The following is a 115,693-nucleotide window of genomic DNA, read 5'->3' as shown; positions in this document are numbered from 1 at the left end:
ACTGATCAAATTAAAATCTGTATATCATGTATAAAACATACAAAATAAAAATAACATAGATTCCGTGTTAGAAAATGGTTTCAAAGGTCAATGATTTTCTCTTGAGTTATGTCGTAATTGTTGTTTTCTGTGCACTGTCCTGTGTTGAGCTTCTGATCCACTGTTTAATCGCAATACTTTCTTACTACATTCTTGGAGTGCAGTGCTCTAGTCAGGTAATATGAGCTCTTTAACATAAGATGGGGCCTGGCGACTTTGAACATGAGGAGAGTTTAAAATGCATTAATGGATCTCATGGGGAGCCAATGCAATGAAAGTAATATGGGCGAAATATGATCTCTCACTCTAGATCTTGACAGTAGATATGCAGCAGCTTGTTTTTCTTGTTAAGAAAGCTTGATAACAAGGAATTGCAATTATCCAGCCTAGAATTAATAAATGCATTGTTGTATATTCTGTTAATCGATCCCTTTAACCTAGATAGAAACCAGAATCACATGTTTAAGCATGCGGCCCTCATGATATGTATTTCTCGATTATTTCTCTCCCCTAGGGAACGATCACTGATCTGTTAATGGATGAATATAGAACATGGGTCTTTGTCTTTAAGCACAAGGCATGTCTTTATAAATACACCATTTCATTTACATTATAATCTTAGACACATGCAGTCATGTCCTGCTAAACCACGAGATTTGGGACGTTGTTTTGCGTTGGGTCGCAACCTCTCTATATAATGTGGGCTCGACTCCTGCAAATTCAGGCTTCACTATTGGCGTGTGAGTGTCTCCGGACTTCTAGAGTCCGTCCTGACCTGTAAAGACTTCTTTGTAATAAAACTTTAACTATACAAGCAAGTTTTGGGTCCACAGAGATTTCTTTCTTCAGCATCAACTTCACCATCATCGACATCTCGGCTATTCAGAATATACGATAGCATCAACCATTTCAGACTTTTGCAAAGTAACGTAGGTGATCAAAGACAGTCTTAGAAGATCATATTATGTTGGAGTTAAAGGACAAATGGATGACAGATAGCCTACTAAAATTACTATATCCTTATGTAATGTGTCTCTGATGTGTTTAGAGCCAAGCACATAAACTTCAGTGTTTGCTGACTATAATAGCAAAGAATATCAGATTTGTATAGTTGGGTATCATCTGCATAACAGTGAACGTTTATGGAGTGTTTCCTAATGATGTTACCAAAGGGAAGCATCTGGGAATAGATGGGAGAACAGCGTTTGGAGAGAGATGCATCCACAAAGCTCACATCAGTTGAGCATAAACAGTGCATCCAATTGCTACAACATTTTCTGTGGATCACTATCAGAAGAAGGTTATCAAAACTTTCTTTTCCATAACTTGTCTAATTTTAAAGATATTGACCAATAAACTTCACATGTGTGGCATTTATCAGCAAAATGATCATAACACATATACAATTTTATTCTCATTAGATTTAAACCTGTCTGTTTGGTATTGGCTGGTTTCTGGTGTTAATGATCCAGAGCTACTTCAGGATTATTCTTTGTCATTAATGAGTCCTCCTCAAACAGATCTACAATATACTGTCACTTTTTAATGTTTGTTTGCTGGATGTAATGTGCAAAGACTTTTTTAAAAACTGTCTATGGTGCAGAGTGAAGTTAAAAAACTTTGTTTTACCCTCCTGGTTTATCTGTAATGAAGATTTTTCACGTGTGTCGGTTATATTAAGTTGAACGATTAACTTAGCTGCTGTTGTTTGTTTTGTGCATTGCATGTCGGCTATAAAGGTCAGTTAAGCAAAAGACACAATCCCAAGTTCACAACTTTGTGATTAGTCTCATCGTGAAGTGAATTTGTCCGTCTTTGTAAATCCTGAAAACTACTCCTAATTCTTGCCGATTGAACTGCTTCCTTCTGTCTCAGACTGATTCAGAACTCTGCGGCCAGAGTTCTGACCTGGAACAGAAGCAGACAACACATTAGACCTGTCCAAAACCCAATTTTGGCTAATTGGCTGCCTGTCAATTTCTGTATTGAGTTGAAGGTTCATTTACTTGTTTTTAAAGCTCGTCATGGTCTTGCACCGGCAAATGTGCATGCTGAAAATATATGAACCAGTTCAGCCCCTCAAATCCTCTGGATTCTGGTAGACGACTGTAAGTTGTTCCAAAGTGCAGGACTAACACTTTTGGTGAGTCAGCCTGTTGCTCTTATGCTCCGAGCCACTGGAAAAGTCTGCCGGAGGATCCAAGAGCAGCCGGAAAACGTAAACTTATAATCAACATCTTCAGTCTTGCTTTTGACTTTTACTTTAATCATAAGTAACTAGTTTTACTTATTGATACTTTAATAAACTGTATAGTATCATTTTTTATTCATCATTACATTTAAATTTTTTGTTTATTCATTTTTTATTCCGCACTATTTTACCATTACTTTAGCCATTTTATTTTATCATATACATTTTAAATTTGACTTTTTATTCATTTAGATATTCATTATATTTCTATTTTACTGCGTGCATTAGTCTCAAATTGTTTTTTAAATTTAAAAAAAAAATGTCCTTATATATGTCTGTCTTTTCATCATATTGTCTACCAAACTGTATGTGAAGCACTTTGAACTGCAGTAACCTGCATAAAAGTTGCCATATAAATAAAGTTTGGTTGATTGTTTGATTAATTCTGTTGATGACAAAAGAAATATTTTATATGGGTTACAATAAATGTCTAGTGAGGAGGGTAACTTCAGTGTAAATATGTTTTGTTAAACAGCTCTGAGGCCTGTGACCTGAGTAGTGAAACATCTTTCCAGTCTGGGTTTGGATTAGGAAATATTCTGTGGTAACTGCTGTGTGCCTCAGCACACTGACTTTAACTTCAACCTCTCCTTGTTGATCTTAGGGTGTTAAAGTGGTCTTCTCCCTGTTGAGGCTCAGTCAGGCCTCAACTGCATTTGGTCTGACTTTCAACAAGTTAACACCTGTGGTCACCTGGATTGAGGTCAGGTGAATGACCTGCTGGGACATGAAAAGATCCCTGGCTGCAGTGGCTGTTTATTTCAATTCCTGTTAAAGCAATTCAATATAAACATTTTCACACCACAGAGAAATGTGTTATCAACCACCCAAGCAAATTTGATTGCTTAGAAAGATAGGCAAGTATTTAAGATAGGGCTAAAAAAAAGTATATAAAAGAACATTATCCTGTTCATACAGCAGACAACTGCATGCAGCAGAACCGCGGCAAGTGAGGAGAGACACCAGGAACAGTTGTGTAACTATCATGTTTCAGCTCTGACAGACTAGTTGTTATAACAATGATGCTACGGTGCTCTACATTGAATATAGCTGGGGGGTTGGGCTATGCTAATGACAGTTGCACTTAGTCATGCACGTTGACCAGTAAAGTTAGGCACAGAATTGTTGGGAACAGGTGACTAACGTCCGTCCATCTGTCTCTATGTGGAACACTTATCACCCATTCAACATATCAACTTCACACATGACGAGAGGAAGTGCAGTGCCGAGGCCGGAGGGACTTGGACATGCAATGCGTTCATTGGGGAGGCTGTGGCTGAGGGGTAGAGCGGTCGTCCTCCAACCTGAAGATCGGCAGTTCGATCCCCAGTCTGACCCATCTGAATGCCGAAGTGTCCTTGGGCAAGATGCTGAACCTCTCATAGAACAACAAAGTGCTGCTAATAGATGCACTGTATGAATGTGTGTGTGTGAACGGGTGAATGTAAAACTGTACTGTAAAGAGCTTTGAGTGGTCACCAAGACTAGCAAGGCTCTTTATAAATACAAAACCATTTACCATTAATAAACAGTTGACCAGAGCACTGTTGCAGTAAGTGGGGACGAAGTGCCTCAGTCTGTGGACCAACTTTGACACTTCTACTTCCTGGGCAGCAGTCGGCACCTGGGTCAATCAGACTGACACACACATTCTCGAGTCATACGGTTGCTGATCGTACATTCACAAAATCACTTCCTGTCTGGTGTTTGAAGTAAAAGCAATTATTTATACTGAGCTGTATTGCAGAGCTTTTATTTTGAAAAGTTGGGAACTTAGGTTTAAAGATTGTGTTGCTTGCTTACAGACCTTTGAAATAGCAGACATTTAATGTATGACAAATTAAAAACAGTTGCTTAAGTCATTCAAACTCATGGTGGGCAGTAATAGAACAAATTCATAAACACAGCCCAAACAGAACATTCCAAACAGGCAGGTTTAGAACTGCCACTGAGCTAGTTAATTATAGCAAGACAATCTGAGCTTTAAAGAAATCAGAGCAGGGTAAAACATTTCAAGGAAGCACTTCATGAAATGTTTTCAAATCTGAACCTTTATTTTCTTTGCATGAAATAAACTTCTCAAAAGACCACGTGTTAATCTTTGGAAAAATTTGAAAAACCTGCACTAGCTGAGGTTTAATACCAACAGTTTAAGATAAGCTATTTGCTTCTGTTGAAGCTCAGTATCAACTAGAGACTTGGAAGTTCAATTTGAATGATGAGATTTCCTAAATGGATTGGAGGCTCCGATACAAACTAAAGCTGCTTTGAGACGTGCACTGAACTCCGGAGATCCTCTGGAGTTCAGTGCACGTCTGAAAGCCACAAATGTCCAAGTCAGAGCCTCTGCTTCTGTTGTCTTTCTCTGCCTCTGGAGGAGCTGATGTGAGAACACAGCAGGAGATCTCCTGCAGAATTGATAGCGAGCAAGCTGTTGGTTGATGACATTTTTAACACGTGGCAGACGGAAATTACTACATAACACTTCTGCCTCTCTGCCAAAAAAAAAGGTCAAAAAAGTAGTCTGTACAGTTTGTCCACCTGCAATGTAGTATTTACACACTGCTGGTTTCCTGCATTAAGTTTGATGGCTTAGCTCTTTACTGGATGTGCAGCAAACTTGTATTTTCCAAGATGCCAGACTGCAGCAAAGTGAGTTATGAGAAGGATGAAGGTTTCAGGCTTTTAGGGCCAGAAGAGAGGGAATATAATCACTAGAAAGTATCTGACTGGAGGGAAGCGAAGGCCTTAAGACTTGAAATGAGATCCAGTTAATGGCTTTAGGGTGTGATAACAGCTTTACATCAATCAACACCCTCTGTGTTCGAATGGGATCGAGTTACATCTTGTCATAATTTTAGAACTATTCAGTCAGAGGATGTGAATGTAAACCATGTGAGTCCTCTTTTTAAAGCTAATTTTAAATTAATGATCACCTTGCTTTTTGTTCAGATATGTGTATTCTAAATATTACAACGGTTAAGAATATCTTATATGATGATGAATTAGTAATTCTGGTCGACCCTTTTCCCACATTTTGTATCATACATCATATTAAGTCGTAAAACTTGACACACAAAGACAACTGTTCTTTTGCTATACTATCAGAGCATCATAGGCTTCCTCCGTGTCAGCAAATGCAGACATGGAAATTGGATGGATGCACTTTACAATGGCATTTCTCCATAAGTGTTCGGAAGCTCTGGCTCATTTCCGTATGAAAGATACGTTTAAACTGGACTAAAAGTCCATGACCTGCTAGAAACTCTTTCACATCACGAGCTGATCATGGATGTGTGTAACAAGCAGAGTGTATGGATGTTGTGAATCTGCCTATAAGTGACCAGGTTGTTGTTAATCAAAAGCATCATAACTTTCTGCCTCCCAAAGATATCAAGGCATCAAGTGTTGGTCTGACCACACCTCATTTAAAAGGAGACATATGATGCTGATATTCAGGTTCATCATTTTGATTAGGATCATTAAATGGTTAAAAAGGTAAACATGATTTAATGTTCAGAAACACCATGTGTGGCGTGGTCCATATGTGTGCTGAAACAAAAAATGATCCTGAAACAAACAAGGACTGATTCAGCAGCCGTAAGTAAGTCCTCCCTCAAGCTCATCTCGTCGTAAATCACGTTAACACAAACACAGACGACACGGTTTGCCCTTAAAAGCTCTGGCAGAGACATGTTGTGCAGGAGCCGGGACGACATTGCAGAGTTGCTGCTCTGACTAGTTGCTCTGGTATGGTGTTGCTGCAGATGAATGTGATGAGTAGAGGCAAGAGCACCATGACTTTGTGTTGGGTGTTTACTTTAAGCAGGATGCTCTCCAAATGTTAGTTCCACTGATGCTGAGCAGCCTTACAAGTGTTGCATTTTATAAAGTGGCCTGCTGTGCTCTGTGTGTGTCTCTGTTTACACCAATTATGGTCATTATTGCACTAAACACTGGTCTTTAAATATCCAAGCAAACCTTATGCTACTTTTAAAATGATATATAAAAAAGAATTATAATTTATAATTTATGAAGAACTTGCTTACAGTTTTCTGGCCTGTTCACCCATTTTAAACATGTTTTCTTGTCCTGTGTCAATGATCTGAAATATCTTCAGAATTATGCCTTGTCATTTGTGAGTCCTCCTCCAATTACTACAAAGTACTTTGTATTAGTTTGTGTGCTGAACTTTGTGTGCAGAGATTTTTAAAAACTGTCAAACTGTTCATCCTACCTGGTTTATCTGCAGAGACCGAGACGATCGTTTTTATAAAATGAAATGGAATTTGCTTTTAACTATTCATGTGTGTGGTTTAAATATCATTTAAAATTGTTAACTTAACTGATGTTGTTTTTTAACATTACATGTCGGCTATTTCAGAAGTATGTAAAGCTATCAACACAACTTTTCAAAATAAAAGCTCAGTAATACGGATCAGTATAAAGAATTGCAGCAACAACACGAGCGTTGTGCTTCTTCTTTGAAGACAAATCCAAACAAGTGTTAGTTCCTTTAATGTTGCTGCCATGACGAGCACCTATCGTGGGTCAGTCCGATATCCTGAAATAAAAAATTTGAATCATTAAAATGATCTGGCGGGAATTTTGACTCACGGTTTGACCCAGTTGTCGACAGCTACTAAAGACATGCTCAACTCAGTCTACAGACTGACCCTCACACTGCCCCATACATACATTTAGTTATGGTCAATTAACATGCTTTTTACCATAAAGTATTAAAAGTGTAAATTCAACTTTTGAATTTTTCAGGGACAATGAAAACAAACAAGGAGACCCTGCCCTCAGTTTGGAGCATCACAGTATGGCCAGGATATTTTATATTGGAATTTCTTTTAAAGCCTATTTAATTTGTCACGTGCACTGACGTCCCTCAGTCTCTCATTCAGAATTGAAAGCAGCTCTTTGTGAATCTTGTGTGCATTTATAAAAACGTCTTGTTGATATTTTTCCGGATCATAATTGATTTTTGTTTGTTTTTGGACATAACTGATACACCCTGATTTCATCAATGCGTAAATACCTCCCCTCGACTGTGAGCAACAAGTGGGAATTGAAAGTAACATGACAGTAAAACTGTTTGTCCTGTGATAAATCTGGCCTGTTTTTGTTCCACACATTAGGAAGTGTCATTAAGAAAGATCCATGCTCATGCTCAGTGGTAACAATCTAATGTTCCAGCTGACGATCATACCTGCTTCAAGTGCTATGTTCATGTTCTGTTGGAAATTTCATTTCATTTATTTTGTAAATTAGCTTTTTCAGTGATTAATCTTTAAAAATCACTCCCTCTTGTGCTTTGAGCTAGTGTCTTTGCTATTTTCTCCCTCCATCACATAATTGCCCTAATAATGCAGTGTCACAACACAAACCATATCTAAAGGATAGAATACTCTCTGTGTAGACATTTGGAAATTCATAGACACAGACACACTAAACTGGATAATCAAACAGTTTAGTTGAAGGAGAAGCATCCCAAGCATGTTTTATAGTCTCAAGGTACTTACAGAAAAAGACCCCAGTTGTTCTCTGACTCAGACCCACAACCCATTCCTAACACATGGTTGGTTAAATATAGACATAGTGCAGCACCTGTTGCTGCTGCAGCTTTATAGAGATTAAAGCCACTTGATTGCTTTTTGCAATAAGTGGGGCTTCAAAAGAGAAAGATAGCAAGCTGATAGTCAGAAAGAAACAACCCTCTTTTTGGCTGCTACTTTACATTGCAGAGGTCAACATAATTGCATTCTTACATTATTGTTTCAGTGCTTGTTTTTAATAAAGGACCAGAGATCTTCCACCACCGGTTGCAGTACTTGTTGTTGGATGGATGGAATAAAGGACAAGTATTCATTGAGTTCATTGAGAATGTTCAGAATAAATAGAGGTAAACAAAAGTTCAAACAAACAAACAAGTAAAAACGAGAACATTATGTGGATTTGATGATCTTACTCACTGACTGCTAAGTTTTTAATATTTGGTTTTATGTTCACTGTGTTGGCTAGAGGTTTATTCTTCTGACCACAGCCTTATTTCATTATTTTTGCCATGAGGTTGTGTTTTCATCCCTATATTTTTGTTTGTTTGTTTGTTTATTTGTTTGTAAGGAAGATAACTCAAAACAAGACAACAGATTTCCACAAAACTTGGAGGAAGGATGGATGAGGGAAGAACCCAGAATTCGGGGCTGATCCACATCCGGGGGCGAATCGAGAAAATCTTTTTTACTTTCTATAACATTGTGAGATTTCCCCGGCGTTTTCCTTGAGAATATTTCATGGATCTTAATAAATTAAAAACAGGCACATTAAGGGAAGTCTGTGACCGTGTAAAACTTGGTGGAGCTAGATTGAAATGAATGGGACTGTTGGGCCTTGGCAGAGGTATACTGAGGTACAGAATACTCCACCCTATAGTAGTCCAGGCAAAGTAACCCATTTTGGAGCCAAAAATAGAAGTAATTGTAAAATAATTTTTTTCAGCATAGATTATTTCTATGAGGTGTCCAGAACAACATACTAAAAGTCCTAAGAAATCGTAGTTGAGGAAATATGTTTAATTCTCATCAATGTGTGCATATAAGGCCCGGCAACAATACACCGCAAAAAAGACTATTTTTTTCATTTACTCCTATCAAAATGAAACTTTACACAATGAAAGTAGCCATGAAACGTAACATTTTTTGTATTACAAAGTTTCTTTGAAAATGAATTTATGTATGTATTTGTAATACATATGAAGGGTGTTTGCCTATGCAAATTAGGACATATTCAATAAGTGTGGAGCTCATGTGCTTGTCAAATTCATTTCAAAAGAAACTTGTAATACAAAAAATGTTACGTTTCATGGTTACTTTCATTGTGTAAAGTTTTATTTTGATTGGAGTAAAGGAAAAAAATAGTCTTTTTGGGGTGTATTGTTGCCGGGCCTTATTGGCACACATTGGTGAGAATTAAACATATTTCCTCAACTAGGATTTCTTAGGACTTTTAGTATGTTGTTCTGGACACCTCATAGAAATGATCTATGCTGAAAAAAATTATTTTACAATTAGTCGGTCGTAAAACGCTACTTTGCCTGGACTATAGTCTCAGTCTGTGTGGATAGCTGGGATACAGCTTGTCTCATCCGTCTTGGTCTGATGATTGACTTACTCTGTACAATCAGAGCCTCAGGCAGGACACCAGGAAGACTGGAGAGTGGAGTAACAGCCTACTGGGTCAATACAGATCTCCCCAGAGGCCTCATCCCAGTGTATGTAATGAGTGTGAGGATGCTGTGGTGCGTTCACTGCCCCTGCACTCTGCTGGAGCGTTACGCACAGCGCTGAGCTGAGGAGCGCATCCAGCCGCGCTGCACACACACTGCTGGGGCTGGGAGAAGAGGAAGACGAAGAGGAAGAAGATGTCAGTGGCGGAGAAGAAAGCAATAAGCGCCAAAGCCGAGTCTAGGAAATGCGCTGGACGTCTCTGGAGGCTCTTTCCTCACCTGCTGCTGTGTCTGTCTCTGGTCGCCTACGCTGCGCTGGGTGCGCTCGTCTTCCAGTACATAGAAGGACGCGGCGAGTCCAGCAACCTGACGGAGTACCATGGGTTCCTGGGGGAGATTATCAGCACCGTGCAGGATCTCACCGGTAAATGACCAACACATTTCTGGACTTGTAATGGTTGCTGATTAAACCTGTGGCGCATTGATAGTCATGGCTCTTTACTCACTAAGCCCTATTTCATGTGCATGTGTTCATATTTATTTACAGGCAACAACTCTTTGACTAATCAAACCATACTGAGGAAAGTAGATGATAAGATGAGAAACGAATTCAAGTCCATATGGCTCCAGAGACCTGACAGGTGGGACTTCTTTGGCTCCCTGTTCTTCTGCTGCACTGTATTCACCACGGTTGGTAAGTTATACACAAATATGCCAGAAACCAGCCTGTGCAGCATCCTCTCACGAATTAAAACATTCAATGTGTCTGTGAATGATTGCATTTTCAATTCCAACAATGTGGTGATTTGTGGTGGAGGTGGAGATCTGTGACATACATGTGATGAGCACTTTTCTTTCATTTTCAACAAAAACACAACAGGTTATAGGAATTTAAATCTGACAAAAGTGCTAAATGAAATGGGATGGATCATGGGAAATGTCATCCTCACCAAAAATGGTCATACATCCTCTAGTAACCAAATAGTTTTGAGTAAACATTGAATTATTGTATTGTTTAAATACAAGTGGAAGATGAAGTCTTTTTCGATTCTCTCTGTGTGGCCTGTACAACATGTGCTGGTAATTCATTTAGTAGTTGTGAAGATATTCCACTGAGACTGATCCTCTGGGAATAATGATTCAAAAAATTAAAATAATTAAAAAAAAATGAAAAACACACACTTTGACCTAGAGCTTTGGGGAATACTCTTCGATGTATTATAAAAGCTGTGTGACATATTATGCGAAGAAACTTAGGCCAGTTACAAGATGGTTATATGCTCTTAATCTTGCAGTGAAGATAAACACATGGTGGCTGAGAGGCTGTGTATCTCAAAAGAGGATTAAGTGAATTCCCATAACAGTTCAGGATTTATTATTGGCTTCATCAGTCATGTATGTTGTTGTTTGTTTAGGTTTTTTACAAGAAGTGGACACATTATAAACTTGGCTGATTTTCCCGTCTCCCTCAGTGAAACACATGTCAAAACTGCACTAATGTGCAGCACTTGCTCCGCCTTTATAAACTGCCCACTGTGCCATTATTCACTAGCCGGTCTCATCTCTTAAAAGTTTTCTCCACAGTGGTCTGTTTTATGTGGTTTGCTGCACTTTGGTGCTAATGACTCTGGTCAGCTCCTTGTAGCCACACATTTGAAATTCTAGCTACGTATAACTGTGGCTTCGTCAATGCGTACAAAATGGTCGGCCTGGTGTATACACGTCAGGAGATCTGCTTTTTCCTCACAGTGATATTGTACTTCACACAGCAGCCACTGGAAGCCTTGCCTACTCTCCAATCAGAATCAGAATCAGAATGTATTTATTGCCAAGTAGGTTTACACCTACCTGGTATTTGCTCTGGTTGTTGGTGCATACAATGAACATAAAAACGCAATAAGTACTACACACATAAGAAAAAAAAAGATATAAAATAAAAAGATATAAAAGACAAAAGATATGAAAAGTAAAGTAAAAAGTAAAATGCAAAACAGGAGAGCAATGTCAATTTGCAATATGCAATGTAATGAAATATAATATAATATTTGTTAATGTAACCCATCCTTGAGGCGTGGGGGCGGGATAAAAGTCCAAGTCAGGTGGGGGTCCCCCGGGCCTTGTTGATAAAGCCTAATGCAGCCGGGAAGAAGCTGGTCTTGTGGCGTGAGGTTTTGGTCCTGATGGACCGCAGCCTCCTGCCGGAGGGAAGTACCTCGAACAGTATGTGACCCGGGTGGGAAGGATCGGCCACAATCTTACACAGATCAAACCGTTAGAGTCGTTTGATTGGAGGGAGGTGAAGGGAGTTGAGGCAGCTTTCATTCTGGGCATCACTGGAATTCATTGGTCGATATCCAATTGCCTGATCGATCAATCTCTGCTGCAGCCGAGGTGAAGAGGAGCCTGGACAGAGATTGTGCCGATGAATTTCACTGTTGCACTACTCAGTTTTGTTATGTAGTGGACTATGACCAGTTATGCAGTTCTTATCAGCTCTGTGAAGACTTTTGGTTGACTCTCATCCCTCTGAACCTGCAGCAGCAGCAGCAGCTGTTTCAGAGAGAGAACACTCTGATAAATCCACTGTGCTCTACCTGCTCACCAAGAAATGACAAGTAAGAGACAAGCATTTAGCAGCTGAGAGCCAGATGATTTTCTCGGGAGCCGGTGGAACAACAGAATTAAAAGAGTGGGGATATTCATCAGGTGGTCAGAAACCGGACTCCAGATGCAGAAGCTCCTGGCATCAATAAGCAGAGTCTCAAAGGGGAGTAGTTTTTAACCCTTTCAACAAATGAGTCATTCAGTCCTGCTGAATTTGCACATGTAGCTTAGAGAACAAACTCATCAAACATCAACAACGCTGCACCTAAATGTTTTACAGCCTTTGAGTTCCTTTGCAGTGTTCACACAGCTTACCAAAGAGCTGCTTTCATGTGTAGTGCTGCTGGCTCGCTGGACATACACCTATTCTTAGTTAGAAAGGGCAAATAGATGCAGCAAACATTATCATAAAACATAATCATTCATTCACTTCATTGAAATGTTAAATGCATCATTTGCTGGTCCCTAACAAAAAAAAAAACAATAACAAAAGTCAGGGTTTGGTGGGATCATGGGAGTTGTACTCTCACCATCATTGTGTCAAGGTGAAACAATGAATGTTTCTCATGATCCAAGGGACCGGACGTGTGTCACTTTGTGAAATACACCAGTCTCCGATTATAAGCTATAGTTATAATATGTTAAATGTTTTTATTGCTGAATATATGAGATTAACACTTGTTCCTGGAGTCTTTTCAACTGATCTACAGTTACTGTTGATCTTTATGGATCTGAATCCATCCCTTTGAATGAACATGAACATGCACTGTTCCCTCTGACAAAGTCTTCAGATAGATTTGCATGATATAGAATTCGTAGCACGTTGAACAATTATTTTGCCACTGCTGTTATTTTCCAGTTTGTGTGCTTTTTTTTGCTCAGCTATTTAGAAAGTTTTGTATATTTGTTATATGTGTATTTTCTGCTGACATGTATATGTGGTTGTCATTTATATATGTATGGCTTTAATTTACATAATTTAATGTTGTGCTTTTTTTACATTTACATAATTTTTTGTCTGCCATCCTTTTCTGCCATAATCACAATTTTTAGCCTCAGACAATCAGTCATTATTCAATGCCCCATTCTCAGTAACGCTGTATCTTGTCTCCTTATGTTTTGTACAAACATTCACTTAGACTCAAGGATTCATTTAATAGATTTTGACGCCTGGAGGTCTAAGGTCAGTGTCACCATGACCTCCCTTTCCTGAGAAATTTCAGGACTGCCCGTACTGAATATCACTACATCTGGCTCAATTCACATTGACACACTTATGAAGGGATTAGAATTTACTGTTCAATGGTCAAGGTCACTGGGACCTGTTTTACCTTGTGAATTTAATATCTCACAAACTCCTTAAGGGAATTCTTTCAAACTTGGCTCACATGTTTACTTTGACTCACTGATTAACTGATCAGATTCTTATAGTCAAAGGTCCCGATCACAGTGGCCTCACAACATTTTTTTTTACCTCTTGATATGTCCTCTGTGATAGCTCAAGACTACCTTGAGGGACTTTCTTTAGTTACAGGTAACAGTGACCTTATATGTGCACATCGTTGGCAGAGGCATAGATCCGCAATGCAGTAATTCTAGTTTTCTATTGCCAATTATTTCTCTGAGTTGACATTTCTCCTGTGAACAAATCAGTGACTTCAATCCCTCACCTAGTGACCGAGTGTGTTCCTTCACCTTTGAAGGTAAAATTAAGGTAAAATTAATTTACCTTAAAAGATTTGTTCATGTACACATAGTTTATTCCAACCCTTGGTAATTAATTGTGTCTGCAGCAGAAACTCATTCACCTATCTCTAAATTCAAAACAAGGAAGTACAGCCATAAATCAATGATGTGTAAATAATGTGATTCGTTTCGTCCTCTGTTTACTTGAGCCTAATAATAAATAAATAAAGGGAAAGGAAGTAAACGGGAATGTGCCTGGAACATCATGTGATGTCTTGTGTGCAAACTGATTTTGGGGTACCTCAGGTGTTTGTAGAGGAAAGATCACATGTGTTCACAGATAGCCTTTAGATTGTACAATCGCCTAAAGAGGACCAGTGTGTGGGCCAGGGGTATCTGATGGTGATCACCAGGTCGACCCAGTCCTTAGGAATAATCTATAACAATTGAATGACAGTTGCTGTTGAGATACAGTCTTCTATAGACCTTGAACATAATGTTGTATAAAGCACTAACATACACTGCATTGCTGACCAATCAGCAGGCTGAGAAGCTGAGATCTTAAAAAAGTTTCAGTCTCTCTTTCTTCCTTATGTGGCTTGAGTGTGTCTCAGGGGCAGATGGCAGCTGTTTTTGGATGGTTGCAATAATTGAGGCCCATGGACGCTGTGTGTTAGTCCCTGTGCCGCCAACGCTCCATCTACAGTTTATCAGAGGACACATCTTGCTGGTGTAAAAATAGATTTTATGGCATATGATAAAGGCATTTTTATTGCTTTTAAAAAGGAAGTACCTTGGAGTTTTCTTGGGTGTTTGACATGTGTATTACATTCAAAAAGCCATGAAGATGCTCCTATTCTTGATGTTTTTTTAGGATCTTCTTGGCCTTGTTTGAAGATGATCATGTATTTAGGTGATGGGAATAACCTATAAAATAATCATCGATCCACTGCCAGTCCACTGCCAGTCAGCTGCAATTAGTTTATGCACTCACGGTAGTCAGGCGTCCTCTTGGTGCTACGGTTCTATACATTATGTGCTTATGTCGACACAATGAGAAACAGCCCACAAATCTTCCAGCAGGGCGGATCTTAAATGGCCTGTCTTACCTCCACAGCTGTGATGCACATACGCCAGGGAACCATGGTATGAACGAGCTGTATCTGTTTGAAAGCATGTGGACGTTTCTTTGAATGTGCATGTGCTGTCAGTAGACCGTGGACCATCAGGGGGCTTCAGAGGATGATTGGGATTGAAGCGATTTCGAAGCTAAATAGTCTTTTTGCATTTTTATCAAGAAAATAACCAAACAGCACACCTTTTTTGAAAATGTGTGACTGCAGAATTACATAGGAATCCGTTCAATTCAGATCCTAAGTAAGCACACTCATAAAACTGTGACTGTAAGAAAGATTTAAAAATGGATAAGTTGTTTGCCAGATGGATCTCCTCAGAGAGATTGTTCCAAAGAGTGGGAGCCCTGACAGAAAGGGCCCGGTCGCCCTTAGACCTCGACTGGGACAGTGGAATGGCCACTAAGACCTTGGCTGAGTCAAAAGAGCTGATATATACCAGGTGAAAGTCCAGAACTGGCCCTTAAAGTCAACTATAAAATCCTGTTATCAATTTTAAGATTTACTGAAGGCTAATTAGGTGAAGCTAAAATCAAAAAATGTCCACCAACTGAATTTGAGTCCAACAAGGGCTTTGTATGGCAAATATATGTTTGGCAGGTTGGCAGTTTGTTGAGACGTGATTCACTGCAGGCTGATGATCTACTGATGGATTCTTGAAATAGCCCAGACCAGACAAAATCACCGGCTCCGGAGAGGAGAGAGACGTTCATGTTTAATGCTAGCCTGGGTGCCAGACGAACTTAGCCCCGCCCACAACATTTTTTGGTAGGGAAGTTCGCTCTGGAGTCGCTCCGTTGGCAGGAAATTATCTCCGAACAGAAGCTGTTCGGACCAATCACATTGTCAGGGCGGGCTTTATACGATGATGGACAGATAATCAACAGTTACGTCATCAACTACGTCATCAAAGAGCGCTTGGGTTGACTTTGTTTTCCACAAACATGCCTGCCGCTGGAGAGCTGAGATGTGTAGATGCTGCCATTGAGTCTGTAAGTTCTCCGTGTATTTAAATTCTTTATACAACACCGGCAAAAATCGTTCTTCATCTTCTTCTTCTACTTCTTCCAGCGTGCGTGCAGTTGAGTTCTGTTGACAACAACTATGCGTCGCTCAACAACATACGTCACATACTACGTTGCTCTGATTGGTTGTAGGTCTATCCAATTGTGCGAAGAGGTATTTTTTTTCCTGGTTCGGTTGAAACACGCCCCATAATCACAGCCCAATGGAGCGGTCTCAGACTCATATTCTGACTAGAATCATGAGTATGACAACGTCAGGCTAGTTTAATTCTACATGAAGGTCACAATACATTCTCCTGTGCACTTGGAAGGGAAGTGTGAAACAAAGGATTTTTTGTTTATTGCAATCTACAACATAACAACATGCTGCCACTATGTCATGCATAGCCTAATGGTCCTTTATCAATTGGCTTTCTATGGCACTGTTGTCAGTCTCTTTGTTTCGATTTTTGTCTTGACATGATGCGATGTGTAAGAGCCTTGTGAAGATACATTAGTCAGTCTGTTACTTTCATATACATGATAAGTGGTTAAGGGAAGCCAGCTAATGGCTAATGGCTAATGGCTAATGGCTTTGCAGCAACAGGAAGTCCACGACTCAGTGAGGAAAAGGCACTTTCAGCGTAGGACAATGTTTCCTTCACCACAAAAAGCTGATTTAGGATTGTTAGAGGTTAGAGCCTCTGTTCTCTGTGCAGTTTGGAACTTCATTCATCTCTCCACAACCAACATATTATGGTTTTAAAGCAAGGCTTAAAGGAACATAGATCATAACACTAATATTCTGTTGTTGTGAAGTGAAAGAGATTATTTGGAAAGGTCCCAATGGGAAATAGTTGTGTCAAATTACTGTTGGATTTATACAATTATATAATCAAGTTTCCCATTGTAAATGTCGACAAAACTGAGCTTCTATGCAATAAATACCGGGTGAAAATCACCCCAACACCCCTCCAGGTCATTTTGATAATGTGATTATTTTTGATTTGGTCTGAAACAGACAAGTTGCTGATCTCCATCATGGCAGCAACAGTAATAGAATCACTTCCTCCTTAGCAAGTTATGTTCAAAGTAAAATGATAATGTTTGTTTCACTGCTGCAGTGTTTTTAACCAGTTAAGTAAATCATTCAAGCTTAATAGAACCGAAAGATGTGAACAGTAATGAAGACAATTCAATTCAATTTTATTTGTATAGCACCGAATCAAAACATAGATTATCTCAAGGTCCTTTACATATTAAGGTCGAGCCCTTAAAAATGATAGAGAAACCAAACAGTTTCAAACCAAACAATCTCCCTCATTACAGTTTTTCTCCATTGCTTTGGCTCATTTCAAGAAACTTTAATGACAAAGCTTTAAATACATTTGCCAAAATAACCGAGCTCATGTGCACATTTCAATCTTGGCTCAGTCCTTTGACACTGAATGGTTACAGTAGATGTTTTCTTTCCAGAATACTATGTGTATCAAACAGAAAAAATATTAATTCAAGGTTTCACATAAAATACTTTATTGCACTCATACTGCCATGGAAATTGTTACAGTAATTGCCATACATCGTGGTTACAGTAACAGAAAATGTGTACAGCAGAATATACTGTCAAACAATAAGCACATCAGAACTAAAATCAGGTATAGCCTACACTAGCAACACATACAGTAAGAAGGTAAAGCAAAGCTGGAGTTTCACTAGTTTTCATCCTCACTCTCCTGCTCATCCTCGCGCTCATGTCTGTCTGGCCACAGATTTTCATCAACATCACATCTGATGTTCTCCCTTGCTATGAATCGGCGTGCATGCTGCAACCATCCCTGACACTGCTCTGCTGTGACATCACCACCACGCACCCTTGCTCCTCTTCTTCTTCCTCCTCTTCCTCAAGCAGAACTTGGTCAAGCTCTAGATATTTCTTGGAAGCATTTATACTCCTGGATAGCACCTGTCAGCTAACTAAACTGACTGTGTGATTGGTGATCAGTTGTGTGAAACTCCCCCTTGATTAGTAAAGTTCTAGTTGCACCTGAAAATTAAGCTGATGATCCAAGAGATCCATATTACAGTATATACCATGATGTTTTTCATGGAAGTATGTGCCTGAAAGATTTTGACAGTGGAGTGAACTATTGTGCAGGTGATGATGTACACAAGGAAATTATGCCAACATGTTCTGCAGAGAACAGCCACTTGACTGAGAAGCAACATTCAGTTTAGACCAGCAAGATATATTCAATTTGTAATTGGGCTAACTGAAGGCAATTGTACCTAACCGTTTGCAAAGGTGTCCTAAATCATTTGAAATTTGTGCAAGCTGTAGGCAATTGTACTTGTCATGTGCAAGGATGTGCTAATTGCAATATGATTAAAGGAATGAGATATTCCAATCTGTTGTGAACAAGTGCCCAGTGGTTTGGAGGTTTGCACGTGTTGTTTTGAGAACATTTCTGTTTCGTGAAATGAGCCAAAGCAATGGAGAAAAACTGTAATAGAGAGAAACCTCAGAACCAGACTCCATCTGTCTCGACCAGTTGGGGTGAGGATGGGGAAAAGAGATAGAGGTGGATGAGACAGAAGGCAAGCCATTGGAAGAGAATTCGTCTAAGGCTGGCAAGCAGGTGAATATTTCACCATACACTTTCCACTCCCATTATTGGAGGAAACCCTGTATGGTGTCACCTTCAGCAGTATCAAAGAATCTTTCTTGTCCTACATATCCAAATCAGAGAGGGAAATCCTCGAGAATGACCACACACTATCTTGGATCTGTTGAACAGGACACCCTCATTCAGGACATTTTGGGGGGCAGGGGCTCAAGTGAGAAAAAAGGGAACTTCTCATTATCATTTATTTTAAAAAATCCACTTCTCTGACTTGCTTACCAATTTATTTTAATACCCTCACACTCACATTATTCTTAAATACTTAACAGTGACACACAGAGACCATGGTCTTTTTTAGTATTCAGTATTCACTTCAGGTGTATCACAAGGACAGGAAGCAACTAAGCCACATTTGCATCTTTTCTTTGTTACTAGCTTCTAGTATATATTTAGAATAAGACACTACACCAGGGAGAATTTTAAAAACTTCTTGCCAATGACAATAAATCATTTCAATTCATTTGTTAAATAAATGACACAAAAATCTTCAGACAAAATAGAAAAACCTGCTCTCTCCATAAATAAGCTAACCAACCTCCAAACTACAAAGTTGACCTATGTTTAGTTGCAACAATCAGGTTTAATGGATCCTGTCCTCTCATTCTCACACTGCAAAAATACTGAAAAAAACACTGAAAAAACATTTGAAAATGTTAAAATACAGCAACTTTAATGAAATCGTTAAACAAACGTTTGTAAACTTTTGATTAGTATTATGAAGTATGATTATAAATAATGAATAATTTTTAGCCTTGTGATGCAAACATGATTAAAATGAATTGTTTAGTTACTTTTTATTTCACAAGTAAGATAACCTTCAGCTTCTTTAGCCAAGCAACAAAACTGAATTGCCTGAATACATTAATAATCCATTACATTTTCATTATTATTACACTTACCACACACACACACACACACACAGGCGCACACGATAACAGGTGAGAAGGACTTATTTGGTTTCCATGTCTTCTTTAACTCTACCTATAGAGTTTCTTATCCCTTACTTGATTTGATTAGTGTCAGAGATCTTTAAATTGTACTGTTACTTGACATTACTAATGTGTCCATTTTCTCTATATCGTTGCAGGGTATGGGGAGATCTATCCAGTTACCCAGTCTGGTAAGGTGGTATGCATTTTGTATGCCATGGTGGGCATCCCTCTTATGCTCCTGGTCATCCTGGATGTAGGAGACTTCCTTGCCATGCTTATGTCCAGAGCCTACGTACGCATTCACAGCCTCTGCAAAACGCTCTTCTCCCACACCTGGTCGCCGCTGAAGGCTCGTAGGAGGGCAGCGGAGTCCAAGCACTGTGCCCTGACTGATGGAACCTTCGTTTTTAGCCACGACGTTGTTATCCGTGAACCCCTTGACATCCGGCAGGTGCTGCGCAGCCAGGAAGACGTGCGGCAGAAGTCAATCCATCTCCAAAACAACAAGGAGATCTTCGAGAAGATTCTTGCCAGGGATAATTTACTCAGAAAGGACCCGATGCTCAGGACTCTCTCCTGTCCAGAGCTGAACCGGCTGCCACCCCCACCCAAGGGATATGTCATATGGGACTTCTCAGGGTTAGGGGATGGGATGGAAATGCTGGATGTTCCCTTTGTGTTGATTCTTTTAGTTGTGTTTGCCTACATTTCATTTGTAGGTTTTATCCTTCCGTATTGGGAAACTGAAATCACGGGCTTTGACCCCTACTACTTCTGCTTTATCACACTCACAACCATAGGTTTTGGCGACATTGTACCCAAACACCCCAAGTACTTTATGTTTACCTCACTCTTCATCATTGCCGGCATGGCCATCATGTCCATGGCGTTTAAACTGGGCCAAACACGAATTGTAAGCTGCTACCGCCAGTGCATAAAGTTCATCAGCAGGGGAAATGGGGGGACTTTCAGGGACAAAGAGATTCACTAAGTCCTCATGAGAAAATCTGCCTCATGTCCACGAGTTGAACAGGCTCACAGTCCAGGCTTTGAAACTAAACGGGACTCTGAGGGAAGGCGTGCGGTGAATGAATTTGTTGTGCTGGTTGTTTGGCTATAAGCATGAGCAAAGTCAAAAATGTGCATGTGCCAAACGCTTTTGCCCAGTGAAGGATGGTGATATTCAAAATGATTCCATTTCCAGAGAAACTTCAAACTCTGCATATCTACATAGATACAGCATCGTGCCAAGGAATCACTTAGTTGCACTGCATTAATGCTGTTAGAACTGCTACAGAGGAAGGACACATTAGTGGACTTGGAACTCTGGAACACACTGCCAGGAAAATTAAAAAAAAAAGCTGTTTGAGTTCAGTTTAGTTTTTTCTTTCAAACTCCACTTTATAACATGATGTCATATTAACTTGGCTCCTCACACAGTCGGCAAATGGAACATTTTCTAAACCGTATTTCCTCCTTGCATTTGAGTTAATTCTCAGTGGTTGGTAATGATGCATCAGTTATAGGTGCATTGGCTGGAAGGTTTTCCAAATTCTAAATCTGTGTGTAGGAACTGTGCATATGTTACAGAATGAGTTATTCTTACTTCTTACCCTTATGCTTCTCATCATTAACACACAGGCCTGAGCCATTTATGGTTGTCTTCCTCCCACTGAAAGTTCCCAAATTTGTAATGTGATTACTTACATGTGGTATCACACAAGAAAGATAAAGAAGAAACATATCGCAGACCGGGAGGTTCAGATACACTGTGTGAAATGAAACAAAATGATGCTGTGTAACAACAAAAACATTTAATCTCAGTACAATGAAAAGAGTACAATTGGTTTTCATTTGCTACTTTATAATAAGATGATCAAATTAATTTGTACAGCACTTTTCCAAGTACAGTTAAAAGTAGGGCTCAAATATTTCAGAACTAAGCCAAATACAATTAGACAATAAGAAATGTAGTTAAAGATTTTCAATACAGCATGAAAACGATAGTAAAATGATAGATCAGACGTGTAGGTAATGAAAGGGAGTACTAGGATTTCTAAAAGGCATTTTTAAAAGATATGTTTTATGAAATGATTTAAAAAGTGTTACAGAAAAACCCTCAGATCCTCGTGCAGGGAGTACCAGAGCTGAGTCTTGACTGCAAAAGCCTGTTCACCTTTAGTCTTGAGCCAGGATGTTATAGCAGCCAGCAGAGCCTGCTGGAGGATCTGAGGCTCTGCTCCACTAATAGCAGAGCAGCCATTCAGCAATGCATCTGGAGGCTGAGCCATGAATTGCTGGATACGAGATTAGTAAAACGTTAAAACTGAAAGGTAAGCAGTGAGTGATTTGGTCTTGTTCTGTAGTGCTAGTTAAAAAAGCTGAGCAGCTGAAGATGTGAGACTTGTATGGCTAAGCCCTGAAAGCAATGAATTGCATGAAATGGATGAAATGAAAGCATGGTAGAGTGATTTTTTAGATGTTCCTCGATCAACTTTTGAAAAAATTACTGAACTGTGAATTGTTTGTGATTTGATTTCTAAGAGAGAGGTGTGTCACATATCAGACTCAGGTCTTTGGTGGTAGGTTCATTATTTGCAGAGAAGGAGTTGGATGTTTCTGTCAAGACAATGATTTCAGATTTTTTCCCCTTCGTTTTAAGTATTTATACTTGTGATTGTCAGTAACACATGGTAGAGCACAGCACATGCTCAGTGATCAGGGATTCGAGAAACCAGACACATTCGGATGCAGTTTCCATTCTGAAGACATGATTATTAAAACAATAACAAAAAAGTTCAAGTATCTTCAGTAAAGAAAGTTACTTACTTTACAGTGATTTGGGTTAGCTGCTAGTTGTTTGGGTTGCCCACTGTTACACATCCAGTGTTTACAGTAGAGGAGGCTGCAACAGATGTTATAAGTGCTGTGTTGAGCATCTGATACTTTAATTAGATTTCTTCCAACAAAATAGTATGTTGCTTTTTATGTGTACATAAAGTACATGATAATAAATATATTTATATTGCAGGCCGCTGCCCACTGTTCACAGTTTTGTGGAGTGGACCCGACAGGGCAACAAACCGCAGCATTAAACACATGCAAATATAGAAAAGCACATTCGCAGCATTTAGAGGAAAAGCTGCAAAGTTAGGAAAACATACAAACAAACAAAAAAGAGCTGCACCAGAATAATACCAAGACTGAATGTAAAGTGGTTTTTGGTCTCTTGGGGGCAGTGGAAGCAAATCTGACACTGATGACATTATCGTTCTATGAGATCAATATGCTGTAATAGCTGCTGATAGCACAACTCAATGAAAAGTGACACTGTGAGATAATGGTCCTGAAAAAGCTAAAGAGGCCGGCGTGCCCTCAGTAGTTTCTCAATATTTCATTGTTATGTTAATGACTCATAAGCAACTAATTCGACAAATATTAAAATTATAGCATGCATAGAGTGGAAACAGACAACAGACAAAAAGCAGGGGCATCCTTATCAGGCACTCAAAGCATACATGGAGGAGAATGGAGGCCAACTAGGCCCCTGAGAGCAGGGCCAAACTTTGCTTTGTGCTGAATCACTTTTCTTGAGTTGCCACATGTCATATACATGTTGTACTGTTTCTCTAAAACCTGATTTTATTTTGTTTTTGCAACTGTATACTGTCTATGAGCTGTTACTGAGCGTGTCTCAAAATCTTTCTTTGAATCCTATGAATTTATCTCTTTTGTCATTTGCATTTCTTGGTAACCTCCACGTGCACACACATTTATAATCACAATTGATATTGATCTTTGGTGAATATCGATATGCTGTATTGTTAGAGTGTGGTCCGATTTGAATAAAAGTCATTTAAATTGCTTGCATCTCAGTAAAGTTTGGAGTTTTTGTATTCCCTCATGGAATGAGACAACAACAGTGTGACATCAATCCACCACACCGAACTTGTTAGAGAAATTCAACAGTGCACATTAATTTAATCAATCAATTTATCTATCTATCTATCTATCTATCTATCTATCTATCTATCTATCTATCTATCTATCTATCTATCTATCTATCTATCTATCTATCTATCTATCTATCTATCTATCTATCTATCTATCTATCTATCTATCTATCTATCTATCTATCTATCTATCTATCTATCTATCTATCTATCTATCTATCTATCTATCTATCTATCTATCTATCTATCTACCTATCTACCTACCTACCTACCTACCTACCTATCTATCTATCTATCTATCTATCTATCTATCTATCTATCTATCTATCTATCTATCTATCTATCTATCTATCTATCTATCTATCTATCTATCTATCTATCTATCTATCTATCTATCTATCTATCTATCTATCTATCTATCTATCTATCTATCTATCTATCTATCTATCTATCTATCTATCTATCTATCTATCTATCTATCTATCTATCTATCTATCTATCTATCTATCTATCTATCTATCTATCTATCTATCTATCTATCTATCTATCTATCTATCTATCTATCTATCTACCTATCTACCTATCTCCAATCTAAGAATCTGTGTGGAGACTGGACCATTTTCATTGAAAACCTCCAGCAATATTCATCAAGTCAAATTATCTGAGCTGCAAAATCTATGAGAATGAGTAACGAATTTGAATTGACTCTGCTTGAATAAAACACCAGTACCTTACCTTTGTACCTAATACCTAGTTCCTCTCTAGCTCAGTATTACCAAGGACCCTTAGTTTCTATTGTTAAAGCAGTTCCCAGTCCTTTGAAAGAAATGTTTGTTAATACAGTTGAACCGAGCAAATAAGTATTTTCACGAAGTTGTCACCCACTTCGTTAGAGGCACACACTTTACTACATTCAACTGGTTGTGTTATTCAGCTCCTGACTCACTAGTGTGGCATGATGTTGTGTGATAATGTATGACCCATTTTATAATAATAATACATTTATATTACTATTATTTTATAGAGCACTTTTCAAAATCTAAGTTACAAAGTGCTTTATGAGGGCAGCAAAATAAAACAGACAGGTCATAAAATCATGAGCACACCAAAAATGAACGAATCACAAATATTAATATTAAAAGACAATATTAATTTAAACGAACTCGAATAGTTTATAAAAATTCAATTGGAGCCTTTTAGTGAAAGACCTGTAGCAGTAGTGTTTACAAAGCACAAGATGGCGCTGTTGTAAAACATGATGTCACTGTCAGTCTGGATTTGTAGTGGTTCTGAACCTGACAGGTTTTTCATGTTTGTTTATGAAAAAAGAATCTCACTGTCTCCCAGGTATGAAAATACAGGTGCAGGTCTTTTGATCTAAGGGGATATCATGAATCTGTTCGAATGAGAGAGGGTCAAACTTTTGCTTTGTTTAACTCTGCGATCAGTTTGTCATCATCAAAAGCACCAGGTCTCACCCACTGCTTAAAAAAATCTTCAATACAAGGAATGAGCCATGATGTGTTTCAGGTCACAGTCCTCATCAGGTGAAAAAACACAGCTCACAGGTGAAGATGGTGCCACAGGCCAGGAAACTGGGGTTTGCACATCATTATATAAAATATTTCAAATTTATCAGGTAGAAAAACAATTACAAAAAGGAGAGGCGTGCTCATAACAGGCACCAGCAGAGAGGTGACCAGAGGAGGTAAATTAATGCTCCTCTGTTTGCCACCACCTCCTATAAATATACATAAGTAACATCAGAAACACACACACACACACACACACACACACACACACACATACACACACACACAGCCCTGTCTCCTTGACTTCAGAGACCATTACATCAAATTACATTCATCTGCAGGAGACTTATTCTAACCTTAACCAGAGTCACTACTTACCTTAACCTAACCTTAACCTATACTCAAGACCAAACACACACACACACACACACACACACACTAACACACACACACACACAAAGCTAAAGGGATAATAATGGGATTTTTCTTGCATTGTATAAACTCGACAGAAATAAAAAGATTCTTGTTATAAATTTGTGAAATATTGTGAACAACTGATATTAAAGTGTTGAGGTCAGTGTGGATCCCCACAGCATCACATTGTTGTGTTTTCACTGAGTTGTCTGTCTAATATCTCAGCTGTAGTTGTGTATGTTTGAAGTCAGCTCTGACAGGGAGCTGGATGACGTCAGCAGCGGCTCCAGTCAGTAGAAAGAGAGCATCCTCTCCTCCTCCTCCTCCTCTTCCTCCTCCTCCTCCTCCTCCTCCTCCTCCTCCTCCACCTCCTCCTGCTCCTGCTCTGATGCTGATGCTGCTGCCTCTTCTGCTTGTGTCACTTGAACGTCTCAGGTAAGACCTCCACACCGCAGCTCTCACTGTTGCTTCTTATTTCTGACGAATCCACTGTTTCCTCCAAACTGGCACAAATATATGTTAAAGTTTCTGACGGGTCGGCGCCACTTGTCACTCCACAGGTGGACGGGTGGTCTCCTCTGGTCGGGCTCTTTTCGGGACTAACATCATGGGGGGATGGGAAGCGTTCCGGCAGTTTAAATTGCTCACATGGCTCAGAGAGGAGAGACAGTCGAGGAAACTGATTCTCTTCATTGTCTTCGTCGCCCTGCTGCTGGACAACATGCTGCTCACCGTGGTCGGTAAGTGCACACACCTCTGACTTTATTTATTTCCTGTTTTTTGTGTTTTGTTGTCTTTAAAACAACAACAACCCCCCCCCCCCCCCCATGCGCAACAGGTAGTCATTTTCACCAAGTCAGAGTCAGAGAATGGTGAAGAGTAAAATCTGGACTTTACCTGCATTCAAATCCAAACCACATCAAGTAAAGTGATTAGATATAATGATGTGGGGCGTCCTGTGGCTATAGATAATATGTAGAGAAAGCATAGGATACCAAACAATGAGGATGAGTTAAATGCCATAATCCAATTATCCAATTATACCCACTTGACATCTGCTCTTCTTTAGAATGGATGATCATTAACCAGATCAGATTTAACCCTCCCCAACCAACACTGGCAGAGAAGTAACATGTTATATGATATAGATACTCTCTCTCTCTCTCTCTCTCTCTCTCTCTCTCTCTCTCTCTCTCTCTCTCTCTCTCGCTCTCTCGCTCTCTCGCTCTCTCTCTCTCTTACTCTAATTGTAAATAGCAAAAATATCATTCATTATCATGTTTTTGATGCGGTGTTTATTTCCCCGTGATAACCCACCAGCACCACATAAATTAAGGTTTTGTAATGTTGACCCCTTGATTTAAGAAACCATTAAATGACTATTTAACATGTTGTTGGGGCTAAGACTTTCCCAATATTTTACAGTTGGAATTAGGACTCAGAGTTTTCAGATTTGGTTAGTTCATGGAAAATGAATTGGCTGTAATACACCTGTCTAGCACTTTAATGGGTACTGCTTATTCAATCGTGTGGCTGCAGAGTAACGGATAAAATCCCGCAGATGCACTTCAGGAGCTCACATCAAATATCAGAATGGAGAAAAAGTGTGATCCCAGTGTGACGTGATTGTTGGTTTGAGTGTTTCTGAAACTTGATATTTTCTGTCGAGTTTTTACTCAGACACCAAAAACAATGGGTGAGCAGCAGTTCTGTGTTGATGAGAGAGGTCAGAGGAGAATGGTCCGACTGGTTGGAGCTGACAGAAAGAAACTCAGATAACCTTTAGACCTGTGGTGAACGGAGAAGCGTCCGAAGGAACAGCAACCTTGAGGTGGATGATCTACAGCATCAGAGACCACGTTAAATTCCACTCCTCTTCAGCCAGGAACAGAAATGTGAGGCTGCAGTGACACAGACTCACCAACACTGGACAGTAGAAGATACTGGACAGTTGTAAAGTAGCCTGGTCTGATGACTGTAGATTTCACAGAGGCTGCAGGGGTAGAGTCACAATCTGAAGTTTTTCTTGATATGTTTTGGGACCTCAGAACCAAGCAGCCCTGGTTTGAATGTCACAGCCTATCTGAGTGTTGGTCGTGTTCATCCCTTTATGGCCACAGTTTCATGAACATGACAGTGAGTTCATTTGACTCCACTGATCTCCTCTGTAATCTGGTGTAACAGGAGATTGGCAGGATGAATGTCCAGATGCTAAATCAGCAAGTATGATGTGATGCAGTCACCTCAACATGGAGCAGAATCTAGGAGGACTGTTTCCAACATCTTGAGGAATCAATGACACGAAAAAAAGAGGCTGTATGAGATCAGAGGGAGGAACTGTGGCGTTCCTAATAAAGTGCTCAGTGCATTTAAAGGATTTTCTTATATATATATATATATATATATATATGACCCACGGTTCTGTTTTATTGTTAGATGGCCTGTAGCAGCTTTAGTGAATATGATGGAGGAGGAAGTCAGGTGACGCAGCAGACAGATCAACAAAGTCCGTACTCGTTTGAGTCATGTTCGATTCCAGCGTAACACAGATTAGAGAAGTAATTTATTTTGTCAATGAAACGGACCTCTATCAATTATGGTGTTTTCCTCAAACTAGCCAAGTAGTATTGGTGGCTAAACCTCAATAAACTGTGATGGTTCCACAACCTTAACCATGTGTTTATTATTGTTTCCATGGTTAGCTCTGATGCTGGTATGCTGCTAAAGTTCCTATTGTTACTATAACGATGATCAAACAAAGATCCGGTGCCCCTGGTACGCTCCTGTGCCTCGGTACAAATAACTGATCACTTCATATGGAGGATTTTTGATTATCTGCAAGTTGTACAATTTTTTTTTGGGGTTTACTGTTTGTTTGACCATTTTAACAGATTTTTCCCCTTAAAATATTTGTAATCCGTTGAAATGCCTTAAGATAAATGAAAAAAACATCCTCTTTATGTCACGATAGCATCAACAAATAAAGTCTAAATATGAAGCTAGTGTTTTTGGCCCTCGCCGGACTAAAATATTCACAACCGATAATTTAATTTGGACTGAAGTGATTCATAAACCGACCTGCCTGCATCCAGCCTGCCAGTGCTCTCACTGCACATGACCAGGGTCTTCTCTCGCTGAAGCAGAGGCGATAATCACACGTTAGCGAGCACGTCACGGAAAAGCCGTCTTCTAGCAGACAGAAGTCTGTCAGTGTGTCTTCATGTGTTTTGGTGGCTTCACTTTGACAAGAGGTGTTGATGGGAGTGGGGGCTATCTGGGTTCTTGATCAATTTTGCTGAATGGCTGAACACCCTCAGCCAGCGCACCCAACATGTGTACATGTTCCAGTGTGAATCTGATCCTGAATATGAGAGTGGACAAGATCACAGAAACAAAGATTACAGCAGGATGTCTCAGTTCCGTGAATATCATTTTTGACAACATTGAATATATGGTCTTCCAATCACTATTTGTACTGGACAGAAACATTTGTCTACATATGACTCTGTTAATAGATAACGTCTGCTGTCAGGAAATATTAAAGCTAATTTTTCTACTAAAATGTTATTCTGCTCTGTGGTAAACCTGCACTGGCAGTTATTTTTCTGCTTGAATGCATTAAATGTCTGTAATACAATTCCAGTAGACTGTTATGGGAGAACGAGCTGTGCTCGGAGCAGATGATCGTACAAAGAAATCTGTGACAAGCTGACATGAACTCGTACTGGAAGTAGAAAAAACCCTGGAGCCTTAAGAGCTGACATCTGAGTTTCTGTCTAACAGAATTAGATTGTAAATATACTTCCAGGATTATTGGAAACTTTGGCCATGTTTAATATGGATGTCCACACTGTATCATCCCATAAATGACAGAAAATAAGAACAATGATAGGTCCTCTTTAATGTCTGAGACCAGCATGAACAGGCAATTCTATCTCCTTTAAGACATTAGTTATTTGGTGTCATCAATATAACATCATTGAAATGTCCGGTTCATTCTGTCACACCCAAACATAACTGTAACAAAAATGTAAAGTTAAGTTCACCATGTGTTTCATATCATCTTCTACTTCTACTATCTTTACATCCACTGTCAATCCCGACATTCATATTTTATGAAGCCTTTCACCACAGCATGATGAGCAGCAGATGACACAGTGTAATACATGGTAGAGTTGTGTTGATTGGATTGTGTTGATTGACTGAAACATCAAATATTGGTTTATGAGAGGTTGCATCTCGTCAAAGTCTAGTTTTGTAAAAGAGCACGATGCTGACACAATGCAAACACTACCAAAAGGTTAGCAACGCACATGTTTTGGAACCTGTTTTTAGAACATAACTTTTGTACATGAATATGGTTTCATAAAATATGTAATACCCAGTTTCTTTGTGAAAGAAAGTGAAACAGGTTTTAGGTATCAGGTCATCTTTCTCTACTTGTTATGTCAGAATACATCACTCTGAAACATATTGCTATACAAATCTCTGGATGCATCCCCCTCTTTATTTTCTGCATTATTCACCCATGAACATATCTGCCTGACTCAGATCTGCAATAAAGCCATGAAATGCACAGAAAAGATGAAAAAAGATCACGGTCCCATGGATGAAACATGTTTGTCACTTTGTCATGAGGCTGCACCTGAAGGAGGGTCCTGGGCGAGGGGAGAGGGGGACGGACTGTGAGCCTGAAATGTGTATGAAGTGTGAAATGTAGAATGTAGGTTTTACAAAAAGTTGATAACCCAAACACATATATTCATATTGGCTAAAGGTGTGTAGCCGCACACCGTTTTTCTTCCCAGCTGTCTATCAATCAATCAAATTTTATTTGTATAGCCCATATTCACAAATCACAATTTGTCTCATAGGGCTTTAACATGGTGTGACATCCTCTGTCCTTAACCCTCAGCAAGAGTCAGGAAAAAAACTATTAAAAACCCTTTTAACAGGTAAAAATATGTAGAAACCTCAGAGAGACACATGTGAGGATCCGTCTCCCAGGACGGACAGAAGTGCAATAGATGTCAAGTGTAGGAAAACATCATCAGGATTAAAGTTTTTAGCAGCATTGATGAGGGTAAACATTTTTCAATACTATATGTCACGCAGTCCTGCTGCAATCATAGTCTCTGGTCAGCAGCCAGCAAGATCACGATCCAGCATCAGGATGGGATCCACTATAGTCCACAGTCATTGTCCACTGCCGCCAGTTAGAATCCATTATCAGCCGCCGCCTCGGTCGTTGTCCACCACCATCCGATGCCAACGCGACAAAGGATCCTCCATTATCACTGCGATCAGCAGGTACGATACAGAATCCAACAAACTGAATCCACCATAAGTAATTTTGTAGGAATAGAAGTCTACTGCTTCTTTAAATACAAACCTACAGACCGGGACTGCTGAGCTTTCTAAAAGGACTCATTAAAGTCCTTCAGCTACTTCATTATAATTGTTGGCTCCAATAATTTTATTTTTAATTAGAAGTTGTAATTCACTTTGTTTGTACATGCTACCACCACTAGCCTCAAGATGAGCACGATGATGGAGAAAGGTGCCTGTCTGTCTGTGTGAGTCCCGCCCCCACATGCGCTACATGAATGTGTGTGTGCCCAGCTGTGTTTGTGAGCTGTCGACAAGACACACAGTCGTCCCCGGTGATTGACTGATTTTGGAAAAATTCAGAGTTACATTGACTACGCAGACATCATCATTCGATTGACTGCTGTAGAAAACACACATTTATTAGTCTTATCACACATTGCAAACACACACAGTGTTGTCACAGACGCACACATAGCTGTGCCGCAGACTCACACAGACATTTTCCACTGTAAAATGTCCTTAAACACTTGTTTTTGCTATTTACCAGTAAATTAAACTCATGCCAGATGCCCCAAATAATATATGTTGTGCGATGGCAAAAGTTTTAAGGCTCATATCCGAAACCATCTGCACGATCACTATATTAAAGGCCCCATATTTTACTTTCTTGGATTTAATTTGAGGTACTTAAGATAATATATCAGTGGTTTAAAGCTGAAAAACTGTTGCAATGTGTATTTCCATGTCCTCTCTTCTGCCTCACTCGTTGACCTGCAAACCGACGTTAGCTGTGATCTCCTTCCAGGAATTGCAGGCCATCTGCGTGTTATACAAGTTTGTCATAGTTTCGGACCTCTTCTGCCAAACGCTCTTCTATTTGGTCCATATTCGTTCTTCTAAATCTTCTGTGGTTTCTGCCGGTATTATGGGGCATGAAACCAGAAATGTGAATCCAGAAAGGATGTAGTTAGCACCTTGCGCCGGCTTTACGGTTCTGCATAGACTTTACTCCGTAGTGAGCACAGCGACACGGCACGTCAGAAAAAAATAATGCGTAATGGCCGACGAATGGTTCTGCTTTTTCAGAGACACGCTTGCGTTCCCCTTCTTTCGTGCTTGCATGCGTCGCCCAATTTTTGTAACTATACGAAAAAGCTACGCAAGCCTCACGCAGCCCGCAAGGCTGTGATTGGTTTGCTAACTACATCCTGTCCGGAGTCACATTTCCGGTTTCATGCCCCATAATACCTGCAGAAACCAAGGAAGATTTAGAAGAACGAATATGGACAAAATAGAAGAGCCTTTGTCAGAAGAGATCGGAAAGTATGAACACTGGTATAACCCGTCATTGACGGAATACAAGGACGCACAGATGGCCTGCAATTCCTGGAAGGAGATCTCGGCTAACGTCGGTTTGCAGGTCGACGAGTGTACGAAGCTGTGGAGGAAGATCAGGGACAAATTTGTCCGCCAGAAAAAGGCTCTGAGGAGTAGCAGTGGCGATGTTAATAAACAGTGGACGACGACTGCCACACACAAAGAAGACGTCTCTAAGGTCGTCTTCAGCAAAAAACGTTACTCCACCTAGTGTTCTGGCGGTGAATTGCTTTGCAACACGCGCAACCCTTAGAGAACCAGGAATTAAAACAAGTCCATCGACACAACTGCGTGAAAAGCCGCAGCCGCAGTTGCAGAACCATGCACCGGCCTTAACCGCTGGTCTAGAAACAGTAACGTTCTTAGGAGAAACGTGCACGGACACATTCTCTTCCTTGCATCCCTCCACACTGTAGTGTTTCTTCAGTGTTGTTTGTTGTTGTTAGCCTGTTGTAGCTAACAAGCTGCTGGCTCAGCAACAAGTCTGCTTGGTGTCGCGTTCGGTGTGGAGGGGTGGAGGGGAGGAGGTGGTGTAGGTGACGAGGAGCGGGGGTGGTGGGTTCAGAGGCTGGACTAGCGGGAAGGCGGAGAGAGATCCTGTATGACTCATACAGGTGAGGAAGTACGAAACAAGACGTTTGATAACATATTTCTTAGAATGGACTGAGTGAAAGAATCCCTGGAGTGAAAGTTGTCACACTTCGAGGGTCCCTACTGACCCCCTTCGAGTAGTTACTGATAGTAAAAGCCCAGAAAATGTATTTACACAATACGGGCCCTTTAAAGAAAAAACTGTGAGAATAATTTCATTCATTTATTCTCTAGTGATGTGATCAACCAGCAATAAACGGTTACATTTTTTCCCTTTCTTTCCCCCTCGAGGAACCCTCCTTGTTCTTTTCTGACATATGTTGCAGTGACATCTGGATTAGTGTCACGCCAGTGAGCATCAGTCAGTGGTCGAGTCATATTTCATTGCATCAGTCTTCTCTCCCCTCTTTATGCCTGCCAGTTCCCATCATTCCCAGCTACCTCTACAACCTGGATGAGATGACAGACGCGGTGTCGCAGAACAACACCACGTTACAGCAGGATCCTCAGGGAGCCTTCCACAGTATTGTGTCTTTATATGACAACACTGTGAGGTTGCCTGGCTCCAACTCCACAGCCAGGTCCGCTGGTCTGATCCCTACGACCACCGCGGCTACAGAGCTGCCCCGGAACTCCTCCTCCGACTGCCCCAAGGCCAACAGCAGGCTGCTCAATGAGAATGTCAAAGTGGGAATGCTGTTTGCCTCCAAGGCCACCGTACAGCTCATCACAAACCCCTTCATAGGGCCTCTCACTAACAGGTAGGTGGTCCTCATCTCTGGTCTAGCTGGTTTATTCAAAGGCATTATTCATATTTCCTGTGGGATAGCAGGCAGGGAATTTGTGTCACCTCCATGCATTCTTATCATAAAACACATTTTGCCATTTATTCAAGCACATTAATGAGTCACCTACTATACAGAGGTCAGTATTATGTGGGCTGCAATGAACCATGATTTTAATTATCAATTATTTTTCAGATTATTTGCTTATTAGTTTGCAAAATGTATGAAATGTTTTCTTTGACTCTGCTGCTACTGTGTGGCTCAGTGCACATCCACTCAAAGTTCACTAGACAAATAACAACACAACAACTTTACAGGGATGTCTTCATTTCTGGAGGGAGAGAGCCAAGCTACTCACTCAATAGACTGAATATCCGAGGAGAAGATTGTCGTAAAAATCAAAACTGCGTAAAAATGGAACCCCCCTTTCAAATGTACTTAAAAGATACAGGAACTAGTTAATATGCCTTTAACTGGAAATGAATTAAAGCATAATGTTAAAGGTGGTGTTCCAACAATTTCAGAGAGGATCACTTCTACCTCCTCCATTCAGCTCCACAGTATTTTATTCTCCTTTATGTCATTGCTCTTGTTGTCCAGAACTAAACATCATAGTTGTAGCATCATGCTAATGCTAAAATTCTAACAATGATGATGTTACCTTGAAGGGTCAGGAATACAGCTTTTGTAGCTCAGAAGAAAGAAACATATATTCCACACAGGAAATTAACAGCAGATATAATTTCTGCTATTCAAAAAATGCAAACAGGTTAGAATGAAGAATATTTCAAATACATTGAAGAGAAAGAGCTATAGTAAACTGCATTTTCAAGTCCAATGGAGAGACCTGCATACAACGTGTTAAACATGTGAGCGTCATGTGGTCATGAGGTCCTCTCAGCCACAAGGTCTAATCTAACTGTCTCAAATAGAGCAGAATTCCTGATTGTGTCTGTTTTCATGCATGGATAGTAAACACATTCAAGTGTGATTGTCAACAAACTAAACATCTTCCAGAACAACATGCTCGTCCCACAGTGGTATTTCACTTCATTTAGGGCAGACAGCAGAAATAGAATTAGGTGTTCAGATGGTAATAACATGAGGTACAACCCTTTGTCATGTTAGCCTGTTGGAGCCAGCAGATTTTTGAAGCTATAGCTAATCAATATTTTTACCATTAACGGTTATGAAATGCATTAGACATGTTTCACTAACAATTATCAAGTAAGGACATTAGCCATTGTTCCAGTGTAAGTTTCAACAATCGGTCTTAAAAGTTTCAACTCATACCAGCTACAAATTAAAAAATCATCAAATAGCTGGTGAACCAAGAGGAGCAGTTAGCAGCTAAAAGCCTTATTAATATATTTATTATGACAAGGTGGAGACCTGAGCTAAAAGCGATTTATTTTGTTAGGTGGCTGAAAATATGACTGAAAATGATACTTTTTAGTAATAATAGCTTGATAACAACATGTCAGATTTTGCGTTCCTAAATAATGAGAAATATCAAGTGGCCAAAATAATAATGTAAATAATTCTAACAATTTGCCTCGATACAGAACATATATGAGTACCTGTACTGGGCATTGCGACATAGTCTATCTATTCTTATTGGTATATGGACATTCCACTGCCCAACAGTTGGCAGAGGCTTTATACCTACATGTAAGCATCACTACACCTATTGTTCTTGAAAGACCATAAAACAGTGTTTTTACCATAATGACCCACCTGCACCTAAAGTCCAGGTACTTCAGTCAATCTATTGTAATTGTAAAGGATTGGTTCAGCAGCAGAAGGCAGATGAAGGCAGGTTTTATTCAATCTTTTATTGACTGATTAAAAATCGTATACACACTGCACACCAATGATTTCTTGATCTGATACTAAAGGTCACTAAAATAAAAGCACAGGAACCGGGAAGCTTTTCCATGTATACTGAATGGAGCACAACAGAGCCAACCTAAACAAATCCAACAGCTGGCATTCACCTCCAAGCCAGTATGGAGTGTCTCAGATGGGCACTCAGATATGCTGAAATTGAGACAAAGAACACAGTCCCATTACTGGTTCTTAGTCACCTTCCCTCCTGACAGAGGACAATACAAGGCTAGTCAAGCATGTCAGGTATCTACGTGGGATTACTACAGCTCTGATGGGGTTGGCAGCTTTTAGGCTTTTCTTGAAAACAAAGATGTTATCATCCTCCCCAATTGTTTTGTGTCGGGCCAACAATTGTGTCTGGAAAAGATGTCATGCAGATGCAGAATTTCTCAAAATGCTTTGTTAGTGTTGTCACAAGACCCTTATTTTTATGTTGAGTTTCTTGATTCCTCAAGCACATCGAAAGTTCTCTTCATTTGAAATATACTTTTTTGTACACATTATATGTATATTTGTGAAGAAATCAAACAAATGATGTGCAAATTTGATTTCATGCCCTTTTCTCCTCTGTCCCTTTAGAATAGGATATCAACTTCCAATATTCATAGGTTTCTGTATCATGTTCCTCTCCACTATCAGTAAGTTTCCAGCCAACATGTTCTCTATTATCCAAAAATCTGAATAATGGCAACATATCTGATGATTCTCTGTCTATATTTCTGTTGTTCTCACTGTTGTGAAGTGTTTGCCTTCTCATCGAGCTACGCTCTGCTGTTTCTGGCCAGATCGCTTCAAGGGGTGGGCTCCTCCTGCTCCTCTGTAGCAGGTAAGACCTGCCCCTACTCATATTCAGCATATCTGAAAGCATTTACATAAATCCAGGCATTTAAAGAATATTTATTCTTGTGTTATAAGCTGAACATAAACAATTTAAATTAGTGCTGTATTATGGGTTGTTTGTTGTCTAAATGGGGCTTTGCTAAGCGAGACACAGGGTTTCCAGGAAAGAAGCAAGTTGTCTTCTTTGATGCCTCAAAAGTATAAAAAACTTAAACCTTATGTATTTGTCATACTGGGTATAGATTATTGATTGTAGAGTAGAGTTGAAGAAATACTGAATTGGCTCATGCTAATTATGTTCTAGCTAAAGTAGGGCAGTCAAATTGCCTTACATTTTTTGTCTTATTGTCGGCATACACTTACATTTTTAGAAACGAGTAAATTGTTAAATTGCAACTCACTGTACATGAGTAATTTGTCTTTGATGTAATGCCAAGGCTCAGGATTTATATGTCCATGCCCTAATCTTATGGTCGAGCTGTGACCTGACTGTTTGTGTAGGCTACCAAAGAAGATGGCTTTGCAATGCTAACAAGATATGGGGGCAGTTATAGCATTCGCTAAACAATTCTACATCGAAACGTGTAAGACAAAAAAATGGGACTATGATAAAATAATAAGCCAAATTGACTCGACTGTGAATTACCTCTATGGTAGATCAATAAAGGTACATTATCTTATCTTATCTTGCCTTTTCTTATCTTAAATCCAAATGTAATTTCATCAAGCGTGAGTGTCTAAAATTCAATTTTCAAATATGACAGTCATTATCCTCATGAACTTAGCTACCACAGCAGTCAGGATCTATAAAGCCAATGTTGCTTCTCCTAACGGGAGTCGGAAGATCATTTCTGGGGGAAACAGGTACTTGAGGAGAAGAAAAAATTATGTTTAATATTTAAAATAAAATAAAATATTCATACTTGGAATTGTTTTTATGTGAAATGGTCTATGTCAGTGTTGAGATGTGTTTCAGAACGGATGTTCCCAAGTGAAGACTCGAAACGGTTCGGAGCTGACATTAAACATCTGAAGAACTGTTGCTTTTATCCGTGTGTTTCCAGGGATGGGAATGCTTGCTAGTGTTTACACAAATGATGAGGAGAGAGGTCACGCCATTGGGGTCGCTTTGGGAGGGCTGGCACTGGGAGTGTTAGGTATGTATATGTACATAGTCCACTGTGAAGTTGTGATCCAAGACTTTCAAGCTCTCCACTCTGCGCCCAGCAAGTGTAAACTATAAGAAAAAAACATATTCCAAAGTGTAGAATATATTGTATGCAAATATTTCATTTAAAAAAAAAAAAGCTAACCTGTTGAACTTATTGCTCCCTGAGCTTTTATTGGGTTTATTATAAATCAGTTCAGTGACCATCCAGTCTGTCTCCACAGTGGGACCCCCATTCGGCAGTGTGATGTACGAGTTTGTTGGGAAGACTGCTCCTTTCCTTATTCTGGCTTTCCTGGCTTTGTTTGATGGAGGTACGATTACAATGTTTCTTACACCCAAATCAAGACAAGTCTTTACGGAAACAATGGAATGTTCAGCATGATTCCATCATGAAAGAAGATGCATTCATGTTATATCAGAGAATGAAACTGACTCTGTGTCTTTACAGCTCTGCAGCTCTTTGTTCTTCAGCCCACCAAGGTGGAACCAGAGGTGAGTGTGTTTGACTTGAACATTCATTTCCTGAAGGCTCACTTCATTAAGATGACCTTTAGTGCTACACACTGTTTTATATACTTTCTTTGTGGCATTGATTCTTTATTTAATAGTAAATGCAGGAAGTGTGGATAGGAATAGAGGAGGTGGATGGCACGCAACACAACATCCACAGCTTTGGGTAGATGGTAAACAGCACTTACTGTATACAAGCACTAAAACAGGGCACTTGTACACAATACTTTAGGACCTGACATTGTCCAAGGATAGAAAAACATTCAGTGAAAGTGTAACATTACGGATCCAAACTAGCTCTGCAATTTATTTACCATTGTCACGTTGGAGTTCATCCACCTTCTCTCTTCCTCAGAAACAAGTCACTGGTCAGACATATCTGTTCCTCCAATGAATTACAATGTAGCCTCTGTTGCTATCATTCTGATTGAGAGGGCTCATGTCAGCATTGCAGAGCTGAGGGTTGAATGTCATGTTACATTCAATCCACCTTCTCTATTCATTCGTCTGACAGGCGACTTGTCCTTTTCGTTATTTGTGGAGTTGATAGGTATTGTTATCTCTGGCTATCAAGAGGCAGCAGACACAAGTCAATTTGAAGGTTATTTCAAATAAGTCTCAGGAAATGAGTATTACTCTGTGGAAATGCTCTGATAAAAAACGTCATGAGTTGGGAAGCACACTGCACCTCTACCGGCTTCTCTTTACTTGCTTGGAGGTGAAATGGAGTAAAACAGTATTGAGGCCAGCTTAAGTAACTTTGTGTTACTTGTCACTGCATTCATTCAACAAATCGACATATGAGCAAATACCAACGCTTTGAATTAATATGAGGAACACTGCTGATGACTGTGATCAGTGACTGATGGACATGTTTGTTGTTGTTGATGATGTCCTGTTTGACCCATTTGACCTGCGGTTATCTGTTTGCTAATGTTGGCATTGAAAGCAAACCTACATGAAGAAAGTGCTGAAAGTAACCTGGGTCCTTTACAAGTAGGGGGTTTTGGCTTTCAGCATTTGACAGACAATTTGCTCACTGTGCCTTTTTCCTTCGCAGAGTCAGAAGGGAACCCCGCTGCTGACACTGATGAAGGATCCATACATTGTAATCGCAGCTGGTAAGAGACTAACAGCAGCCAAACAAATATGAACGAACCTCATGTCCTAATGGAGCAGAACTCTACTATCCAGCAGAGAACAGAGGTTCAAGAAATATCAGCCGTTATCAAATCATATATATCACTCTTCAGTATCATGCTTCCCTTAATTGAGTCTTTTCACAGCTAAACATGCTTTCAACTCTCCCTGAAGAGGACATGCAACAAATGCTGTGTTAAAGTCTGAGATAGCCAGTGGGAGAGAACTCCAACATTTAAACATTGTATTTTTCAGGATATGGCTATGGATAATGGAATTACTGTGGTTATTAGTCCTCAGAAGTGTGAAACAAATGTGCATGGCAGATAAAAGGCATATGAGAGGGAGTGAGCATTTCTTCTATATCTATGAGAAGAGATGAGCAGAAACAGTAGGGTTTATCTTAGGGCTGGGCAAGTTAACTCGTTTCAATCGAGTTAACTCAAGTGATGAGTTAACTCGATTAATTATTTTATCTCGCATTAACTCAGGTTTGATTATTTATTGTTTTATTGTGAAAGTCAGGCTTTTATTTTGTGAAAGTCTGTTGCTGACTGCTGCAGAACAGGAAAAAAGAAAATAATTGGAGGATAAACAATCGAGTTAACTCATCACTTGAGTTAACTCGATTAAAACGAGTTAACTTGCCCAGCCCTAGTTTATTTGTTTGCATGTCTATGTGTAGGGAGTTGAAAGAAAAGCACATAAGGACCAATGAGAAGAAAAGGTAGACGATAACTGACACTGCATCAACTTGTCATCTATTTTCATCCCTAGGTGCCATTTGTTTTGGAAATATGGCCATAGCCATGATGGAGCCAACACTGCCAATCTGGATGATGGAGACCATGTGCGCCAGGAAATGGCAGCTAGGTATTTACAAATGTGCACACACATACAATGTTGTTACAGGACATACATGTTCCAACAACCTTGCTTATAAAAGATTAAAATAATGTCCAATTTTTGTCAAGATCTAGTGTTAAAACTGTTCAACATGTGGTGTTTTCTTATATGAGACATACCATGCCAGTGTATTTCCAACTTGCAACTGCAGTGAACCCTTGACAGATTCAGGAGGCCAGGGTGTAATACACAGCCAACTTTAGGCCGGTTTCAGACATGACCTCCAGCGGAACTATGGAGAATTGGGTCCTTTTACACAAAAGCAACACAGAGTAAACCTCTGGTAGCCCTCACTTGCCTGTAGCATTAGGAGTGGTATCAGAAGAAAACCTTACCATCCGTCCTATAGAGCTCTGAATAAACCTACAATAGTGTAGGTTTGAGTTTAATGAGTTGTTGTTCTGACACCAGTTCTGGATACATTTTAAATCACTTTCAAGGAAGTGAAAAATCCAGGCTTCACCAAAAATCGAATCAAGCAAACTCAGTTATACTTGGAAACAGAGCATGGGATGCAATCTGAATTACTCCTCCTGAATCTGAGGTTCAGCAGTCTGGCACCATTCTTTCCATCCCCCTGTCCACTGACAGAACATAGTCCTCATGGTATCAAACATTCTCTACACACAAAGGCTTTGCTGTCAGATTCCAGGAGCTTCTCAAACTCTTCTGGAGCCCGGCCATAGAAACTGAGGTCAATCAAAAACGAAATAACTAGAATTCACTAGAAATAATAACACTACATACACATTGGCTTTATAATGTGGACAGAAATCCCCAAGTGAAATTTTGATTTGAAGAAAATATGGTTTACTGGTCACAAATTCATTGTGTTTTTACAATTTTTTGTTATTAGTTATAATCTTTGGTAAATGATATTTTCTCAGATTTTATTTACATATTACACTTACATGTCTAACTGAGGGCTGCAGTGTCACTCATCCATCCTGCCAGATCTCCTCTATACAGACGCTGCCTCCAGGCTTTGGGGTTATTAGTTTGTTCCCTCAGTCTTTTGTATATGAAGTCTAGGTCAGATAGAAAAGGGTGCGTGGGGAACAGGATATTAGGGTGTCATATACTGGCAGGTGGAAAGCATAAGTCTTCATTACAGACAATGGGAGATGTACAGCAGCTCAGCGATGAGGCACCGATAGAGCTCTGCTTATCTCTGAAATCCCACCCACACCTTCATTCTCTCTCTCTGTGTGTGTGTCTGTCTACGGCCCAGGCGTCGCTTTCTTACCAGCGTCCATCTCCTATCTTATTGGAACCAACATCTTCGGCACGTTGGCGCACAAGATGGGGAGGTAAGGAGGGAAATTATCCTTATCTTCCCCCTGTCTCTCTCTCTCTCTCCTCTTCTTCTTCTCTCGAGCTCTGTCTGCCTCTGTGGATGTGACATCTGTTTCCGCTCCTCTAAATGAGTTTTCAGGGTTTGTGAGGCTGGCTTTATTGAAGCCTTGATGATACAGAGCATCCATAATTTCTGTGTGTGCACATCTCCTCTTAGAATGGTAATTTTGATATTTGGGTTTGTTGATTCAGAATGTTCTTCTATTGTTGAGTATTACCAGTGAGCAAAACTGTTAAATCATTTTAAATGTTATATCACGGCTAATGCTGCATCTGCTGTGGCTGTTCGTGCTGTTAGAGGCACGGTTACATCTTATTACTGTTAATGTCAATAGTTCTATTGATGCTGTTTGCAGTATTTATGTGGATTTTATGGAGCAGTATGTTAGAGACAGTATGGAGCATTTCACAGATTACAACAAAGGTTTTTACAGATATGAACAGGGTTTATTAAAGCAGGGCTGCAACTCATAACATGTTTGTGTTTTGGAGCCTTAATGAATATGTGATTTGCTCCATCTTCAAATGACCCTATATTTTTCCAAACCAAATGTTGAATGTTGCAGGATCAGGTTTCAACCACCTTATTGTGATCAATGGCAGCTACTAATGTAACAAGTAGAGTTTTGTCCTTTGTTCAAAGTCTTCTGGAAATACAGCATGTAATTCTACTTTCTGTTAAGGGACTTAGTGTTACTTTATATATATATAAATATGAAGGAAAGTGTGGCGGCTTTGGTTGAGGAGGTAGAGCGGGTCGTCCACTAACCAGAAGGTTGGCGGTTCGATGTATGAATGATTTGTGATAGTGTTAGGGTTACCCAGGTATAGATTTTATTTTATTGGTTAAAATAGCCACTTTTGCCTTATCAACATACAATATATATTCAATAAAACATCATGACAATAATCTTCATTTTTGCTGATTTATCAACAATCAAAAACGATTAGTTAGTACTCAGACTCTTTCCTGTGGCACTCCGCATTGTGGTTAGGTTTGCTAAATTAGCTTTTTATGTGTTAAAGTTCGGAGAGGCACACAACTGTGTCTAACTGCACACTTCACACCACATGCCTGGACAAAGCCCAAGTCATTAAGTCCACAGAACTCTCTGGGTGAGGCTGTGAAACCATTTCCAAGGAACACAGTGACACCAGTATCTGTTAAACAGAAGAAATTGAGAAAAACCTTCTCTAGAGCCAAAGTAACTGGGGAAGAAGGATCTTGGTCAGGGAAGTGAATAAGAGCCCAACGCTCAGTTAGAGCCTCAGAAGTTCTGCAGAGATGAAGGAACGATTCTAAGCAGCAGGGACTGGGATACTGGTCAGAACTGAGGGAAGGAGCACTATTGAGAAGAAAAGACAGTTCATCTTCCAACATGGCAATAACCAGAAGCAAACAGCCAAGACAAGACTGGAGTGTCTTCTGGACAAGTCTCCGACTGTCCTCAAGTGTCCAGAGAATATGTGTAGAGACCTGAAGATGTCAGGTCAGATACTTCTCATCCAATGTGATCTGAGAGGATAAAGTGGACAAGTCCTGGTGTGCAGAGAATTACACAGTAAAACCTGAGGCTGTGCATGCTGCCAAAGGGAATTATAAAAAACATAGTTAGGTCTGAATACTAAAAATTAGTTTTTGATTCTTAATAAATAATATTTCTATACTTTCTATTTGTCCTTATGGTTGCCCATTACCCATTAGAATTATTAAATCTACAAGAATGAAGGGTGCATAAATGCAGAGGGATGTAAACTTTCAGGAGCCATTCTGTATATTTTATATATATTTTAAACCAACTTACATCTTCTAACTTAATAACGTGGTTGATTGTGTGTGAAGTGTTTTAAATGAGTTGACATCATATCCTTGCTCCCTTGCAGATGGCTGTGTGCTCTCATTGGAATGATGTTGGTTGGAATCAGTGTAATATGTGTAAGTATGAAGCAGACAACTACATCATCAGTGTGGAGTCAGATAGGACCTCTTCAATACTGGATTAGTATAAGAGTTTTGTTTTGCCATGTGGCATTTTGAGCCAATCACAGCTGACACTGGGTGAAAATAAAGGGATATAAATTTATATTTACATTATACAAAATTAAAAAAAATATAATAGAAAATATATAGAAAAGGGTTAAAATTAATTTAATTTAATTAAATTATTTAGGAATTTAATATCTGATTAGTCCACATTTTGTAATATTTCTTTTTTTTCTTTTGTAGTATTCATATGGAAAACTTTCAGTTCAATAAACTGCTGGATTGTGTCTGTCTGCTGTAGGTTCCATTTGCCAGTAACATCTACGGTCTGATTCTTCCAAATTTTGGTGTTGGCTTTGCTATTGGTAAGTCAGCAAATTTAATATTTAATAGTGTGCCAAATAAAACAGAACCAGTGCATTCACCTATATTGTCTGTGCTGTTCCAGGCATGGTGGACTCCTCTATGATGCCTATAATGGGTTACCTGGTGGACCTGCGGCATGTGTCGGTGTATGGAAGTGTGTATGCCATTGCTGATGTTGCGTTCTGCATGGGATTTGCTTTAGGTGAGCACAAAGTATTTACAGACTAATAAACTACAGGTTGTGACAGACCTCGTGAATCTGAGCCGTGACAGAGGGTCCATTCCCTAAATATTTGGCTCATGTTTGTTCAAATGAAAATGAGGATGTTATTGTGGCACCATAATTCATGATTATAACACAGAAGGTTGTTTATTTTCTTGTTTATTTAAAAAAGCCTCCCTACACACTGACAATACTGGTGCAAGTGAGGTTATAGAAACACACAGGACTGAGACAGCAGGGGCAGACTTAACAAAGTTCATTGATGCAAAGGTCAAAGCGAGAAGTCCAAATGAATCCAGTGTCCAGACACAGGTCGAACACACAGGAGCAGGGAACAAGCCGACACACACTCAGGAAGAGAACATCGTGTTTTAGCAGCTGAGAGGAGGAAAGACACGTCTGAATATACACGGACGGTTGTGACTAACAAGACACACACAGACACAGAAAAGTGATGGGGGAAAATACATGGGCAGGAAGTAAAAACAACAGCACCATATGAGATTAAGAAACATTGAAAGATACTAGAAAGCAGGAAATAACTACATTTAAACCACAAGCTCTGTTTCAAGATGTTGGTTCCTCATCGCTGATGTTTATTTTAACATAACCATCAAAATGCATAATAGACACAAATATCGCTGTCCATTGTTTTTATGTTATGTCCTGATTTTATACTTTTACATATTTCTATTCTATTTCTTCCTCAAGTTCCTTAATCAAGGGTAAATAATATGACTCTAGCCAGCAACATGTGGATATGCATCTTCCAGCTCTGACTGGTCACACTGCATGCTTCAAACGTTTTTCATTACAGCAATTACCTTGTAGTAAAATATCTTATCGCTACCTTACTGTTATTCTCTTTTAGAAAAATATAACCTCCCTCCATGTTACGCCAAACCCTGCTATCCAATTGCAAATAAATGAAAAGGACATTTTGATATTCTTATTATCCTCAGCAAAACATTGCAAACTAAACCAGTCTGTGATGTGTCCTCTACTGATGTAGGTCCATCTATTGGAGGCTCCATTGCTGAGAGCATCGGCTTCCCCTGGCTGATGACCATAATTGGAGTAGTGGATATATTCTTTGCTCCATTTTGCATCTTTCTCAGGAATCCACCGGGACAAGAAGAGAAAATTGTAAGATTCAAAACACACAAATACACACACATATGGAATCCCTGGAGGGAACAATGCTCAACAAACATCATTTTAAGAATGATCTAGTGTTAGCTAGTGTTTGGATAGATAGATGTATAAATCCGATCTCTGGGATTTCTTGTTTTACAAATGACATAACAACTCTTACAAGCTGTCTGCATCATATACCACCTATTTACTCTCATTATTCCTCATCTGAATTGTTTAATGAAACCAAACATGACTGGATAAGTAAGACCATAGGACTATTTGAATGGCTGAACCAAAAACTCAGGCGCTCCTCAAATCTAGAACATTAACTGAAGTTAAAAATAAAAAATGTCAGGTCTGAGCTTAACTGATTAACAACAACTGTACACAAGGAACTTGGACTCATGTTGTGGCCCAATTAACACATTCCAATAACTTTCTTTTCAGGCAATTTTGTCGGACACCAACTGTTCCATGAAGACGATGTCCTACTCCACACAAGGGACGCACTGTCAGGGGGAAAACATGGATCCAGAATATGACGATTATGATTAACAGCGACACCAGCGATGCAGGTTAATCCTTCAGAGGATCTATTTTGTTGTACAAAAAAAAGGGAACACAGAAGAAAAAAAAAAATAGCAATGAAACAACAGCCAAGATATTTCCATGTGAATGTCCTGCGTTCAGTCTTCACTGTTTAGTGTCTTCTTAGCAGTCGTACTGGAGCAAACCAAAGTTGTTCTTGATCTGTGGTTGCAAGTGCATTGTGTGAGAGATATTTTTTTAGCCAACAGCCTTATTCAATAGAGACATGTGTCATAAAGCACTTTTTAGACAGTAGGAGGGTGCTGAGCAACAAGAGTGTGGTGTGCAGTTTGGTGGTATTTTGGGTAATTGTGTGGTATGTCAACAAACTGTTTGTGTAACCTCCATAGAGATGTGTTGGCCCGGTCTATGGTCCTTGTTTGCATTGATATGCTTAAGACTCCTCGGAGCCAGCCGTGTTGGGAAGTCAACCCATTTCAGCAGCTGAAGAAAAAGATGAGAAATACATCCTGAAAAAAAAGAATACAAACAGAGAGAGAGATGATATCATTGTAATAAAAGAGAAGCTCTGAGAGTACGATCATTTTAAGCCACTGTTCATAATGTGCACCAACATGTTCATTTTATCATGACTATGTCCACAGCGTTCATCAATTCATCAGTGCAACACCCGTCGTGTCGTGCTCGCTTGTCTCAGTGTCTCTCTGTGTTCTGAAAAAATAAAAAATTCTGTTTATATCCACCCACTGATTCCATTCATTTCCACTTCAGTGTTTTCTCAGGCGATGTTAAGCTTCAGAGGATTGTTCCTGTTTCTTTTATTCACCTTATCGTAACATGAACAACGTGAAAAACAAAATTTAGGCATTAGTGCGGAAGAAGAGGGAAGACTATAATTAATAGATGGTTATGAAAGAAATAGAGACAAAGGAAAAATGAGAGCAGCATAGTGGTGAGTATGACATGACTGCTGTGCAAATGGATTTAATATGCGTGTTGTAGGTGGCTGATGAGTGTCTCTCTTCTTTTTACCTTCTAAAGCCTTTACTATTGTGTGATGTCCACAGTCACAGCCACAGTATTAACTGCTGAGATGAGGGGATTGTTTGAAGATCAGCTTTGAGAATTTGCATGTATGTTCGGCTGGAGCCTCATTCACAGCACATCTGTCATGTGTCCAATGGAAATGTGTAGAGTATTCACCCTGTTTCCTAAACGTTTCAAATTGTACCCGGACACGTTTCTCACCACTCTCATACTTTAACATTTGAGTATTGCAAGCCTGTTGTCAGTATTAAGTTTGTACATGGCTGATTCAAATAAACTGATAGTATTCCCCACAGCTCCATCTTTGCTGCAGGCCTCTCATTGATATCAGAATACACTATCATTATGTATGGATGCACTCTCAGTTCACATCTGTCTGCAAACCATGTGTCTGTATACTACTGCTCTGCATTGCTGTGCTAATTGTTAATTAAGTGGGTCGTTGTGCCAATGTTCTCCCATAGGGATTTACAACAATTACAATTAGTTGATTTGGTTGACTAATGAATGAATTGGTTGATTACATTCATTGGAATAAAACCTCTATCCTCACCTTAGGTCGCTGCAGGTGCAGGAAAATGTGTCTCTGAAAAGTTTGTAGCTTGCTCTGTCATGGATGACAGCATCTGTAGTCAGCTTGAATTCAGCGTGGTGGTGAGTGGATGCAAACACTCAGAGTCATGACACAAAAAATGTCTAGAAACATTCATAGAAACCTCTCCTGCAGTGTAATCCCCTTTAACTCTGTCCGTGCGTACCTGAGCTACATTTGATTGACAGCTCGATGGATATACCCACCAATGACTGAGTGGGGGGAGGCGTTTCCTGGGGTTTGCATACTGATGGCTATATAAAGAGTCCATTCAGCAATTATACGCGATCTCTTTGGTAAAATATCTAGCTGGATTTAGCAGCTGCTCAGCTGAGCCTAGCATAACATAAAGACTGGAAGCAGGGGGAACAACTGATAGATACAAATTGACCTCCATGCACATCCAAAGCTCCCTAATTAACACATTATATCTCTCTCATTTTATCTTTTGGACAACCAAGGTGTGAAAACCTGAGGACAGAGGGTCCACCGCTGGACCGAGCTCGCTCCCTCCCTGCAGTCTTTATGCTAAGCTACATGCTGTAAACCAGAGAGGTATCATTCTTAACGTCAAATAAATATAAAAAAAATAATGAATATGAAAAGGATTCATGGTTTCCACCTCCGTTTTGTTCTTGTTGGTGGTGAGGCACAGCCTCTCAAACAACACCAGTATTCTAATCCTCATTATCTTCCTAATTGTTGGTCTTTTGAAAATGTCACACTGGAATCAATAATGATTTAACCACATTGTATTCTATGTTTTCTATCATATTAGATGTGACTGATTTCTGACCGGATGTTTACTGAAAGACTAATGTCCACCTTATAGATCAGTTGAACACAGTTGATGCCATTGGTTGCCTCCTGTTCTGTCAAGGCCACAGGTGTTGATCATGTCCTTCAGTCTAACTACTCCCGTCTGTCATGGATTTGGGAAAATAACACTATTTGCAAATCATTTTCTCTCTTGTGACAAATGAGTCGACATAAGGAAGTGTATCAAAATATATGTTCATCAACAGCTTTTTCTGAAGCACTAAATATATATATATATATATTCATCATGCCTTAAATATTTATGTTGTTGCAGTTATTGTACAATGAGGAAAGTCTCCTGAATAACTGGACAGTAAACTGCTTTTTTCATTCTCAAATGGACAGTAAAAGGAAACTGGGTGACTGGTATTCCTATAGATTGAAGTCAAGTCAAATTGTATTAGTTTTATACCTGCCTAAACATTCTAGTGGGGCAACAACACCAGAGAGAGGTGAGACAATTTAATGTAAACCAACATTTATTGTTCAGATCACTACTCAGTTAACGTTAAACCACAACTTGTAAGCAAATGGCTGAAAGTCCAGTTTTAAGATACGTTGCTGAACCATCCGCCGATATAATGTCAGCCTACGAGATTTCTCCCTGACAACCTCTGATGGATAGATGGAAAACGATTTCAGCCTCTGGTGCAGCTCTGCTTCTCAGAAATGCTTTTAAAAAATGTCGACCAAACTGATTTATTGTACTTTAAAGGACAATTTCCAAAGACTCTTGATGTCCCATGTGTTTATAATATACTGCAATGTTCAGATTGTTGTGTCCTCATAAACCTTCTGATGGGCTGTGAAACACTGTCCTTGACTGTAATGGATCTGAAGTGGTGAAATAATAATCGTGATCATACTGTAATGGTTCCTGCATTGATTTGAACCTTTGAACAGGTACTCATCCAAATCATCTTTTTTGATATACATATGGAGATTTATTTTTTGTGTTGCTGGGTAGTGGACGTATGTGTGTCCATGTTGTTTGTCATTAATTGGATGTTACTGTTTATTTTCTCCCTTACTTGTGAGAATGCCATATCATCTATTAAATGTGGTACGCTGAGACAATGTTTTTTCTTCTTCTCAGAGATAGACAGAGACTTCATCAAAACTGATGGATTTTCAGCACCATTACCCTAAGGTGCATTTAGATGTCTGTGTTATTCTAAATGCTGTTTTCCATTATTCTCGTGCAGTGAGCAGAGCAGTAACATGTACTGTATAGGTAAGCGTGAAAATGTCAAACAGCGAGGAGAGAGCATTCTTCTCAGTTTGGTAACAGAAATACTCACATTGATTGTCTGTATACTGGGTGGTGGAAGACAGCAGAATGAGTTACCATGAAGGGGAAATGTGGGAGCAGACACACTGTAATCAGCCTGTCCATCTCAACACTGGGCTTCAATTACTTTGCGGATGATCACACAATACCTTCCATCCTTTCCCTCTTCAGTAAAAACCCAGACAACAGTGCTTCTTACAGCAATGTTGGTACAGACACATACCATCTTCTGTTGTCATGTAGCTCTTCGAGGTTCTTCAAATCCAATGTGCTCAGATAGTGTTTGGTAATTTTCCTATTTTTTTCATCTGTGTGAGTGATAGTAGCCCATTTTGACACTAGTAATTAAAATAATAATGTTCAATATTCATACCAAATTAAACCTAATTGTTCATAAAATCTCTGGTATATCTTTTTAGATTTTTTTTCTGTAAGATCCTCCACAGTTATACTATTGCTCTCCTATAATATTGGTCAGCTCTTGTGACTTTTCTCACCTGCAGCAGAATGATTGTAGGTGCAGTGCAATCATCCTCCAGCACTGCCTGTGCTGTGGAGGTGAGACTACATGTTGTGTTCATAGGGTCTCACATCTCTGACTGTGCAACACTTAGAAACACATCTCCACTTCAGCAGAGTTTACCTCTAAAGATTCACATCCTCAGTAGAAACCAATGGACTCAGGGCTAATATGCAACAGACAGGTTAGGGAGTTTGGATAGTACCGACAGATTAATACCTTGTTTCAAGTTTTGTGTTAGCAATTCTATATAATATACAGTTTTGCAATGTTAGCTTATAGCCTGTAAGCCAATTCATTTTTATGCTGATTTCCTTTGGCACAGATTCACGAACACATAGTATTCCCATAGATTGAATGGACATCCGCATACACCCATAGAAATGCACAAATGAGCCATAAGTTGTCAGCTGCATGGTTGTCAAGGTAGTTTTCACAAAAACATGTGCAAACATTTTACAAAATATTAAATTGGGTACGAAGCCCAATTCAAGTAAATTTATAAATAAATGCTCTGTTGTTGGTTTGCAGATTTCTGCTGAGAAAGACCTTGGGCGGGTTTAAACTATCTTTCATCAACTCAGTAACCTTTTCATAGTCATATATTATGCATTACATTTATGATTTGAGTTTCAATTTAAAATACAGGCTGGCATTGGTTTGTTTAAATAAACCTTTAACTTTCTGCTTGTCTTGTGTTAGTGTTAATTGTCCATCATTCAGTCTGGATGCAACATAAGGTGGAAATCTTGTGCTTTGATATTTGCTGGTGATGTGACCGCGGTTTACATTTGGATCACAGATTGTGCCTTTGAAGATTAAACCACAAAGCAGAGCGTTAGCAACCATTTTGAGCTTGTTTATTTGGGTTATGGACAATAAAGCGTCATCACATGAGCCTCCTTGAAAGCTGTACTACATCCCTCACGTACACAAAAAGAAACAAACACCATGTCGACCTGCTGAAAGCTGTGGTGGACAATCGTACAGCGGGTGCAGTTTCAAAGGTTAGGACTGGGGGAGGGGTGGCAGAAGCATATGATTATGAGTTCAGTGGAAAAGCACATCGCAACAACAGCAGCAGCAAAAGCAGTGCTTCTCAGGCTAAGAGGGGTTTACAGTGTGAACTCCTCCCAGATTTCCATTGGGCTCCAAGATGGGCACATCAACTACACACTTTCAGAGAAAAAAGAAGACAAATCACAGACATTGGGATTCATTGCAGATTACCAGTTTCATTTCCTACAAAAATATTGCACAAAAATCTGAATATACAGTGACAGAGAGAGATTGACAATAGCAGCCGAAAAGCCAATATCTACATGAGCAACATATCGAATATACTAAAAATTGCATGAAATAGTCCTTTGCTTCCACTTAAGGCCAATTCATGCTTTCTGTAATCTGGGTGTCCACAAAAAGATTTGCAATCTGCCCGAGTCAGCTAGGGTTCGCGTCCGCCCTATGTGATCTGCATGCGACCCAAAATATGACACTACACAGACTGTTCACACAGCAAGCACGCAGACTGTGCATGCGCCAAAAAAGTGACTTGGATAATCGTGTAGTGCAATGTATGCATGTCATGACGTTTGTTCTGTATTCCACATCCTTTTGCGTCTTATTGCAGTCACGCACCGTTTTGGGGAATTTCTCATGTTGTTCGGCCGAACAAAGCAGCTCATCTTCGTACTGTCCAGAGGTTAAAATCATGTTGTCTTGTGTACATGTGTGAAACGTGTCCACTTCTTCAAACCCGCCACTGGAGTGAAGTCCACCAAGTATGATCGAGGCTCAAGTCTGGCTCATTACTTCTCTTATACCATTATTTGAAATCTAAATTTATCTCAACTCCCATGGGCTGCTGCAATGATAAATGCTTTATGATTTTCTATGGATTCTGGTCATATTCACTGTTATGCAGTGTTGGAGATTATGGTCAGCCTTCAAGCTAATCAATCTGTTATATATAACTGGCTGTTTTTGTTCTGAACAGCAAATCTCTTTCAATCAAACATTGGCACTACACTTCTGTCTACTCTGAGTTCACCAATTTGACAATTTGTTGAACGCCACAATTCTGATGTGCTGCTCCGTGTTAATATTTAGAGAAAGCTACTAAACTCAACCTCCTTATTTAAACACAATCAAACTCAATTTTGTTTGCTGTTCTGGAAATATCTGAAGTGGCACTGATTGGCAAGATAACCATCAGAATAAAGAAAGAAAGAAAAGAACATCGTCAACAGAATAGATTCAGAAAATTCTCAGTGGTTAAGGATAGATGTTTCCTTGAAATACACAAAAGCAACATATACCGTCTTGACAAGTAATTGTTTTCCAGAGGCTCTTTAAGGGTGTAAAGGATGAACAGCAAGGCATTTTGGGAGCAGTAGATAGTGCTGATAGAATCATTGTAATAGGCTACATCAATGCTTGATAGATGGTTTTGCTGGGAAACAAGGGAAGGTGGTGCCAAACAGTTGAATAGAAACAAAACAGAAACATCCGTACATACATTCATTTGGGTATGAAAACAACTCACAAAGCCAAAAGAGCGGGACTCAATCACATCACAGCTCCTTGAAGAAGTTCCTTAACATACCAAGCAAATGCCTGACCCCAACCCTTAGCCCCAATGTAAATCCAATTGCAGCTGTGAGGACAAAGCAAAATTTTACCACAACAAGGGTTTCAGATCAACATTTGTTCACACAAGCATAGAAAAAACCCCACATTCAAGCAGGTAAATAAACAAATGTTGGAGAATTTCAACATCATGAGATCCGTGGAAACAATCAATGAAAAAGAGGCAATTATGTGCCGTTCTCATCTCATCCATGACAGTTTGCTATGTGCCTTCAAAGAGTTTTAGAATTTGAATGGGTAATCTGAACAGAATGTAACTTAAACCGTACATACATATTAGAAAAGAAATAGAACCCCAACAAATTACATTTTTACATCCTTCTATGGGAACTATGGGTAACAACATGTTTGGCCTGACTAACACAAACAAATAAAACAACAGAATGGCAAATTATATATTAGGTTTTACTTATAATCATGCTGAAATCACAAAGAGTTTTTGAGCAGGGAAAGTCACTTCTAAAATCCAAATATATTACAGTAAACAGTGCTCAAAGCAAAAGATATGTATGACTGCTTGGACGGTCATTAGACAAACACAGAGGTGGATGTGTAAACCTACTTTCCCTTAGTAGTGTTCACATTGATATTGACTCCAATATTTCACCTTCATACAAACAAATATTAAATACATACCATTTCTCCAAAATTAAGATAATTCAAACTAGAAGCACATACTTGTGCACATAGTCCCAAGTCCTTATGCCAAAGCAGTTACAGACAAGAAAGAAAACCAAATCAGATTGTTACAATGACCTTTTGAAGAGAAAAACTAAACTGAAGGATGAATGTGCAGCACTACTGAGGGCAGATAAGTGTAGCTTTCAAGTTTCCCTTTTAAACCCCAGAGACACATGGAAAGCATGGGGACGGCACCACACTGTGCAAATCAAAACATCAATGACAGGATTACCATGAATTATTAGGGAGGAAATTCCTTTTCCTATCATTTCTTTCATGTAAAAATGAAGTGGATCAAAAACTGGACCTCACAACCCCAATATTTAAAACCGACTGCTGCAATTCCTGTCCAAAAGGAAACGGTTTGATAGGGAGAAAGGTGCACAGAGCATGTTCCTCTTACTTATTTCTCTAGTCTTATTTAGTGGAGTGCTTCCACACAGATCTGCTCCTCGGTAATGTCATCCAGCAGTTGCACCTCCACTGGGCTGCAGATTTCACTGTCATAGACCTCTGTCCCCATCAAGGCATCGTCTTCTAGGCCTTCTCCTTTTCCTTTAAAACCTTGCTGCTCTGAAGGAGAGGTGCTCTCCACCGACTCTAGGTCTTCAATCCCAGCCCGGTAATGGATCATTAGCAAGGTAAGGGCCTGCAGTCTCTCCCCAGACTTGGCCAGGGCAGTACCAATAAGGGCTTTGCGACGGACATCTGTGGCCTCCTTGTCCTCTAGCATAAGGGCGTTATTGTGCTCCAGCTCCTGGTCGATTTCCTGCTGCAGTTTATCCAGCATCAACTCAAGTTTCTGGGAGCGCTCTTCTGTGGGCAGCCCCCGGTACAGGTCACGCCCTATCTCCTTCACAGCAATGAACACACTGTCATCCAGCCCACCTTCCTTGCGTACAAGTTTACTGCTGCCAGCACAGCTGACGGGCTGCTTGGAGGGGCTCGCACCACTGGTGTAGGTCTCAGTATCACTGCTCTCATTGTCTGAAGTGTTGGGTGTATGCTTAGGTGAGGGTTCCACCGCTCCAGGCACCACATCAACCACCTGTTCAACTAGCCGAGTCTTAGGTACCTGCCGCAGATTAAGCAGGCGGGAGCTGGTGTTGATGATATGGCGAGTTAGTCCAGTCGCCCGGGTAATGGTGGATTTGGCTTCAGGGTCAGCTCCACGACGTTCAGTTGCCGCCACACAGAAGGGATTTTCAGAGAGGCACTTGTCCTGGCACTTCTTGTGGCAAACATAGGCGCAGATCATACACTGAGAGGCTGCCTTGGTCCAAACCTTCTTCTTGCAGTATTCACACCAGGTGGGGTTCTGGAACTGGGTGTCCTGGAAGTTGTGACGAACCTCTACCAACTGCATGGTGCCAAAGGCCAAGTCATCCCGCGGTGCTGAGGGGATATGTTCCCTCTCCCTCTCCTTTACATCTTCATCAAGAAGACTTCCCTCTCGCTCTCTTTCTACCAGCCCCCCTGGAAACTCAAAGTCACCCTCAGCTAAATAGCAGAAGTTCAGGGTCACATCTCCGTAACACAGCTTCTCATTGAAGCCCTTGTGGGTGCCGAGACTCCGTAGTGCAGTGCGGCTGACATTGGCTCTGGGCTCTGGAGGCCCCAGCCTAAAGGTGCTCTGGTACTCTGCTGAAGATGTGGCCATACATTCCAGGGCTACATGCTCCAGTTGGAGACTCACATGACCCAGACACAACAAACTGCCCAGCTTAAAGGGATCTTTGCACCACAGGGCCACATTAAGGTACTTGTGATTGCTCTCTACATCGAACACCATCGAGGCTTTGGGCCAGCGTGTTGTCTGATTACGAAACATGGTTTCTGGAGATTCCCAAATGGAGTGGTCCTCTAGACTGTCTCGTGTGCTGCACGAGCTCTCTGAAGCTTTGTCCTTTGCTTGATCAGCCCTGCTACTGCTGGTTGCAGTGGGAAGGGCTGGGAGCTCATCAGTGGACTCATTTGGCTTAGTGGGCTGCTTTGTGTCAGCCTGTTTGACACATACTTTCTCTGTGCCAGCCTTCTCCTCATTGGCTCCAGTGAGAGGAACCTTTTCTGGAGATTTTTCAGAAGCACTAGTGGCGGCAGTCACTATAGGAGCAACTGTTGCATTAGAAGTTGTAGCAGAATCGCCACTTTCAAAAAGACTGGTTTCTGAAGAGGCTGTTGTCAACCTTATCTGAGGTCTTGGCGGCACTGGGGGGCGAGAGGGAGGAGGTGGGGGGGGGACGGTGGGCCGCTGCAGACCCTCACTTGGATCACTACTGGTCTTATGTGGTGAGGGCTTTGGTGATTCTTTGGGATGAGGCTTTAATGGTGACTGAAGACCCACCAGGTTTAGCTTGCGGTTTAGAATGGGTGATATGGAACCAAGGGGCTTGGAGGCCAAGTTGGCCACAGTCCTTTTGGGGCTTTGGTTTACTGTAAGTAAGAAATCCTCCTTAGTTTCACTGGTATTTGTGGTACTGTGAGGGCTACCAGCCTGACTAGGTTTGGAGTCCACAATCAACTCTTCAAACTCAGAGTCCATGTCTTTGCCATCGGATATGTCAGAAAGGTTGGTGATGGGGGCGGGGTCCTCCTCATAGCCACCTGGCTGAGGGATAAAACCGGGTTCTTCTAGCTGCCCAAAGCCTTCCTGAAGAGTTCCTAAGCTTCCCAGAGAGGAAGTCTGGTGACGAACCGGTCTCTCATACAGGACCACTACCCTCTCTCCAGCCTGCTTCAACAGTTTGGGTACTTGGACTGAGGATGTCACTTTGACACCTGTCAACAGAAACAACAGTGACAGGGTTTTCAGTTGATTGCATAAAGAAATAAATGACAGGTTTAAACAGTATTTATACAATGTCAAATAGATATTTATAACCACATCTGGTGGTCTTAAAGATATGTTGTATTAACTATATTAACAAACAAAAAAAAGCTTGTGATATCAACTTATTATTGATGTGTGCATTGACATGTCGTACCTCCAATGGCAATGAGGCGATCGCCCCTCTGCAGATCTGCCGTGGATGCAGGAGAGTTAGGTGTGACCGTCTCAATGCTGACGTGGACTGCGTCCCCTTCAGTGGCAGGAACATGCCTGAAGGTCATCCCCACGCTGCCACATAGCCCCTTGAAAACCTCCGTCTGATGGAAACAGGTGATAAGACAAAATCTGAGCAATAAACACTAGCATTTGTAATAGAGGTTATAGTCAACATATGCATCTATTTCAATAAGGCATCCACCAAAGAGGCTATGTTTTCCTCTGCATTTGATCTGGGTCACAATTTGTGAAATTGTCATTGATTCACAATTGTAAATCATGGGTCTTGATGAGAAAAATCTGAGATGTTTACGGGACTGATATTTATGAGTCTATGCAATTTCGTGAAAAATGTCTTGCAATGTTAAAGAAAATGAAAAAATATATATACTCCTGGGTCCGACCCCTGATCTAGAGCTGCACCAAACAAACAACCAAATAAAGTCAGACAGTGTTGATTATCAAACAGAAACCTTCTTTTAAACCAGTTTTTTAAAACATCTTTCAATATTAATGGATAACCCTGGTTTTTAATCATACATATTGATTTGGAAGAATTTTTAATATACTGTGTTTGAAACAACATTATGAAAAAAAAGGGTGGAAAGTATGAAATACTATATTGATGAACAACCTTATTAGATCACAGAATTAAATTGTACTTAGAAGGGAAATGATAATGTATGACTTATACTTATGGCTACTTTTTGCAGTATAAGAGTAGGAAACTTAATTTTGTAAATCAGGGTATTGTCACATATATTTGGTGAATAAAGTTGTGGTGTTTGTTAATACTGTATTTGTATAATGCACCTGTGGTGTGGGCGGCTATCAGGAGGAGCAGTGTATCATAGCATCAGTAATGGTTCTCCTTTACCCTAATCTCAGTAAAGTGAGCTCCATTCCAGAACATACAGTTTGCATCCATTTTATGTACAATGCATTTTGGTGAGTAGCACTGAATGAAAACATATCATGTTTACAAGACAAAAGGTAAATAAATAACCAATAGTTCACTGTTTATATTTTAAATGCTGAACGTCTATAACTCACAGGCACTGAATTTTTTTGGTCTAGATGCAAAAGAATGAAGAAAAAAGCTGTATGCTGACAAATGCTTCAACAGCTTCACTGACATCTGCCTCCAGCACTTTAAAGGGAGACTCAAACTGAGAGTGGCAATTCTGTAGGAGAGGAGAGAGCTGCAATTAAACCTCCACCCCCGGCTGCCTTAATAACAGCCACTGCACACAGTCCAAGTCACATATCCCACAACACACCTGTTGTGATGCGGAGGTGACCTGCTTCATGCCTGACAGGCCGTTAGTCAAATGACTGTATACTATAGCGACATTTGCAACTCCTATGCTGATGATCATCTGGGTTTGTGTTCCATGTGATTTCAGCAGTGATTGGTGGAGACTGTCAGCGTCCCGGAGACCTATGGTGGAATATTTCCAGGTACAGGGAAACAGCTAAATGAGGTGGAGGAGAAGATAGTACGAGTGTCCTGATTCAACAGAGAGAGAAGAGGGGCAGACGTGATGTGGGTTGACGGAGATGAATGACTGTAATTTCCCTTGCTGTCATTTGTAACAGGTTCTGGTAGAAGGGCAGTGATTGAGTTAGGGCTGGCCTCCAATAAACAGATGATCTATACAAGATGGAAAAGCTGGATCATTATCATAACTGACAACCAAATTGCTAAAGAACCTGCTCTCCTCCATTTGTTGGCAAGTTTCAAACACATAAATGTTAACAAGGAATGTTTTACTATAGTGCTTCCAGTCCTTCAGATTAATGCATCATGATTCTTAAGTAAAGGTAAGTTAGGTCTTTCCCTCGGAAGAACTATTTATAGCTATTTAAAAATAAGAGAAATCTTTAAATACAAGAAAATTGGTAAGAGTGAAGAGTTTTATTAAATCCCTCATATTTGCCAATCTGTTATGAGTAGGTCTTTCAACACAGTGACTAGACACATTTTTTAAAGACTTGTTAAAGCGAATACTCTTTTCTTAGTAAGAGCCTCTTATTCAGCATTGATGTATGTTTGTGTATATATGTGTGTGCACGTTTCTGATATAGTTTACCTTTGGGGACAAAATCAGACTAAAAACCAGGGTACGGGGGAAAGCTTGTCTAACTGGGGAAAAAGCAGATGTTTTGATCAAGTGTAAAGTGTCAATAAAGTGTTTTTGATTAAGTTTAGGGTTAGAGAAATAGTATTTATGGTTAGAATAAGTCATTCAGAAATTAATGTAAAATCTATTTAAAGTCCCCAAAGGTGACCTATGACAACGTGTGTGTGTGTGTGTGTGTGTGTGTGTGTGTGTGTGTGTGTGTGTGTAAGTGTGTGTGTGTGTGTGTGTCTGACTTTAATCTGATCAGGCCATGTTACAGCTCTTCCATGAAGGCTAACGACGTTGCAGAGAAAGGCACGTTGCTGTAGGGAGAATGTAGACTCTAAAGGCCCATTCGGCTTCACATCACACAATGACCATTAGTTAGTGAGCAGCTCGGCTCTGTGGGAAAACGCTCTGAGACCTAAAGTTGTTAACAATAGCACATGTATCCACAATACGCAACTGACAGTCCAGTCCATCTCTGATCTGATCACAGTTATGTGGCCACACAGACATTAAAAATGAAATAATTTTCATAGTTTAAAAGGGACTCTTACCTTTGTTGCATTTTTACACTTTTTTTGGATAAGGTTAAATTGGTATTAATAAGGTAATGACACTCTAAAATGCAAGACAGACCCACCAGGAGTAAAAACAAACAATTATTTCACTCTCATAATATTTAGTGAAAACTTCAACCAATAAAATTCTTCGGACCGAAGGACCTTATTGGCCGACAGACCTGTCTGTTTGCTGCATGGACATGCAGGTTTTCCGTCTGCTTCTTGTGGCGCATTCAGGCCCGTCATCATATGTGAATGTAAATGTATATAACTTACCGAATCCATTGCTTTGGTAAACAAAAACTCACGTGCGTGCGCGGAGGCAGTAATTGTAAGTCTGCTTGTAAATAAAGTTTCTTCAAAAAAACACCGCGGATGGGAACGAGGGGGTGGGGCATTGGAGGAAGGCAGGATGATTTGAATGTGCTGTAATTCTCAAATGCAACAAAGGTAAGAGTCCCTTTAATAGAAAGTTTTAATATAAATACTTTATTTCTGATGGTTGAGGGGAAATTCTCAGCTTTAAAGAGTTGAGTAGTGAAGAGTTTAGCATTATTAAAGACTATAGTAAAAAAAAAAAACATTTGCCATACTGTCATTAAAATTATAGATAGGAAGAATTTTTGCATTCTATTTTCAATGACATGGAGGAATTAAAAAATATGCTACTGTTGTTAAACAAAGTGCCTGATGGTGAGGTCTAGTTTTTTATGCAGACATTTGGCAGCTGATGCCAGTAATGAGTGGGGGGGAAGAGCGGTTGTCCTCTGACCAGAAGGTCAACGGTTTCAATCCCAGTCTTCCCCATTCTGCATGCCGAAGTGTCCTTGGGCAAGATGCTGAAGCCCAAAACTGGCCCTTCTCATAGAGAAAGGTGTTGCACATACAGCAGATGCTCTGTATGAATGTGTGTGGATGGGTGAATATCAAAAGCTGTACTGTGTAAAGTGCTTTGAGTACAGACCATTTACTTACGATTCACACAGAGACATTCAGGACAGTGATATTTCAGGTTAAAAAACACTGAAAGGTGCAGAGCATCACAAATTGAAGGAGCTCTGTAGCTGTGTGTGTACAGCTGTACCACTGTGCAGCCATTGTGCCTTCAATAGATTTACAAAGGAGGTCATACGAGTTTATTCTGCTGAAGTGCAAATAGCTGCAATCTACCTTTTACACACACTTACAGCACCAATATATGCACAGTCACAGACCCTCATATGCACCTAATTATGTAGCACAGCACACAAAACTCCAGTGATAAGACCACTGCTCTGCAGCAGCAGATCTAAAGATGGAGGCGTCTACTTCCAGGGTACGCACTTAGTTGTGCAATTATTACACACTTGCCCAAGCCAGAATAGAGCATAAGAAATATAGTTGTATCCAATTGTACAGAATTACACCACTTAGGAATATTCTCTGTAAAAAGAACCTTGGTTTTCTATACATACTTTTGGACATCATTTCTATTAGAAAAACCAGCTTAAATCTAGGACAGTTCTGCTCTCAGAAACATTCAACACATTGTAAAAGACTTCATCATTTTAATAGGTTTCATACACGGCAACATCATAATCGCTCCAGAATTAAAGAGCCCACTAGAGTCAAACTGGATGTGAGCCAGTGAAACACTTCTCAAACCAGAATACAGTTGTTTGTTTGAATTGTCTCTAACGGTAAGTATTTGCTAAACGAAATGCAGGAGTGGATGAAACACTCCTCTCACTACAGCTATTGTTTATTATGACACTTCAATAAAACATTTAATGAATATAAATCCTTTCTCCAACGACTTGTTGGGTGCTGTTTGGTGTTTCTCTAAATGTGAAGTTTAATTGTCGCGCAGTGCAGCTTTCTCTTGGGGCCTGAGCAGCAGTGGCTTCACTAACCTTGTTAACATCGACTAAGACAACAAGCAGCTCTCGGCTCCTTTTTCTCTGAGCAGTCGACAAACAAAGAACATAGCAAGCCCAAACTGGCCAGATGTAAATGGAGCAATTTACCATCTATTTCAGCAGAGCCAGCCTCACTTTTATCTGCACTGCCACGGAGAACAAGGGAAAGGTTAATATGTCGCTCCAGGACACACATCCAGACAAGTTCTCTTTTGATCCCAGGAAACAAACAAGCAGTGTGATAAAAGACCTCTGTTACACCTTTTCATACACTCAGACATATCAAGGGCTTGCTCCCACAAAAAGAGTCACCACCTCACAAAACTAAACCTAATGCTTTTTTGTCATATATGCAAAATTCAGTCACTCCTCAAAACTCCTCAGCAGTTTACACTTTTTATCTGTCCATCTAATGTTACATTTTCTTGTGAATGTGGATTGATCCCGATATAAAATGAGTAGGTGTGTTGGAATAAGAAGAAATTAGGAGTGACAGTCTGTAAAATGTTCACTAGGGTGATATTGTATATTTTTCAGACGTATACCAACAATAGCTGATGCATCCAACTTCTCTGTTGCTCCATTGTTGTCCAAAAACATATTTCCAACACATCAGCACTGGATGACATGTTATATTTTGACCCAATCCACCGGCCAGAAATAATTACAACAGCACAAACATGTGGACTAATACTCAACTAAATATAGTCCCTTACAAATCCTGTTCAACAAACATTCGCTAAAAACCTGCTGAGACAAGCTATTTTAGGAAATTACTGAGCCTTTGTAACATGGAATTTATTTATTGTATTGAATACAATTTTCATGAGATTTTCTGACGATAAAGACAAATTCATAACTTTTAAAAACTCATGATGGCATGATGTCTACGGCCATACCTGCCAGAGTCTTGGCTCTATGAGACATTTATTGTTTTGGCGTGTAAGACCCAACTCAAACTGACACTGGTATTTATTGATGATTCCACCCAAAGGTAAAAGCATAAAACATGCACTGTGTATCCAGATGGACAAAGCATCTTCAATTTCTGCCACCATCCAGAAATGAAGCCATAATATCAAATAATATTTGAATATTTGAATAAAACAATATTCAAAACGCTACCATCTGAAGTATTTTGGAGTCTATGCAGTTGCAATCGGAGAAGGGAGTCATGGTATCGCCAATATACATGCTTAACCAATCCCAAAGTCAATCGTGACATTGAATCCAGTTTTAATAGCATCAAATAACTATGTCATGTCGTCCTTTTTTATATACAGTCTTGAGGATGAATGCAGAATGAAATGTAAGACTGATACCTGAACAGTAAATTATTAAAGACAGTTATATTTACTATTAAACAACAGACTATTGTTCTCATTTGACTATTAACAGATTTTAAGGCATTTGAAGCAGTACATGTTGATTGCTGGTAGAAAACTGTTGCCCATAGATGCACTGTGTGAATGTGTGTGTGAATGGGTGAAAGATGTAATGTAAAGCGCTTTTTGTGGTCATCAAGCTCAATAAAATTCAGACCATTTACCATTTATGTAAAATGTTTTATACTAGACACCATTGAATAAGTTATGAGGAGATTATGAGTACTAATACAGGTCTGCAGGGAGAGGTGGCTGGCTGCGGGTTGGCCTGAAACCCTGGTTTGATGGATATCTTGGACAGAGCAGCGTCTGCTGTTGCTTGGCTGAACATCCCTCTGTTCTGCAGCAGGTCTGGGAGGGTGCGTGTGAGACGGAGAGGTGAGGGTTGAACAAATCCTTTTCCTTGTCACTGCGCTGCTTGGTAATTTAATCTAATACCACATGTCAGATCGATTTGTGTATGGTTATAGGGTACAAGTCGCTGCGAGGCAAGTGCGCCGCAATTCCCTGCCACATCCAATTAGTAGCCCCGGTGGTGATGGGGGTGGAGCGGGCTAAGGGGTGGTGTGCACGGCCAGTGACTGCCTGGGTGTTTACGTAGGTACTTATTAGGCGGGTTAACAGTGACGCATATTGTGTGCTACATGTTCTGAGACACAATATCACAGACGCGTGTTGAATTACAGTATGAAATCTGCATTGGAGCATTTCCATTCTATTTAGTACGCTATCCCAGAGCAGTGTTGTTAAGACATCAACTGAATGTTTCCATGGAATATGATGTTATCACAACAGTGTTTGGCTCAATCTCCTCTTGATACGTTCAACTGAACTAATTAGTTTACTTCCAAAAGTCACTGCTCTTGCCAAAGGGAGGCAATAAACATTAATTGAAAAATTGTAAATATAGTAAGAGCTAGAGAATATAATATGAAATGATACATAAATTTGTATTGAAGATGTGTTGAAAATGGTAAAAGAAGTCATAAAAACAATATCCTTCATTGGATAGATGGTCCTGTATCCGACCATAACTTATAAAAACTGACTTCCAAGCTGCTTCACGGTGTGATTGTGTAGCTGTGCGGAGGTCAGACAAGAGCCAGGCTCTGTCCTACTTTCTCTAGCTCTCTTCTGTTTCCATTAGCTAACACTTTTAAAAGCTAATTTATGTTAAACATCAGATATGGACATCTGTTTTTAAACAATTTGCATCTCCCTTGTCTCTATAACAGCAAGCTTTAAACCACACCCGTGAGCAGGACGCAAATCATTCACTCTTTAGCCTTTCATAATGTTGTTTATTGGGGAGGAACAGAAAATAAAAATAAAAGTTCCTTGCATTACCATGTGGTTGGAATGGGCTGAACCGTACTATTTTCAAAGAAAACAGATCAAGATGATATGTTACTATTCCTTGTGAAGGTAGTTAAAGTACTGTTGTGATTTGATGAAAAGTTTAAAAGAGGAATTTCCACTGGTTATTACCATCCACTACCATTGGTTGTCAGGTAGGGCTACTGATCTACTGCAGAGTTAGAGGACATACTAGTGTCACAATATTCTGTTAAAGATAATTACTCTGATATGAATATTGATATCATGTTTTTAATACACATGATAAAGCTGAGGAGAGACAAGAGGTCAAATAAACAAAAATAAGAATTTGACTGGTGTTATTATTATTATTTTTTGCAAACATTCTGTTAACTCTGCGATAATTTAGCAATCACATTATTTGGGCTTTGAAGATCATGTGGTAAAAATCTGATCTTGTGGAAACTAATCTGTACAGACAGATACAGGTAAATTCACGACTCTTTTAGAAAAACAATAGATACTATTTTTATTAAATGTTTTTGAAATATTGAATAATGATTATAAATACAGATTTTTTTTGGGGGTAATTGAACAATCAACAGCTCGTTGTTGGGTTTTACTGCATTTAGGCTCTATTGATAAATGATAAATAAGAAACCTGCTAAAAGAACAGATTTTGACCTAGATTTTTATCTGGACAATTACAACCATTGGTCATTGTTGCACTTCACTGTCTCTTTTAAAGAAGCAGGAAACTCACCTACATGGAATAGGTTGGTTTTAAGTCAGTGTGAAGCCATCCGTGAATGACACTATCACAACTCACAGATGTTCCTTTCTTCATTTACGATTAATATGTTTGTCACATACGCTGACCACAGACCAACTGTAAACCAATGTCAATATATAAAAGATTACGATCTGGACCCACACACAGAATAATGGGGCAGATATTCTCACGACCTAATTCAACACAATCACGTACAATTAAGCAGTGGATGACGCGTCTTTCTTGGGCAAAACCACCATGGAGTTTAGCTTCACACTTGTTTACCGTGTGGCTTTATCTGAATTTTCAAGCTGCCTTTTTTTTTTTCATCATGGCGAGCAGGTTTCAAAAGCGTTAAGAACAAAGGAGTTGTTATGGAGACATGGACCAACAAAAAAGGTGCCCAGCCTAATTTGCACTTGTATCGACAGCAGCGGTGGTTCGGTCGCCCACACACTCCCTTTCTGTAGCACTGTCATTGTCCTGCCATTGAAAAATAATGATCTGTCATGACTGTTACATCATTCCAGTTCATTAAATGACAACTACATTCTGAAGAACTAGCACTGGTTCAGAAAGGGAAGAAGACACCATTTCCCTCGTTATCAATTTGGCATTTCAGTTCTTTGAACACCAGTGCTCGTCTGTCATGCACGCACTCGGCGTATCTCCCTCCCCACCAGCTGCTTTAGATGCTGGGATTGCCAAAGTGTCTTTTTGCTGTCTGGTGACTTTAAGAAACGATGTGACCACTTGACCACAAGACATTTACTTATCATTCATTTAACATTTGCACGGTTTCACACCTAATTCCAGCCTGTACGTAAACAGGCTACCAGTTATTAGCGTCTGATCTCAGCCGGCCCTTTGATCTCCTATTCGAAACACAACTATAACAAATAGCCGATTCGCACGTCATTCCACTCCTAGTCTGGAAGGAAGAGAGCAACAAAAATAAATGCTTTCATTACATTTGGCTCTGCTGCTGCCCAATACGTCGGATATAATGTCATTTTTGTTAAGCAGAAGTAGAAACCGCAAATATACTCTGTGGTTACCATCACTCTGAATAAAACTGACACAGACGAAGAAAAACAGACAGGCCTACGTCATGTCAGTTGTCAGATCCTTGTAGATGGAAAGAAAGGCCATTCAGAGTAATTTTATAAATTTAAGAGTCTGTATTATCTCAGCTTTACTCAAAGATAAGAGGGAGTTAATAAACCAACATCAACTTGTTGCCTACGCTGCCGGATGTGATCCGAGCAACATCATCACAAAGAGAAACCACAAGCATATCTAAATCTTTGCAACACCGAAATATTGATGTTTTTGGACCTGATCATCTCCCATTTATTTTTTAGCAATAATTTGTGGAAATTACAGACTGGTCATTTTAAAAGAGCAATGTTTAGAGGTTAATAGTCAGTACATGTTATTCTATTCCTGTTTAATGTCATGGTTGTGACATGAATGTACCTCATACGCTTCAAAATACACATAACAGGGACCATATTCAGAGAGCAGATTTATTTTGATACATTATTTACAGATAGTGGGCAACATTGGAATTTGATAGCTTCATTGATCGAGACTTTATTACAAATCAGCATTATTTGGAGTTGTGAGAACCAATTTTGACACTCAGCAGCGGCAGGTCATGTCTGTTCTATTGAGTGAACCAAGTCTACAGAATTTGAAAAAAAACATTTCAAATGAAAATAGCAAGAAATCTGTAATAAAGCCTTTGCTCCGTCTGTCATGCACATAGCGGCCTGTGTATTGAGTTTCCCCTGAAGTGAATTGATCAGTGGAAGAAGCGATTAGAAACAAACAGCTTGTAGGACCAACCTCTCATGCCTTTAATCTGCTTTCCGCCACACGGACAGCGGTTGTCAAACAGAATTAGAACGGGCCACAGCGAGGCGGAAGCAGATGATGAATGCGTCACTCGCTCCGAGTCAATGTGTGCGTTACGGAAAAATGACAACGGTGATATGCTCCCTTTGCTGCTGTTCGATTTTGACGACAAACAAGAGTGATCACACTGTGTAGTTTGCATATTTAAAGACAGACACAATCATACATTTAAAGTGTCAGGAGACATGTGTTTTGACTGAGAGTCATGTTTACCATCTCCAAGGTAAGGTATTGTAAAGAGATCATTACAACACCCAGCCCGCGTTCTTTATAAAATGTATCTTTGTCAATTAGCAGTTTATTAATTATTTCCCTGAAATCATTCTACACTGTAAAAAATATGTTGCTATAAGGCTGCAAATACTAGGATCGATTATTTCACCCATATTCTCCACTCCCCAAAAATTCAGATTGGAAAGTGAAGCGGTGGTCTGTGTGGTGCTTCAGATGACTCATTGTTACATAGTGTGTGTGTGTGTGTGTGTGTGTGTGTGTGTGTGTGTGTGTGTGTGTGTGTGTGTGTGTGTCTGTGTGTCTGTGTGTCTGTGTGTGTTTGTCTGTGTGTGTGTCACATGTGCTTGTGTGTTTGTGTGCATGCACGAGTGTGTTGTCTCATCAACCAACTGTCTTTCATCGGGTCCGGGTCTGATTAAAGACACAAAGACACCCTGAGTGGAACATCAAACAATCACTGTGATGGGGAGGGTTGTGTACGTGTCTATGAGTTTGTGTAGGGGGTGCGTCACAGACGCTGAAATCACCTGCATAAAATTCCCTGTTCACCCTCTTCAAGCCTGATGACTGGTGTGGCTCTGCGTGTGCGTGTGTGCGTGCGTGTGCGTGTGTGTGTGTGTGCGAAGTGAGGAATAAGAAATAGTGGCCTGGCTGATCTTGGGTACCAGCTGTGGACCAGACTCTCGTATGTTTTCATTACATGACTGAACAAAAACACCACAAAACTCTGTCCTGAGGCATAGTGTGCAAAACACTGCATTGTATTCTCAGAATGCTCATAGTATTCAATAAAATATGCAACACTTCGGTTTTACTGTAACTTAAATTAGTTTAGATTATAAGTGAAATGTACACAATTTGGTGACTTGAATATAAACACTGTGGAGGATACAGAACAGAGTAAACTAATAAATTCATATTTTTAACAATCTCAAATATTTCTTCTTTTCATAATGTGCAAGTACGTATCTCCATTTTGTGCTACTACATACTTCCACTCTGATACATTTCAGAGGGAACCTTTTTTTTTCTAATCTATTAGCTGACAGCCTGAATTACTTTTAAAATTAATATGAATTCCTCGTTCTCTTTCATGCTATGGTTCTTCAAAAGCATTATGAAATTATAACTGTTGTAAATGGCAAAGATTACACCTGCAAAAAGTTATTGTTGCCTTTTTACCTATGGGACATTCCAGCGTGAAATATTCCCAGCTGCTGAAAGTTAAGCTTTGGCCGACTCTAAGAAAAGTTTGCAGTTTGAAGAAGGTGGAATCGGAACGGGACAGACGTGTGTACTCACTGATGCCTGACCACACATTCTCGGCAGTATCACAGGTATTTCTGGTGCTGGTATCAGAAAGTCTCTACCTAAAATTCAGGTACAACTTAGCATGATACATTTGCTCTTCTTTAAGGTTAAAAGAAAGGTTAAAAGACAAAATCAACAAGACTGCAGCAGACTGGGGACCAGCAAGCTCGAGACACTTGAAGATTCTGTCCACTCACTGTTTGTGACGCCCCAAAGAGTCTATTGACGGTTCATTACCATTTAAATTAAAGATTAAGAAACTCATTCTCTCTAGTAGCTACTTCAATAGGAATTGTTTCACTGGTTCCCCACAATTTTTATCATATTACCTAATGACAGCTATAATTGTTTTAATAGTTCTTCAAATTGAAACTGGGCCAGTGCAGTTGTAAAATACAAAACAAGTTGTAAAATATAAAACTAATAAAATACAAATACATGTTTGCAAATAAATGAATGAACTCCATTTTAAATGAATGAACGTTAAAGAAATTATAATCTAATTTAATTAGGTTTACTTGAAGTCAGGGGCGGGGCCAGGATACACAGTGTGTTTGAATAGGGGACCATTTTCAGAATATATTCATTGATATCTGGCTTTGCTCAGAGCTAACAGTAAAGAAGGCCCCTGATTTAGAAAAGGGTTAAAAGTGACAAGAGCAGTAAGAAACTCATCAAACTGAAACATGTTAATCAGATGTTTAAGACCTGAAGGGAAATGAGTGGCTGTTAAATTGTTCTAAGCCTAAACTTATGTGTGATGAGAAGCCGGACATATTTTGTCTAATCTGACCTCTAATAACAGATGTTCCATGTTCACTGATAATAAATTACAGTGGCTTCAAGTCTGGGAAACTGGATCATTTTGGGCCCTGGGCCACGACCCTGACCACACACACACAACATCCAGTGGAACACAGCCGTATGACTGACACACACACACACACACACACACATCTTTTTACACAAGACAAAACCACCCACAAGTGTAACCACCTTTACACAACAAGGCATGGAGCTGTAGTGTTTGTGCACACAGACACACAAACACACATATTGAAAGTCCCTTCGGTCAAGCTGTCAGCAAGCATCAGCTCTCAGTGCAGACGATGGAATTGACTGGGCAGATGTGCAAACACGCCTGACAGATCCCCACCCCCGCCCCCAACCCTCAACACACCATAAACGAGTAATAAAAAAACAAAAACAGCCGCCCAGCCTCACACTGCAATCACACTGGCTTTCATTTACCCCATTGTGCAGATGCGTGGACCAATGGGACGCAGCATTACTTCTTTCTCTGTACAATAAGAATCCATTCAGAACTACTAGGTTTTATTTTCACCTCAAAACCCAAAATACACAAGGTCCAGACTAGAAATGTATGAGTACTGATAATATAATCTCAAACATTTATTCTTAAAAATACAGACATTTCACATAATGTCCACATTGACGCCTATACTTGTACGAATCTCTAATATCAGAAATAATCCACAGTACTTAAATGATTTGGTATTTTCAGGGCTGAAACTAGCATTTTTAATTACACCTTCAAATCACTTGTTTTGTTTTTCGCAATTCATAACTATTCAAAGGGTGTTTGGTATCAAGTGATATGAATGAGCATGAATGCTGAAATAACCTGCAAACCTGTAAATGGCAAATATTTTGTAATTTGCTAAATTAATGAAATAATAAAATAATTAACTGCCAACAACTTCACCCCAAATACAAAACAAAGCTCCACTGACGAACATTTAAGGCAGCATTGGTATGATTAGTGTGTGACCGAAGAGCTACTGTTCATAACACTGCTGGCAAAGCAATGACGATGACAAAACCAGAGCTGGATAAAGTCAAACATATCAGCAGCAGTTAATAACACGTAAGGTGGAGAATTAATATTTGTCAACTGAAAACAACACAGAGCAGCAGATTGCCTGTGAATAGCTCATTAAAAACAAGCCAGTGTCTCCCAGGCCCATTCATAACTGGTATTGTGACTCTCCATTGTGTGTGCAAGCAGAAACTAAACAGTGATATGCAGCTGGAAGATAGAAATTTGAACCAAGCCCTGAAAGCCATGTTGAAAACAGTCCAGGGACCCCTCCTGATGAGAGCGGCTCCCCCCTTGGGAATAAAGACACATGGTGCAGTGAGAAGCAGCAGCAAGTGGCTCACACTGGTTAAAATGAGAGGATGTTCAAATGGCATGAAAAGCATTAACATACACGAGACAAGCTGCTGTTATCATAAGGGAGCCAAGGGAAGCTCATATCTTGCAATCATCAGGGGAGAAGTCGATGGCGAATTGACCTTTACCAGATGCTATAGCCTTTAATCCTGACTACGGAGTCCTGCTGGGGACATGCAGACTGGGGAGGTCTGATAAATAAGGCTCAAATGCCACTGTGAATCTGCATCTCTATGCCTATATTAACTAAAAAGGGAAACAAGTGCTTTGAAGTGGGTCCACTTGGAGGGGGCTGTGCGGATGGCTGCACTGGTCAAGTGTTGGGGTGGATCAGTTCACACATTCATTACTTATTGGATTGCTGGCTGCACCTCTAACTGACCATGGTGTTCAATCAGTCCTGGAGGAAGGTCTGCAAATGTGTTTGTGTCACATGTGCAAGTCGACAATATGTTGTCGATAAATGCTGTTTGCTGTTGCACATATTCTAGCACTTTATTGGCATTTATTTAAGACTGTAACAAATGCACTAAGGGCATGTCTGCATTCGATGTCGATAAAAGACATGAGAAAATGCAGTCTAAAAATTAAACTTAACCAAATTCAATATTTTCATTGATTTAAAAAAAAAAAAAAAAAGTTACAAAACCGTTTTTTTTTAAGTGTCATTACCTTTCCATCTGGCTGTGCTGCACATTTCTCTTCCTGTGCACTCATTATATTTCACAGGATCCTGCACAACAGCAAGAGCCAGTGGCTTGCTGGGATAAGATGGTTTTACCAGGACAATGAGACAACATGGAAAAGCAAGCAGATCTCATGAAACATGATCTGTAACGTTACTGCTGATTTAAACAGAGTCCATGATATAAATATTGTCTAATCTTTTAACATCTCATCAATATTGTATTCAGATTTTAATTTGAAATTGTTCTTTTAATATTGTTCTATTGTGTTATAAATAGAAAGTGTTCATCCAACATCCTGCTTATGTGAGTTTTCTCTATTTTATGTGTTGACATTTTGACATGTCTATGCTTGATCTCATGTATCTGATTCATTCGTTCATTTTATATATTTATTCTTTTCATAAATGCCATTATATACTCCAGTGATGTTCGGAAAGGAAGAAACGCACCATCGTACATTGTAAAGTCTCAGTTGATTTCCAACAACTTCAATTCACACACTAAATTTTCTTGAGTCTGCGAATAAAACTGAATCATTGAATGATCTTTTTTATTACAGTACAATAACCTGCTGCTTCTGAAGGAGAGAAATAACATGAAGATAATGTGCTTAGAGCTAAACTAAAGACTTGATGTTTCACTGCCACCTGCTGGTGGAGGACTCAAATCGTCCAAAGACATTAAACACAACATCAGGAAACAGTACAGGGCAATTACTGCTCAACAGAATCTGAGCCACTGTAAATGTCATTTAGAAGTGTGTGGCAGGAACAGCCGCAGCAGAGCCAGTCATTAGGCATGACATTTCACTCTAAAACGGTCATTATTCACATCCAAACAAGCCTGATGTGATAACAGTAATATCTCGAAATTGCGGCAATTAAAAAAGGTTTGCCGAAGGGTCCTGAACATTTTCTAGCCTCTCAAAATGTCAGCGATAGGAAATCTCATCAGTGCTAGGAAGATGAAAATAAGCTTTCATTAATGTGTCAATAAGACCCAGGAGGTAGCTTCACTAGAGGACGGGCCTTTTTCAGCAGGGCCACGGTTTAATGTTTTCCTTTCATTGAAAATTTTGGGTTTAGGGATATCTTAATTTTTTCATTAATAAATTCCATCTACTGTTAAACATATTTAATCTAATTCTCTGTCATCATCCTCTATTTGTTTTATCTTCCGCTGTGTCTCACAGATCACTCTAACTCTCTAAGATACTCCCAAACCAAACAATACTCTGTATATTGTAACTACAATAAAGGTTATCCTCGATAAATATGAAAGCAGATTCAATATTTTGCCAATTGCAACAATAATTTCAGCCTAGTAACAATATAATGGGTTACAGGTATATTAAATAATTTAATATGGGATGTGACAGTAATTCTGTTTTTGTGTTTGAAAATTTAATTGTATTGTGTGTGATCATGCAGTTAGAAGTTATATTAATAAGAAATAGAGTTTGGGGTCAGACTTGTTACCTATTATAAAACAATATCACTAGTTAGTCTGTCTGCACATTTTGGCTCAATATCAGTTTTATATCAGTCCTCACTTAAACGCCACAAAATTCATATCACTTGACTGTTGTTCAAGATTGCTTGAATAATAGTTTGTCTCCTATGCACGGAAACAGTTGAATCACTGTAAAATGCAGAATACAACTGCTCAACAACTGTAAGAAGAGGCAACAGGGTCAGACCCATCAGCAATTTATGAAAAGATAGGAGCCTGACGAATCAGAAAGTTGTGAGCAGTTGTGTGTATCTTCCTGATGCGTGCGTCTACGTGGGCAGACATCTCAGTTTCTGCCCATCTATACTAAAATGCAGTTTTAAAGATTTCAAACTAAAACATTACCAGCAGGGTTTCCAGCTTTCTCTGTTTTAACAGTTCTAAAACTCCATAGAAAAGACTGCAATGCTGGTTACCATGGAAACCAGTAACTCATTAACACACTTCAACACGTATTGATGTGAGCAAACACTCATAACCTTTCATTGACTTCCATAATTATAAGAAATGCGGGCTGGGGAAAATGTTATCACACAGATTTGCAGGAGGACAGGACACATTTTGACGTGTTTTCTAGGTTCGAGATTGGGATTTCTATTGTGTTTTACAATACAATGGGATGCAACAACCAAAATGTTGCCTCAAGCCACCTGCATTTGTGCTGTCTTCATTTTAATCAACACACCTTACCAGAAAGTAGATACCAGTGATTTGTAACAACCTAATTTAACTGAATTTCTTTGTAATTGTACATGCTTTACATAGTAAATAAAATATGACAAGATACCTTTTAGTTTTCTCCCTCTTAAGGCATGATGCATTGCCTTAGTAAACCAGAGGAGGGAGGATTTAGTTTAGAAGTTAAAAAAGAGGGAAACCCACCTGTTTGATGGAGCTGCGAGTCTTCTCCTTCCACTGGTGGCTGCTCAGCTCCAGAGTACAGTGGACATAGGTTTCTCTATCATAGGAGCCCAAGATGAACAGTCTGCAGGGTCATGACGAAAGACACATTAGAACTACATGAACTAGAGGTGTGAGATTCACAATGTAACAAAATCTTGTAAGCCTGAAAAAATGTCTCTCAATCAGGCACATGCCCAGTTATAACATCCCAATTGACCAATAAAAAGTTCTCTCAAAGCGGGGACACTTTTGATATAAAAATTTTAAAAAGCATCATATGGCACATAAGAGCATTTCAAGGGACTTTGAGGGGGCCCTGGCAAAATGGACTTGCTAGGGGGCCTTATATTGAACTGAATGGTTCAAAAGATCCTCTATGATCAAAATGATGTGTACACACAAAGATAATACAGTAAACACACACATTTAAGCTTTGGCAGAAAGCTAGTGGCATGTGTCCATGTTAGGTGATTTCTGATCACTGTGACCGTCATTGAATTTAAAGGGGTTCTTATAAAACTGTCATTGCTGTGGAGCAATCACAATTCATAAACATTAGGATCAACTTCTTAGGTTGTCCAATCTGACCGAATCACAACCACACGTGCCCTTTTAAATTGTTTGTTCATTCATTTAATGATCTTCCAAGTATACTGTGAACACTGCTGTGATAATGCCTGGTTTTCTCTGAACACAAAGAGATGCAGTAGTTCCTCTTACAGTGGAGATGGATTTCTTCTCACCATGTCAGAGAACAAAGAACAACCTTTCGGAGTAAGTCGTCATTTCAGAAATTACTTTGTTTTGGGTCATTTTTACTATAGATACTTTCAGAAAATCGTGAACGTTTAACTCATGAGTTCCCACATGAAAAATTTAAACTATTCAAAACTCAGACATATCCAATTCTATATAATGTATCACTCTCTTCCATTTTCCACCACTGAAAATGGTTGTGTACTTTTTTGGGGGGTGAATGCTGCCCCCTACTGTGCTGAGGAGATAAATGCATGAGGCTACTTTCCTACCGTAACACTGACGAGCAGATATAGTTATCTTATACTCACTGAAACTATGCGTAACTAAACATTTCAGGAATAACATGACCAGCATGGCCATGTTGAGATGCATGTTGTCAAAGAATAAGTTTTAACTGCTTTCCTCTCAGATTCCACAGAAAATGTTAAATGGGTGGACAGATCCCTCTGCTGGACACTTTCAGCACAGAACACCTGCTATCTGTAACACAGCAAACGTCTAACTAGCAGTTTTAAAGAAGTGATCCTGTGAAACGATCTAGTTTAATATTTAAATTAGTAGGACTGGGAGAGCAGCCTCCAAACCTGCCTGTATAGAACAAGGTGATGAAAGAGGGAAGAGGAGAGACTATGATTATAATGGGCAGGACATGAATTATTCATCGATGAGCCTGATCTGATCATCTTGTGGTCTACCCACATCAAAGCATGGTTCAAAACACACACAACCGGTCTCTAAGGCAACAAAGGATAGACCTCTCTACCGGGACGACCCTGTGCTAATTGATTCGACTCATTGGCCAATTAAAATTTAAACATAGCCAGCTTTGGACAAAGAGGGAGGATATTTGTCTCAGAAAGAGGAGACTGCAGAGAAGGAGAGTGCACCTTCCATTGTGAAGGAGCTTTATACTGTAGATGCTAAAGGGGTTGAAGATGTTATGTAATAGCAGCTGCCAGAGTCACAGAGGAGATGAGAAACAGTTCAAGTTAAGGTTAATATTTCCAACACGATCAGTGTTTCCTTCAGATTCAATTTGCATATTCGTGGCCAGTTCTATTAGATACTGCTTATTTATAAGCACTAGTTTTATCTTAGTAAAATACTAATGCAGTGCCTGTTGCAAAATGGAAGTTTGAAAAGGATTGTGTTAATGCTCTGGAGCTGCTTCTGAATTATTCCTTGTCATTATTACTCCTCAAACAGTTCTACAATATGCTGTCACTTTTTTTTTTTGTATGCTGGAAGTTTATGTTGCAGAGTGAAGTTAGAAAACAATTTGTTCATCCTACCTGGTTTATCCGATTTAATCCTAATAGTCAATGCTTTTCATAAAATAAAACTGAATTTACTTCATAACAGCAATCCCCACAATGTTCATATAAAGCATTGTGACATCTCACTAATGTAAAGTCCAGAGTACTGTTTGTCTCTTTATTCAATTTGTATTAATATTAAATGTATCGTGGGTCCAAATCCCACCGCATTTGACACTGCACTTCCCTGGGGCATTTGGAAAATGTGTCAAGTGTGAAGCTGTTTAGATGAACGGTTTGTGAGGCACAAGGTTGCAACAGCTGAACAAAAACTATGTTCTTTGTTTGAGCAGTAAAATCAAATATAAGCTACTTTGCAAAGAACAACTATATAAGCAAAAGTTAAATAGTCAGTTTGTATAGATGGAAGTGAAAGGTCTAAGTGGCGAAGCTGATCACAATGAACAGATGAAAAATATGTACAAAGGGCCATTTTAAGGAAGTCCTACAGTGGCACTGGAAGGAAAGTTTAACTAAGCCTCCAAAAGGAACAAAGAAAACCAGCCCCCCAAACCCCACAACAAAGATACACAAGAGATCCACAATGTGTTGGATGTTTTATCCAACACATTCTTTGACATACACACTATAAAAGTCAACTAGTGTGTCTCAAAAATGGAGGACGTTAAATGGCCGAGCTGGGTCAAACCAGAGAGCTTGCAGTCACAGGGCCTGTGGCCACAGCAGTGGACAAGATAAGATAGCTTTAAGCTGACAGGAAAGGACACTTAACATTTACATCAATAAAATACAGCACTGAAGTCAGTAAGATTGAATAACCTAATGACCTGCATAACTGACATTAGCCATAGTGAGTTAGGAAAAATGTGAATTAATTATCAGCCTCTTATGCCTTAAACACACACCCAACAAGTCACTGGGGCTTGTGCCACAGAGGAGCAATTAAGTTCTAATATTCACCAAACGAGAGAAAACAAATTCAGACTTTCATGAAGTCAATCAAATATTTGGTAAATGTAGTTTGCGCAGCACATATTACATTAAAACATTTATTCTCACGAAGTTTTCATTTATTTGAACAAATGTAAAGACTTTTTAGAACATTTGGACTTCATTTGGAGTTGAAACAATTTGTGAATCCATTTGTGAGAACTACTTGATCTTGCAAATTGTGGCATTCATAATTTACCACACTGCAATGAAGCCAAGGTTCATCACCTACTGCAAAATGAGTTGCAAAAATAAGGAATTCTCAGTGACTTGCTGGTGAGTCCTTACAAAATGTGATGAGGTTTTCAATTGTGTTCCATACTTCTGATAATCTGGATCACAAAATAAGCAAAAACTGTACCTGTTGACTAGGACACAATTTAATGTCATTAGGTTTAGAAGGTTACGAGTCATTCATGACATATAAACTTGATAAGTTCCTAGAGGCAGCTGTTGCATGCATAGTGAAGCTAAAAATACATAATTTATAGCAAATGATGACAAATGAGTTTGAGTTAATCTATATAAACTGTAGATCATCACTTCACTTATCATATGGGATCATATTCAATCGCTTATCTATATTGTATATTGTTTGAAGGTTGCATATTGTTTGAAGGGGCTTGAGACGATCAGCTGGGTGAGAGGCTGGCATCATTTAATAGGGAATAATTTTCTGATCAGTGAAAACTTAAGATTATCTCTGTTATTTGCAGTGAAGTCTTGGACACGTGGACGGAATGTTTTGGGACTTGATCTTAAGTCTGATCAGCTCCAAAAGTAAATAATCTGAAGATACAATCTGATGTCATAGTCACACAAATACCTTGCTTGATAAAAAATCAATCACAAAACTTTGAATTCAGGATTTAAAGTGTTTCACCTGCTACATTCAATGAGGGTGACTTTGAGTCTGCCTTCCCCCAGCTTGCTCTCCTGCACCAACAGGTCCAAATCACAGGCTGAACCCAGCGAAGGCTGCACTTGGAACGGGAAGAAGGGCTTGTATCTGGAGAAAGGAAAACAGGAAACATCCAAACTCAGTTTTAATTGAGGACCTTTGCTGATGCTAATCTTCTGACAGTGCCAAAGTTATGCAGCCAAACCTAAACAAACAGACTATTACATGACAGAAATACACATAGGTTCAGTGTGTAGAATTTAGACATCTAGTGGTGATGTGTCAAGTTGCAGCTGAATACCCTCTCACCTTCCAACACGAAAGAGCACCTGCGGCAGTTGTTATAACAAATCAGAAGGTGTCTAGTTTGTCTGGTTTGGACGACTAAAACATGGAGGCCTCCGTAGAGAGGAGCCACTCCTGATGTTAATGTAAAGTATCTAAATATAAAGGATTCATTTTAGGGTAAAGAAAACAACTATAAGTACAATTTAGATGAAACACTAGTGAAAACATCACTAGGATTATTTAATATTTTATATCTGCCAGTGGATCCCTTTTACCCAAATCTTCCAGTGTACCTTTAAAGAATACTGTTGACAAAACAAGAGATAGTCAGATCAGAACCTGTCCTCCAGCTTTAACAGGAATGAACTGACGCATGGTGTGAAGAACGTAACCAGAAGTAGTCAGAGCCGCGGTCAGTGCCATGACTTCTCTTGGGTGTGGTGCTCGGAGAAGTGACTCCTTGAGAACTGCAGCAAGGAGTCTTCATAAAAACAATCATTGTAATGTTAAAGCACGAGAGCACACACCCGTCCTTTTCTATTTTGGGCTCCTGGTGTTATTAGCCTGAGGCTCCAGCTGCTCTAAATAGTGGAGTATGTTCAGACAAGTCTCACACTTTACTGATGAAACAGTCACTTGCGTACAGTTCCAAGTGACAGTCAGGATTTGGTGAACGGACAATTTACACAATGAGGTTCAGGAAAACTGTAGCTTGAACAGTGTTGAAGTTTTGTTTAGGGAGTAGCCTTCATGTCCATAACCTGACAAACAATACTTATTCCAATAATAATGACTATGATAATCAAGCTCAGAAAGATAATGATACCAACTAATTGTATATTATCAATATCCCACCAGGAACAAAACGTGAAGAATTAATAAGACAATGTCAATGAGTTCACTAATAAAAAGCCAGAATTGTGGTTTGTTAGCACTGGACTTTGCCTTTCTGAAAATAATCCATCAATTAATTTACTATTTACTATTACAATATGCATTTATTACTACTTATTTTTCTGATGTTCTCCATTACACTTGGCATCTATAGCAATTCTATCCGTCCTGTGAGAAGGATCCCTCACATGTGTGTCTCTGAGGTTTCTAAGTTCTCTTTACCCTGTTCAAAGTTTTTTTTGTAGTTTTTCTTTATTCTTGTTGAGTTAAGGACAGATGATGTCACACTGTGTTCAAGCCCTATGAGACAAACTGTGATTTGTGAATGTGGGCTATACAAACTAATTTGATTGATTAATTGATTTTACTCCTTAGAAGAAGGAGCTGCTAAATGGTCACACAGTCTTAATAAAATCCCAGTGAACCGGAAAAAAGCTAAACAGAATAGACCCTAAGGGATAAAACAAAATGATTAAAAATTATTTAAATGAGGGCCATTAAAAAGTGACTTCTTAGCTTGGTGGTGGTTTTGGGCTCATTGAAAATAGATTCTTTGTGATTATCTTTTCACTGGAAGTAAAGGATGTAAAAGACATTCACACATTACAAAAGAGCTGTAAATTGACCATGACAGTCAGGTACAAGTACACAATAACAGTTAGTCCCTTATAGGAAGTGGACTGGATATTAGGCATGTGTGTGAGCTTTAGGAGCACAGACTGCTGATGTGATTCATGCCTTCGTCCTACTGAAATCGGTCTCCTTCTTTCATTCTGTCCTCCGATCTTCTTGACAGCCGCTCACATGATCCACACGAGGAATCCGAAATAAAGAAGACCAGTGTGGATGTTGAAGTTCTTTGGATGAGCGGTTGTCTCAAATTATTAAAAAAAGAAACATTAAATGATATGCGGTTAGGCTTGGGACGACACATCCACCTAAATGACATCATCGATTACAGCTGCACGTCGCAAAGATGGCTGTGACTGCTCAAAGCAAGCTGCAGCTTCAAAACCTCTGGAGTGTGTGTGTATTTTAGGCCTAAGCTCTGCAAATTGGAAATGGCTTATCCCAGCAGTACGATAACTATGCAAGGTCACTTGAAGCAAAGGCATTACAGGCCTTACAGTTGTGTTGAACTTCATCAGTTTCATCTGTGGCAGGGGAGCGTATGTGTCACGGCAGTCCTTTTGAATTTGCATCTTCTGATCTGATAAAGAGGGTCTATAGTTATTATTAATATCATAGCACAGCCATGATATTAATGGAAATTAGATAATGATGATTGGCTGATTGAATACAATACTGCACTATTAATGAAGTAACAAGCATGTGTTGAACTGGCACTGATCGAGTGCACTGGAAAGGAGGTAAATTCCCTTTTGGGTGCTCGAGTGAAGACACATAACAAGTCAGAGAACTTTCAAGTCGAGTCTGTTGGCCCCTTTTCCCAATTCATTAGTGAAGCTGCCAGGATACTACAATTTAAATTGAAACTGAAACTCCTATAATAAAACAACATTTGGCTGCAGCAGAGTGGGCAGGCCTCCAGTCAGATCACAGTGCCTTTGGCCCCTGACAACAACAGCTAGTAAACAGCTGTTAGCTGTGATTCAGAGTCACTGTTCAAACCTGATATTTACGTCCATAGTGAACCCTTGGACCGCTCTTAGTACTGTCCGGTCACTGAGATCACATCTGAGGTGGTCTGAGTCATGGGGTCACATTCTCTTAGCTGTATGAAAACAAATGTCTCCCGGTTAACCTCGAAGAACCACCTGTGCTCAGCTGTCGACCTCTTACATGCTTCAGTTTCATAATGAACCATAGACTGTAAATAAAGATGGATGAAACCTTGCTTATGCCTCATTCTAACCATCCTCCAGGGGACATCAAGACACATTGGGTTCACTTTTGGAGAGCGGTCATATCATCCATCTTTATACAGTCTGTGTATTGTACCAAAAGTAATTTGACACTCGTGTATGGATCACATTTTGAGCAGGACTGGGTTGCCCGCAGTCCTCGTAAAGAGCAAGCGACGTGAAACACATCGACAGAAGCTTATTGGCTGTCGGCTTAGTAATTTATACCTATTCATACGCAGATAGCTGTTAGTAAAGATTTACCAAAATGCCGCCTGGACCTAAAATACCAACAAAGGTATAACTGTTTGTGTTTTGTCTGGAGAAATGTTCAACTCATTTAATGAGAGAAAGTTTTCAGCAGGGCTTTGGCAACATAGAAGCCAAAAAATATTGGCAGTTGCCCCCAGACACTAATTCGTCATCAGATGATAGCTAATTGGTCTGAGCCCGACTGTGGATCATGCAGAGAACTTTGACAATGTCTCCTATTTCTTGTATTTCAATCAATAACACCAAGTATGTTGTTGCTTTCTGAACATGATTTACTGAAGAAGAATTTTTAAAAGGTTCAGTGAAATCATGTGATCAATGCAGCGGAGTTAATACGTCACTTCCTGTCTCTGTCTGCTGCACCCGGCTGTTCCACGTCTCGACTTAATAATGTGGAGGGATTTGTTGCTGTGTGAACGCTTCTGGGCAGAGAACCTCCACTGAGCTGTGCATGTGTGAAAGACAGGCTCTGGGTAAACTCCGGACCCAGTTCTCCGGATTTTACCCAGAGGTCATGTCGGGAAACGGCTATGATAATCCTAATGTCTGAATCTGTTAACAGGTCCTGCAGTTCCCAGGTGAAAACACTCAGTGATGAAGTTGAATGATTATTTCACTCATGATATGTCATGTATCATGTAATAACCACACAGGCATGTTAAAAAGGTTGAACATTGATTTTCATTGGAGGTGGTCTCTAAATATCTGCAAACTAAGAAAACCCTGCAGAGCTAAGGGTGATACTTCTCTGTGGGTTCACCATGCCAAGCAATTAATTTTAAACTACACATTGTTAATCCATCCACTGTTTATCTACAAATAATCATCAGCTTTATCCTGAATCTACCTGTGGTGTTATGTTCCTAAGAGCAGTTTACCATAAGAAGCGTCACATCATCGGCCTCTTCAGTTTAAGCCTTTAAACCTGACATGACTGATGTCTCACTTTATGAGCTGTAGCTAATAAATTCATGTGGTAAACTATCCAAACTACAAAATGGATCTTGGTAACCTTAAACTCTCTCAGCTAGCATGGTGTCAGTTACGTGCACTCATTATAAGACACCAATATTGACCAGAATTGTTAGCAGCTTGCTAGGTAGCCCAGTTCACAACTAAGCATGGATCCAAAGAAGGGTTATTAGCTGGCTAACAGCAGTCAGCATCTCCCACTGGAACGTTCAGCTATGCACATCACATCAATATTTCAAACTAATCACTTTAATGTCTATCAGTCTCTAAAACTATATGATTGGCTCAGCAGCTAAAGTAGCATCAATAATCATCATCCCATAATAAATCAGAGTTTGTGAGATAGCATACAATATACCACATGTGAATTAGGTAGTTCATCTTACCAACAGAGGGATGTCTTGTATTCTTTTTGAGACAGTGAAGCATATTAAGAGCACCACTGGTGTATCGTCTTGTTTAAATGCATTGGGGTGTGATATGTCATGAGGGACAATGTGTCCTCTGTTGGTCCAAAAGTAACCTTCTATCATTTTGTCCTGATCTATACATTTTCAAAATTCACATAATGTAACCTTTTATTCATTGGCTCAATATTCCAATCACATTAGACTTTACACATCAACATGCATCTTACACATTATATGTTAATCTTTTACCATCAGCCCCAAACCAATAATCAGTAATCAATATTACTGGGGGATATTTTTTCTAAAAAAGACAGACACTGCTGCACCATTTATTTGCTGTGACATTGTGAAAATAGTGATTTATTCCTCTTGCAAAACTGCATTTCCTAAAGATTTTGTATTTATTTTATTTACTTAATTATTGAACAACTACTTAAAGTACTTTTTCATAGTTGTATGTAGCTTTTTGTAAATGATAAAAATTGTATTTAAAATTATTTTTAGAATTCTTCCTTTTATAGTCCATTATCATAACAATCCCTTACTTTGAAATGTGGTCCATTTATTTATAAATTATTAATTAATTTGCAAACAACTTTACTAATGCCCATTTCTTTTGGACAATTGCAACATGACTATTACAGTGACACTTCCTCTGTAGGCATGCGCAGTTGTTTTGCTTTACAGAACCTTAGCCAACAAGACAACAGCTGAACTGCAGAGATGGTGCAATCAATGCTTATGTCTCCTCCTGTCTGTGGTACAAACTGAGAGGAGGCTGAGCTAAAAGGGAACTGGGCTCCCTCTCTTAAAATGGCCAACTCTTTGCATCAGTGCTATCATCTTTCCCATCGGACCGGAAATGACAGGAGGAAAGAGGTTAAAGAGGAACAACAGAAATCTACAGCACAACAACACAACAAACAACTACGGAAGCTTGACACCAATGATGTATGTGTGATTGTTCCTGTCAAGCCCAGTTGTAATTGTACACCTGCTCTCATCTCCTCTTGTCACACAACAATTTAAAACACATGTTTTTTGCCGTGCCAACTATTTGTGTGTGTGTGTGTGTGTGCTTGTGTGTGTATGTAAATTTTCAAGTGTGCTGCTCACATCCTTTCCAGAACATCTGTAACATTGACCCTCTCTCCATTTACAAATCTGTCTCAAAACCCATCTTTTTAAACTGGCATAATCTGGTAGACTGTTTCCATTTGCCCTAACCCCAACTGTCACTGTTCATTTTATTGACCTGTGGTTGCATTGTTTTTTGTTCTGTTTTGATCTCCTCCATGTAGGGTGAGACCTTGAGTGCTGTGAAAGGCGCCTATAAATAAATGTATTATTATAATTATTAACTATTACACATTTCAGTATTCAATGTTCTATAGTTGGCATGTGGCGTACAAAGAAACAAATGAAAAGAACATTTAAGTACTTGACTTTCAATAGTCTTTTAGATGCCAATGCTTTGACTGACCACTGTACATTAAAAAGATGAGTGATCAGCAGCTCAGGGCCAAATTATCCCTCCACTCTACAGTCTCTCTATTTAAATAGGCATGCAGACATTGACTTGAGCTACATGTTGACAGTTGGCCTGAAGAGGAGCTTAACATATATACACACACGCTCATCAACTCTTTTTCAAATATCCTGATGGATCGTGGTGATGGATTGTGGATTATGGTGGCATCAGATTGTGGTAGCAGCTGATCGTGGACTATTATTTTCAACAAGTCTGCTTGATAAACAATATGCTATACTCACCATTACTGACAATATCTCATCAATTCATTTACATTCCTTTATGTTACAAATGTTTCTTCTGTTTAATGTTGTAAATACTCTCATTTTACTGATGTTCTCAATTACAATTTGGCTCTCTTTGAGGTTTCTACTTTTTTTCCCTGTTAAAAGTTTTTTTTGTATTTTTCCTAACTCTTGTTGAGGGTTAAGAACAGAGGATGTCACCCCTTGTTAAAGCCCTATGCGACAAATTGTGATTTTTGAATATGGGCTATACGAATAAAATGTGTTTGATTGAAATATATGTATCAAGACATAATAAATAATTCCCCTCAAAAAGAAGACAATGAGGCAGTGAGGGTGTCAACAGTTACTGTATGCATATCCTATATACATTAGGGTAACCTGGCCATAATCAACACTCTCAATACATGACAAGTTAAATATGAAAATGCTTTACTAGTTTAAATCAGAACTAAGTTAACAAAGCTACTGCTGTTATTATATTCTTCTGTGAATGAGAATCTTTTCTTTTAGCATCCAGAGGCCCAGTGACTGTATTAGATACACATTCCTGATATTAAGATGGATAAAATGTGAGGTAACAATGACGTATTTGCGGAGGGTAGTGAAACAAAACTTTAATTTAATACCTGGAGGCAAATCTAACAAAATATTATCAATCACTTCTCTAATCTTTAGACTTGGGTTCTAATTTGAACGACGTCTTGTCTCACTTTCACTCAGTCATTAAGGGTTTCTGTGATCTGAATACGGGCTTGCACAAAGTACTGAAGGACCTTCAAAACTTGTCAGAAGCAGAAAAAGATCGGATTATGATGAAGAATGTTGACCTCATAAATTCCATAAGCTACTTACACGTGAGGGTTGATCTGAATTGATGTCTTTCAAAGTACGACAGCCAACTCATTCCAACATAACATCAGCTATTAAACCTAAACATTAACTGATCCATCTCCGTGGCTGCTCCATCCTCTGAAGATGATGTGATATGATGCAAATCTCTAGAAACGGTCAGTACATTGACCAGGTGTAGTTTTTAATCATACCGTCGAATTATGCATATAACCCCAAAAGAGCTTCGACCATCCGTACTCGATCAAATAACCTGGCTGTGTCTTCCTCTCCTTTAAGCTTCCGCGATTGCAACTTCAGGATGTCCACAAAACAAAAACAGGGACCTTTATTTTAGATTTGGCTTTGAACACAGTATTCCCCCATAGCTGGAGTTGAGTCTACATGTGTGCTGTAATGCCTGGATTACCTCCAGTGGGCTGTGGGCCCAGCCCCTCCCCTTTCACAGAACTACCATCTGTGCCAAATCCCAGTCCAGCTTTTATTCTCTCAGGCTGCTCTTCATTACATCATCCCATCACATTCACTCGCTCTGCATGATCGTGGGTGATACACATTCACACGCATGTTCAGAGTTCTACTGTTTGCTGCAGTGCTCCCCCACACCACTCTATGCACCGAGACTGTGGCAGTACTGTCCTCTTAAATTGTCTGACCAGCAGCTCAACACCCAAAGCCATTCATTAGTGGAGTTCGTTTTTTAGATAGAATTACTATAAATTGAGACATTACAGTTTCTCAATTGTGACAATATGTATTTTTCATTTAAATCAGTTTCAACTGGATATTTATAAGTAACTTGGTGATAAACAGACAAAATGGTGCAGATTAATCAATAATAAAAATGATCACTAGTCGGAGGCCCAGTTTGATTTCCAATCGTATCGAGAAAATATAGAATTAAATCCTCACAATTAAGAAGCTAAAATCAGCTTAACATTCAAAGTCAAACCTCTTAGCTAAAAATGCTAAAACACTGCAAAGTATATAGTAGTTTTCTCTATTTTGTAATCAATAACAACACAATTATGTACTATCAATATGAATCTGAGATTTACGAAAATTTGGCAGATCCCAGTATATAAATAATACAAAATAAATATAATAAATACTGTAGAGTTTGCCATTCATATCACAGTCATATTTGACTCCTACATGCCATGATATAATCACCACCCTGTGATTGTAGCCAAGGCTCTGTTCAGACCTGGTATTAACATCCTGAGTGAGTGAGACGATCACAAGGGGACTGCTCAGTGTGTACCAACCCAAAATGCATTGCGATCCCATCACTCAGATCACAATTAGTGGTGGTCTGTGACGGATGAGGCCACCTTCTTTTGCCTGTGAGGACACAAATATTTGCAGGACGGACCACCTACTCAGCTGACTTCCTCTGACCTGCAACAATGTGTTTTTGAACCCAAAAACCATTGAATGTATGGCCACCACCACCACAATACTAGTGCATTGACACTCAGCATCTTGCACAGCTCTGTCTCTCGCTCTCTGAAACACACACACTGACAATGGACTCCTCTGTCATATAGTGAGACTGAGCACAAACAACATAACTTGGTCTTTGTGAACAGAAATGATTTACATGTGAATTTGCATTAAGGGCAGGGATGTTAGATCCGATCCCAGTGGTCACTGGAGACACATTCAGGACACACTAATGCCATGTGTGAGCTGACTCTCACTCCTGACCACGTGGTGATCAGATCACCCAAGTTGCATGTCTGAACCAGGTCTGGACAGGACCGACAAGTGTTGAGGTCTTGGACAAAGACAGGGGTGAAACACTGTGCATGAGAGCAGGCAGAACATACTGAGCTGTGATAACTGACAGGAAATGACATAATCAGCCATTGTTCCCCCTGAAAACTAACTCAACTGGCTCAAGTCCGGTTCAAGTTGACTCAAGTCGGGATAGCACGTGGGTCTTGTTTGCATACTGCTGTGAGAAAACCACTTCTGTTTCCAAGAGGACTGCTGAGACATTAGTGAGGACTGCCTTTAAAATAAATGCTCTTATGGAAGATGCCTCACGTTGCTGTTACTCTCGCCAATGGAATTTCAGCTGTGTCTGTCACCACTATATTTCTACTACGCGATTGCTACTTAGTTCCACCTGTACCTTCTTTTATTTAAGTAAGACATAGTGAAATAAAAACCTAATAATACAAGTTTCTCTCTTTTTTATTTTTTTATTTGCCCTCTCTCATGCTCACTTTCTACTTCCTTTTTTTCCCTCTTTCTCTTTCTCGCACTTCTTCAAACTAAATTCCCTTTCCCACACTCAGCTTGGAACAGAGCTGATTTGTCCCGTTTGGACATATACATATTTTTTTGTGCTGTAACTCTGAATCATAGCGAATGCATTTTATTCTCTTACCAAAACATTAAGTAAAAAAAGATACAGATGTCTATAAAGACAATTACAGGAGGTAAACAGGCAAAGTTTTTTTAGGTCCTGCCCTTGCTATGTAAAGTGCCTTGAGATAATGCATGTTGTGATTTGGCATTATAAAAATAAAACGTAGCCATGCCTGAATGAGGAGGGTACAGTGACACAGTAGTTATCAAAGCAAAGATAACATTTCCAAGGTACTGAATTATAGTACAGTATGGCTAATCTAAAATATAGAAATAATACAGTACAGCTGTAAAACTGCAACAGCCTGCCTTCCTGGCAAAACCAGGTTGTGTGTTAAGCCATTTTCAGACATGACCTCCAGGTAAAATCCGGAGAATTGGTTACGGAGTTTCGCCGGAGTTTCCCTTTTACACACGCACAATGCAACATGAGGTTTTCTGCAAATCCTCCACAGTATTCAGGCAACAAATGGAGTAGTGTGTGTCTAAAGTGTTAAGTGTGAGCAACTGTTGCCTGGGTGCATCACCAGTCAAAGCTTTATGGCAGAAACCACTGTTGAAAAAAACTCTAGCATGACATTTGGACTATGGCTGGAAGGCATATGGGAAACTCTGAATTAAAGTGGAAGGAGGCTCTGCTGAGAGCTTTTAAGTCCTTGCACTCAATGCTGCTTGGCAGAAGTCGACCAGCATGCACCAGCACAAAATACACTATTATAGAGCTGAAACAATTCATTCACCCCAGTAAAGGGGGACTGAACAGTGAACAGAATCTACAACAGAGAAGTATATGTGGATGGTGAAGTGAGATCTCAGAGTTATGCTGTTCCTTTTTAGATACACAGTGAGCTGAATGCTACTCGCACGTAGAAGCCCCTTTTGAACCATACACACTGGTTTGGAAGTTCAATAGGCAACTGTGAAAGCACTCTCTGTGAATGGATGGAGGGCTGGAAGGTTACTCAGCTACTTAAGTGAAATGCAGCAACTGTAGGAGCTTGTTTTTAGGATCACATGATCACACACACACACACACACACTCACGTCCACACACTGAAAGACAGGTACACAGAGGGGGCCGGGGATTTGTCCAGGTCACCCCGCCAGCGGAGGACGGTAAACCTTTGGGGAATTTCTGACAGTTTATGAGTTCACAGTTTCAGTGAAAGTCCAGATGGGCAGTCTGGACTATCACTGATGGGTCCATTGAAAATATGTTTGTGAGAGAGGAGAGAGAGACAGAGTGAAAGTGAGCTAGAGCGGGGATCGGAAGGTCATACTGAATCCATGTGCTGCAAATAGATCCACAATGAAGCAATCTATTTTATTAAGAGAAGTGTGAAAAATATTTGGGTTCATTATGAAACTGTGCTGGGACAAATTAAAAACGGAGCTAGAATCTGAAGTCGTCTGACTCATGATGAAGTAGATTTACATTAGATGAGTTGTGAGGAATTTATTTTCCCAAACAGCTGGTTACAAGGTTACTACTGTGTGCAGTCAATCTGCGGTAATAGTTGTTATTCATGTTGTCGCATCGCTTGAACTACTTTCAATGACAAGTAGTATCAGTTTTTAAAAAGTCATAAAATACACTAATGATCATATTCATGACATTGTTTCATCACATTTACATTCCACCAGTTGGTTTCAGCCCTTCATCTGATTCTCTCCTGCTCATATATTTTAATACAGATGTATCCACGATAAAGTGGCTCTCATTCACATTTTTCTCTCTCTGTTGTCAAACAATGGAACAAGTATGAAACTGTGACAGAAACATGTTACACAGGAATCACTCACAAGTCATTTCCAAACTGCTGACCTGCTAAAACCACAACATCATCTGACAAAAACTCCACGTGCCTGAGTTCAAGACAATGGCTGTGCTGTGATTTCCAATATATTTATTCCTCAGAGAGAAAGTTCATTCACATCTGTGTCAGCTGCCATGCGGCCGATTGAATGACACACACAGGGTGCTTGCGCAAATAAAAGCCCAAACTCACAGGGCTGTAGTGGTGACTCTTCTCCAGAAGCTACCTATGGTTTGTTCAAAAAGACACTGGACTTGTTACACACTGATTTTTTTTTTAAGTGACTAGGTTCTAAAAACTGAGTATGAGACATTCACATTTAAACGGCTGGCCTTACGGTTTCAGTCCAGCCACACACCAGGCTGATTTCATGTTGTGTAAAGACAAGCTTTCGTATCTCATATTTGTAAAGACAAGGAAGCTACAGAAAAAAGGTAACATGACCATCAGACACATCTAATGGAAATATAATCAGTATTTCTTTTAAATGGCAAACAGATTTTAACTTAAGGGCTTTGCTGGCTTCTTTCCAGAGCTTTCAACTGCATCTCACAGTCTTCAAGAGTTTTCTTAGTTGTCATGGAGACAACAACGAAGCAAAAAGACTATCTCCATGACAACTGAGAAAAACTACATCTGCCAGTGACTGAATGTGGGATGTGGTGGAAAGTCATATACAAATTTGAATAAAAATAGGCAATAAATGAACCAAACTTGTGAACAACAATGAACACTCGGTTATATATTTTAGAGACAACGTAGACAAGATATCCTTAAAAGGTTCTGGGAAAATTTGACATCAATTTCCATAACAACGGTGAAAATTCATGTGCTGTGGAAGATTGTTGTGCTCCCAGAGAGCCACTGAGTGGGCATTATAGTGAAAGTGTTTTTTTCAAGAAACATCACGTTAGATCATGAACTGATTCCATTACTCAGGTCATTATCCTTACAGAAGAGTAGCTAGTTCAAGTGAATCCACTGATAATCAACTAATTATGAATTTAAATGTGTGAGGGACATGCAGAGGAAACATTTCAAAGAATAAATAGTCAATTTAAATAGTTGCATGTTCTGTCACTGAGACTAAAATTCCTGAACCAACTACTCTACAACTGAGCTCAAATGGAAATGAAGGAGCAATAAAAGAACACTGAAATAATAATTCCCAGTTAAAATGATGTGTTAATTGTTAATTTAACTCATGTTACTTGCCAGATACAAATCATAAATACAATATCATAGTATTTTAACTTCTAAATATCTGTCTTTTCTCTTCCTGTAAAACAGTTTTAACTCTAAAGTTGCTCATCCTGCACCTAAGCATGTTTACTCATTCTGCGTCCAATGCTGATTCTTTATAGGAATTTCAGCTCCCTCCCTGTTGTTGTTAATGTTTGGCTGCTAGTTTCAGTAGTTTGACGCATATGAAACGCTACCGGCTACTGTAAATGCAAATCAATAATCATTACAATTCCCTCCATAGCTACGTGTCGAGGAAGCCACCCTCACATCCTGTTCTTTAACTCCTGGAAGGGATGGAAAATAATTTAGGAGGCAGAGCAGCATCTCTATTGACAGCTTGCTTGGCCATTTTTTAAATATTCAACTTTGGCAGTAGTTCAGATTCTTGAGGCGATCATCAGTCTTATGATTTGAGCTGCTCTCTCCCTGGATGAACTACCAGTGAGACAAAAGTGAATGATCATATTTAAAAAGCACTAGAATACAGCACGTATAGGCTATCGTAGTAACGAACATTTCTAGATTTTTGTTTTGGAAGAATGTTTTCCAAATTATGACCTTACAGTGCTTACCCCTCATTCTGTAAATTGGGAAACATGTTATAAATATCAATTTTTGTGAAGACCGGTCAATGTGAACACGTTCCAGGGGTCTCGGGGGGCACCTTTGAGCCATTTTGCGATTTTCCTTCAGAATACGTAAATCTTCACCACTTTCTAACCTTCTACAAATTTTGGTAAGAAGTTGAGCATGGTAAAGCCCTTAAAAAGCCAATTAATTTGCCTGAATAATAATAATCCTTACAATTTCAATAGGGTCTCACCTGACCTTTGATGTCAGTGCTCGGGCCCTAATAATAACGTTGTTGTTGATTGAGCTAGTGGTATGTTTTTTTTTATAGAAGAGTACTTCAAAAAAAATATGTCTAATTCTCCCGGTTCGGCCAGGATGGATGGTGGTATTGAGCATGTCTTATTTGTAAACCCTGCCTCTCTGGGATTAGCTCTCGCTCCCCTGGCAGCCCTCAGAGGAGAAACAGAGGAGATCTTAGATGCATGAATGGACGGATGAAGTGTACTCTGTTAATTCGCTCAGTTTTGCTGTATGACACACGATCAGCAGTGGAATTGTGTTGGTATAGATCACGTGTTGTTTGTGGTTCAATGTTCTTGTGTGGTATAATTCTCAACATGCATTTAGCAGCTTGGTGTGTGTTGTGGACTTCCTTCAGCTGGTGCTCTCTGAGGCTCGACATGCCGAGCAGTGTGTGGCTCTCTCTCAGGGACCTGTCTGTGTAGATAGAGACTGATATGCTGGATACTATTGACACTCTTGAGTTGTCCCATTCTAATGTGAGGGAGGAAACCTAAACAAGTTTAGTTAAATGTTAAAGTTTGAATGAAATAATATTCTGTAGCTATTTAAAAAAAGCTTGAGATCTTTCACACATTCAACATTCATTGTTATTGATCTTATGATAATGAGAAAGTGTGTTGATATGAAGAAAACAGAAATAGAGGCATATTAAACCGGGGAAGCCCTTTGGAGACTAACTGCATTATGTGTACATTTGTCTTAAAATATGATAAGATATCCATGAGGGGAACAACAATGGACAAATACCATCTAGTTAAACTAATTACCTACAGATCATTGTGTTGTTGTCTATATTGAATCCATCATTCAATGGAATTGTGTTGGTATAGATCACGTGTTGTTTGTGGTCCAATGTTCTTGTGTGGTATAATTCTCAACATGCATGTAGCAGCTTGGTGTGTGTGTTGTGGACTTCCTTCAGCTGCTGCTCTCAGGGAACCCACCTGATTTTGTAGTTGGGCAGCGTGTGTTTCTTCTTGATCACCCTCTTCAGCTGGTTGACGATGATGGAGGTGAGCTGGGGCAGCGGTCTGCCCTCGAACTGGGACTTCACCTCGAAGTCCACCAGCGGGTCCTCCAGGAAGGAGAAGGACCAGTGGGAGAAGGGCATGCGGGTGAACTGCAGCCGCAGCCGGCCCACCACCCGTCGCATCTTCACGAACAGGTAGGCAGACTTCCCGAACACCAGCTCCACGTCGATGGCGAGGTGGAAGCCGCCATTGTACTCGATGTCCACCTCGAAGTTGAGCTCCTCCGGCATGCCGTCCTCGTTCAGGTGCACCGGCTTCATCAGCGTGGCGCTCTTGAAGACGGGCAGAGAGTTGCCCAGGGAGATGTCTCGCAGGCTGAGCCCCTCCAGGAGGCGACCCGCCGTCTTGGTCTGCAGCAGCTCCTCGAACTCCACCTTGATCTTCTTGGTGAGCCAGTGTCGGATCACCGGGGTGTCGCGCAGCTCCCTGAACAGGAACAGGAATATCGCGTTGAGGAAATTGCACGTCTCGGGTTTGTTGGCGTTGGCGTCCCCACCGGGCTCGCTGCTGCGGGCCGGCGGCTGCTTGGGGCTCCCTCCGGTGCCTGCCGCTTCCTGCTGCCGCGCCGAGGCGGCCTCCTGCTGCCTGTGAGCCGCGGCGGTGGCAGCTGCTGCCGGGCCGTCCTGCTGCTGCTGCTGCTGCTGCTGTCCTGCCTCGGCATGATGGGCATTAAAGTAATCCTTCAGTGCGTTTTCAGGCAGCACTTTCACGTACTGCACCGTCCTGCCTGCGGGCTCCGGGCTCCTCCGGTAGATCAGCAGGAACTGAACTATCAACGTGGCGACCGCCCCGGAGAACACGGAAATGAGGATCAGGTAAATCATCTCGAAGCAGCTGCTTCCCGACGCCGGCTCGGAGTCACGGTGGGTTCATGTCCTGAGGTTCAGACGCATGAACAAAGCAAGTTCCACCTGGTCGCTCTCAAAGCTGCCATATCATCTGCTTCTTCCCTGAGCCTGGCTCCCCGCACCTGATTGGTCGAGCCGCTTACGTCCCTGCGCGTAGTGACGCAGCCTTCAGTGTGTTTCTCTATCGATGCGTTCAAGTTATGGCGGATTTACCGCTTTGCCCCAATGTAAAGATAGATAGATAGATAGATTACTAAAAAAATAAATTAACTTCTCAATCTTACTATTATCTGTGCTGCTGTAAATGTCCCTGTTGTGGGACTAATATAATATAATCTTAAAGGGGTAATATTATGCCCATTTTACCACACGTTGATATGGTTCTTTGGGGTCTTAACTGTCTGTTAACTTTCAGTTTGGATCCATCAGAACATGCTCACACCTTTCAATCAAAATAACTTGTTGTCACATTATATCTTTATAAACTGATAGAAAGTAGCCTTTAGTGCTCATTTCCAACTTCGATACCTTTTTATATGCAATCCTGTTGCATATAAAAAGGTGTTGTCATTGTGTTGTTGTTGTCTATATTGAATCCATCATTCAAACTGTAGTTGTGACTGGGTTAGAAGTCAGTGGCAGCAGATTAGCGGTGTGTGCTAGAGCTACAGTACTCTGACTCATGCAAATTTCTCAAACTCTTTGACTTCACCGTTTACAAGAATCATCTGCTTATGTGAAACATGCTTCATAAAAAAAACTGATGAAAAGAGATGTTGGCCCAATACAAGTGTGTGTGTTCTGGAAGTTTTCTGAAATCTGGTGAAAGGAGAACTCAGGCAGCATCTTATGGCTGAAGGTTTTCATGTAGACTTAATGCATCAAGGAGACCAGAAGGTGAAACAATATACAAACGCTAACCGAGTAACAGGAATCAGAAGATGTCTCCCATCACAGTGTGTCCTTACGTCTTGCCACTGGTGAAATATGCAAAAGCGTTGAAGTTGGTAAGAGTTGAAGTTGTTGCCTCTCTGTCTGGTGCATCTGAGATAGATATGAAAGTCCCTCAACGTAGACACTACAATGCATTGTTGGTTGGTCCTTCATCTATAACCTAACCTTGGGGGCTTCTTAGAGAGAGAAGGAAGTATCTGTTGAATTAGATAGACACTATTCTTCAGTACAGATATGATATGTAATATACTATATTAAATCCAAGGCCTCCCTGTCTTTTAGCACCAGTACTGAAGTGATGAAGTGTGTTAAGACACAAAATATGATTACTATTCGTGTTAAACACCAGTCTAAGTCACTTGTTTATGACCAAGTAAATCAGAATTCAAGTCACCACATGTTTTTTCTTGTCATCTTATATAATGATATATTCAAAAAATTACAAATGTTCATCTCATTACTCATATCTTAACTTAACTGAAGGATCCTATATCTTATTTTTCTGAATTTACTGCCTCAGGTTTTTATGTTGTTATCATATAACTTTAAATGAAAGCAGCAATCAGAGGCTGCATTCACTGTTTACAACCGGTCTCATGTGATTTGCAGTCTAAAGTTATTTGCACCATGTATTACATGATATTACATTTGATCCTAACTTGTCATGTATAGGGGATGTTTAAGCGTTGAATTTTCCTTTTATAAATCTGAATAAAATATCTTAAACATCCCATGTAGCAAAGTGATGCTGAGTTTTATATTATTAATAGGTTATCTATTTGCAGTGAATTGCTTTGAGTGGGTTCCGGTGTCCCTGCACAACACAGACGTGCAGTAATACATTTAACAGGCCAGGTAACACCATGCTGGGCCCTGTGCAGACGTCACGTCACCTCACACCCCGTCTGGTGCTAAATGACACCTCGGATCGAGCATTTACCAGGAGATACTAACCATTGCAGGCCTGAAGCTTGAGGCCTGGATGTCAGTCACCTTACAGGAAAATGACACCTCGTTTTCTGCCGTCAAAAGTCAAAAGGTAAGTGTGACAATATAATTACCACTCTTACTGCAGAAATGTTGTGCAAGAGCATTATACAGGAAGCATGTTTCCATTAACAAGTAGAACAGGGCATAAGGAAGTTCAGCGTTAACATACAATAACTGTCTACTCTGTATCTGGAAGCAGTGACAGACACAGACCTTTTAAGGGAAGGGCAAATGTGAAAAGACGGAGCTATTTCACATAGGTCGACTGGAGGTGAGAGATGAGCGCTCACGCTCCAAAGGTGCCTGAATGGTCTGATCATCATAATTATAGCAGAAATATGATAATAATTAGTCCCAGTATTCAGAGTTATTATGACCGATTCATCCGGGACCTGGCTACAGCTGTTCTCTGGCCTCAACCGTTTTCCGTGATCTTGTGGTTCCTTGACAGTCCAGCAGAGGTCCCCAGTTAAATCTTGTTTTACCCGTCTTGAAGCTGAGGCCCCTTGTCTCTGGTAAGTTGTGAAAGCGTCGTGTTGCTCTGTTTCCTGCCTGTTAAGAGAACTGCAATAGAAAAACTCACAATGTTGCCTCCATGTTTGAAGGTCATAATCTGTCTGCTTAAAGAGGACAATACCAAGATGTAATTTTGCAGTCCAAACATTCAGGTCTGAATCTGACCCTCTGAAGGTAAACGTATCCATCTATGACACGTATGTGTTGACATCTGAAATGAGGTCCCAGGTTTGTATCTATTATACCTTGTTTCAGTTCCCCCTCTCCTACTGTTGCTCCTTGTCCTTCACCGTTTGATGGTTTCCTGGAGCCTGAGCACATCTTTTTGATGTGTGTGCAAGTTTCAGCAAGTTTCCCCAGAGGTCCCTGCTCAGTGCAAACATATCAGTCTGCTTTAGTTCTGTCTCAGCAGCTGCACCTTTCAGGTCCTTAGTACAGCAGAAGGCCTGGATGTGGCTCCAGGGCTTCATTATGTTTAACAAGGCAGACAGATGTTGCCACGGAGCACGGTGGTTCAAGAAGGCACCTGAGCCTTTCTATAGCATTATGGGTGAAGCTTTCAAAATAGTTGTGTTTTACTAATTAAAACAAAATTAAACTTTTATTCACTTTCTTTATGATAACATTACTTACCATTTAATGTATGTACTGTATATCAGTCATCCTTGTCTTTGTCCTATCACCTTTTAAGCAGTGTTTGAAGGTTAAGACTTGGTCTCAGTTCAACAGGGTGTCCCCACACACACCATCTAGTCCCTTACATATCACATCATTTTCCTCCCTGTCTCTCCTTATCTCTTCCACTTGCATATTTTTGCCTGAATGCACTGTGTATCAGGTGAGGCAATAGGCAAACTAAAACAGATTCCAGTAATGGCAGATTCAGTTCTTTGGACATAGATTTATCCAAAGCAGAGGTTTTGCCCTAACATTTTTGTTTTGTGTTTTGTGTTTTACATACAGTAGTTTGTAGGCTATTCTGTTCTCTCATTTTGTCAATTCAGCAATCATGGCTTCAACAGAATTGGATAGACTTAGTTTTACCAGGAAAAGAAAACAGCGAACAAACACCTGCTGGTTCCAAATATTTGTTCCACTGGGCCGTCTCTGACGTATGATGATAAAGGAAACCACACAGCAGGTGTGGCTGGTTACACAGAATTGCAATCAGAAATTTGGGTTTGATGGGGGAGGAGGGGGAAGCTGAGTAACCAGTGCACACAATATCTAGATGATTATCCTCCCTGTCTTGAGCTACAAATAGAACAGTGTGTTCAGCCATTGTATTAAAGTCATCACCAAAAGAGTGTGGCACCCCTCAGCTCTTTGCAAATATTTGAAAGCATGCTATGTGTAAAAGTAATAACATGTCATGTTTGTAGTTTTTTTTCTGTCTATAATTGCCTGTAAGATGCCATATAAACATGTACATGCATCATTATGCGTAATGCCTTTTACATTTTGGTAACTTTCACTTTGGATCCATCAGAACATGCTCACACCTTTCAATCAAAATAACTTGTCACATTATATCTTTATAAACTGATAGAAAGTAGCCTTTAGTGCTCATTTCCAACTTCGATACCTTTTTATATGCAATCCTGTTGACATTGCAAATGTCCTGTTTTCATTTCATCATTGCAATATTATTTTTGCTGTCATATTTATATCGTCTGTATTTTCTATTTACGTTTATGTAGCATGTTGACTTACTATTACTATTATATTACTATTTTTACTGATGCTTCTTAATCTAAGTATACTCTGCTGCTGTAAATTTCCCTGTTGTGGGACTTAGCTCAACTCAATTTAACTTGATTAAAGGCAATTTTACTTAAATAAATTAACTTCTCAATCTTACTATTATCTGTGCTGGTGTAAATGTCCCTGTTGTGGGACTAATATAATATAATCTTAACGGGGTAATATTATGCCCATTTTACCACAAGTTGATATGGTTCTTGGGGGTCTTAACGAAATATCTGTAATATATTTTGGTCAAAATACCACAAGCATAATTTGAAACAGCACCTTTTTTATCCTGTCTTAAAAACCCCTCCTCGATTGACCTGTTTTGAGTGCCTGTTCCTTTAAAAGCTATTGAACCATAACAAGATAGATAGATAGATAGATAGATAGATTACTTTATTCATCCCCGAAGGGAAATTAGGTCGTCATAGCAGCCGGTATATTTGAATACAATAAAATACAATACAATAGAATAGAATAAAATAAAAAATATTGAGGTAGAAAGAATAAAAACAGAAACACAAGATAAATAGGTAGATAAGGTGCAGTGACAAGATGATGGTAATAGTACTGATGATATGATGGTAATGTTATTGTTAGACAGTATATAAAAATAGTACAGTATATACAGTATATAATATAACATAATATATATTTATATATGATAGTAATTATACCAATATAATAGCAGTATATAGTAATAATGGCAGCAACCGTATATATAATAAAAAAAGTAAATATAATAATAATAACATGTACACATGTATAAATATGTGTATATAGACTTATATATACAAAGAATACACAGAGAGTATGATATAATATATGATATATAGAAATCGCGGGAGTAGTTTTTTTCCAGAGTTTTTCGGGGGGTAGACATGCCAGACACCCAAATTAACTTGTAGAAGCACTACAAAAGTGGGATTTTCATTATATGTCCCCTTTAACTCAACTCAATTTAACTTGACCTAAGGTAAATTAATTTAACTTCTTAATCTTAATATCCTTGTGGGACTAATATAATATAATCTTAACTCAACTAAATGTATCTTGCTTTAAATGTGATTTGACTAGTCTTAATCTTAATATACTCTGTGCTGCTGTCAATGACAAACAGAATTTAACTCAATCTCATCACAATCACACCCAGTGCGTCACCCACCACCAGTGAGTTCGCGGAAGCTTGACTTTACGCGTGTGTCGTGAAGGCAGCACAGCTCCAGGAACCTGTCCGCGGTGTGTGAGGTGTCTCATTGGTGTGTGTCCGCCGCCGGGCTCAGTGGGCTGCGATCAGCTCCTTCTCTCCTCACTGTGGACTCCTACCGTCTCTCTCAGTCTGATCGGATCAGTTCTCGGTATGGGAGACGTCACAGCCTCCAACATGAGCAGTCTGCGGACGTGTAAGGAAACATTTGGTGAGTCCCGTTCCCGTCATGCTTGTGTCTGTGCAGTTGTATGAATAGAACTCTGGCATCTCCTAAAGCCAAACACACGTTTCACAATTTAAATGTTCTATTTAACCAACTGGGATTTAGGTAAATAGAGCATTTCACTGACATTTGCTTAAATCAGTTCTGCTCCGTTAGTTTGGAGGAAAACAAAAAGAGTTTCCTGTTAGATCCAGTGATGTTTAGTGTCCAGAATACCTTAAACTGTGTGTCCTTCATGTCCTGGAAATGAATATTAACAGTGAAATACAGTGCCCTTGTCTTTTGGCTCATTCACGTCTGCAGCAGTAGACAGTGTTTCTTTAGTTTTCATAGTGTTTGAGTTATAACTGCCCTTTTACTTTCAACCACCTATAAAACAACCTCTGAACGGTTAAATACAACACATCATAATTCCTCAGCTTCCAGAAGCTGTAACTAATGGCCTTGTTGATGGTTAATTAACCAGTTTCTATTCTTTCCACTCAGTTATTAAAAAGAACTCTTGGGTGGTGGAAAATGCTCCACTGTGACATTTTGTGCTGTAAGAACATTAATTTAGTAAGATGTTGAAGGTAGCACAACTATGAACAGTATAGCTCAACAAAACATGGAAAGATTTTCACCAACTTGCTGGGAACATTACTTGAGAGACTATCTATCCCTTTTGGAGCGTTGTGGAGCTGATTCGTCAAAGGTCGAGAGGACTTAAATAGATCAAAAAAACTATTAATAAGAATTTGGAAGGAATGATATCATCATGGCATCACAGGGAAGTCAGATAATGATGTCATGTAGTGTACTGATGCATTCACTTTTGCAACCAGTCACACTAGGGGCAAGAAATACAACTTATTTAAGCTGCTTTCAGACATGCATTAAACGCTAGAGATCCCTCATCACTCAGAACGCAAACGTCCAAGTGAGAGCCTGCTGACATTGTGTGGAGTTTCTCCTGACAGTTCCAGGAGCCGATGTGAGGAAATAGCAGGAGATCCCCCACAGCATTCACATTGAGCGAGTGGTCGTGTTGGTGAAGGGTCTAGCATGCAACACACGCTAAAATGAAAAGAAAATACTATAAACAAAAAACATATGATCACCACAACCGAATGAATATGTTACCTCCTCTGCTTCTAAATGGAGAATCTCTGTCTGCGCTGTACATGTGTAAACGGAAACCTCTGCAGAAAGTCCAGAGCCATTTCTCTGCAAACCCTCTGGAGGTCATGTATGAGAACGGCTTCAGTGTTACAAGTTGTTTGTCTTCCTAAGAAAACAAATGACATCATTGTGACAATTTGACTGATTGTGGTGTGTATAGCGTATATCACACCTCTGTTGCCTTTCATTTCCTTCACATTTATCTGAAACCAGCTTTGTGTTTCCTGTCTGAACCACTTTCACACACACACACAGTGTTTGACACAGGATAATGAACATGTGTTTAGTCACACTGTAGGTTAATGGCTGTTTGTCTGCAATCCTATGTGATCCAAGAATACAGTGTAGTTCCCTTTACCATCACCAAACTGTAATTTATGGCAGATCTTGAGTAAGTCTGTAAGCTTAGGCAGGATGTGAAGGTTTCCTTCAGTTGGTGAATAACAAAGGTCACAGCAGTGTTCACATTGTTTGGTTCAAGATGCTTCAGCTGTAACTTGTAAATGGGTTTTTTTCGGAAAGCATGACAAGCTGAATGCAGCCAGACAGACTCTGTCCTTATAGAAAAGCAACTTGTACAGAGAGCAGAGTAGGCAAGGGTACCACCACCAACAACAACTGCTCATATATTGTAAACTTATATTTTACTTGTGGTGGATTTTTATCATTTCTATAAGTTTTTCTTCTGTATCAAAGCTGAACAATGTCAGAACTGAATGAGACCACGGATATGAATATTGGTCATAACACACACTGACGTTTTCACAGTGTCGGTTTGCAACTGTGTCAGTCACAGGTCAGTGTTTGAACCAGAAATTGTGATAAGTTAGAATTATTAAATTAATCCTTCAATCCGCAATCCTTCCCCATCCAGCCCCTTTGAACTCTACACTCATGATTCTACCTTCACACTTCCAGCTGCAGTGGTGAACTAGACTGAAATATGGTTGTGCCTGCAGGTAATGGAAGAGATGTGTTTGGTGTAAACCTCATGTTTCTACAGGTGCATCTGTTCACACAAAGAACACACAAATAAAAGTATTGGTTGGGAGAAATTGTTCGTTCATATTTCTGTCTCTATCCCAAATCAGTAGAAGGAAATGGAATTTCATTTGTGGCACGCAAGATCTGATACTTGAACTTTGGGTATTTCCATGTAATGCTACTTAATATTTCCACCCCATTACATGAGAGGGAAATATTGTACTTTCAACTCTTTATGTATTTATTGGCCTGCTTTAGTTAGTATTTACTTTGAAGGCAAACAGTTTACACACTGGATACCATGTTTTTTTAAATGCAACACACTGTTAAATATAATATAATATGCCCCAGTCATCAAGCACTGTACTTTTACTTTAGTACTTTAATTACATTTCACTGCCAATTCTTTCATTGTACTTAAGTCAGATTTTGAATGGAGGACTTTTACTTTTACTGGAGTGTTTTTAAAGAATTGTGTTGGTACTTGAACTTTAGCAAAGGATTTGATGACGTCTTCCACCACTGATCTTATCAGAGACAGGTGGGTGGACAGAGGATGGTAGGTGTGGGCGGGGCCTTTCGGGGTCAAGGGCAGGTGGAACAGGCACCACACATCTATACGGACAAATAAATGAATTGTCTTCATTTTGAACCACCCATATATTTAAAGGGTGTGATGTCACACAAGGAGTAGAACGGTTTCACACATACACGCCATATCAAATAAACCACACATGTAGACACACGTACACACAAAAACACACACACACACACACACTGACCTGCAATGCACCAGCGTGACCATATTCACTAAAAGCAAAGGTCACCAGGAACACAGGTTTAGAAACCTCGACCTAGTTACTGCAGCTGGCTCCTGTTTGTCAAGAAATACTTCCAGCTGTCACTAAAACCACAAACCATTGCGTTACATTTGTGTTAAAGTAAAGGTTGAACAAACCAACTGCATTGTATTCATAAAGATGGTTTAGATGTGTTGTTGTTGAGCATATTTTCCATATTTGGTCAGTGCCAGGCTAGCTGTTACCCCCAGCTTCCAGTCTCACCACATCAGGACTGCTGCTACCAACGTTTCACACAGAGATAAGATTGGTATCAAACTTCTTATCTAGCTCTTAGAAAGAGAGCGAGGGAGATCTTTAAGAACAAGTTCCACTGGTATTCAGTACATAAGACACTCTGAGATCAGATGAATCCTGTGCAGCTAATGAGTATGCACTCACGCCGTGAAAGACATTTGATACACCTGTAGTAGAGATATTGTTAAAAGTGTGTGTATGTGGCTGCTCTCAGTCTAGACTTCATTGTGGCCTGAGTCAGGTATTGACATGCCATTCACCTCCATTTATGTGTAGAAACAAACCCATGACAAAGCAAACGTGCTGCTAAACAGGCTGCTGAGAAACTGTGCTTTATCTTTTCATGGGTGGTCAAAATGGAGAGAAGCTGGGTTCACCTGCATGGAATTATGGCCCTAAGCAGTGTATTATGATGTGGTTTATATTTCATCTCTTGAACTTTATCCAGAGCATGTAGTTACATGTCCCTGCATTCCCAGAGAGGGAGAAACAATGCTCAACTGATCTGGGGTTCGACTTACGCTTCATAATTGGGTGACTGGCTGTTAGTCCAAATACTTAATGCACCGTATTTGAAGGGGAATACCACCCAGGGTTGCATTGGGAACTTATGTACTGGTAGTTTTTCATGTTTGACCAGATTATCTGTGATTAGAAACGTATCTATATTTTACAAAACTGTAGGTTTTTTCAGGTAGACTTCTACCTTCCAGGCCAGCCTTAACTTTGCATTCATTTCAAAAGTATGATAGAGGTAACCCAAGCATGCCTACTTGCCTCAACATTTTTTGAATGCGGTGGTACAGTTGCAAGCTTTAGTCTGCTGCTTTTCACTGCACAAAATAAACTGTTCAGACAAAGCAAAAGATTTCCAAACATTACCTTGAGCTCTAGGATGCTACAGTTAGCATATTTACAAAAATGTTTGATGTGTAATACAACTGCAATGACCAAGTAATTAATCATAACATTTTTCACCAGTAGTTATTTGTTAGAAGCTTCATCAATCCCCCTGCTCACTCGCTTTGAATCCAGCTGCAGTCTGTGGAAACTTTCGAGCCTCTCTTGCGGACATTTGGGTTCATGCACCTCCTCTGGAAAAAAGTCCAGAGGAGGTGTGGAGTTCCTCTGGATGTCTGAAAAGCAGCTAAACAGTCTACAGCTAAAGTGTGTTTTTCTGTTTCAGGGATAATGTGGTGATAACCATTATGGAAAGTACAGGGCTGTGCAATATTTCCGAAAAACCTTATCACTTGAACATTTGTTTATCTGCATTAGTATTATTTGCATATAATTGATTAATTAAAAAACATGAGACCAGTACCTTATTTGTGTGCAAATTAATCTAAATGACGGAGATCTGCTCCCGTGAATGTCTATTTCTCAGTCTAATATGGTGAAATATAAATATTTAGAGATGTTGACCTGCAATTTGACCCCAACTGTTTGCTGGGAGAAGAAAACATGTTCCACCCGGTCCACAGACTGAAAGCACACTGCCCAGCCCCCAATGACTTTTCAAAATATTAATAATATTGAAGGTGAATGGTTCATGACACAGGTGTTCCAGATACAGACAGACAGACAGACAGACAGACAGACAGACAGACAGACAAAATGTTGTTGGTTTAACCCTAGAACACTTACGTCGGGTGATTTTCACCCACGTGAGTGTGGTCATGGGATTTTCATTGTGTTGCTGCTGTCTGAGTGACGTGGGTCCTTGGGCAGCTTCAGTCTGCTCACTGACTTCATAGAAGCCTGCTCCCATCCCTGTTTTTTTCAATAGGCACGTGTTCGGGTAATTTTCACCCGACGTTAGTGATTGAGGGTAAAATATTTGTTCTATACAATATAAGTTGTAAATTATGCAAGGAGACTGTGCCTTCACCAGACATGTCCCAGGAATGGCTGGACCGAAGAACTAGTTCCCCATTATTTATTTTTTGGGGAATTTTTCTTTAACAATTCCCAAATTTTTCACTAAATCCCCCCCATTATACCTTTGTTTGTTTTTATGAGATGTTGTATAGGGGAAAATTAAAGAAGAGTACTTCAAATTGCCATGCATTGTTGTACATTGATTTTTATCGGGAATATTATATTGTGTATTATGTACCCGACAAAGTTAGTGATGGTGTTACTAATTGTACGGTATTGTTCTAGGGTTAAATGAAAGCTGTAGCAGGATTAAACAAACATTGGAAGTGTTGACAAGTTAGCAGGATGTTCAGCGTGTTGTTTTTACACGTGAATTATTTATTCTCTGCTCAAATACAGAATAACTACTTAGTTTCTTGAAAGAAAATAGGGGTCAAAGTGCAACATGTCAACATTTCCTAGTAGAGTTGTGTGGGCTTGTTTCCAGAAGCTGTGGTAAAGGGGATTTACCATTCATTTCTTCTCAAATGGATCATCACTGTCTGTGACCTTTTTTTAAAAAAGTGTGTGAGTGTTTGTTTATGTGTGTGTGTGTGTGTTTGTAATTGTTTGTGTTTTTGTTTTTGTGTGTGTGTGTGTGTTTGTTAATGTGTTTGTTTGTGTGTGTGTGTTTGTTAATGTGTGTGTGTGTGTGTGTTTGTAATTGTTTGTGTGTGTGTTTGTTAATGTGTTTGTTTGTGTGTGTGTGTTTGTGCATGTGATTGTGCGTGTGCAAGAAAGAGACACAGTTCAGTGTCTCAGTCACGTCGGGTGCTGATGTAGGCGTCTCTGGAAACTCTGAAAAAAGATAAGCATTATACATATAATGATAACCAACACATTTTGACCTTCAACTGTTTAGATGCTGAAGGTGGATTCAGGTTCACTTGAGTAGAACATGTGAGTCATCTCTAACCAGGGAAACGCAGCGGATAGTTTGATCAGGATTATTGGATTGTTCGATAATGTTAACGTTTGCCTGTTTGCCATTGTGAATCTGCATTTCTTGACTAAAACAAAGGGTTTAAGGATTTTAGTTTCTCCTATAAAAAATGTCAAGCTTCTGTTTTTGACTTATCCGACAACGGTTTTCATCTGTGAACAAAAATTGGGACTTCCAAGTTTAACTTGCAGGCCATGCTAATATCAGTAGCAGTTGCAATACCTCTTAGCCATTACTTACAGTTCTCAGGTTGTTTGTCAAAGCTCGTCTAAGATTTGTGACATGTCTATTTCCTCAGGCTTATCTGCCACTTGTCTTTTGGGGGTAATCTTTAACAAATTTGTGATTTATTTTATATTAACGTAATGTGACATGACAAGCACACAAGATGACCAGCACACACAACTATCACTAAGATTGAATTTCCTTGTCTTGATTATTATTGAATAATGTTGGATTAATTTCCCTTATTTTGTGGGCTATTTGGACATTGATTGTCATGGCAACCGCTGAAGCGTTGAAGCATAAAATACATATAAGCAGACTTGACCTTTAAAGGTATCCCATGGAATACACAGTTCAGAATTGACAAACCAACATAACAAAAGATAGAGAGACATCTAAAGAAGAAAAGGTAATTATTCATGTCATATTGTGAATGATGATGTGAAAATTGTATCTGAATTGCACTTTGTCTTGTGTAAAGACACTTTGGCTTTAAACAAGGTTTTGCTTGGCATCCATGACTGCTCTCTCCCAGTTCAACAGCACATTCAAAGCAGCATGAACTAGATGGTCTGATAACACCTGAACACTAAATCCTAATTCTCCCATGCAAATTAAAGTTTCATCGTTGAAGAGTATAACACAAGAAAGGCCGGGACCGCTCTTTATTTAGTGCACTTTGGATACAATGGCTGTTCAGTGACGTAAACTGATGAAGGCCCAATGTTTCCCCGCTCAGGTATTTTCTATTTCTGAAAATCCGCCTTTGTGCTGCTCTCCTCACTCATCCGTGAACCTGCTTGTTAAAGATCTACCAGCATGTATCAGTGCTGAGGGCATTAGATTCAAGAGTATTCTGAACAGTATTGTCATTGTCTCTGAAAAGCTTTTCCTCTTGCTTTATTCAGGGATGACGTGCACATGACACCTCACAAGTTTTCAGTAATGCAACTTGAACACAAATAGGGTTGTAAAAGTGTGTGAACTCCTACATAAACACTTAAAATACGTCATACTCACCAGTAAGTGCTCACTGTCTGGAGGATGTGGTTTTTTCTGTTTGTCCCTTCAGTGAATTTCTGATAAGTGGGAAGTGGATGAAATGACTAGAGGTGACGGCATGCTCAGAGCACTAAAGCCTCTTCCTTTTTGTCTGTAACAGACAGAAGCAGCTCTGGACCTGTGGAGGACACGGACACCACCAGCTTTGTGGCGGAATTTGTGAGCACCTTTCATTTATTCTTACCTCCAGTCGCATGTTGTCTTGTCTCATTGTCTTGACCTTTCCATCCTGTTCGCTGAGTGTTGATTTCTCATTGTTCATCTTTAGAAAGAGTCTCAGCAGTAATCTGCTAAGAAATGTAGCATAACTGAACACACTGTGCTGTGATTCCTAGAGCCTGGGGGCTTATTGAGGGACAAGTTGTAGCAGGCTGCTCCCTGTCTGTGCACACAAGGGAGTCATTTTCCTCCACGATTACACACTCAGTCTCAGGAACAGACCGAATGTAAAGCTCCCACAAAGAAGGCTCTGAGAGAAAACAAGCTTTTCTTTCTGGAGTTTCTCCTTTTACTTCTATTCATTTTACTTTCTAATGTTATCATGTCTGCCCTTGTCTCTCCCACAGTCATTGGAGGCCAATTATCCAGTTCAAGTGACAGATCCTCATGGTAATCCATATACAATTTTACAAAACACATGTTTTCCTTTTTCAAATATTACATAATATTAATAATAATGGTATAAGGGGCCAGCGTGGATCAATAATCAATCAACCAATAAACTGACCAAGCTACAGTTACTTCAGTAGTGTTTCCTTTTTTTTCAATAATCTTCCATTCACCAGAGTTTTCAGATCATTTGCTGTGACGCTTCACTCTGTGGTCACAAGCCTCTTGTTTCCTTAAACTTTTCTCAAGATGTCCACCTGCAGCAAACTGAATAGACTGGACACAGTTTAGAGCGGGACACACCTTTACACCACAAAGTCAATCCATGAAGTCCAAGGAACTCTTGCTCCGACTTCTGACAAAAACTGAACCCTGCTAAACACCAGACACCACTCAAAGAAAGAGACAAGGCAACGATGGCGTGTCTTCCACTGTCCCTGATTGGCCCAGACAAAGTCCACATGTAAACCCTAGAAGATCTGTGGAGAGACCTGAAGATGTCAGTTCACAGATATTTCTCATGCAATCTGATCTTTGAGGATCTGGCAGGAGGAAGGTCTGAATGCTGGAAGCTAGATTTGTTGTTATTGAGGTAACAGCAGAGTTTACAGCCCTACAAGGTGGATTCAGTTCTCATGAGTTAATCCCATGGTAGCTTATGCGGGTGAGATAAGAGATCAAAATCTCTCAACGAGTGAACTTCTCATTAGTCGCATTACTAGGAAACCAGAGTCATCGATCAACAGGATCCTGACAAGAAGTCTCATCCGCTAAGAAGTGAAGCAGCTTTGTAGGACTGAAAAACCAGAGTTAGACAAGAAGTTACCTCGATAATGACAAATCCTGTTTTGTAGCACAGGCGTCAGGAGGGGGTTTTGTGATTCTCCACAGGCTTTTCCTGTGAAACCTTTGTGAAGGAAGTGTGGTTTGTTGAGTATAGCCTCACGGCAAACTAAAAAGCTGGCTGAATGGAAGCAAAATGAACTAAGGATGGAAGTTTTGCAACCAGATGAAATAAATCAGATAAAGTAACTCAAATCGAAATTAAAAATAAAAGTACAGACTGATAAGTAGACTGATGACATATTGTACTGATGACATTGGCTGAAATTCCTGCTGTGAAAACATCCAGTATGAGCATAGCTTATAAGAATTATGCTTCCCTGAAGATACACATAGACCCACACAGAGAAGGGTATTTTGGGTAGCCTCTAGGCGGTGGACGCTCACGGAGGAGCCGACATGAACTGCACATCAAGCAAGATGATTGGTTGATTCAAACAGAGATGAAAACAAATATAAACATACAACCCACAAGAAAGCTGTACAGAAACATATCCCAGGCATATCCTTACATGCAGCTTGAATTTAAGCTTGATTGTATCAAAAAACAACAGGCAAACGGTACATTGTCATAAGGCCTGACTATTTACAGTGATAAATGTGCATCTGCAGTTTCTTTTTAAATCAAAATACAATAATACAATAATATGTCTCCAGCAGATGCTGTGACACTTCACCTGAGCTCAATGCCCTCTGGATACCTGAGTCCCTCCCCAGACAGAATAAGACAGGTCAGTATTAACCTCTGCCCATGCACTACGCTTGTTTGAAACATTAGCCTGTTGTATTCATCATCAGTGAAGATTTACACATAAGATTTGTTTCAGTTTCAAGTCTTTCCACACTTTCTCACTTGCCAGCTGGTGCCCGCTAATTTCCTTCTCTCCCATCTTCTTTCTATCATATTTATTAACTGCTGAACACCACAACTATCTGGTTGGTGTAAGGGACAAATCAAATTTGAATTTGAGTATGAGTGTCACCTGCAGGATGTGAGCACAATGTAGAACTTCCCCCAAAAGTCACACATCTGTGTCTAGATAGTTATACACCTCCAAACCAGTCTGACAGTCGCCTCTGTCACTGGAATCTGTACGTTATACCAAAATTATTGACAATACAAAAAACTGTCAAGATAATTGTTTCTATATCCCAATATTTCAAATTTGCCTTAGAAGGCCTTCCACTCCTACAGCATAAACCACTCTGTCTTTAGACCCTGGAATTGGAAGAAATTGAAGAAAGCTTAGGAAGAGCAGCTGAGATATAGATAGATAGATAGATAGATAGATAGATAGATAGATAGATAGATAGATAGATAGATAGATAGATAGATAGATAGATAGATAGATAGATAGATAGATAGATAGATAGATAGATAGATAGATAGATAGATAGATAGATAGATAGATAGATAGATAGATAGATAGATAGATAGATAGATAGATAGATAGATTACTTTATTCATCCCGAAGGGAAATTAAGTCATCATAGCAGCCGGTATATTTGAATACAATAAAATACAATACAATAGAATAAAATAAAAAATATTGAGGTAGAAAGAATAAAAACAGAAACACAAGATAAATAGGTAGATAAGGTGCAGTGGCAAGATGATGGTAATAGTACTGCTGATATGATGGTAATGTTATTGTTAGACAGTATATAAAAATAGTACAGTATATATAGTATATAATATAACATAATATAATATATATTTATATATGATAGTAATTATACCAATATAATAGCAGTATATAGTAATAATGGCAGCAACAGTATATATAATAATAATAGTAAATATAATAATAATAATAATAACATGTACACATGTATAAATATGTGTATATAGACTTATATATACAAAGAATAAACAGAGAGTATGATATAATATGATATGATATATAGTAGAGGTATAAATATAAGTATTTGACCATACAATAGATAATATAATATACGCACAAATATGCAAAAGACAATATTATTGTATAAAATGATATATAATATCAATATGGTTTATATTAACACATATCACATATGATGTGAAGTAAGTGAGGAGGGTTCCCTTTTCCAAGACAGACGTGGAATGAATGTGCGTTCAGAAATGTACAGGATGGACAATCAGGAAGGCAAAATTATTGCTCGTTTTTAAATATACTTGAAGAACATGATCTGAGAGGACGTCAAGGAAGGAACAAAGATCCAAATTGAAACCATCTGGAATAAAGCACTGTCAGCCAGGAGAGGGAGAGAGAGAAAATATGTCAGGCAATATGTATATTTTATAAATCTGCAATGGCTCTTAAAGTGTTGTTGGAAAGTGACTACAGTGTATTAAGGGGGCTCCTCACTTATTTCCTCCGTCACAGCCCACAGCTTTAACTTCAACTTTTCAATTCGATTAAGATCTCTATGTTTAGTGATGTTGTAATAGTGTTGATTGATTCATAAAGCATCATCGCTGTTGTATAGTTTTGTAGTGGCCGGTTGTTCATATGTCATTCAGGCTCATTTAGGCTTCCCTGGTTTTAACACTGTGTTTGAAATGCAGGTGAACAATAGTCTCTGCATGAACCTTTTAGTGTCTCGAATAAGTTCTTAGCAATAAATGTTTGTAACATTGTAACGCAGACCTGGACAAAGGGACAGACCCCGGAGTTGTCTCACTTTAACATAGCAACATGTTGCAAAGGGGGTTTTTGACATTTGTACAGTTTTCCCAGAGAATCATGGGTCTTGATGTAACGTATCGGACATATTCAGGAGAATGATATCTATGGGTGTGTGTCAGTTGGTGTGACTTGATGTAGTTAAAGGGGAATATTGGACCTTGGATGAGGTATGCGCTGAGTGACATTCTGGATAGAAATAAATGTCTTTCTGAAGAATCACGGAGGAACCAATAAATGTTTTTACATTGGTTGTTTATTTCCATCTTGTGCTGTTACTATTTTCCACAATTTTTTACGGCTCTGATGTGGAACAGTCACGGAAAGGGAAAGATTGGTCCAAATCTTTCATGTTAAATTGAATTGACCTTATATCCTCCACATATAATTAGTTGCCAGTCTTGGCCTGTTTTTCATAAACTGTCATTGTCAAAAAAAGAAATCAATCAAACACGTATGGCCTTTTATCCAGAGATGAAGCAGCAACATCATGAATTTAAACAATCATTTGAAAATGTTTATGGACAGAATTGTCCAGCATCAAACACTCACCATCAGTGTTGAGTGTCTTGATGATTGATTTGGGCGTACATGCAGATTAAAAATCCTCAGCATTTTCTATTATGAAAACTGACAAATGTACAGAATTATAATCTACCTTGGCAGAGGTACACCCTCTGAGTGCTTTCTAATTTGAGCAGTGAGCGTACAGGATGTGGTTTCATCCCACTGAACTGGAAGGCACAGCTGTGAGCGTTGCTAATAACAGAGCAGGAACGTAGGGGTAGAAAGTGTGTAAACGTCATGCAGCGTTCTAAAAGACAACACTGTAGAAGAATAAACATACAGTGTGAAGAACATGCAGCATTTGGAACTGAGGAGGAAGATAGCAGTCTTACTCATCACCATCAGTAGAATGTATACATCCCTGCAGGGCGACTTACTGGATTATATGCCTGGTCTTGATCTTCTGTATTTAAAGCAGTTTTTGCTGAGACACGTTTCACATGCACCAGCAAAAAAACATCACACAGTGTGAGACGGAGGAGACTGCACCTGCCACAGGCAAACTACTGAAGAACAAACCAGAGAAAGGCACAGCTGAGGTTCAGGATATGTACAATATAATATCACTGCAGCCAACTACTGTTACATTAGCGTACATCTGGATTGTGCTTCACACATGTAGGGAAAGATAATTTATCAAGCCTGGTCATTAACAGAAGGACGGGCAGCAATGAATTTATCCAGCAGATTGACCTTTAACATCTATCAAATCAAGTCTTTAATTTAACAAATTTTATTTGTGTAGCCCATATTCACTAATCACAATTTGTCTCATAGGGCGTAACAAGGTGAGACATCCTCTGTCCTTAACCCTCAGCAAGAGTCAGGAAAAACTGCTTAAACAACTTTTAACAGGGTAAAAAGAACGTAGTAGCCTCAGAGAGAGCCACATGTGAGGGATCCCTCTCCCAGGACGGACAGAAGTGCAATAAATGCCACGTGTAATGGAGAACATCAGAAAAATATGAATATTTACAACATTGATTAGAATTAACAGTTTGTAGCATAATGGAAGGTAAATTAATTGATGGATTATGATCGCTACTGGTTGAGTTTCTGAGGAGACATATTGTATATCAAGCAGTCTTGTTGTAATCATAGTCCACGTTCAGTAGCCACCACGATCATGATCCACCAGCAGAGTCAGACGCCACCATAATCCACATCCATCGTCATGATCCACTGAATGTGGCTCACATATCTTGAGAGCCATTCATCCTGTTGGCTTCACACTGGGCATGTGCATTGTTAAGGGTGGAAAAAAAGTGCAGAGTCAAATTTGGTGTGATCTAGACATAGGATACGTTCAATATTAATAAACTTTGAATAAACAGGCGACCAGCACTCTCTAGCAGCGGAGACAGGGAATCATCAACGGAAGTGAAATTGCTGCTTTTTCAGCACAACTGCAACAACGATTGATTCGGGTGGAGAACTGAAAGGAAGAGCTGTTCCAGTGAATAAATGTCTTTTATATGTCAACAGCCATACCATTTATTAAAGACATTTATGGTCCACAGAGGATGAACCCTATGATTTACCTCTAGTGTCACTATGAGGTTCACTTTGTAGTTTGTAGTAAAAGGTCGGACAAACTCCTGAATGGATTGACCACACTGTCCTCAGAATGCACCAGTGTGTAGGAGAGGGGAGGGTGACTGGCCTAATGATCATAATAAAATCTTTTTGGGTAGAATTCAGAGATTCAGGTGAATCCATGTGATCACATGATTAACTGTGCATATGGCAAGTTGTCAAGACACGAATCGTGTCTGCTCAACGCTGAAGATCCTTTAGCATTTTCATGCCCCATCCTGTTTTCACTCTGATTTTATTATGAAGCTTATGATCCATATCGTTTGTTCGCTGGCCACCGTTTTTTACCCCAAAATACTGTCTGTATATACAAATTATGTCACAAGCAGTCACACGTTTTGCTGAGTTCATATGGATAATGACTGAATGGGCCGTGCCATTTGTTGACAATAACAGATGTTTGTCAGTTAGCAGGACTGACGGACTGAACTTACATTACATTTTGTAGCAGATCTGAATAAATAGGGCATCCAGGAATTCTGATTCACTTTCTCTGTGGCAATTCCCAAAGAACTAATTAAATCTATGTTTGTAGTGGGGCTACACTTGCATGTGCATGACAGATTCAAAGTAACAGGTAAAAAGACCAAAGAGTGAAATATGAGCTACATTGCACACAACTTGCTTATACGTAAAAAATAATAAAATGCAGCAACGGAGCAACGGCCCAAGTTAGAGATCTCTGTTATTCTGAAAAGTCTAAAACAAATTTGGTTCATTAGACGTTAGTCTTAGACAAATTAGAATATGGCCGCTACAGTCTAGATTATTAATGGGAAACAGTGCTGTGACATGGTGGAATTGAGCATTAGCCTTGGCAGAGGAATGCGTGCTCAGATCCCCCTTATAGTAGCGTCATATCATTTGTTTACTTACTAGGATAATACATAGTAAATAATCAATGAATAAAAGTGGCATTGTCAATTAAATTAAAATGTTGGTCAGCACTTTGCTTTATGTCCAAATACCCAAAACTATCATCATAGTCAGCTGAACTTTGTGTTTATCGTTCAGTTATCTCCAAAAAGCTAACTTGTTGGCTTGTTATATAATAAAAAAGTGTTGTTTATGAAATTGATTTACATTTTGAACTAATTTTCCCGAAAATTAGCTGTAACATGATATATATACTAGTGTATCATTGTTTAAAATTACATGTAATTTGCTGGTGTTGGAAAGACTACTTTTTACTGTGAAACGTGAGGCTGGTGACTACTATGGATGTATTTAATGGGGTTAACTGTTTTTTCTGTGTTGCAGCCAGTTGAAGATGTTGAAGAATGCTCTTGCTCAACATCTACTTCACCAGGTAAATCAATTCTTACACTGCATGAAGGGTGCATAGTTTCTGGATTGTTTAGGTGAAATATTTCCCCAAAATATTGGCCTTGTCAAGGCAACACAAGATTTATTTTGAAGAAATGATTGTGTCACAGCAACAGGAACATAGTGTTATTGATGTGACAGCTCCTGCAGTGGTCACAGAGAGGAAAGGGGGAAGTTCTTCCATAAACCATTAGTCCACAGGGACATGTAATGTGGCTTTAGATAGTCTAATGTGGCTTTAGACTATTTAAAGCCACATTACATGTACCTGTGGACTCTAATCTTAGATTTACCAGCTTTTAAATGTATATTTTGTATGCTGTCATTGGTGATTAAAAAATGTCTTACCCTGACTCCCCCCTCTTTGTCCTTCTGAGCTCAGACTACCCCAAAGAACTGCAGTTGCTAGACAGCCACTGTGAAAAGTGCTGCTGCCCAGCACCTCCTCCCAAGATCAGTGACCTCATGAATGACAAAGACCTCCTGGACTTGCTGCGGCTCAAACTGGATCCAAACCACTGCACCGTCAAAAACTGGAAAAACTTTGCCAGTCGCTGGGGAATGAGCTACGATGAACTGACCCTCCTGGAGTACCGGACCCAGGGCTCCTTGTCCCACAGCCCCACCCAGGAGTTCCTGCTGCGCTACAACCAGAAAACAGTCACTGAGCTCACTGAACTTTGCCGCATCTACCAGCGCAATGATGTACTGCGACTGCTGCAGAGCTGGATAGAGAAGGACTGGCCGTCAAGGTGGCAACAGACGCATTAACCAGTTTGACTCTGTTTATTTGTGCTGTATCTGTTTTTTATTCTGTCAGGGTTTAGGAATTTCTTCTTAAGCCGCTTTGATACATGTTACCCCATTTTTTGTCAATTTGGCTTGTGGTCGAAAGAAAATAGTGGAAACTTTGATCCTCAACTGGAAACTGAAAATCTCAGTAGAAAGTAAAGCACCTGACCTCAAGTCGCAGCCTGTCTGTCCGACTGACATTTATCCACTAGTGAATAGTGTCGTCAAGCTTTGTACTGATATCCAAGGTGAATTTCAGCTGTCTAAATTAGGCATTAAAGAAGACCAAAAGATTGGACCAAAAGAATTGTATGACACATGCATGAAGTCTGTAAAACAGTTAAATTCCAGCCCTTACCTTAGATATCAAAATATGGAAACAAATTTTGGGGATTTAATGTTAATTGGGAAATGAAAAAAAAAGGATTTTTGTAACATTTGTAAAATATTGAGGGGCAACAGGCTCCTGTACGTTTGTATCACAGATTCAGACTCACTTTCAAAATCATTGCAGCCCAATGAAACAATGTCCGATAGATATGTTTCATCGTTTATTATTTATTTATATCATCATCATTGTATAGATTAAAATCCAAACCAACGGCACATGCAGATTTTAGCTGTTGCCTGTTCACATTATGACTGGCCAAGAGCTGTTTTTATTAAACACCAAATCTTCTGATTTTCAGTGTACGTCACTTCAAGCAGCCCTTTGACTCTGCGCTGCTGAACCTACATTGCAGGTGCACTTAGAGACTGAGGTCTGCGACCTACTGCCCTGTGCTGGTGGCCCTTGACGGTTAACATCGGGCCCTTAGTCTTTTTAATGTGAATCTGTGTGTATAACAAACAAAGCTCAAAACAATGGCAGAGTATTAATTTTTTTATGGAATATTTTGTGATACACCCATACAACCTACAGCAGGATGTGCTTCACAACCATGACTAATAACTGCTCTGGTTTTGTCTCATTTACTGTTGTGCTATTATTGTCTCCAGTGGGATGGAGAACATATGATAGATCAGGAAGTGAAATATTTCTTTCATAGATCTCAGAATCTTGAAAATAATCTACAAAAATATAATTTTTGTTGAATTTGATAAAACAAAAACTACAGTTTGAACTTTTAATGCTCTTTTTTATTTTGAAGATATTAAATATCTGTATTGTACTTGTTCTTTCACTATGAAATAAATGTCAAAATTCTGTGAATGCCTTTATCATCTTAAAAAGAAATTAAGCTGCAACATCAAACTTAAAGGACGTTTCTGTGAAAAACTTTTCATATGCACATCTTTTTCAGATGGAATCTGATAAAACTTTAATCTTTTTTTATCAGCTTCACTTAATAATTCCTGAGAAGGTCTTAGAGAAACTTCAATTCTAGAATTATAGCAACAACAGTGAGTGTTCACTTAGTAAACATGTTCAACTGCCCAATGCATCACAACAATTATAGGCAGAATGGTAGAATTCCTGTTATGTCAAGTGAACAAATGGATACCCGCTTGGCTTTGAATTCAGCTTTTATTCAACAAGATTTCCTAATTATTCCATATTTTGCAGAAGGAAATTTTTAGGAATGTATGGGGAAATTACAGATATTTACAATGAAGTGTTGTAAAGCTCCTTATTCATTTTCATACATCTATTTACTTCAGATACAAACCAACAAGGCATCAGTTTCATTATTTTCCTTTTTTATATTAGGAAAG

At 39.5% G+C, this 115,693-nt stretch overlaps 4 protein-coding genes across 5 annotated transcripts; 3 read left to right on the top strand and 1 right to left on the bottom strand.

Moving 5' to 3' along the window:
• Positions 1–9,716: 9,716 nt before the first annotated feature.
• Positions 9,717–20,552, top strand: kcnk18 (potassium channel, subfamily K, member 18). The gene is made up of 3 exons (XM_061086866.1): positions 9,717–9,945; positions 10,069–10,215; positions 19,717–20,552. Exons 1-3 carry the CDS (start codon positions 9,717–9,719, stop codon positions 20,550–20,552), a joined length of 1,212 nt encoding a protein of 403 aa, XP_060942849.1.
• A 5,506-nt stretch (positions 20,553–26,058) lies between these two features.
• slc18a2 (solute carrier family 18 member 2) lies at positions 26,059–45,622 on the top strand. Its single transcript, XM_061087161.1, has 15 exons — positions 26,059–26,200; positions 33,181–33,520; positions 36,014–36,072; positions 36,177–36,260; positions 37,339–37,431; positions 37,667–37,756; positions 37,894–37,937; positions 39,016–39,076; positions 39,873–39,968; positions 41,233–41,311; positions 43,242–43,293; positions 43,643–43,706; positions 43,790–43,909; positions 44,943–45,076; positions 45,515–45,622. The coding sequence occupies exons 1-15, from the start codon at positions 26,068–26,070 to the stop codon at positions 45,620–45,622; spliced, it is 1,557 nt and encodes a 518-aa protein (XP_060943144.1). The 5' UTR covers positions 26,059–26,067.
• Positions 45,623–50,728: 5,106 nt separating this feature from the next.
• pdzd8 (PDZ domain containing 8) lies at positions 50,729–92,639 on the bottom strand. Its single transcript, XM_061087135.1, has 5 exons — positions 91,607–92,639; positions 76,998–77,123; positions 73,068–73,170; positions 56,200–56,362; positions 50,729–55,993 (listed from the first exon to the last, which is right to left on the bottom strand). Exons 1-5 carry the CDS (start codon positions 92,515–92,517, stop codon positions 53,637–53,639), a joined length of 3,660 nt encoding a protein of 1,219 aa, XP_060943118.1. The 5' UTR covers positions 92,518–92,639; the 3' UTR covers positions 50,729–53,636.
• Positions 92,640–98,032: 5,393 nt separating this feature from the next.
• edaradd (EDAR-associated death domain) lies at positions 98,033–115,156 on the top strand. Of its 2 annotated transcripts, none has more exons than XM_061087163.1 (6): positions 98,033–98,168; positions 105,676–105,734; positions 106,142–106,184; positions 107,688–107,758; positions 113,120–113,168; positions 113,568–115,156. In XM_061087163.1, the coding sequence occupies exons 1-6, from the start codon at positions 98,111–98,113 to the stop codon at positions 113,954–113,956; spliced, it is 669 nt and encodes a 222-aa protein (XP_060943146.1). In that variant the 5' UTR covers positions 98,033–98,110; the 3' UTR covers positions 113,957–115,156. The 2 variants fall into 2 exon arrangements, with proteins under 2 accessions (XP_060943146.1, XP_060943145.1); XM_061087162.1 differs by having other exon boundaries at positions 107,685–107,758.
• Positions 115,157–115,693: the final 537 nt, after the last annotated feature.

The sequence above is a fragment of the Limanda limanda genome, chromosome 15, assembly GCF_963576545.1.
Source record: "Limanda limanda chromosome 15, fLimLim1.1, whole genome shotgun sequence".
Classification (NCBI taxonomy): Eukaryota; Metazoa; Chordata; class Actinopteri; order Pleuronectiformes; family Pleuronectidae; genus Limanda; species Limanda limanda.
Note: the sequence above shows the minus strand (reverse complement) of the source record. Positions and strands in the feature narration are given on the sequence as shown.

Coding starts and splice junctions, on each gene's coding strand:
- kcnk18 (XM_061086866.1), top strand. CDS start 9,717: ATGTCAGTGGCGGAGAAGAAAGCAATAAGCGCCAAAGCCGAGTCTAGG. Junction 9,946..10,068: donor CACCGTGCAGGATCTCACCG/GTAAATGACCAA, acceptor ATTTATTTACAG/GCAACAACTCTTTGACTAAT. Junction 10,216..19,716: donor CACTGTATTCACCACGGTTG/GTAAGTTATACA, acceptor ATATCGTTGCAG/GGTATGGGGAGATCTATCCA.
- pdzd8 (XM_061087135.1), bottom strand. CDS start 92,517: ATGATTTACCTGATCCTCATTTCCGTGTTCTCCGGGGCGGTCGCCACG. Junction 77,124..91,606: donor CTGCCCAACTACAAAATCAG/GTGGGTTCCCTG, acceptor TCCTTTCTCCAG/ATACAAGCCCTTCTTCCCGT. Junction 73,171..76,997: donor ACCCTCATTGAATGTAGCAG/GTGAAACACTTT, acceptor ATGACCCTGCAG/ACTGTTCATCTTGGGCTCCT.
- edaradd (XM_061087162.1), top strand. CDS start 98,111: ATGGGAGACGTCACAGCCTCCAACATGAGCAGTCTGCGGACGTGTAAG. Junction 105,735..106,141: donor CCAGCTTTGTGGCGGAATTT/GTGAGCACCTTT, acceptor TCTCTCCCACAG/TCATTGGAGGCCAATTATCC. Junction 107,759..113,119: donor CCCCAGACAGAATAAGACAG/GTCAGTATTAAC, acceptor TCTGTGTTGCAG/CCAGTTGAAGATGTTGAAGA.
- slc18a2 (XM_061087161.1), top strand. CDS start 26,068: ATGGGGGGATGGGAAGCGTTCCGGCAGTTTAAATTGCTCACATGGCTC. Junction 33,521..36,013: donor ATAGGGCCTCTCACTAACAG/GTAGGTGGTCCT, acceptor CTGTCCCTTTAG/AATAGGATATCAACTTCCAA. Junction 45,077..45,514: donor CGGGACAAGAAGAGAAAATT/GTAAGATTCAAA, acceptor CTTTCTTTTCAG/GCAATTTTGTCGGACACCAA.